Source organism: Anolis sagrei, chromosome Y, assembly GCF_037176765.1.
Source record: "Anolis sagrei isolate rAnoSag1 chromosome Y, rAnoSag1.mat, whole genome shotgun sequence".
Classification (NCBI taxonomy): Eukaryota; Metazoa; Chordata; class Lepidosauria; order Squamata; family Dactyloidae; genus Anolis; species Anolis sagrei.
The window spans coordinates 38,188,227-38,299,453 of record NC_090035.1 but is presented as its reverse complement, the minus strand read 5'-3'; the positions used below and the strand labels follow the sequence as shown (position 1 = coordinate 38,299,453).

Sequence of the window (111,227 nt, the reverse complement as noted above, 5' to 3'; positions counted from 1 at the left end):
TGGAGGGCCAGATTATAATTTGGAAAAATTTGAATTCCTATGAACACTGCACATATCTTATTTGTAGTGCAAAAATACTTAAAAACAATACAATAATTAAAATTGAGAACAATTTTAACAAATACAATTTATTAGTATTTCAATGGGAAATATGGGCATACATTTGGCTGATTAGATAGGATTGTTGTTGTTGTTATGTGCTTTCAAGTCATTTCAGACTTAGGTTGACCCTGAGCGAGGGCCGGGTTAATGACCTTGGGGGGGGGGGCTGCATCCGGCCCCCAGGCCTTAGTTTGGGGACCCTTGCTCTTGAGGCTCAGGCGTCGGTGGTGGCCAGGAGGGCTTTTGCACAATTGAGACTCGTGAGCCAACTGCGACCGTACCTCGTAAAGGCTGATCTGTCCAGGGTGGTCCATGCCTTGGTCACCTCTAGATTGGACTACTGTAATGTGCTCTACGTGGGGCTGACCTTGAAAACGGCTCGGAAATTCCAACTGGTCCAACGGGCGGCAGCCAGGTTGTTAATTGGTGCTCCTTACAGAGAGAGGTCAACCCTCCTGTTTAAGGAGCTCCATTGGCTGCCGTTCATTTTCCGGTCTCAATTCAAGGTGCAGGTGCTCACCTACAAAGCCCTAAACAGTTTGGGACCTGCCTACCTGTGTGACCGCATCTCCGTATATGAACCCACATGATCCCTCCGTTCATCTGGAGAGGCCCTGCTCACAATCCCACCTGCGTTGCAAGCACGTTTGGTGGGGAGGAGGGACAGGGCCTTCTCTGTGGTAGCCCCCCAACTCTGGAACTCTTTCCCCAAGGACATCAGACAAGCCCCAACGTTGGCAGTCTTTAGGAAGAGCTTCAAGACCTGGCTGTTCCAGTGTGCCTTTCCAGAATAGGAAACTCCCAGCATCATGTCCCAAACACACTTTATTAGAGATTTAAGATTGTCTGCACATCGCACCTACCCCTAAAATCCTTACATTTCATCTGTCATGCCCAGCACTTTTAATTTTACTCATTACATTTGGCCCGGCCTTTAGTTTTAAATGTGTCATGATGTTATTGTTTTAATGTTTTACTGTTATTGCTTTAATGTTTATTGGTTGGTTTATGAGTTTTATTGTTGTATTTGTTATGCTGTTGTTTTATTGTGGGCCTTGGCCTTTGTAAGCCTCACCGAGTCCTTCGGGAGATGTTAGCGGGGTATAAATAAAGTTAATAATAATAATATGTGAAGGGAAGTCATAGGGAGGAGGGAGCAAGCTTGTTTTCTGCTGCCCTGGAGACTAGGACACAATGGAACAATGGTTTCAAATTACAGGAACATGAGGAAGAGCTTCCTGACTGTGAGAGTTGTTCAGCAGTGGAACTCTCTGCCCAGGACTGTGGTGGTGCTCCTTCTTTTAAACAGAGAGTGGATGGCCATCTATTGAGGGATGCTTTGAATGCGATTTTTCTGCTTCTTGGCAGGGGGTTGGACTGGATAGCCCACGAGCTCTCTTCCAACTATGATTCTGTGAGTCTATGATCCTGTCCCAATGACTGCTTGCAAATCTAAATTTGCAAGAGTTTTCCCCTGATGTTACCTTTTTGGATTTAAAGGTCTCACTGCAGCTGGTCCCAGAACAGAGATGCCAGCGAAGGACGGGATCTTTTGAGGCTGGAGCGAGTAGAGACTGTGTGGCTGTAGAGCCCAACAGCTGCAGCCAAGGCATGACTACAATTTCGAAAAGACCTTGGACAATGCAAGGACACATTCAGCCTTGAAGACGTCTCACTCCAAAAAGAACAGGAAGGAAATATAGTGGACATTTGCATCCACTGGGGTTTGCTCCCAGCATACCAAAATCCATGGATGACCCAGTCCCATAAGTAGTATCTCGCTTATCCAACATAAACGGGATGATAGAACATCGGATAAACGAAAATGTCAGATAGTATGGAGTCCCCTACTATTACCCATCCAACGCGGCACTAGACACCTAGAATGTTAACAGATACTCAAAGGTTTAAGGTAAGACAATGCCTCGGGCTACAATGGCCCAGAAGGAAGTGCCCGGATTGAGAAGAGGAGTGTGGAAATCATAGAGGGAAGGAGGGAGGATGCTTCTGCTTCGTGCCTCTTTTCCTCCTTTCCTTCCTTTTTCTCATCTTGCCTTTTTCACCTATTGAGAATGGAGAGAGAGTTAGGGAGCGCTCCTTTAATTGAAAGAAATGCTGGAGGATAAGAGCGGTGGATAAGACGGAATGTTGGATAAGCAAAGGTCGGATAAGAGAGACTCTACTGTATATACATTATATAAAATAGCAAATAACTCAAATGAATACCAGGGAGGAATGAAGGAGCTATGAAACAGTGGGAGGCATCAGCATTGAGCAAGATCAAGATTTTGGAAAAAAATTAAGAAACATTCCTTTGGATGCAGGACTTATAGATAGGGAGAACTCAACTGTATTCAATCTCCATTGTGGATGAAAGTCTGGAGATCAGCAACTAAGCCTCCAATGGAAAAAAGCAAAATATTGCTTTCCATCAACCTGAAAATTCCCAAATTTTGTTCCGTTCCCCCCTCTCTCTGTACTTTTAATACTCTGTACTTTTTAAATTCTTTTCATTCTCCGGAAGCGAAGGCAGAGCAGCCATAAACCTCAGTTGTGATCCGACGGACTTATGCACTGAGACAAAGCAACCCTTCTTGCATTTCCTTTTCCATTTTTTTAATTTTGAAGGTATTAAAAAGAAACAAACAGTCCCACGATTGCCGCTGCCCACTTCTCTTGGCATGCACCCTGATGATAAGTGGATTGTAATATATATATTACATGTATATATTAAAAATATTTTTTCAAACAGCTGAATGTTTTGATTTGCACAATGAGGTGGAGCTGTGGGGTCTGTAGGTCCATCTGTCTGTCCATAACGTGGGGTAGTGAGTGGCCGTTGTTTTCAGCCATTTTGGAGGTAGAAAAGCCACCATATGGTGATCTCTCTTGGCAAGTAGCCCATCAAAGGGGCAACTTGGAGGGGAAAATAGCAAGGAAGGGGAATCTAGGGGTAGATCAATTGCAAATTGCCTTCTTACTTGGGGAGCAGAGGGAGAGTTTGAACTTACTTGGGGAGCAGAGGTAGAGTTTGAGTAGGGTGGCAAGAGGGAAGACCAACAAAGCAATTAATCTGGAATGAACCATGGGAAGAAGCTATGAAGGTGAAGTGCAATATGGTAGAAGAGGGGTGTTCCAACAGCCGAGGAGTCCCCATAGAAACTGTAACGGGGAGGGGGAGATGCAGGAAAGGGAGACTGCCAATTCGGCCTAGAGATACAGGAAATTTGACAAATTCGGCCTAGGGATAAAAGAAGAAGAAATTTAATAATTTGTAATCGGTCTCCTGTTGAGGAGTTGTCCATCTCTCCGTTGCCATGGACCGTCCACCACCTGGTCAGATTTAGACTTACTGTACCTCCTAACCTCTGCAGAGGTGGGGGACCCATTAAGCTGGTCTGCCCCAGGAGGCTTATGGATCCGGATGGATTCCTGACGGCTCTTGGAGAATTTCCCGCCTCCTCGGTTGGTGATTCTGTTGATGCCCTGGTCTCTCTCTGGAATAGGGAGATGACTAGGGCAATAGACACGATCGCTCCGGAACATCCCATCTCAAGTAGCCAAGGTAAACTAGCTCCTTGGTTCAACGAGGAGTTGGCAGCGATGAAGCGAAAGAAGAGGGAACTAGAGAGCGTGTGGTGTTCGGATCCGAGCGAGCCAAACCGAACACGGTTTGTGTCCTTTTTAAGGGCATATACCGCGGCAATAAAGGATGTGAAGAAATCTTTCTTCGCGGCCACTATTGCGTCTGCAAAGAACCGACCGGCTGAGCTGTTTCAAGTTGTCAGAGGCCTTTTAAATCCCGTCGCTCAAGTCGGGAGCCCTGACAACCCGGCAGCCCACTGTGCTGCTTTTGCTCGGTTCTTTGCAGACAAAGTCGCTTTGATCCATTCTGGTCTGGACACCATATTAACGGCAGTAGAGGAGGATGTAGCTGGAGCATCTGCTTGTCCGGTTTTATTGGCTTCATTTCAATTGGTGAAACCCGAGGATGTGGACAAGATACTTGGAGGAATGAGGCCTACCACATGCATCCTGGACCCCTGTCCATCCTGGCTCTTGAAGGAAGCCAGAGGGGGATTGGCCGAGTGGGTGAAGGTGGTGGTTAATGCCTCCCTTCGAGAAGGCATCATTCCAGCGAGCTTAAAACAAGCTATAATAAAACCGCTGTTGAAAAAACCATCACTGGTCCCCACTCAATTCGACAACTATCAGCCAGTTTCCAATCTCCCCTTTTTGGGCAAAGTCATGGAAAGCGTGGTGGCCTCACAACTCCAGGTATTCTTGGTAGACACGGATTATCTAGATCCGGCACAGTCTGGCTTTAGGCCGGGACATGGTACTGAGATAGCCTTGGTCACCTTAGTGGATGATCTGCGCTGGGAGCTAGACAGGGGGAGTGTGTCCCTGTTGGTGCTGCTGGACCTCTCAGCGGCCTTCGATACCATCGACCACGGTATCCTTCTGGGACGCCTCGCAGGAATGGGTCTCGGAGGTACTGTTTTGCAGTGGCTCTGGTCATTCCTGGAGGGTCAATCCCAGAAGGTGTTACTGGGAGACACCTGTTCAACCCCACAACCGTTGTCTTGTGGGGTTCCTCAGGGCTCAATACTGTCTCCCATGTTGTTCAACATCTACATGAAGCCGCTGGGTGAGATCATCCGGAGTTTCGGGGTACGATGTCATCTGTATGCGGATGATGTCCAACTCTGTCACTCCTTTCCACCTGCTACTAAGGAGGCTGTCGAGGTCCTGAACTGGTGCTTGGCCGCTGTGATGGTCTGGATGAGGGCGAACAAATTGAAATTGAATCCAGACAAGACAGAGGTACTCCTGGTCAGTCGCAAGGCCGAACAGGGTATAGGGTTACAGCCTGTGTTGGATGGGGTCGCACTCCCCTTGAAGACACAGGTTCACAGCTTGGGTGTGACCCTGGACTCATCGCTGAGCCTGGAACCCCAGGTTTCGGCGGTGACCAGGGGAGCATTTGCACAGTTAAAACTTGTGCGCCAGCTGCGACCGTACCTTGGGAAGTCTGACTTGGCCACGGTAGTCCATGCTCTGGTTACATCCCGCTTAGACTACTGCAATATTCTCTACGTGGGGTTGCCCTTGAGGACTGCTTGGAAGCTTTAAATGGTTCAACGTTCGGCAGCCAGGTTGTTAACAGGAGCGGCACTCAGGGAGCACACCACTCCTCTGTTGCGCCAGCTCCACTGGCTGCCAATTTGCTACCGGGCACAATTCAAGGTGCTGGCTTTAGCCTATAAAGCCCTAAATGGTTCTGGCCCTACTTACCTCTCCGAACGCATCTCCTCCTATGAACCGACTAGGACATTAAGATCATCTGGGGAGGCCCTGCTCTCGGTCCCGCCCGCATCACAGGCGCGCTTGGCGGGGACGAGAGACAGGGCCTTCTCGGTGGTGGCCCCTCGGCTGTGGAACGACCTACCTGTGGACATCAGACAGGCCCCTTCACTGCTGGCATTCCGGAGGAAGGTCAAGACTTGGCTTTACGAACAAGCATTTGGCTAAATAGTGCAATGAAATACAGTAAGATGGTCCAATTGAACATAGGAATTGGTATAAAGGATTATGATTGCGGATTCTGATTCTGATTTGTTTGCTGAGGCGCACGTCTATGATAATGATTGTTTTTGAATTGATATGTTTGTATAATGTGTTTTAATTGCCTTTTGATGCTGTTGTGTTGATCTTTACTGTGTAAACCGCCTTGAGTCGCCATTCGGCTGAGAAAGGCGGTATAGAAGTTAAGCAAATAAATAAATAAATAAACTTTGAGGGCCTGCAAGTCTTTCATTACTCCAATTGCAGAGGGACAGAAATCTAGGAGTATGTTTATGAAACAAAGTCACTAAGTCAAAGGGAAGGTATGGATGGAGACTGTTGTGTGCCTTCAAACCTTTTCTGACTTATGGAAACCCTAAAGCAGGGTGGTTAAACTCACATTCATGGAGGGCCACATCAACCTTATTTCGGTTGCCTTCAAAGAACTGTTGAATCCATGAATGGGCAATCCGCGGCTATAGAGAGTCAATTATCATTACAAAGTGGTCAGTGCTTTTTAATTTTTACCTAGTTTGGTGTCATTGAATAACAGCTAGGAGCCGCAGTGGTGCAATAGGATAAAATCTTGTGCCAGCTGAACTGCTGACCTGGTCAGCAGTTAGAATCCGCAAGATGAGGCGAGCTCCTATCTGTCAGCTCCTTCTTCCCATGTAGGAACATGAGAGAAGCCTCCAACAGGATGGTAACTCATCCAGACATCCCCTGGGCAATGTCTCTGCAGATGGCCAATTCTCTCACACCAGAAGCGACTGCAAGCCAACAACTCTTGTGGCCTTGAGGTTGGGAAAGGTTAAAGGGAACTTTAAGGTCTGGCATCTCCACAAGCCTTGCATCTCAATCCAAAACCCCTCTCCTGACAAAACAACAAATGGTAGCCTCCCAGATGTTCCTTATCACAACTCCCATAATGTCTAATAAGGAATACAGGAGTTATTGTTGAAGGCTTACATGGCTGGAATCACTGGGATGTTGGGCACACAGAGGACTGGGCAACTTGGAAGGCGCTGAACAGACTGCGCTGATGCAGAGCCAACCTTCAGAAATAGGGCAGCGAAGTGGAATCCTCGACATGTGAGTGTGGAGAAGAGCAAACCACTGACCACCTGCTGCAATGCAACCTGAGCCCTGCCACATGCACAATGGAGGACCTTTTTGCAGCAACATCAGAAGCACTCCAAGTGGCTAAATACTGGTCAAAGGACATTTAATCAACTACCAAACTCACAAATTCTGTATTTTTTCTGTTTTTTGGGCTATATGGCCATGTTCTAGAAGTGACCTCACAACCTCTGATGATGCTTGCCATAGATGCAGGTGAAATGTCAGGAGAGAATGCTTCTAGAACATGGCCATATAGCCCCAAAAACCTACAACAACCCAATACGGGAGTTGTCATCCAGCATCTGGAGGATCACATAAAATGACATGGAGGGCTGGATTTGGACTGTGGGCATTGGGTTTGACACATGTGCCCTTATCATGGGGGTTTCTGGAGCTGACAATATGTGACTTGTCTAATATCAACCAATGAGTTTTCATGGCCAAGCGGGGATTTCAACCCAGGTCGCCACAGAGTCTTAATCCAATGCTCAAACCATGAAACTGCACTGGATTTCAAGATTTATTCAGAGGAATTTTGTACTCATTTTGCCTCCCTCTGAGGCTGAGAGAGTGTGATTCGCCCATTGAGTCTCCTTGGCCGAATGAGGATTCGAACCCAGAGTCCTAGTCTAATGCTCAAACCATGACATTGCTCACATAGGAGTCAAGCAATGATCCGAAGTAGAGAGTGTAAACACAGCAAATGGGCCCTCGGTTTGAACAGCTTTCAGGGTCTCTACCTCTCCAATGCTAGAAATATAAGGGATGAAGGAAAATTTCATTGGCAGGGTTCTTATGTCTTAATGCCTTCCTTTGGCTCCTTTGAACTACACTCCAATTCTGCCCCATTCATTATCAAACAGGATTCCTTTGTTAGTGGTTATTGGGAAGCATTTCCATTGTAATCTAGCCAGTGTCCTCTCACAACTGAATTAACTAAGTGCAAACACTTTTTGCATTTTGGACTCAGTTTGCAGCTATTGAAGTAAACTGACAGCAAAAGGAGACAGTGAAGAGGGAGAAAGGGGGATTTTAAAAGTGGGATGGCAAAGGATGAATTGGGATGAAATGGGGAAGCCAATTTCTGATTCACAATGCTGCCTCCCAAATTTTGTAGCTCCCAAATTTATTTTCAAATTATCCCTCCCCCAAACCCTAGCTTCTTCGGGGCCTCCAAAGGCCACATAGTCCTTCCTGTGCAAAGAGACAATACAGTGTCGATTCTGCTAGGCCAAACCATAATTACAAAGGATGTTGGACTCTATAAACGATGCAAACTTGTACATGTTGTGCTTAGTTTACAGAATATATATAGATATAGATCTCCACTAGCCAAAGGAGAGGGACCAAGACCTTCTCCATCACACACACACATACATACATACATACACATTCACCCCATTGCTTCTACATTGGCACCCCTTTGATGTGGCTTCGAGGGCTGTTTCGGACCCGAATCCTCCCTCGATTTTGGAACAAACCAGAGTCAGACAGAGCATGCATGCAGCCGCCACAGTCATCAAAGTGTGCTAGACACACGTACGGACACACAAGCAACATGCAACCAAACCCCAAGGAGGTTGGTGGGTGAGGCATAGGCCCCAACATCCCCTGGAATAGGAACCCCTCGGCCTCCTCAATGGGGTCAGCATTCACACAAAACTATTGTGTTTCAGATGCAGGGGTTTGGGTAACGGAAGGGGCTTCCTGGCAGGCTTGGCGGTGCAGTGGGGAGACATGTCCGGTTTCTCCGCAATGGGGGCACGGGAAGCCAGTCTCCTCCCTGTGATTTGCGTGAGGTGGATGGTGGTTGTCGTGCCGCGGTGGTTTGTTTGGGGGGTGCTTTGACTTATCCCCCACTTCTCTGGGAGGCTGGTTCCTCCGACCAGTCGGTCGCGCAGGCAGAAAGGGGATGGAGGGGGTCTCAGAACTGGGAGGCGCTGCTGGGGTCGCACTGGAGCAACCGCACGATGGAGGGGTCACTCTTGGCACCTTTGATGAACTCCTCCAGGGACAGTTTGCCTGCCAAGGCAAGAGAGAAGAGAAGAGAAGAGAAGGGAAGGGAAGGGAAGGGAAGGGAAGGGAAGGGAAGGGAAGGGAAGGGAAGGGAAGGGAAGGGAAGGGAAGGGAAGGGAAGGGAAGGGAAAGGAAGGGAAGGGAATTAAGCTGGACATCTGAAATGCACAATAGAACAGTGCATGGGAAAGGGATATTATTTATTTATTATTTCGTATCAAAAGCATTGCATAAATTATTACAAAACAGATAAAAATAGAAGGAGCACAAGCGGATTTTTTTTTTTTACCAAAAATAGGCAACAGCAACAGAAATGGCCTCCTTGAAGACTGAGTAAATACTGCTGGGCATCCCCTGGGCAACGTTTCTTGGAAACGGCTAATCTTGCCAAACCCAAAAGCATTGCTTTCACACATTTTAAACATTTTAAATTGGAGGTGTGTTTTTTCCCTCCACATATGGATGAACACCAAAGGTCTTTATCAAGACCATTGCTAACGGTTATATCTATCCTGTGCAAATAGAAGGTTTGTCACTTGCTAAGGAAGAACTACTGGCCAAAATGTCTGAGGACGTTTTGTGTGCCATCTTATGTATACAGGAAACACAAAGAGACATCACAATAGGAAAGGGATATATATATATATATATATATATACACACACACACACACACACACACACACACACCCTGCTCTATTTCTCCTAAGGGACTCAGGGAGGTTTCCACATAAGCAAAGCAACATAGAACATACAGAGTAGCCATTTAAAACATAGACATAAAACTATTAACACAATCATATATATTTAAAAAACCAGATCCAAAACTGTTCCATTGTTCAAAATAAGCTACCAATGGCCAGAATTTCAAAGTGGGCCTATACAGTTTGAAAGGGCTGGGCCAGGGCTAATGCAGGTAATATAGGGCCGGGGAATGTGAAGTGTAAAAAAGATCCTAACTAATGGCCGGAGTGGGGCTAGAGGCTACTCATTTCCAGGGCCTACTGAGCAACTATAAGAAAGATCTGGGCCAGGGCTAGTACCACGAGGTGACAGAGGACCAGGGGAAACGATAAAATGCAAAGCTGGATCCTAACTGATGGCCAGGGTAGGGTCTGGGGCCTAAGGCTCATCATTTTCCTAGGCCTGATGAAACTACCAAGTCTTCAGGTCCCTGCAGAAGGAGGAGAGTGATGGGGCCTATCTTATCTCTCTGCGGAAGGCATTCCAAAGGAGGGGGCTACCACAAGAAGACCTTCTCCCTCGTCCCCACCAACCATGCTTGGGACGGTGGTGGGAGTGAGAGGAGGGCCTCCCCAGTAGATCTAAGGATCCGTGCTGGTTCATAGGGAGAGATGCAAGAGGTGGAGATAGGTGGGGCCTGAACTGTTTAGGACTTTATTGGTCATAAACTGCACCTTGAATTGAGCCCGGCAACTTCTCGGCAGCCAGTGGAGCTGTTTTAATAGGGGTGTATATGCTTTCTATAGTTAGCTCCAGTTGAAGCCTGACAGTTAGAAGCCTGGATATAGGAGTTGGAGTAGACCACAAACAGAACATGAGCTAAGAGTGTAGTGTGGCAGGAAAAAGGCCAATGCTATTTGGCTGTATTATGTTTAAGTAGTAGAAAGGGACTGGAGAGATATCCATCATAAAATGGATGAGACTTGGTTTGAGAACAATCCATAGAAAAAGGATCTAGAACTCTGAGTAGACCATAAGTCAACACTGTGACACATCAAAAGGAATCTACTGTCTAGATCGACAATATACAGGATGATTAGTCCAGGTGAGAGCTGAACAATGCTGAAGAGAGAGGGGCCATTACTTCCCTTGATCTAGACAGTAGATTCTTTTTGAAGTGTCACAGTGTTGACTTATGGTCTACTCAGAATTCTAGATCCTTTTTCTATGGACTGTTCTCAAACCAAGTCTCATCCATTTTATGATGGGTATCTGTCCAGTCCCTTTCTACTACTTAAACATAATACATTCAAAAAGCATTGGCCTTGGAAGCATTGGAAGAAAAGGAAAAAGAGGAAGAGAAGGAAAGGAAGGAGGAGGAGAGGAAGAAGAGGAACAGGAGGAGAAGGAGGAGGAAGAAAAGAAAAGGAAGAAGGAATAGAAGGATGAGGAAAAGAAGGGGAGGAGGAAGAAGAAGAAAAGGAGAAAAAGAAGAAGAAAAGGGGGAGGAAAAAAGAGAAGGCGTAAGAAGAAGATGAAAAAGAAAGGAAGGAGAAGAAGGAATTGAAGGAGGAGGAGGAACAAAAAGTAGAGGAAGAGGAAGAGGAAGAGGAGGAGGAGTAACTTTCAATCCTTCGCACATTATATGTTTGATAGAATAGTAATTTATGCATGTTAATTACAAGCCGCATGTGGCCCCAAGACTATTCAAAGTCTTCCACAATCCTTTTTGCAAATAATTCACAATCTCCATGATCTATATACTCAATTCCTGGTTGAAAAAGTTATTTCCTGGTTGAAAAAGTTGTAAAACAGCCTAAAGAAGAGAAAATGATGCTGTAGCGAATTTGTTACTCTATGTGAAATTTTAGTGCATAGCTCTATATTTGCAGGGGGCAGATAAGGAAGAATAGAGACAGAGAGGATAGCAACAGAGGGACAAGATTTATTTGCATATGGAAGCCGATTGGTCCTATGCAAATTAGTGTAGGCCCAGGAGTTGAGAAGAGCAGAGCCGAACGTTCTAAAGGGGCGGAGTTAAGTTTTAAAAGAGTCAGTTAGAGTAGAAAGTTTAGAAAATGACAGTTGGGAACAGAGTTTGAGAAATGAGCAGTTAAGAAAATGTGTGAGGAATCTCTGTTAGAGAGTTAGTTAAGAATGGCTGCTTGTGAAGTTAGTTAGGAATAGCTGTTTGAGAATAGTTAGGAATCTGTGTGTGAAGAGAAGTTAACCCTGTCTGAGAGAGAGAGACAGTGGGGAATCGGAGAATAAGTTATAGCCAGTGTGGTTTAAGTTACAATATAAATTCTGTCAGGAGTTTAAAAGGAAAGTGCACCAAGTATATTATACATGACTGAAACTCGTAACAAAAATATCAATTGTAACTACAATTGTTTGGAATTTAAGTTGTAAATAAACGTTGATAGTTTGTTACATACAAGAGAGCCTCAAGCCTGTGATTCAAAGCCAAGAGGCTTTTGTTTTACAACACACAGAGAGTCCCAGATATTAAAGTGTTGGCAGAAGACCGCATATAGGTACATGTTTCTTTACAAACTGGTGGCTTCCCTGCTTTGTTACAGACACCATGGCCCTAATGGTTATGGCTGGTGGATGATATTCTAAAACACATGAAGTGGGACCCAATTTAATGTGATGGAATCTTGGGAGTTGTAGTTTGGTACTTTTGGCAGACAAGGTGAAAGGCCTTGGCAAACTACAGCTCCCAGGATTCCATGACATTGAACTGCAACCATTCAAGTAGTATCAAACTGAATTAATTTGACAGTGTAGATGCAGTGCCTTGACCTTGAAGGAGCTGGAGCTGGTGATGGCTGACAGGGAGCTTTGGTGCAGGCTGGTCCATGAGGTCACAAAGAGTCAGAAGCAACTGAACAAATGAACAACAACAGATGCAGTGCAGGACGATGCAACCTTGGAAGGTGGCCTTTAGGGTCATTTCAGAGCATGGCATCTAAATGCACCTTCTTTCTCCCCTATTGATTGGACATGGAGGCACTTCCTTTTCACACTTTCACACCAACAATTTATTTTTTGTGGCACTTTCTGGATCATTAGCTGATTAGCTCTTCCATCCAGGCAAGATCCATTATGGGTTTCAATTTGAACTTTGAAAGAGCTCTCCAAGGTGTTGAACCTGTTTAAAGGTCATCCTTGGTGAGTTCCTATCAACAACAACACAACAGCAACAACAATGTATTTCTTCAGTTCTAAGAAGCCCTTTCCCCCCTCAGTATGAATATATCTTTAAAAAGTGGGATATGTCTTAGAATTGCAGGTACTTTTCTAATACATAAAGTTTTTTTCACCCTGTTGGTGATACTGAAATTAGTGGAATTAATGTGTTACAATCCATGTTGTCTTAGAAATGAGGAAATGCAGTTATTACTATTATATGTACATCCCGATTTCCTCTCTTAAACAAGACTCAAAGTCATTGTCAACATGGAAACCAATACAGTTTAAAACCTGCAATGTGTGTGTGTGTGTGTGTGTGTGTGTGTGTGTGTGTGTGCGTGTAAAAATGGAATTACACTTAGAACTGTGTTTTCAAAGGTTTTCATGGCCGGAATCACTGATTCAAACTTTAATTATTGTAACCTTTTTTCATGGTTTTATGTGGTTTTGTTTTTAACAATTCTAAGTTTGGGTTGCTGTGAGCTTTCTGGCTGTATGGCTATGTTTCAGAAGCATTCTCTCCTGATGTTTCACTCACATCTATGGCAGGCATCCTCAGAGGTTGTGGGGTTTGTTGGAAACTAAGTAAGTGAGGTTTATACCCTGGACATTCCACAGATATATAAACTTCACTTATGTAGTTTCCAACAGACCCCTCAACCTTTAAGGATGCCTGCCATAGATGTGGGCAAAACGTCAGGAGATAATGCTTCTGGAACATGGCCATACAGCCCAGAAAACTCACAGCAACCCAAACTTAGAATTGTTAAAAACAAAAACACATAAAACCATGAAAAAAAGGTTACAATAATTAAAGTTTGAACTAAAATCCAGAACAGATGCAACTTTACGGATGCCACCAACAACAACAGGAATTCTGTTTCATTTTGAAGGTTGTCTTTAAAGTGAATTTTCTCTCTTATTTTATCGCACATCGAAACAGGTAAGTGCATGCAATTTCATGGCCAATGAGGCAAATAAGCACATCCTCCCTGCTTAGTATTCCACTATGTAACAAAATGTGAAACATTTTCTGTTCCTGTTTTTAAAGTGTTATTTCTTGTTTAATTGTGTGGTATTTACTTTGAAAGTAGTTTTCTACTCCAGAAACTTTGTTATTTTTGTCTGCCACAAACTAGGTTGAATTGGTTGACTCTATGAGACATTCCTTGAAAAACTAGAGCAAAATGTGCTGCAGGATGTCATTCCCGCAAAAGCAAAGTTTGTGCAGTTAATAAACTTTTCCTATGTTTTTATGATAGAATCAATTCGGAACTGACATTTATAATCCAGGAACAAAAATCGTGTAATTAACGTTCAGACTAAAATCTGGAATGGATGCAACTGTATGGGTAGCAGCAGCAATAACGGGAATTCTTTTCATTTTGAAGGTTGTGTTTCAAGGTGAATTTTCCACCTGCTTTTCGCACATAGAAGCAGATAAGAGCATGCAATTTCATGGCCAACGTGGCAAGTATACGCATTTTCCCTTACTACTACTACTACTATTACCTTTGGCCCTGAATATCTTGTGTAGGTCACCTCTCTGTCTGACCCAATTCCCCCTCTTTAAAAACCGCTCACTGGATTTAGTGATGAGGTCCGTGTCCTAATCCCTTTCTCTCCCCTCATTTACCGTCGTTGTTGGTATCCATCTGTCGAAAGATTTTCTCCGTCCGTTTCTCCGGGGTCGACTCATCCTCTGGCATCTTCATCACCGACGAGACCATTTTGTAGATGGCCTGCAAGAGAAGGAACAGAGGGAAAGAAACCATTGAGACAAGCAGATCCCCCTCAAATTTCCACTTTCCGGATAGGGTTTGCAATGTCAGCGGTGTGGCAAATCCATTCCAGGCTTTAATGGGAGTTTATGCAAGAACTCCGCAACCCAAAACATGGAATAGATTCAGTGCTGCGCCGCAATGTGAGTCACTTGCAATTTGAGATTGCTAAATTTGGCCAGTTTTTATTCTAGTGTTTTGGGGAAAAGAAACTTGCAGCGAGTCCTTCTGTTGCTTTAAACACAGGTAAACATGAGGACCAGGAAGAGAATATTCACCCTTTAAAGATTCTCAGACTAAGGGACAGGTGTCCTGATTCCTATTGATCAGTTCCTATTAGAGGGATATTGATTAGTTCCCATTTGATGAGGCCCATTTAACCCATTGATAAACTCAAAGATGCAAAGTAACTTGAAGTGCTATAAATTTGTAAAATGGAAGGGCCCCTATAAAGCAGATCTGTTAAAATCCCATTGGAAGGGTTCCTATAGTAGAGCCATTGAAATCAATGGGGTTTGAATGGCTCTGCTATAGGAACCCAATCACAAGACACATTCATAGAATCATAGAGTTGGAAGAGTGTTCTAAAACAGCTGTTCCAGAAGCTCCAATTTTATTTCTTTGAATTAAATGTTGGTTTGCAATCCCAGGCTTGGGATTTTGCAGCAGGGTGGCTTCCTGTTATAATTTGCATTCATAGGACAAGCCACCTGTCAATAATAGTTAGGTTCCCTGGTCCTGCCCCTCTCTGGGTTTTTTGGAGGGAAGGGGCAATTTTTCAGTCAGTCTCAAAAAGGAAGTCAATGCAGAGGATGTACACAGACATCCTCCTGTGCAAAGGCTTTGTCTCTTAAGACTTTCCGGGGGACAACAGTTTTAAGAACCTCTACAGATTCCCAAAGGATTCCAGGGAAACAACTTTACAGCCCTGACGACTTCCGGAGGGAATAACAGCTCTGCTCATCTTCAGCTAAGTGACTACAGGCCTGTTGGTACGTCTGCTAGGTTCTGAGATGCAGTTCAGCCGATAGTGGACTCAAATCAGTCAGGTTTAGGTTCACAGCAGCCTGGGAGGAGCTAAAAGGGGGAATTTTTCTTTGAGCAAAGTTTTTGAAGATAGTGCTTGTTTCCTGTAAACAAGATTGCAAGAGCTAATAGACTGTTAAGCCTCATAAAGACTGCTTAATATGGGAAATTTTCCTAAAGGCTTCTTTTTGGGGCCCCTGCTTCCCGCTGGATGCAAGCCTAACATCCTCTTTTAAAAGCACCTCATTTTGGCTCCAGTGCCGACAGAACAAAGAGACCTCGTGGGCCATCCAGTTCAACTCCCTGCCAAGAAGCAGGAAAATTGTATTCAAAGCACCCCTGACAGATAGCCATCCAGCCTCTGTTTAAAAGCATCCAAGGAAGGAGCCTTCATGACACTCCAGGGCAGAGAGTTTCACTGCTGAACGGCTCTCACAGGAAGTTCTTCCTTGTGTTCAGATGGAATCTCCTTTCTTGTAGTTTGAAGCCATTGTTCCTTGTCCTAATCTCCATGGAAGCAGTAAACAAGCTCCCTGTGGCTTCCTCTCACATATTTATACATGGCTATCATATCTCCTCTCAGCCTTCTCTTCTTCAGGCTAAACATGCCCAGCTCCTTAAGCTACTCCTCATAGGGCTTGTTCTCCAGACCCTTGATAATTTTAGTCGCCCTCCTCTGGACACATTCCAGCTTGTCAATATCTCTCTTGAATTGTAGTGCCCAGAATTGGACACAATATTCCAGGTGTGGTCTAATCAAAGCAGAATAGAGGGGTAGGATTACTTCCCTGGATCTAGACACTATTGATGCAGGCCAAAATCCCATTGGCTTTTGTAGCTCCCGCATGACATTGTTGGCTCATATTTAACTTGTTGTCGATAGCACTTTGAGATTTGTCGTTTGCTGGGGGTTAAATGGAGAGCTCTAGTGCCTCCTCCCTAACTACAAATACTAGGACTTCCCATATAGGGTGCATCTACATTGTAGATTTAATGCAGTTTGACACCGGTTTAATTGCCACGGTTCAATGTTATGGGATTCTGGGAGTTGTAGTTTTACAAGGCTTTTGGTGTCTCACCAACTATAAATGCAATATCCCATAGTGCTGAACCATAGTGGTTAAAGTGGGGTCAAACTGCATTAATTCTACGGTGTAGATGCACCTTGAGCCTCTACTGGCAAGGTTTCCTCCTTTCATGTTAAGGTTCAGGAGGTTCCGAGAAAGGACTTCACATCTGTCTGCGTCTCCAATCTGAATCCAAACAGAGGAAAAAAAATGATTAAACAAAAGAAGCATTTGAAAAAAATACTCAGTGTGCAATTTCCCTGAGGATAGTGAGAATCAAATAATTAACATCCAATATGTTGAGGACGGGCTTCTCTGGGAGGAAAAACGAACTGTAGAAGCAGGTGGGAAATAGATTGCCTTTCTTTCTTTCTTTCTTTCTTTCTTTCATTCTTCCTTTCTTTTCTTCTCTCTCTCTCTCTCTCTCTCGCCTCCCTTCCTTCCTTCTCTCTCTTTCCTTTGTCCCTTCTTTCCCTCTCTCTCTTTTCTCTTTTTCTTTGTCTCCTTTCCTTCTTTCTTTCTTCCTCTTTCTTTCCTTCTCTCTCTTTCTCTCTCCCTCTCCCTTCTTTCCCCCTCTCTTGCTTTCCTTTGTTCCTTCCTCTTCTCTCTCTTATCTTCCTCTTTATCTCCTTTTTCTTTCTTTCCTTCTCTCTCTTTCTCTCTCTCTCCCTTCCTTCTCTCTCTCTCTTTCTTTGGTTCCTTCCTTCTCTCTCCCTTTTCCTCTCCTCTTTTTTTGTCTTTCTTTCTCTCCTTCTCTCTCTCTCTCTCTCTCTTTGGTTCCTTCCTTCTCTCTCTCTTTTCTCTTTCCTCTTTCTTTCTTTGTCTTTCTTTCCTTTCTCTCTCTCCCCCTTCCTTCTCTCTCTCTCTCTCTCTCTCTTTCTTTCTTTGGTTCCTTCCTTCTCTCTCTTTTTTCTTTCTATCCTCTTTCTTTCTTTCTTTCTTTCTTCCTTCCTGTCTTTCTCTTTCTTTCCTTCTCTCTCTCTCTTCCTTCCTACTCTCTTTTTCCTTTGTTCCTTTCTTCCCCCTCTCTCTTTTCTCTTTCTCTTTGTCTCCTCTTTCTTTCTTTCTTTCTTTCTTTCCTTCTCTCTTTCTCTCCCCCCTTCATTCTCTGTCTCTCTTTCCTTTGTTCCTTCCTTCCTTTCCTCTCTCTCTCTCCTCTCTCTCTCTCCTCTTTCCTTCCTTCCTTCTCTCTTTCTCTCTTTCTCTCGCTCTCTTCTTGGCATCCTTTGAAAATACCTACTTATAACCTCCATCCCTCACTTTGAAAAGTTTGAACACCATTTGTATGGTCTCACATAATCATCATCATCATCAACAACAACAGTAGTAAGATCAACAGCAGCAGCAGCAACGATGTGTTTACACCCCACTTTCCTCTCTTGAGTTTGGCCAGAAGGTGCTCACAATCTTAAAAACAACACAATATAATACAAATATTGAAATATAATTAAATGTACAAGGAAAGGAAATGCTGAAACTCTTGGCCCTAGGAACAGAGAAAGATAGATAGATAGATAGATAGATAGATAGAAAGAAAGAGGGAGGGAGGGAGGAGAGGGAGGGAGGGAAGGAAGGAAGGAAGGAAGGAAGAGGGAGGGAAGGAAGGGAGGGAAGGAAGGAAGGGAGGGAGGAAGGAAGGAAGGAAAAAGAAAGAAAGACAGGGAGGGAGGAAAGGGAGGGAGGGAGGGAGGGAGGGAAGAGGGAAGGAAGGAAAGAAGGAAGGAAGGAAGGAAGGAAGGAGAGGGAGAGAAGGAGGGAAGAAAGAAAGAAAGAAAGAGGAAGGGAGGGAAGGAAGGAAGACAGAAAGAAAGACAGACAGAAAGAAAGAAAGAAAGAAAGTAGAGGGATTCCATTTGGAAGAAATGTCCCAGAATCCCTGTCTATTGAGAGAGTTTTGCTTGCCAAGAGCTGCAGCTGATACAGAAAAATAATAATTGCCTGTGTTCCTTGCTCAGACACAGCAGATATACTCCCACACTCCCTAAAAATTCTTTCAGCAGTGGGTAAGCAAGAGAGATAAACCACAGCTCGGGGTCAGACATTCAACAAGATCAAATAGGCTGTGATGTTAGAAACAAAACAACCAATCAAAAGTTGCTTACGTGTTGTTTTTACCAGTTTGATTATAAAAACATTGTTAAGTGCACCACAAAAGGTGAATAGTTTTTGTTCTTGACCGGGGATAGTCAAAGGCTATTCATCTCATGTTGATCAACTTGAAATAAAAGCCTTGTTGAAAAACCTCATCGAAATCTCCTCTCCTCTCTGCTTCTGGGCCTGTCACCCTAAATTCCCAGTCTCTAACATTTTGAAGGATACACCCGTTGGCTGGAGGACAAGACATGGCCTTTAGAGGCCCAGAGCGGCGGCACCCATCTGGTGACAGCGGCTACTGGAGTGCGCTGAGAAAAGGGGCCCCAACTGACTGACCAGTGGCTCTGCTTGTCGCAGCCCCCGGGTGTATCCCGTCCGTCTCTGCCGAGAAAGAGGTTCAACAACGCTTGAAACAAGACTGCCCGACAGGTCGGAGGAAGGAGGAACGAGGCATTCCAGAGGCACCGGCGTGTGTGGGTTGTAAGGCCTTTGTTCCTGGGGGGAAAAGCTAGCTGGAGGGAGGCGGGGGGTGGGGGGTGGGGAAGGAACAGAAATCCCCCAAGACAGCCACTCTTGAGGGGTTCCCCCAAGACCGAGACAGGCATGCTCCCTGAAAAAAAAAGAAAAGAAAAAAAAGGAGAGAGAAACAAACAGAGAGGGGGAGGAACTGACCCCTTGGAAGTTTAAACAGTTTGCCGTGTCAGGGAACTGTAAAATTAAATTGTGTGTGTGTCTGTGTGTTGCAACACTGGATTGAGATTTGTGCATGTCTGAAGTGCTGTTTTGTGAAAAGGAAAGTGAGAAAAAGGAGTTGGATTCTTGTTATTTCAAATGGAAACCTGTTGTTCCAGTCCTCAGGAAAAGATAGGAATGTGTTTTATGGAATTATGTGCTAAGAAGAGAGCTTTGTGTAAGTTGGCAGATCACTTGGTATATGTATGTCTAAATGACACGGGACTGAGTTTGAAATTTGTGCATTCAAATGATGTAATGGATATTTTACAAGAGAAACTTAGACATGTTGAACTGAAAGGTATATATAGAATGTTAATTGTGTTTGAAGGATTCAAGAAAAAAGAAAGAAACAAAAATGCTGATTCAATAGGAATTGATTTATGTTCAAAATGCTGCCATTTGAAAAACTGTGTTTTTAAAATGTAAAAATGTGTGGGTAATGACAAAACAGGTGATCTTTAAAAGTTTGATGTTCTCTGTTCTGTGTGCAAATGCAAAAAAAAAAGAGGAACTGACCTTGAGAAGTTTGTGTGTATGCGTGTGTGTGTGTGAACAAGGTCTCTCTGTGTGTGAATGTGCAAAAAGCCTAACAATTAACAAGCATTGTATGCGTGAGAGAGAGTTTGGAAAGTGAATATTATGCTATGTGACATTTTCTGAAATGGTTAATATCCTAATGTGTTCTGTGTCTAAGAAAAATGAATTTTGCACTATGAATATGTATCTGAGATAACATGAAGAATTCGCCCACTTGGGTGCCAGGAATTGAAAAGGGAAAAAGACCCAAAACAAACTCGTCTGTGTTAAAAGGTTTAAAAAAGCAGGCTATTTAAAAACTTACATTGGTACCAGCCCAGGATGAGATCAAAGGGTGTCTATTGTTCTTGGAAAAGGGAAAAATGATTATGGAACGGATTGACTGTGTTTTTAAGAGTGTATTTTTAAAACCTGAGGTCTAAATTTCATTTTTGCTCAAGAATATGAAATAATTCTTATGGAGGACAGCTGCTTTACACAGCCAGAAGAAAAGATAACGAGGCAGCCTGCCCCAGACATTGTTTTCAAAGATGCTTCATTTTTACCACCCCCTCCTTCTTTCAAAGACTCTTATTAGATGTTAACTCTTTGCAGGTTGGGACATTTTTAAGGCTTGTGTCAAGAAGAGAAAAGTTACATCTGTGTGTGAGCAAAAGGTTAAAAAGTTCAGGTTGTCATAAGTTTTTCAGGCTGAATGGCCACGTTCCTGAAGCATTCTCTCCTGACAATTTGCCTGCACCAATGACAGGCATCCTCAGATGTTGAAAGTTTAAACTTTTTCTTTTGGCTATTTAGAGATGCACACACTAGGAACTGTGTGAGAGCTAATAATTTACAGAAAATAGGAATTGTGGAATTTATAAATGCATTTTCTTTTGAGGGATGATTCAACTTCCCTCCACAGAATTTACTTTTATGTGGATACAATAACCCTGGACATGAATCATAAAATCATAAAATCAAAGAGTTGGAGGAGACCTCATGGGCCATCCAGTCCAACCCCCTGCCAAGAAGCAGGAATATTGCATTCAGGTCACCCTTGACAGATGACCATCCAGCCTCTGTTATAGTTCTTAGCCCGAGGTGGCTATATTTCACAGCTTTTTTCAAACATAGGACAAAGTACCTCTACAGATTTTGTTATTTTGACCCAATCCCTCTACAAAGTTACTGAAGAAATTAATTCTGAAATGGGACATTAAACCAGAAAGACAGGGCAGTTTGCTCTGGAGTTGCCAGATTTAAAAGACAATGCCTTGCAAAGGGCCAAGAAGGTTTTTGCCAGATTTGAGAGACATTGCCAGCAAAAGGTTAAACTGTTTATTAAGTTGGAAAAAGCAGGTTGAAGTTGGAAAAAGCAAGTCGAAGATGGAATAAGCTACCAGTATAAAGGATTGCTTGCAGTAGATGGACAGAGGAACGTGAGATAAATCATGGAGAGGAACGTGAGATAAATCATGGGAAGAAAAACGTGGAGAATTGTTTAAAAGGATGGAGATCGGTCGAGAGGACTTCGAAGTGAGAGATTGTGGAGGCCCGTCAATGAATGGAGTGAAAGCTATCAACGGAAACTGACGACAGATGGGTAATCAATATCCCCCTCCCCCTTTTCTCTCACTATCTTTCTATTTGTCTCTTTCAGCTCTTGAGCTCCTGGTATGAGACCCGGATCCTAAATTGGATATCCAAAAGGCACCACAGCCAGCTGGGAAGCCTAATGGGAGTCCAAAATACAAGAGCTGAGCCTATCCAAAGCACCACCTGCTGGATAGGACAAACTAAAGACGTGAGATATGGTGACTTTATTTTACAGACTTTCTTTACACAGAGACTGACTTTAGAGACTAGAGACTGCTGGATATAAAGACTTGTTGGACATAGAGACTTTCTTCATTTTACCTGGAATTTAATAGACTCATTTCTTCAATCAAGAAGGGGAACACATCCCCAGTTTGACTCAGATTGCCTTTATGCAAGAGACTAAAAAGACATAAAGATTGGATACATATGTGTGCGGCCACGTTTGGTCCTGATAATGAAAACCGGATTTGACATATATCCATGGCCACATTTGGGCTAGACAGCAAAAACTGGAATTGATCAAATTTTACTAAAGAGTATATCCTTTTTAAGTTGAATGATTTCTATTGCTGAATCGTTAAAGTGGTTATTGTTACAATTTAGTTCTGATTGCTAGCTTGATAAGCTTTCATTTGTTTATACTATTTCAATCAAGTGTTTACAACTGTGTTTTAGAAAGAGACAGAGATGATGTCATTCACAGCCTGATGCCACACCCCATTACAACACAATGAGAGAAGGATACCCTCCACCAATTGGTAAATTCCATTGCAAAAAGATTGCAAGCACAGGTCTGTTGGGTATGGCACATTTCAAACAGCTCACTTCTAAACACCATAACCATACAACAGACAACTGATCAGACAGATGATCCCAGTTAATTCAATTTAAAAAAAGGGAGGTCTTCACCCCCTTTACACCTTTATGCACCTTTATACGCCCTTGTGAACCACTTAGCTCAGCCCAAACCTCACTGACAGAAAAGACATCTCACTATGACCGTGCCCCATGTCCAATTGGGACAATACCATAGATGAAGGAAACGCTGAGCAGCATTCCGTGGTCACAGATACTAAAAGACAAGGGAGTTATGGATGGATGGGAATTTCTCAAGAGTGAAATACTCAAGGCGCAATTGCAAACCGTGCCAACAAAGAGAAAAAATAGGACAAGTGCAAAGAAGCCAGAATGAATGTCCAAAGAACTTCTAACTGTGCTAAGACACAAAAGAGACATGCACAAGAAGTGGAAAAAGGGAGGAATCACCAAAGAAGAATTCAAACAAATAGCCAACACCTGTAGGGAAAAGGTCCGCAAGGCTAAAGCAAAAAATGAGCTCAGACTTGCCAGGGACATTAAAAACAATAAAAAGGGCTTCTATTCTTATGTCAGTAGAAAAAGGAAAAACAAGGAGGCGATAGGACCTCTTCGAGGAGAAGATGGGGCAATGCTGACAGGGGATAGGGAAAAGGCAGAACTACTTAATGCCTTCTTTGCCTCGGTCTTCTCACAAAAAGAGAGTCTTCAACCTCAGCAAGATGGAGTGGATGAGGGATTGGAGGACATCCAACTCCAAATTGGGAAAGAAGTCGTCCAGGAATACCTGGCCGCTCTTAATGAGTTCAAGTCCCCAGGGCCAGATCAACTACACCCCAGAGTATTGAAGGAACTAGGAGAAGTCATTTCGGAACCATTGGCAACCATCTTTGAGAGTTCTTGGAGAACGGGAGAAGTTCCAGCAGATTGGAGGAGGGCCAATGTGGTCCCAATCTTCAAGAAGGGAAAAAAGCATGACCCAAACAACTACCGTCTGGTCAGCCTCACATCGATACCGGGCAGGATTCTGGAAAAGATTGTTAAGGAAGCAGTCTGCAAACACTTAGAAACAAATGCAGTCATCGCTAATAGTCAACATGGATTTATCAAAAACAAGTCATGCCAGACTAATCTGATCTCTTTCTTCGATAGAGCTACAAGCTGGGTAGATGCGGAGAATGCCGTGGATGTAGCGTACCTGGATTTCAGTAAGGCCTTCGACAAGGTCCCCCATGACCTTCTGGCAAGGAAACTAGTCCAATGTGGGCTAGGCAAAACTACGGTGAGGTGGATCTGTAATTGGTTAAGTGGACGAACACAGAGAGTGCTCACTAATGCTTCCTCTTCATCTTGGAAAGAAGTGACAAGTGGAGTGCCACAGGGTTCCGTCCTGGGCCCGGTCCTGTTCAAAATCTTTATTAATGACTTAGATGAAGGGCTAGAAGGCATGATCATCAAGTTTGCAGATGACACCAAATCGGGAGGGATAGCCAATAGCCCAGAGAACAGGAGCAGAATTCAAAACGATCTTGACAGATTAGAGAGATGGGCCAAAACTAACAAAATGAAGTTCAACAGTGACAAATGCAAGATACTCCACATTGGCAGAAAAAATGAAATGCAAAGATACAGAATGGGTGACGCCTGGCTCGAGAGCAGTACATGTGAAAAAGATCTTGGAGTCCTCGTGGACAACAAGTTAAACATGAGCCAACAATGTGATGTGGCAGCAAAAAAAGCCAATGGGATTTTGGCCTGCATCAATAGGAGCATAGTGTCTAGATCTAAGGAAGTAATGCTACCCCTCTATTCTGCTTTGGTTAGACCACATCTGGAATATTGTGTCCAATTCTGGGCACCACAATTCAAGAGAGATATTGACAAGCTGGAATGTGTCCAGAGGAGGGCGACTAAAATGATCAAGGGTCTGGAGAGCAAGCCCTATGAGGAGCGGCTTAGGGAACTGGGAATGTTTAGCCTGAAGAAGAGAAGGCTGAGAGGAGATATGATAGCCATGTATAAATATGTGAGAGGAAGTCACGGGGAGGAGGGAGCAAGCTTGTTTTCTGCTTCCTTGGAGACTAGGACGCGGAACAATGGCTTCAAACTACAAGAGAGGAGATTCCATCTGAATATTAGGAAGAACTTCCTGACTGTGAGAGCCGTTCAGCAGTGGAACTCTCTGCCCCGGAGTGTGGTGGAGGCTCCTTCTTTGGAAGCTTTTAAGCAGAGGCTGGATGGCCATTTGTCAGGGGTGATTTGAATGCAATATTCCTGCTTCTTGGCAGGGGGTTGGACTGGATGGCCCATGAGGTCTCTTCCAACTCTTTGATTCTATGATTCTATGTGACATCACTGTACTCCTGTCAGATATACAGGACACAGACCTATACCACTAAACAGAATTTGACATGTGCAGATGATTCCGCATTGCATTGCAACATGCATATAAAGACACTGGCAAGAATGGGCCAGGACTCTACTGGATTTACAGAAGTTGGGCAAAAAGGAAAGATACTGCCCCAGTCTGAAATGGCACATATACAACTTAATCCCTGATTTCTTCCAGATTGAGAGTTTTTGATTCAACAGCCACTTGAGACATAAGACAAAACAGTTCGGATGGGCCAGAGTTCAAGGGGCACACAGTGACACATAACAATATGACACTGACAATGCATACTTCACTGGATCACAAAAAAAAAAAAATGGTGCAATCTCGTTCCCATATATTAAAATAACAAACTGGCACATTTCAGCACAACTAGAGAAATTGACAAACTATATGATAAAAGACACCCAGATGCAACACAGATTGACAATAGACCACCTAAACAGAGAAGGAGGTCTATGCATTTTGTTGCAAAATGAAAAGATGTTTCCAAGATATACACATCATGGCTTCCAGACTTAAAATGGTTAAAGGCTTGGTCATGTCTGAAATTGTAATTGTCATAATGCTATTGATATTCTTGTGCTGTTTTACTTTGATGAAAAGAAGGCTTGATAACTCAAAGCCTTATAGATTCAATAAGTGCTAAAAATATGATGTCCCTGCATATAACCCTATACATGCGAATGTCGACACTGCCAGGCTCACATGAAAAAATAAAACAAAGATATAGTGTCAGAGATCACATGACAAAGACAATAAATGATTGCAGTGCTTGCTTCAAAGGCTTCGCTTAGCAACAAGAAGAGGAAGGAATATAGGAACATGATTAAGAAAAATAAATTTCTAATTATTACAAGTCCCAGAATCCCTGTCTATTGAGAGAGTTTTGCTTGCCAAGAGCTGCAGCTGATAGAGAAAAAAATAATTGCCTGTGTTCCTTGCTCAGACACAGCAGATATACTCCCACACTCCCTAAAAATTCTTTCAGCAGTGGGTAAGCAAGAGAGATAAGCCGCAGCTCGGGGTCAGACATTCAACAAGATCAAATAGGCTGTGATGTTAGAAACAGAACAACCAATCAAAAGTTGCTTACGTGTTGTTTTTACCAGTTTGATTATAAAAACATTGTTAAGTGCGCCACAAAAGGTGAATAGTTTTTGTTCTTGACCGGGGATGGTCAAAGGCTATTCATCTCATGTTGATCAACTTGAAATAAAAGCCTTGTTGAAAAACCTCATCGAAATCTCCTCTCCTCTCTGCTTCTGGGCCTGTCACCCTAAATTCCCAGTCTCTAACAATTTGACACTATAGTAAGGGCTGCAGCAACTGCAGGGGGCAATACAGAGCCAGGCAAGAAACCGGGAAAGATTTTGCTGCATGCAAGAAAACCCAGCATCCCTTTTTCAGGCAATGAGGAACGAAAGGGAGGTTGTGCTGTCGCACGCTGGGCCTGTGCATGAGACTATAGACAGGACACAAATTCTGTCTGCCCAATGGGATGCCGGGGCTGCCTCAGATTAAAGGCCTTTGGATTTCCTTAAAACACAGTCTCTAGAATATTTAAAGGTTCAACAAAGTTCTTTATTAATTAAAACAAACAGGTACTTTAAGGCTTTCTTAACAGTCTATTGGCTCTTTCAATCTTGTCCACAGTGAACAGGCACTATCTTCTTAACTGTAACTAATGGGGAAATCCTTAACTTCTAATCTGGGCAGTCTGTCTTTGCCTCTGTTGGCGTGGAACCCCTACACCTGGTACCAACTGCTTCTGGTTTCGTGAGAGACCCTTACCAAGCAGAGCTTTGTAGACTTCCAGGGGGAAAGGAGTTCAGGTTTCTGTGATGGCTGGCTGAGGTCCCTCAGTGAAGGAGCTGTAAGGTTGTATGATCCTCAGCCAAGCTGTGGGCTGTATAACCCGGCCAAGCTGTAGAAGATCAAGCTTTCTACAGGAGCTCTTGGTATTATGTCCTGCATGGAAAGCTTCTCTGTGTGGACTGAACTCAAAATGGCTCCTATTCCCTCCAAAAACCCAAACCCAGGGAACCTAACTATAATTGACAGGTGGCTTGCCCTATGATTGCAGCCAAAAGAAGCCACCTATCTGCAGAGTCCCTGAAACTTAGGACTACAACAAACATTCAGTGCAAAGGAAACAAAATTGGAGCTCCTGGTACAGCTGTACCTGCACATTCCTGGCCTAGATTTCTCAATGATAAGAAATCTAGACTATAATAATGACAAATCTAATTCGGCAATGAACAATTACCCATTCAATAATAGCACAATATCACAAATTTGTCTGTGTAACACAGAAACATTGCCATTTTGGCACACTCTTAGTTTTACCACACCTTACCAATCCATCTGGACTTGGCAAGGTCTCTGTAACTTTGGCCAAAGGCCACTTGAAATGGGGTAAGGATTTGTCTTTAACTAACACAATATCCCCAACTTGTAGGTTGGGCTTAGAGTCTTTCCACTTCCTGCAACTCTGGAGCTGAGCCAGGTACTCTGCCTTCCAGCGTCTCCAAAACTGATTGGCAAGAGTTTGAGTTTGTTTCCAGAGTGCTTTGTAAGATACTTCGGGGACAGGGTACATAATTTTCTGCCATTCAGAAGACCTTTGAGTCAAAATGGAAGCAGGAGTGAGAAGCTGTGGAATGTCTGAGTCTGTGGTGATGGGCACCAATGGGTGGCTATTTACAATCTGCCATCAAAGTGATCAAAACATCATGAATCAAATTCTTACACTCTAAAAAACATAGCATTTAAAATCTTTTTACACAAACCAATCATACATTCCCACACACACCCCTCCGATGTGAGACGCATGCGGTACATTAAACAACCATGTAGCCTTTTCTGCATTCAAAAGAGCTGAAGTATCCATACATTCAGTCACCTTGATGTGAATGGCTCGGTTAACTAAACAAGTGAAGATAACTGAAAAGAAATGCCTAGTCTCTTTCCTAATTATCTGAGCTAATTGGATGGCTAGCACAGCTGCACAGAGTTCTAACCTAGGGACAGTAGCGTTAGAGGGCGCAACCTTGGCCTTGGCCATGACAAAACCTAAAGTGCAAGAACCAGAATCCTTTTGCCTGGCATAAGCCACAGCTGCAATAGCTTTCTCCGAGGCGTTGCAAAAGACATGGAGTTCGGTGTGCGAGCCTTGCAAAGGGCTCCTGGCCATGAATTAGCACGGGATGCTCAACTGGTGTAAATCTTGAGCCTGGATGGCCCAAGCGGTCCAAGAGTTTTTAATGGACTGAGGAACTTCCTGATCCCAGTCCAGTTTGCTTTCAATGACCTCTCGAAAGAGGAGCTTGGCTGTTATCATGACCATGTCCATTCCCAATGGGTCAAAAACACCATTAACTGCCGATAACATCTGCCTCTTGGTGTTCATGCAGGTGAACTTTGTGGCCCTGACTGACAAGGGGTCCAGATGGGTGCCCCAAAGCAAGCCTAAGCTGGACTGGGCGCTCGCATCCTGGAACAATTCCAATACGTTGTCTTGTAACAAATCCTCAGTCAGGAAGGTTCTTAAAATGTCAGTGCTGTTAGAGTTGATCTTGTGCAGCCTAACATTGGCCTTTTTTAAACAAGGATTGGACATCCTTCACTATACTAACTGCAGACTGTGTGGTGTCAAACGACGCAAGCAAGTCATCTACATAAAAATTCTGATTAATAACTTGGGTGACCCGAGGGTCAAACGAATGTCCAAATATTTCCGCAGTCTTTTGCAGGCAATAGTTGACCACCACAGGAGATGGTGTTTCCAAACACATGGACCCGCATCTGGAAAGCCTTCAAAGCCGTCAGAGCCTGAGGGTCTTCAAACCATAAAAACTTTAAATAATTTCTATGCTCCTGTGTGACCAGGGATGCATAAAACATTTTGAAGATGTCAGCGATGACAGCATACTTGGATTCCCTGAACCTAAGGATGACTCCGATAAGGCTGTTCAGAAGGCCTGGTCCCTTCAGGAGCATGTCATTCAGTGAAATGTCCTTACATTTGGCGTTGGCGTCAAACACGATGCGCACCTTTTCTGGCTTCTGTGGGTGAGTGACCTTATGGAAAGGAAGAAACCAAGGCTCTTCTTCGTCTGAGCCTGTTCTGGATGGCTCAGCATACCTTGCTGTAAACATGTCCATAAACTGAACGATTGGTCTTGCAATCACACTGCATCTTGCGTCTCAAAGACTGCAGTCTCTTCTCTGCTACCTGTCTGTTGGGAGGCAGGGTAGGTCGGTCTGATTTGAAGGGCAAAGGGGTGATCCAATTCCCTTCCTCACTGAGAGTGACCTCGGAGTTCATGATGTTCAGGAATGCTTGCTCATCTCGGGAGAGCTCTGTGATCTCGTCATCCCGGGATACGTCGAAGATGGATAAGAACTCAGACAAAACTTCTTGGCAGCAAACAGCAATGTGGCTGAGGCAACTTTGCATAAGGGTGACTCTGCCACAGCTGAGAGTGTTTGGCTGATCTGGACACAGAGAAGACGGAGGATGCATTCTGTCAACACATACAGATCCCTGTATGGTACATCCTAAAGGAGTCTTCTGTGCCAAAGGTGCACCAGGAGGACCTCTTTTCTCAGCCCGGATGCTAGACTATGTCAATGCCCAGCTCAAAGGGTGGAATGAGGTCCTGTAGTCCTTTCAGGTGATGATGGCTTGCATCATCTCTCTGGTAGCAATCTTATTGCGTGGGATGGACGTACACTCAATAAGGCCAGGTAACTCAAAACGAATATCTTTACCACATGGCGAAATGATAAATCCAGATGCAATGCGGCCCTGTCTCACCTGTTTGCCTGCACAAGTAGAAATACAATAGTCAATAGTGTCAGGATCCAGTTTCCGGAGCCCAGAATGTGGCGCCGAAAACTAGACTCCTGAAGCTTTGCCCTGATAAGGACCCTGCAGCTGGTGGCCTTGAAGGGAGGCAGTTGTCTGGTGGCGGGAAGCTTTTGCACGGGGTTTTGGGTTTGGCGGGAGTCTTGTTTTCGAACAAATGGGAGTGTATATAAAGGATTGCCTGCTGCGACCAGGCAATCCCGGCTTTTCTGTGTCTGAGTATCTGATAGTAAAGTTCTTTGTTTGATTACGATGGAAGTCTCGTGTCATCATTGAGCCCAGCTGTCGTGAGCTGACATTAAGCTGGGATCCCTCGCACCATCCTGCAGCAGCGGTGAGGTGCTATGATGGATGAGGGGGGCGAATCCCCCCTGGAGGAGGAAGAAGACACCGTCCTTGGAGCAATGGGAGGAAAACCAACCTCGCTTTTCGGCGAGGCTGAGGTGGAGCTCGAAAGAGTGGCGGCGCTCGCCTCCTCAACAGCATATGCTAACCCTATTGGGGTCACCCAAAGGCGAACGAGAGAGGTCGCAGGAAGAGGCAGCAGCGAGATAGACTTCACCTCCCCCCAAAGGTATGGCTACTTGGAGGAGAGGGTGGCTGCCATGGAAACCACATTAGCCATGATGTCAAGGCTGATGGATCGCCTGCCCCCCCTTCTGGAGGAACCCCAGCCCCGCGCAAAGTCACCGTGGGAGGTGAGCGCGGGGAGCAGCCAGATCCTGGGGGCGAGACGCAGGACCCAGGCAGCCCCGAATGATGGAGGAGAGGGAATACCACAGGGAGCTGCGACGACCCCGCAAACCCTTCCTGTAGCGGTCCCAGCCGGGGCAGGACGTGGCACGGGGCAACCCGGAGCGTTGTTTGGGCAACCAGTGGCCCCGGGAGGAATAGCACATGTAGGCGGCCGAGGTGTGCAGCTCTAACCCCCACAGCAGAGGAGAGAGGATCTGCGTGCCGAGTTCGGAGGGAGATCCAAAGACCTCAACTTTTTCCTGACGATAGTGAGAGTATACTTGGAGGACAACGCGCACGCTTTCAGGTCGGAGGCTAGCCAAGTGAGAGCCGTGGGAGCAGCGCTGAGGGGAGGCGCAGCAAGCTGGTACGTTCAACTCCACACCCGGCGCGACCCATGCATGGGGTCAGCGAGGGTGTTCTTATCTGCACTGGAGGCGCGCTTTCGGGACCCCCTCGAGCACGTCAAGGCAAGAGATAGGCTGAAAACGATCACTCAAGGCCAGAGAAGTGTATCGGAGTTCACCGAGGAGTTCCAGTTGCTTGCTGAAAGGGTCCCAGAGTTGTCGGCCCAGACAAAAGTAGAAATCTTCAAAGAGGGCTTGAGGAAGGAACTGCTGGCCTGGGCGCTTCACCGCGACGACCCGGGAACGATCCAAGGGTGGATCCAACTAGCCGGGCGTGTTGAGACAACATTGGCCCAAATTAAGAGGCATCGAGGAGCGGCGGCGCAGACCGTACGGCCTAGGATGGAGAGCCGGAAGCCTGGAGGGGAGCCGCCCAGGAAAGAGCCTGCGAGCGGAGAGAGAAGCCAGCAAAACGGGTGCTTTATTTGCGGCCATTTGGGCCACAAAGCATCCGGGTGTTGGCAGAGAAAGGGGGAGATCCCCCGCGGCCCAAAACGAAAGCTGCTGCCAGAAAGAAAGCGGAGGAATGTTTCCCCCTGGAGGCCCCAATGGGATCCTTGGTGAGTCACAACCCTGGAATGTTAGTCTTCCCCATCAGGCTAGAGGTGATGGGTAAATGGACCAGCTGTAAAGCCTTTGTAGACTGCGGGTGCTCCAGGAACATAATGACTCCTGAACTAGCAGAGGAACTGGAATGCGAGAAGATAACTTTGCAGATCCCCATAGCTTTCACCCAATTAGACAGGTCGATGGCATCAGGTGCCCCGGCAAGGTTTGAAGTTAGGGGAGTGAAGTGCAAAGTGGGCGACTGGGAGGGTGAGATAACATTTGTTGTCTCCCAATTAGCAACATACAACGTAATCCTGGGCATGCCATGGCTACGAGGAGCAAACCCTTGTATAGATTGGGAGGAGATGAGCCTGAGATTCCCAAAGACACCAACGGGAATGGGTGGCCGAGGTGAGGAAAGCAAGCCAAGGGATTGGGTGCAGGACATCCCCCCCCCCCCATACCGGGACTTTGCTGATGGTTTTGATGAGAAGGAAGCTGACAGACTACCTCCCAAAAGGAGGGTTGAGGTGAAAATTGAACTGCACAAGGACGCTACACTCCCTAAAGCCAAAATCTACCCAATGTCGGCTAGGGAGATGGGCGAATTGAAACAGTACATAGACAAAAACCTTACGCGGGGGTTCATTGAGCCTTCCGATTCCCCCCTCGGGCCCCCCGTGCTATTTAGATGGAAAAAGGACGGTTCGCTACGGCTGTGTATAGATTACAGGGGGCTAAACGCCGTGAGCACAACCACCTGTTACCCTCTACCCCTAACCAAGGACTTGCTGTCGGAGGGGAGGGTGTTCACGAAACTGGACCTGGTCGAGGCTTACCACAAACTCAGGGTGAAGCCAGAAGACAGGTGGAAAACTGCATTTAGTTGTGTGTTGGGATTATTCAATATTCCGTGTGTCCTTACGGACTAAAAGAAGGGGGAGGGGCATTCATGCAAATGATCAACGAAGTGTTACACCCATTGTTATACCATGGGGTCTTTTGTTTTATTGATGATGTAATCATTTTTAGTAAAAATGAAGCAGACCATATCCAATTGGTAAGGGAAGTGCTCCAAAGGCTAAGGGAGGCTAAATTGTTCGCCAAACTAGCCAAATATGAATTTAATAAGAAGCAAATTGACTTCTTGGGGTATAGGGTCTCCCACAGAGGTATTGCTATGGACCCCACGAAGGTGGAGGACGTGAAGGTATGGGAGCCCCCAACCACACACAAGCAGCTACAGTCATTCTTGGGGTTCGCAAACTTTTACTGGTCATTCATAAAAGGTTTTGCCCAGCTCACGTTGCCACTCACAGAACTGCTGAAAACAAAAGGGAGGGGAGAGACGGCTAAAACACGATCCCCGGGGGCTAAGCTAGTGTGGTCAGAGGAGTGTCAGGATGCCTTTGAAAAGCTGAAGTGCAGATTCACAGAGGAACCATTTTTAATTCACCCAGATACGGCCAAGCAGTTTGTGCTTCATTGCGACGCCTCCAATTGGGCATACGGGACAGCGCTTATGCAAAGAGATTCTGAAGGAACCTTGAAACCTTGTGGGTTCCTATCCAAAAAATTTACTGAGACAGAACGCAATTGGCCGATTTGGGAAAAGGAAGTGCTTGCAATAATGAAGGCACTAGAATGTTGGAGGCACCTGTTAGAAGGGAGCAGAGTCCCATTCGAGGTGTGGACTGACCATAGAAACCTACAGTACCTAACATCTCCCCGCAAATTGTCAGCTAAACAAATTCGGTGGGCTCAGTTCTTCTCCCGTTTCCAGTTTGAATTAAAATTCCACAAAAGTAAAGTGAACGTGGTTGCAGACACGCTCTCTCGTATGCCTAAACAGGAGGGGAAAGAAGAGCGGGTGCTCGAGAGCCTCATATCAGTGCAGCGAGGGGGGATGGCGGTAGTGACCAGGGCACAAGCAGAGCGCAGCAAAGAGCTTGTTGGAGTAGGAGGAGGGGGAGAGAGTTGGGAGGACGAACTGAAGCAAGCATACAAGGAAGACAAATGGTTCCAGGAGAATAAGGAAAAGGTGGAGTGGAATGGCGGATTGGGGTTCATGAACAGAAAACCATACATTCCCAAAGTCTTGCGGGAGGAGATGATGATGAGGTGTCATGACAATAAAAGTGCGGGTCATTTTGGGTCACTAAAACTACCAAACTACTGGCAAGGCAATGTTGGTGGCCAAGAATGAGAGGTGACATCAAATTATATGTTTCAAAATGTCACACTTGTGCTAGAAACAAAATTCCCACAACGAAGCCCTCAGGCCTGTTACAAAAGGTGGCTGACCCCACGAGACCGTGGAGCTCGATTGCCTTCGACTTTGTTGGGGAACTTCCTCACAGCAAGGGCCAACGGTACGTCTGGACGGTCCTTGACCTATTCTCCAAGTAGGCACATTTTGTTGCGCTCCCTAAACTCCCCTCAGCAGAGAGACTAGCAGAGTTGTTTATAAAACACATTTACCGTCTTCATGGGTGTCCAGACCAAGTCATCAGTGACAGAGGGGTTCAGTTCACTGCGAAATTCTGGAAGGGGGTGGAACGCACTCAGCAAACTTTGGGGACGTTCCTTAGATCATACACCAACCAACGTCAGTCGGACTGGGTGGACCTTCTCCCTTATGCAGAATTGGCGTACAACGCGGCCCCGCACTCCACAACCGGGGAGTCCCCATTCAAAGTGGTTTACGGCCAAGAGGTTCCCCCCTTCCAAAGTTGCCGGGATGGGAGGAAGGAGAGCAAAGGAGGGAGGAAGATTGGGCAGACAGGATGAGGGCCAGCTGGGAAGGGGTGGTTACATCACTGCGGGAAGCCCAAAAGAAACACAAACTATTCGCCGATTGTAAACGGAGGGGGACAAGTTAGAGAAGGGCGAGTTAGTCTGGCTGTCAGCAAAAAAATCAGGTTGGACGCGCCGTCTAGAAAACTCACCCCACGTTACTTGGGTCCGTTCAGAATTTTGAACAAAATAAATGATGTCACGTATAAGTTGAAGCTACCCAAGAGTTTGGGGAAAGTCCACCCCGTGTTCCACTGTGGGTTACTCAAAAAATATCAAGGCCCTCTCGACCCAGAAAGCATATAGAGATATTTCCTGTTTCCATTTCAGGAGGAAGAAGAGGGGAGGACGTCATGTCAGGATCCAGTTTCTGGAGCCCAGAATTTGGCGCCGAAAACTAGACTCCTGACGCTTCGCCCTGATAAGGACCCTGCAGCTGGTGGCCTTGAAGGGAGGCAGTTGTCTGGTGGCGGGAAGCTTTTGCGCGGGGTTTTGGGTTTGGCGGGAGTCTTGTTTTCGAACAAGTGGGAGTGTATATAAGGGATTGCCTGCTGCGACCAGGCAATCCCGGCTTTTCTGTGTCTGAGTATCTGATAGTAAAGTTCTTTGTTTGATTACGATGGATGTCTCGTGTCATCATTGAGCCCAGCTGTCGTGAACTGACACAATAGTCTTTGCCTGTCCCTTAAAGATTTTGAAGAAGTCAGGGGTGGCCAGGGAACCGTCGCTTTGGTTGTCAAGGGCCACATACATTTTCTTCTTCATCCAAGGCTTGTTGGCAGGAAAGACCTTTGCCAAACAAATGGGATGGCAAATCCTGGTTTTCTTTGGGTTGCCGCACAGCTGTGTGCAGGCCACAGAGGGTGCCTCAGTGCCTGATGAAGCCCCAGACGAAACTTCTGGGGAGTGTTGACTGATGGCTTCGCTTTTGACCTTGGAGGGCACGAAATCCTTGTCATGCATAGCTGAGCAATGCTTTTCGGGTTGGCACACCTCGCACTTTATCTTTTCTTTGCATGATTTTGACTGATGGGGAATTGCACCACAGCACCTGAAGCAGATCCAGGACTTCTTGAGGATCTCAACCTTGTCTGCGTGAAGTTTCTTGGCAAACTCCCTGCAGTCGGCCAAACTGTGGGGTTTTGCATGCAGTGAACACAAAACATCCTTAAGCGTCGTCTTGGCATCAGCTGGAGATAAGTTGGTCTCCGTGGACTTAACGCCGATGTTTCTCTTAGCACCACTGTCCTTTGCAGATTTCTTAGGATCTTTGATGGGCCTGTCTGTCCTTGGAGTCCCATAAAGAGTTGGAAATCCTGTCTGTGGGTCGTTGAGTTGCATGGTGGCATTTGTAACAAAATCCACAAGATGGGTGAACAGTGGGTAGACCTGATGATTGGCCTGCTTGAATCTGAAGACTTCTCTGCCCCACTCTTCTTGCAAGGAGAACGGCAGTTTCTGAGTGATGGCAGTTTGGGACAAGTGTTGGTCCAGGCAGGCAAACCCTGGAAGCTGTGGGTTTCCCTTGGCTGACTGGAGCTCAATCAATAAGTCTGACAGGTCCCAAAGCTGTTTAAAGTCCTTAGGTTTAAGCACTGGGAACTTATGAAGTTTGTCCATCAGCGAGGCTTTGCTTTGGGTGCTTGACCCGTAGCGCTGGTCAAGTCTCGTCCATGCAGTGTCCAATGCTCTGTCTGGTTGGTCGATGAGAGCTGAGAAAATTATTTTCACCTGCTGAGCTAATACTGGACCGAGCCAGGCGATCATAAGAGTCAATTGTTCCTCAGAGGTGAGTCTTAAACTCTGAATGGCTCGCTGAAAAGTCTTTTTCCAAAGGAGGAAATCTTCTGCCCAGTCAGAGAATTTTTCCACACCTTTGTCCCTCAAATCCTTCTTTGGGTTCCTGAACAAAGACTCAAACTGTGACTGAGGAGTTTGCAGAAACGGAAGGGGTGTTTGGTCAGGGGTAAAGGTGAAGTTCTTCTGAAATCTAGAAGGTCCATTCCAGGGGACACCTGTGGCCTCAGGAATGGGCAAAACCCTGGTTTCCGGACTGGGCTTTGGTGCCTGAGTTGGTGGCTGTGGGCTCCTGGCCCTGAATTGCTCGGCCTGCCTGCGTGGTACGATGTCACTGTCTGCATGCACCAGCTTGCTGTCTTGGAAACTAATGTGGGCTGGAAGAAGAGGCGTGGTTGGAGGGGTTGGCAAAAGGTTGACATTTTCTTGAGACAACTCTCCTTGCAGCACCTTCGCCAGGATGTTGGCACGGACCCTTTTCTGTGCTGCCTCCTGTTGGATGCGTGACAACTTCAATTTCGCCTCTAACCTGGTTTGAGCCCGTTCAAAGTCCAGGTCTAAATCTGCAGCTGCTGCCTCAGCTTCAGCCTCAAGTATTTTTTCTTGTAGTTCCAGATGCCTTGCTTCCTTGGCGTACAAGGCGCTCATTAATGAGGAGCTGCTTCTAGAGATGGACAATCCCGACGCTGAGTCACATCTGCTGCTGTGCTTCTTGCTGGCATGGCTATGTTTGCTATGGGAAGATGCACTTGCCTGACTGTCCTTTGCACTTGAAGCCTTTGGGGAATGCTTAAGGAGCTCAGGGATCACACTATCAGCGGGTGAAGCTTGACTTTCTTTGTCCCTTCTGGAGGAGGGACCAAAGTCGGCTGCACGAAACAAATGAGCATAGCTAACTTCCCTACACCTAACACTGTTCAAAAACTGAATTGCCCTAGAATCTGCATCCTGGCTGTTAATTTTACTAAGCAACTGAGTGACGTCATCAACTAAGCCTCTCCACTTATTAATCAAAACCTTAAGATCTGTTCTGATGTCCTGAGATTTCTCTAAATCCTCAGAATGATGTAACTGGCTGTCGAGGTGTACAATAGAAAGCCATACCATACGCTTTCAAGCCTATCTGTAAGCAGAGATTCCTCCTGCAGAAGCACATCTAAGGCTTTCTGGGATGGGCGCCGGGAATTCTGGGAACGGAGGCTATAGGCTTTACCTTCTGACTTTGGGGAACTCAAGGTGTGAGCCATGACAGCAAATTGCCAAAACAGTATAGCAATACAGGTAAACTGACAAGTAAAGCAGTATATCAATAACCAACAGTCAATAGAACACACAATATGAAAATGCAATCATAAGCACAAAGAGCAGGCGATAAAGCAGTCAGTGCATCAATGCAAATACTACAAACAGGGCAAGCAATATAACAATGCAATTTTAATAGGATGCAGCAAACAGTATATAAATGCAATTACAACAACAAATAGAGCAAGCAAATATCAAGGCCATTTTTAGCACACTCAAAACTTATCACTTTAAGGCAGAATAGACACAGAAGACACAATAATTCAAATGCACATTCAACTCTTGCTGTAAGGCTGCAAAAAGCCAAAGGTGATTGCAAAAGGCTCCTTTCCAGGAACCTGAGAATGCAAAGCTGTAGCAGGGATTCCTTCAAAAGGGCGGGAAAAGCTTCCTCCTATGGCTTAAGAAATTTAGCAATGCTGTGCAGGACTTAGCAGTGCTTGCTTCAAAAGGGCGGGAAAACCTTGCTTCTGGCTGGAGACTTGCAAAATAGCAAACTGTGCATAACTGAGCAGGGCTTGCTTCTGTTGTTGAAGCAAAATGTTGCAATTTTGCTAAGACAGCTGGCTTGTGGCTGGAGACTTTGCAAAATAGCAAACTGTGCAGGACTGAGCAGGGCTGGCTCCTGTTGCTGGAGCCTTTGCAAAGTAGCAAATTGTGCAGAACTGAGCAGGGTTTGCTTCTGGCTGGAGCAAAATGTTGCAATCTTGCTGAGGTCTGCTGGTTGCTGGCTGAAGACTTTGCAAATAGCTGTGCAAGACTGAGCAGGGATTGAAGCAACCTTGCAAAGCTAGCTGAGTAGATCTTCAAAAAGGCAGGAACTTGTAGCAAACTTTGCAGACTTTCAGGCTCCTCTGCAAGGAAGGTGGAGCTTGAAGCAAAGAAGGAGATTGCCAGCCCCTCCTTTCTGGTCATGTGGGCTACCCTTCCAAGATGGCCGAAAATGAAGAAACACAGGCAGATGGATACAGATAATGGAACTTGAAATGGCCCTGTGCAGTCCCTGTTTTATAGCTTTTTTTCTACTCCCGGGTGACAGAAGCTACCAGCTTCCATCTTCTACTGGGGCAGAAGCCACCAGCTTCATCTTCTACTGTGCTGCTGCACGCTGGGCCTGTGCATGAGACTGTAGACAGGACATAAATTCTGTGTGCCCAACGGGACGCTGGGGCTGCCTCAGATTAAAGGCCTTTGGATTTCCTTAAAACACAGTCTCTAGAATACTTAAAGGTTCAACAAAGTTCTTTATTAATTAAAACAAACAGGTACTTTAAGGCTTTCTTAACAGTTTATTGGCTCTTTCAATCTTGTCCATAGTGAACAGGCACTATCTTCTTAACTGTAACTAATGGGGAAATCCTTAACTTCTAATCTGGGCAGTCTGTCTTTGCCTCTGTTGGTGTGGAGCCCCTACACCTGGTACCAACTGCTTCTGGTTTCCATGAGAGACCCTTACCAAGCAGAGCTTTGTAGACTTCCAGGGGGAAAGGAGTTCAGGTTTCTGTGATGGCTGGCTGAGGTCCCTAGGCAAAGGAGCTGTAAGGCTGTATGATCCTTGGCCAAGCTGTGGGCTGTATAACCCCGGCCAAGCTATAGAAGATGAAGCTTTGTACAGGAGTTCTTGGTATTATGTCCTGCATGGAAAGCTTCTCTGTGTGGACTGAACTCAAAATGGCTCCTATTCCCTCCAAAAACCCAAACCCAGGGAACCTAACTATAATTGACAGGTGGCTTGCCCTATGATTGCAGCCAAAACATGTCCTCTAAAGTAACAATTAAGTGCACAGTTCTGTGTAAGGTAGCAACAATGACTAGCAACAATGTGTTTTATCAGTTTAGGCCAGTGATGGGCAACCTTTTGAGTGTGGTGTGTCAAAATTTGCCAAAAAACCAAGCATAATTCAGGTGGTGTGTCACTTCAAGGAAAAAAACCATAATTTCGCAATATTTAATTTAAATAACAAAAAATATATAATTGTAATTCCCACTTTCTCTCTTATCATGTTGTTCTACCCCTCTTTATGTAAATAATATCCTTTTTGGAGTGTTTAATAAAAATATAATTTTAAAAACCCAACAAAATATTATTTATTTTTAATTTAATTTAAATGTATTTCTAGCATTTAATATGCTATTTAATGTTTTTCTAATAATAATAATGCAATAATAAAGTAACATTGCAAAATAATATTTTGATATTTAATTTACCATATTTAAGGCATATATATATATATATATATTAGAGCTGGGCGGTTTTGTTTCGTTAATTCGTAATTCGTTAATAATTCGTTAATTTTTTAAATTACAAAACGATAACGAACCATTCTGGAGCAATTTTTTTAAAAAACGAATTTTTAAATAGTTTTGTAAATGCTTCGCATTTCGTTATTGTATTCGTTTCATTATTGTTTTGAGGTCGTTTCGTTATTATTTCCACATGTCTGGGGCAAGTTTTATGGTTGTTTTTTGTTTAATTAGTGAAAAAAAATTATAATATCACACCAACAGTCAACAACAGAGGGAGAGGGAAGCTTCAGAAGTTTTTGGAGGTTTTTTAGCGTATTTCACGGTCGCGTCCGCCATTAACGAATCGATTCGTTATTGTTTTGGAAATCGATTCGTTAATGTTTTGTAATTTTTTTCACATTTACGAAATTTCGTAAATATCGAACTTTTTAAAAGGAAAATTTTGTAATTATTTTAAATAACGAAACGCAAAAACCCCCAAAAAACGAATCGATTTTAGAAACAAATTTTTCCGTTGTTACCCAGGCCTAATATATATATATGGTATATATTAAAATAGATTTAAAATGCATTAAATTAAAATGCATTAAATTAAATATCAAATTAAAATGCAATTTACCATTTCATTTAAGGCATTCTGAAATATTTGAGTAATATAGCAAAGTAATATTATCATTTAATTTAATTTAAATATGTAACTCCTTAATATTTAGGAAACCATGCAAAATAATATTCGTTTACTTAATAATTAAATAAACCATTATTATTTTGCTATGTTACCTAAATATTAATAATAATTAAATATTTTTGCAATGTTTCCTAAATATTAAGGAGTTACATATTTAAATTAAATTAAATGATAAATAATACTTTGCTATATTACTCAAATATTTCAGAATGCATTAAATGAAATGATAAGTTGAATTTTAATTTGACATTTAATTTAATGCATTTTAAATATTTGAATAATATAGCAAAGTAATATTATTTATCATTCAGTTTAAATATGAAACTCCTTAATATTTAGGTAACATTGCAAAATAATATTAGTTTATTTAATAATTTAATAAACTAATATTATTTTGCAATGTTTCCTAAATATTAAGGCGTTTACATATTTATATTAAACTAGCTGCCCCTGCTACACGTTGCTGTGGCCCACTCTGTGTATATGTGTATTGTGTGTGTATGTGTGTATATATTTGTGTATATGTGTATATATGTGGTTTTGTGCTTTTTTGGCTTTTTAAGTCTCTTCTGCTATGTTTTTTAGTGTTTTTATAAGTGATGGTCACTTGTTGGCCTGAGAGGTGGCACAGTTTGGTGGTATGGAAAATTAAATAATGAGAAAGTCTGCTTAATAATAATAACAACAGCAATAATAGTATTAGTAATAATAGAATCCTAGGGTAGGAAGGGACCTCCAAGATCCATCCAATCCTGCCCCACAATCAAAGCACTCCTGATGGGCATTCACTCTCTGCTTAATAATAATAATAATAATAATCGAATTCTAGGGTAGGAAAGCACCTCCAAGGCCCATCCAATCCTGCCCCACAATCAAAGCACTCCTGAGATATGAACATTCACACTCTGCTTAACAACAACAATCGAATTCTAGGGTAGGAAGGGACCTCCAAGGACCATCCAATACAGCCCTTTCTGCTATAAAGGACAAACACAATCAAAACACTCCTGATAGATGGCCATTCAGCCTCTGATTAAGAAGAAGAGGAGAAGGAGGAGACATCTGGGATTTCCTTGGATTTAGAATTTACCTTCAATCAAACAGCAGTCTGGACTCAGCTGCGGGGGGGGGGGGGGGTTCATTCTACCTCCCCACACGCTGCCTTTTTTCACCATTTTCAGTGTTGTGCGTGCAGCCTGCGGGGAAAATGGGGCGGGGGTGGAGCTCCCTGGCTCAAGAACCAGCGGAGCAGCCTCACATAACCAGGAAGAAAGGAATTGTGCGTGGCTGAAGAGGTGGGCCCAGGAACTTTTGAAATTCCCGGGGTGGGGCCTTCTTTCCAGGCGGCCAATGGGAACGGAGGTACAAGGAAGAGGCATGGCCTTTCCCGCCCAGGGCTTTTACTTAAATGAAGATTGGGCAGGGCTTCGGCCTGCTTTTGCGAGCAGTAGGGAAGAGGCCCCTTTCCATGCATGCACGGAATTGATTCTAAGGAGGCTTACTGCAGCCTGGGTTTCTCTCTATGGAATAAGTACTTTCTTTCCTATTTATTTTTTTAAATGGCATAAAATAAATAAACAAATTGTCAGTAGAAATGGCTACGTGTGTCAGTACTGACACCCATGTCATAGGTTTGCCATCATGGCCCTAAATCATAGTATGATAAAACACTCTTATCTGGACTTTTGCAAGCCTTTATTTACAGAAAAGGATCCTTTTTTCTGTAAAGGGAACAGTTGCATTTTATCCTGGGAATCTTTGCAGCAAAAAAAGATTTGCTTGGACTGTATCACGATCAATCCCTTACCTGACTAATCTCCTAATAGGCTTTTTTGAAGGGATATCTGTCACAATCCCCTTTTCTTCTAAATTCTCTCATTTTGGTCATGGTAAAAAGGAGAGCAGCAGGCAGAGAGGCCAAATCCTGTCTAATTTTTCCCCTTTTTGTAGTTCGAGGTCATTTTGGTCGGTTGCTGTTGTGATGGGCCTTTGAGTCTCGTTAATACCATACATTAATGAGACTCGAAGGCTCATCACAACAACTCGAAGGCCCATAACAGTTGCTAAGATGATTCATTGGAACTTGTGCCACAAATGCCATCTGCCTGCAACAAAGAACTGGTGGGATCACAAGCTGGAAAATATTACAGGGAAGGAACACATCAAGCTGCTGTAGGACTTCCGAATTCAGACTTTTGGAGCACAATACTCCTGACCTCACGATCATGTTAGAAAACAAAGTATGGATTGTCGATGTTGCAATCCCAGGTGACAGAAGGATTGAAGAGAAACAACTGGAAAAGCTGACACGATACGAGGATTTAAAGATCGAACTGCAAAGACTCTGGCACAAGCCAGTGAAGATGATCCCAGTGGTGATTGGCACACTGGGTGCAGTGGCTAAAGACCTTGGCCTGCACTTAAGCAGAATCAGCACTGACAAGATTGCCAGCTGCCGAAGGCCACCTTACTGGGATCTGCACGCATTATGCACCGATACATCACACTGTCCTAGACACTTGGGAAGTGTCCAAAGTGTGATCAAATACAACAGTCAGCAGAGTGTCTGCTGTGGACTCATCTTGTTGTGTTTCAAATAATGATGATGATGATGATGATGATGATGATGATGATTTTTATTATGACAAAGATTCTGACACAAGCCAGTAAACGTGGTCCCAGTGGTGACTGGCACACTGGTGTAGTACCTTGGCCTGTACTTAAAGACAATCAGAGCTGACAAAATTACCATCTTTCAACTGCCAAAGGCCATCCTACTCAGATCTGCATGCATTATTCACCGATACATCACACAATCCTAGACACTTGGGAAGTGTCTGATGTGTGATCCAATGCAACAGCCAGCAGTGATCTTGTCTGCTGTGGACTCATCCTGTTGTGTTTCAAATAATAATAATAATAATAATAATAATAATAATAATAATAATAATACAACTGCAAAGACTCTAGCACAAGCCAGTAAAAGTGGTCCCATTGGTGATTGTCACACTGGGTGTAGTGCCTAAAGACCTTGGCCTGCACTTAAAAACAATCGGCACTGACAAAATTGCGGTCTATCAGCAGCAAAAGGCCCCCCTACTCAGAACTGCACACATTATTCGGTGATACATCGCACAGTGCTAGACACTTGGGAAATGTCCGACATGTGATCAAATACAAAAGCCAGCATAGTGATCTTATTTGCTGTGTACTAATCTTGTTGTGTTTAATAATAATAATAATAATAATAATAATAAGCATAGTGATCTTGTTTGCTGTGTACTAATCTTGTCGTGTTTCAAATAATACTGTTTGGTCTTGGATAAATGAATTATCATATGAGAGCAACTTGGTAGTAGATGCCTCTTTTGAATGAAATATATCCCCATAAAAACAAAAGCACTTTGTGATCTATGGGAGGAAAATCTAGAAATCTAGGCACAAAGAGCCCCTTTCTCTTCAATTTCCAGCAAAGGGATTCCTTATCAAATTTGGGATGATCAACCTCAAAGGGGTATTGTTTGCTCTTATGGATCTTTCCAAAATTGGGGAACCCAAAGGGACTTTGGAACCCTCTCAATGTTATTCTCCCAGTCCTTTTGTTCAGTGAGTGTTTCCCACCTCTCCAGGTGTTCCGGTTTCTCCCTGCCAAGGGCATTTCGGAGGCTCTTGGTTTATAAATATCTCAGAGACCCAGTTTGGAGCAAGCTCTGTCTCTCTTTCCCACCTGGAACATGGCTTGAAGCCATTTCCTTTGCAACCTGAGCTACTTTCCTGTATCCCATGGGGTCCCCAGCGTTTCTTTGCCTGGAGCTATAGGCTACTCACATCCGGCATAAATCCCATCCCCGAGTGGGTTCCCCCAGCCCCCAGACAGAGGAACATCCCAAATAAATAGCCATTTACTGTAAATGGCAAAAGTGTAGTTTTTCCACTGTCTTACAAGCTGGGAGGGTGCATCTATGCTATAGAATGAATGCAGTTTGATCTCACTTCAGAGATATAATAATAATAATAATAATAATAATAATAATAATCTGACACGATATGAGGATTTAAAGATTGAACTGCAAAGATTCTGACACAAGCCAGTCAAGGTGGTTCCAATGGTGATCGGCACACTGGGTGCAGTGCCTAAAGATCTTGGCCTGCACTTAAGCACAATCGGCATGGACAAGATTACCACCTCCCAGCTGCAGAAGGCCACCTTACTAGGATCTGCATACATTACTCACCGATACATCACACAGTCCTAGACATTTGGGAAGTGTCTGGCGTGTGATCCAATACAACAGCCAGCAGAGTGACCTTGTTTGCTGTGGACTCATCTTGTGGTGTTTCAAATAATAATAATAATAATAATAATAATAATAATAATAATAATAGTAATAATAATAATACTTCATTTATGTTCTGCTCTATCTCCTCCAAAGGGGAGATGCTCTCTCCATCTCTGTGGAGCACAGTTCATGGGGCTTAGAAGGGGTATCTACACTGTGGGATTAATCCAGTTTGACAACACTTGCACTGCTATGCCTCAATGCAGTGGAATCCTGGGATTTGTAGTTTGGAGAGGCCTTGGGTGTAGAACGACCTTGCTTTGATAACACTTCAACTACCACGGCTCAGTATTATGGGATCCTGAGAGTTATAGTATTCCAAGTGTTCTCTACCAAACCCCAATTCTCAGGATTCCATAGCATTGGGCCATGGAAGTTCAAGTGGTGCCAAACTGCATCCAGTCTACAGTGTAGATGCATTCTTCATCTCCATGGAGCATAATTCGTGAGGCTTCGAAGGTCTTAGGGTGCATCTACACTATAGGATTAATATAGTTTAACACCACTTTGACTGCTATGGCTGAAAACAATGGGAATCCTGGGATTTGTAGTTTCCCTGTGATCTTCGGTGCATCAAGAATGAATGCACCTTGCCACTGCCATGGCTCCATGATACAGGATCCTTGGGAGTTGTAGTCTGATGAGGCACAACCTCTCATTGGCAGAGAGGGTGAAAGGCCTTACAAAACTACATTCCCCAGGATTCCATAGCATTGGCAGTAAAAGTGGGGTTGAACGGCATTCATTCCACAGTGTAGATGCACCCCATGGGCCATGCTCCCTGACGATGCCATTTAGCATTATGTGCTAACTCAGCGGTGCACAGTTTGTTATTTGCTCACAGATGCACAGAGAACACATTTTCCTATTTGGAAATTAAGAAAGAAATCTTAGCTACAGGAGCTGTTCCCAGAACAAGGTACTTAAGGAACATTAAATCTAGCTTCTGAACATCCTAAATGACACCAAGGTAGGTAAAGGTAAAGGTTTTCCCCTGGCATTAAGTCTAGTTGTGTCTGGCTCTGGGGGTTGATGCTCATCTCCATTTCTAAGCCGAAGAGCTAACATTGTCCATGGACGCCTCCAAGTTCATATTGCCAGCATGACTGCATGGAGCACCATTACAATCCCACCAAGGCGATATGTATTGATCAATTCACATTTGCATGTTTTCAAACTGCTAGGTTGCCAGAAGCTGGGGCTAATAGCAGGAACTCACCCCACTCCCCTGATTTGAACCACCGACCTTTCAGTCAGCAAGTTCAGCAGCTCAGCAGTTTAACCCACTACACCGGGGGCTCCTCGGTGGCATAAAATGCACCAATATATTACCAAACTACAACTTCCAGGATTCCAGAGCAAAAAGTCTTCCTAGAAACAGGAATAAGATGTAAAAATTTGGCCGACATATGATGATGTCCTTGCTCCCCAAATGCACCAAATGTTTCCTGACCCCCAGAAAACAGTCCATGAAAACTCTTCGCTTTAATCAATCTAAATAGTAGATTAAACTCCTGCTGCTAATGGCCCACGCTTCGGATTAGTGATCCTTTGCGGCATGGATTTCTCCCCATTCTCTAATTAGGGCAGCAAGCTTTAATCGGTTTAATCAGCATCTTAACCAACCGGGGCTTTCGTGGATTAAACTGGGCGGGGGGAATGGTTTTAATTGCCGGCAAGGCAGGTTTAATACCCAGGGCTCATCCATTTTATTTCATTTTTCTTCCCACTCTTGTTTGGGAACTCAACTGGAGGATGGAAGACAATGGGTTGGTGATAGGCTATGATAAATAAGCATAATAATAGGTAAAGGAAAAACAACTCAGGGCTTGCAAAAATATTTTGCAAGAAATTCCTTTTTTTGGGGAGGTTCCGGAAAGTCCAGTCTTGGATGTATTACATCTGAAAATGATGGATGGAAGGAGACATCAATGGCCCAAATGACCAAATATCAACTTGGGGGAACAAAGCAAGTCACAGGGCAGTGTTTAGCAACATTCCTAATGTTGCGACCCATTAATACAGTTCCTTATGTTGTGGTTCTGGAGAGACTTATTTTGCATAGAATTATGGGAAAAAATCCATAATTCTATGCAAAAGGCTTGAGGGGTATTGGGGTAATGATACAAAAGGTTTGCTAGGGTAGACTCTCTTTCACTCAGACTCACCCCCCCCCCCGAATCAAACTCAGCCCCTCCTGAATAAAAATTCTGGCTACGGGCCTGAGTGGATGTTGCTTTTAATGAGACATGCCGCATTATCATGGGTTGTCTGCGCCCTACATCACTTGAGAAATTACACTGTTTAGCTGATATTGCACCACCTGATATCCGCTGGGAAGTAGCAACCAATAGTGAAAGGACCAAGGGAGTGACATCCCCGGCCCATCCGCTGTTTGAGTATCAGCCAGCACGCCAATGACTTAAATCAAGAAATCATAGACTCAATCATAGAATCAAAGAGTTGGAAGAGACCTCATGGGCCATCCAGTCCAAGCCCCTGCCAAGAAGCAGGAATAGTTTTCTAAGATCTACAGAGACACTTGCTGGAACACTTCAGCAAGCGAGAGTCCAAAAGTGGCAGGCTCAAACCCAGAACCTTAATCAATGGTTGATACCCAATGAGAGACTCCTTCCTGGGCACACAGAAAACTGGGCAACTTCGAAGGTGCTGAACAGACTGCGCTCTGGCACCATGAGATGCAGAGCCAACCTTAAGAAATGGGGCTACAAAGTAGAATCCACCACATGTGAGTGTGGAGAAGAGCAAACCACAGACCATCTACTGCAATGCAACCTGAGCCTTGTCACATGCACAACGGAAGACCCTCTTGCGGAAACACCAGAGGCACTCCAAGTGGTCAGCTACTGGTCAAAGGACATTTAATAGAATACCAAGTCTGCAAACTTTGTGTTTTATTTGTTTGTTTGCCTGTTTTTTTAATGCAATACAACTGTTTTGGTTCGCTCCTGACACAAATATATAAATAAAATGTTGTAGTGACCCTCAACAATAAAATTATTTTTGTTGCTACTTCACAACTGTAATTTTACTACTGTTATGAATAGTAATGTAACTATCTGATATGCAGGATATATTTTCATTGACTGGACCAAATTTGGCGCAAATGCCCAATACAGCCAAATTGGTGGGGTTGTTGTAGTTGCTGGGATTTATAGTTAACCTACAATCAAAGACCATTCTGAACTCTGGGATTCATTGTTATAGTTAGCTATTCTGAACTCCACCAACGATGGAATTGAACCAAACTTAGCGCACAGAATTTCCGTGACCAACAGAAATACTGGAAGGGTTTGGTGGGCATTGACCTCGAGTTTTGGAGTTGTAATTCACCTTCATCCAAAGAGCACTTTGGACTAAAACAATGATGGATCTGGACCAAACTTGGCATGAATACTCAATATGCTCAAATGGGGTTTGGAGGAAATAGACCATGATATTTGGGAGATGCAGTTTCTGGGATTTATAGTTCACCCACAATCAAAGAGCCTTCTGAATCTCACCAATGATAGAAGTGGCCCAGACATCCCACACAGAACCCCCATGACCAATGAGGAAGAGGAGGAGGAAGAGTAGAAGAAGAGGAAGGTCAGAGGAGAAAAATGAATGCATGGAGGAGAAAGAATTGTGGAGCATGGTCCTGCATGACTTTCCAAACCAATGCTCTAATTCAGGTATGGGCAAATCCAGGCCCGGGGGCCGGATATGGCCCCTTGAGCTCTTTTCTCAGAACTTCCTCTTTCTCACCATCCTATCCTTCCTTCCGTCTCTCTTTCCTCCCTTCCTCCCTTCCATCTCTCTCTCTCTTTCTCCCTTCTCCTTCCTTTTCGTCTTTCCTCCTTCCCTCCCTTCCCTTCCCTTCCACCCTTCCTTCACTTCCACCCTTTTGTTCCTCCTGCATTTCCTTTTTCCTCCCTCTTCCCTCTTTCTCTTTCTCCTTTCATTTTTTCCTTCCTTTTCCCTTCTCTCCCTCCTTCCCTTCTTTCCATCCTTCTTTTCCTCCCTCCCTCCCTCCCTCCCTCTCTTCCTCCCTTCTCTTTTTCCTTCCACCTTTCCTCCTGGGGGACGTATAGCTGAAGAGAAGGTAGAGAGGGAACATGAGAACCATGTTTCAAGATTTGAAAGGGTGTCCCATTGAGGAGGAGGGGAAAAACTGACTTTCCGCTGCTCTAGAGACCAGGGGAAGAGGAGGAAAAGGCAGGGAAGGGACTTGGGGAGAACCCCCTCCCCAAGTCTGCCCAACCTGCTCTGGCCCACCATGCGGCCCCCAAGTTAGAAAGTTTGCCCATGCCTGCTCTAATCTAAATACTTCCCAATCCATTCTTGCTAAATGGAAGAGAAGGAAGAGGAATTATTGTAGAGAAGGAAGAATGGGTAGGAGGAATGATGTAGGTGGACAGAGGAAGAGGAAAGGTGGAGGAAGGGAAGAGAAGGTGAAGAGAATTGGTGGGGGTGATGGAAAAAGAAGGAGGGGAGGAAAGCCAAAGTAAGAGAAAAGGGGAAGAAGAAAATGAGGAGAAGAAGGATGGAGGAGGAAGGATGAGAGGGAAGAAGAAGACGATGCAAAGGGGTGTGACTCCAGCACAGTTTCCCTAACCCACTGCTCTAACTACTCCACCTCCCAGCCTTGCTGCATCTGTGCCCCATGAGGCATATTTGTGGCCCTGAAAGCGAGGGGGCCCTCCTCACCTGCACGATCTCCAGCATCTCTTCCCGGCTGATGTACCCATTCCCATCTAGGTCATACATGCTGAAGGCCCACATGAGCTTCTGCTCCAGCTTCCCCCTCGAGGTGACGCTCAGAGCAATGATGAACTCTCGGAAGTCGATTGTGCCGTCACCATTGGTGTCGAAGGTGCGGAAGACGTGCTCAGCGAACTTGGAGGCATCACCATACGGGAAGAAGTTGGCGTAGATCTTCTTGAACTCCTCCACATTGAGGATCCCAGTGGGACAGTCCTTCAGGAATCCCTTGTACCACTCCTGCAGCTCCAGGTCCGAGAACTCGGTGTTCTCCCGGAGGTCCTGCAGCATCTCCGGACGCAGCTTGCTGTTCTGCTTCCCCATGGTTGGATCGGGGCCTTGCACTGGAAACTGGGAAGGAAAAAACACAGTCAAAACAGAGCCATGTCAGTGGGATGAAGACTCCAGTTCAGGCCTTCGCTTGTACCTTAAAGGAAGTCTCCAAAGTGCTGAACCTGTTTGGGCAACAGAGTCCTTTAGGAAGGTTCCTTAAAGCACAGATGAAAACCTGATAGATTTCCCACTTTGCTGACATATAGAATGCAGTTTGCCACCATTTTAACTCCCATGGTTCAATGGTATGGGATCATGGGAGTTGTAGTTTGGTGATGCACCAGCCCTCTTTAGCAGGCTATGTAAAACTCCCATAAACCCATAGCATGGAACCACTGCAATGAAATGCTTTCAAAATGCATTGAGTCCCCTTTGGGGAGATAAAGCCAACTATAAATAAATAAAGAAATAAATAAATAAAGGAACTTTGAAAAGAAGATGTAGGGTCTGACTTTGGCAGTCCAAGATCAAGCCAATAGAACAAATGCCATCAAAGCCAGTACTGGAAAGTTGATGACAGATCCCAAGTATAGACTCTGCAAGGAAGCAGATGAAACAATAGATCCCATCCTTAGGGATGGGATTTGCAAGAAGATCACGCAGACAGGCTATAAGCAGAGTCATAACACCGTTGCTCAGATGATTCATTGGAACTTGTGCCACAAATACCATCGGAGCACAATACTCCTGACCTTAGAAGCATGTTAAAAAACAAAGTATGGATCATCGATGTTGCAACCCCAGGAGACAGTAGGATTGAAGAGAAACAACTGGAAAAACCGACACGATATGAGGTTTTAAAGATCGAACTGCAAAGACTCTGGCACAAGCCAGTCAAGGTGATCCCAGTGGTGATCTTGTTTGCTGTGTACTAATCTTGTTGTGTTCATAATAATAATAATAATAATAATAATAATAATAATAATAATAATAGAACTGCAAAGACTCTGGCACAAGCCAGAGACTCTGCAAAGACTCTGGCACAAGCCAGTCAAGGTAATCCCAGTGGTGATCGGCACACTGGGTGCAGTGCCTAAAGACCTTGGCCTGCACTTAAACATGATTGGAGCTGACAAAATTACCATCTGCCAGTTGCAAAAGGATACCTTGCTGGGATCTGCACGCATTATTTGCCGATACATCACACAGTCCTGGACACTTGGGAAGTGTCCGACGTGTGATCCAATACAACAGCCAGCAGAGTGATCTTGTCTGCTGTGGATTCATCTTGTTGTGTTTCAAATAATAATAATAATAATAATAATAATAATAATAATAATAATAATTTAATAAAATCTACAGTGTAGATGCTAGATGCATCTATGGAATCCACCAGCTGCTTCTGGGTGGTACCAATGTATAATGGTGTGCATGCTCAGACAGTCATCTTTGTTGATCAGGGCTCTATTTTGGGCATTATAAAGGCATTGTCCCATATTTACATGCAATAGTATTGATTCATTCATCTGGAGTTCTGTGCACAAAAATGAGAACTAGAAACTTGCTTCCATTTAAAAAACAAACAAAGCACTGAGACCAAGACCCTAAAGCACAGTTCACATTTTGCAGCTTTAGGAAACTGCAACTTCATCACAGAAGTGCAATGGACTCTATTAGTGCATTGTGAAAATGGAAATCTTTGCATCAGCAGGCGTCCTCCAATGCACACGAGGCATTCCTGATGCACATTAAGGGCCTCTGATATGCACCAGCCACTCTCATTGTGTTGTGGCCCTTCTTAGCTGGCATCCGGATGTGCATTTGTTGACAGTCCTGATGCACATCAGTTACTCTGTCTTTGAGCAATGGATGCCCTTCTGTCAAAACATTATGGCAGCACCTATATTAAAACTGACATTATAAAACCACAGTTTTTAGTTTTGTGTGCACAAAAGATCAAATTGTAGAACCAGGCTTGGGTTAATGGTTTGAGAGTTGGACTATAATTCTGGAAACTGGTGTTCAAATCCATTCCAAACCCATCTTTGGCAGGCCACATTTTCTCAGCCTCAGAGGAAAGCAAAGAAAAATCCCCTCCAAAACTGTGCGATTGACTCACCATAAGCCAGAAAGGACTTGAAGGCACACAAAAACAACAACAGTGTAAAAAATCCAAATTGCCTAAATATCCCAGAGGCAACAGATCTTGTCTGACCTTGGAAGCTAAGCAGGGTCAGCCCTGGTTGTTACTTGGATGGGAGACTGCCAAGGAATATGAGGTTCTGTAGGTTCTATTTTGGAAGAAGGAGACTTTCTTTTCTCTTTGTCTTGGCCCCTGACTTAATGAGACTCCTCTAATTGAGACAGCTAATAGCATCTGCCTTACATGTGAACCTATCACAATTACAAAAGCAGCGGCTCTGATCACGTCTGAAGTCCATAGTAAGAAGCATCGTTCTCCATCCCCTTGAGACACAAAAGCATATTTGCCAGAGAATTCTGCCCTTTTCCTCCCCAAAATTACTATCCATTTTTCACATTTATTCAGGGCTTCCAGGAAGGAAAAAAAAGACATTGAGCCTCATAATGGCTAAGCTTCACTGTTCTCTCAATGTTGAATATCTCTCTGGGCTTATCGACAGGAGAGGGAGAGAAAAACAATAAGAGAAAAGGGAGACAATGTCTGCAAAAGAATGATTTTGCTTCCTGCCCTGTTCAGACCAGATCCAGGATATAAAACCCTCCACAGATGGTCGGTCAATGCGATTTAAGCAACGTGTAGTCATTGAATTTTTGAAAGCAGAAGGTGTCACCTCAATATCTTTAAACTAACTCAACCAACTCATATCAACATAATCACCACAAATATACATTTGTCCGAACGTATCTCCTTCTATGTCCCACCACGGAGTTTAAGATCTTCTGGGGAGGCCCTGCTCTTGGCCCCACCTTTATCACAAGTGAGGCTGGTGGGGACGAGAGACAGGGCCTTCTCAGTGGTGGCCCCTCGTCTGTGGAATTCACTCCCCGGGGAAATTAGATTGTCAACATCCCTCCTCTCCTTCAGGAGAAAGCTGAAGACATGGATATGGGACCAGGCATTTGGGTAGTCTGGCAGGGTAACATGGTAATGATGACTACAGCTGGAAAGGACTATGGCAATGCTAAACGGATTGACAGATTTTAGAACACGATGAACGCAGGTTTTAGAGTGGTTTTTAGTTGATATTGTATTGTGTTATATTGTATTGTATTAATTGTCTGTTTTTAATCTATTGTGTTTTGCTATTGCATTTTATTGTAATTGTGGTCATTGAATTGTGCCGGATGTAAGCCGCCTTGAGTCCCCCCTAGGGGGTGAGAAAGGCGGGGTATAAATGGCCGAAATAAATAAATAAATAAATTATCTGATGAATCTCCTTCGGGGTGACATATTCTGCTGTCAAGAATTCCATGACTGCACGTTGCTTAAGTTGCATTGACCGACCATCTGGCAGGGTTCCATACTTCGCACTTTAACAACACAACCATTCAATGCTAAGGCTTCCCACCAAAATGGAACTGCAGAGGAGAGTCTACTGAACAAGCCAGTACCTGCCGCATACCAGTACTGCCATCTGTTGAAGAGTTACGAAGGTGGAGGCATTACTATTCATTCAGCCCTCGTAATTTTATGCCATTGTTGCAGTTAATTTTGGTCAAGTTGACATCAAATTATTGCAACTTTTGGAAATGAGAAGCTCCAAAAAGCCACCCAGTTCTTCAAAATCCTGCTCAGGTTTTGCAAAGCCAGAGCTGTGGAACTTCATTTATTTATTTCTATCTATATGTAATGCTGCTTCTCTCTTTCTCCTGATGATGTACCATTGTCTTTGTTGTGGTTCAGCCAGCTGATGACGATGAGGGGATTGTTATTCCAGGGCCGGGGAGAAAGTATGGGTTTTTCAATGAGGGAAATGAGGGGAGTTTAGATTCTGTTTGGGAGAATGGGCTTGAAAGTGAAACTGCCTCTGAGTCCAACAGACAGGGAGATGCAGTAGCTGGCGAACACCTTTTGCCTATGCCTCTCAAAGCAACCCCAGATAAGGATAGGGCATTGGATGGGTGATAAAGTTCATTGAAAATCACACCTGGTTGGTGGCTGCATGATGGAGGACATGCTCCCATGCGCTCCGCACAGGAGCTGCTAGGTTTTTGAGTCAGGGGTCGAAACCTCTCCTGTTTGATGGTCTGAGGTCATGGAGGTGCCATCGGCCGATGGCGTCTAAGAGGTGCCCCCCTCAAGGATGTATCCAAAAACACCTGGCAACGGGGCACAACAGGGTGGACACAAGCCTAAGCAGGAAGCGATTAAGCTTCCCAACGCTCTATCAGCCACTGGCACAAAGAAAAGAAGGAGAAAAGAAGGAGAGAATCTTATACGAACATACTGAAAATAATAATTCAATGGCTCTTCTAAGAATCTCAGCTGACAAGATGGAAGTGGTGGAACGTTTAATTACAAGACAAAAGGACTAAACTACAAACTACAAAGGTAAATAGGGAAGGAGAGGGAAAAGAAGGAGGGGAAGAAGAGGAAAGGAAGAGGAAAAAGAGGGGGGAAAGGGAAGAAAGACCATATGGAAGGAAGGAATAAAAAACGGAAGAAAGTCCTTAAAATTAACTAACTAACTAACTAACTACCACAGCTGGGTAGAGCTAAACTCCAACAGCTCCCTCCCAAAAAGGGACAGGAGATCCAGGGCCCACGGTGACCGACGGCCGATCACCGAAAGGGTCGGCCGGCAGGGACCCAAAGGACAGAAGGTATAGTAGGCTGTGGAAGAGAAATAGTGGACTCCTAAATTTATATTCTTAAACTTACACAATTTATACAACTTATACAAAGAGAAAGGAAAAAAAGAGGCACCGCGGTTTCCTATAATACATGGTTTGAAGGTAAAGAAACCCCCCTTCACCCCCCCCCCCCCATGATAAGAAAAGAATTAAGAAAATAAAACCACAAACTGACCTTGAGACTGCCAACCTTGCTTTGGCTTGGTGACAGAAAAAGAAGGGGTGGCGATCTTATCGCCAAGAGACATCCTTGATGAAGAAGGAGAAAGGAGGAGGAGACCACGACGCGAAGGAGCCGGACAGCGATACCACGAGACTCACAAGGTGAAGACTGGAGAGATCACCCAAGAAGACGCGAAAGGAGGCCAAGCGAGACCAGAGACATCTCGCGAGAAAATGGGAGAGGACATGGCGAAGCCAGATGGCAAAAGGCAGAAGAAAGGTGGAAGAAGAGTAAGAGAAGGGAAATTTAAGGACAAGGAGGGACAGCGCAGACAGAATAAAAGAGACAAGAAGAACAAAGATAAGGAAATAGAAAAAAATAGAGGAAAAGAGCAGAAATAGGAGAATACAAACAGGAAACAGGATAATATACGAACTACTACAAAGAAAACAAAAATAAATAAACAACACATAAACATAAAAATTAAATAATTAAAATTAAATAAGGAGGAAAAATAATGGCAATGCAGGGTACGAAAGGGAAAACTCCACAACCAGTAAAGGCGCAAACAAAAAGAGACTCCCTAACAGAGGAGACAGTGTTGAATCATATATTAGCTGAAATCAAAAAGTTATCGGCCAAACAAGGTAAACAGCATAAAGAATTAAAAGAAGAAATTCAGAACACGAAGACAGATCTAAAAGAAGACATAGGCAAACTACAAGAAGATGTTGACAAAATGAAAAAGGAAAATAAAAAAATAATTAGTTCCCAAGGAAAAATGGAGAACAGGATTAACAAAATAAAAAATTTAAGTCAAAAAATTCAGCAGCAAACAGGGCTCCTAGAAAATAGAGAATTGAAATACCAATTAAGAATCAGGAATTTAGAAGAATCAAAGAATGAAAATGCCATACAGATAATGATTGATCCTCTAGCAGATTTGCTAGAAGAGTACAGAAATAATAGGACAGGACGTGGACAGGGTATACAGAGTCCTAACCGGATATGTCAAAAAGCACAAAACATCAAGAGATGTGGTAATTAGTTTATGCTAGAAAAGTACAAGGGATGGCAAAACTATGGTGAGGTGGATCTGTCATTGGTTAAGTGGACGAACAGAGAGTGCTCACTAATGCTTCCTCTTCATCTTGGAAAGAAGTGACAAGTGGAGTGCCGCAGGGTTCCGTCCTGGGCCCGGTCCTGTTCAACATCTTTATTAATGACTTAGATGAAGGGCTAGAAGGCATGATCATCAAGTTTGCAGACGACACCAAATTGGGAGGGATAGCCAATACTCCAGAAGACAGGAGCAGGATTCAAAAGGATCTTGACAGATTAGAGAGATGGACCAAAACTAACAAAATGAAGTTCAACAGTGACAAATGCAAGATACTCCACTTTGGCAGAAAAAATGAAATGCAAAGATACAGAATGGGGGACGCCTGGCTCGAGAGCAGTACGTGTGAAAAAGATCTTGGAGTCCTCGTGGACAACAAGTTAAACATGAGCCAACAATGTGATGTGGCGGCAAAAAAAGCCAATGGGATTTTGGCCTGCATCAATAGGAGCATAGTGTCTAGATCTAAGGAAGTAATGCTACCCCTCTATTCTGCTTTGGTTAGACCACATCTGGAATATTGTGTCCAATTCTGGGCACCACAATTCAAGAGAGATATTGACAAGCTGGAATGTGTCCAGAGGAGGGCGACTAAAATGATCAAGGGTCTGGAGAACAAGCCCTATGAGGAGCGGCTTAGGGAACTGGGCATGTTTAGCCTGAAGAAGAGAAGGCTGAGAGGAGATATGATAGCCATGTATAAATATGTGAGAGGAAGCCACAGGGAGGAGGGAGCAAGTTTGTTTTATGCTGCCCTGGAGACTAGGACGCGGAACAATGGCTTCAAACTACAAGAGAGGAGATTCCATCTGAATATTAGGAAGAACTTCCTGACTGTGAGAGCCGTTCAGCAGTGGAACTCTCTGCCCCGGAGTGTGGTGGAGGCTCCTTTTTTGGAAGCTTTTAAGCAGAGGCTGGATGGCCATTTGTCAGGGGTGATTTGAATGCAATATTCCTGCTTCTTGGCAGGGGGTTGGACTGGATGGCCCATGAGGTCTCTTCCAACTCTTTGATTCTATGATTCTATGATTCTATGAACTGGGGACAGCAAACAGTTTTCTAAGAAACCCTGATTGAACTTGTTCTACTTTAGATGTGAAGCCTGTGATCCATACCAGAATTGCCTATAATAATTGGGCTGTTACCTTTGCTTGGAAGACCTTTGTTGCTGCTGATATATACTGGCCACCTTTGGTGTAAAAAAAAGCGAATTATTGCTTTACTACTGGATAGGGCATTTTGAACTGCCATTTTTTGGTGGCATCCCCAGGAACCTGAGGCTATGATTCTATGAAATACTTTTTAAAAGCGCAAAAAAATCAGTATTCTATAAAGATCATAAAATAGTTATCATGAAGGAAGTGACTCACCAAACTCTAGCTAGACGGAGGAAATACTCATTCTTAACAGAAGAACTAATAAAAAATAAAATAAAATTTAGGTGGGAAAAAACAGAAGGCATTACGGTCATGCTAAACGACAAAGGTACTGGTTAAATTAGGGAGAAATGGTGAGAACTTTCTACACGGACCATATAAAAGCTAAAATGGAAGAGCCTTCTACAACAACACAAAAGGGAGGAAATTCAAAGATCCGAAAACAGAACAAGAGGGAGAAAAAGATTCGGATGAGGATGAGAAATTGAAGAAATGGAAGGAAAGCACAGCAAATCACGGAACGGAAAAGAGGAAAGAGAACTTAAGAGATTGAGAGAGTTCTTGCCAGAAAATTATCAACTGGTGCTACCTCAAGAAGTCCTACAATGGGAGATGGCAGAAAACGCTCATGAGTAGAGATATTAAAATATACTCTAATAACATCAATGGTCTAAACTCCCCCAGTAAAAGGAAGAAAATCTTCAACTTTCTGAAACAAAAGAATCCCGAACTCATTGCACTCCAGGAGACGCACATTGCAAGTAAACACATGAAACATTTAATACAAGAGAGACTGGAGAAAGAGTTCTATGCATCATGTCTTGAGAAAAAAGGAGGAGTGGTGTTATACGCAAAAGATTGGCTAACCCCAAAACAAATTTTTAAAGATCCAGAAAGAAGATATATTGGCGTTTTAATCAAAATAAAGAATCAATTTTTTTACTTTGTAATATTTATTGTCCAAATGGTTCAAAACTAAAATTCATGAGAGATTTAAAAAGGGAAATAGACAATCAAAATTGGGATGAATTAATAATATTAATTAATTAATTAATGGTTTAACAATATTTTAGCATATAGTAGCCAAGAAATATTTTAAGTTAATTCAAATAAATAAACTATTTAATTGTTAATGGGGTGGTAGATGCAAATCCTATAGTAATACAAAAAAACCCTAATAGTATAAATCGAGCATGTTTATTACCCAAAAAATTCTTACTACAATTAGAAAATCTAAATCTACAGGACATGTGGAGACATCACAAAGATACAACCAAAGATTATACATATTATTCCGGGAGACATAACTCATGGTCTCGTATAGACATGGCATGGACGACAAAAACACTGACTTTAAGAACAAAAAAGATAAACATAGCTGCAAGAACTTTCTGAGATCATGGTGCTTTAGAGGAAAAGAAACATCCTTTAGATGGAGATTGAGGGATCATCTATTTAAAAAAGAAAAAGATATTGAAAGAAACAAGAAGTTATTAGAATATCTAAATCTAAATAAGGGAGAGGAGACATCCAAAGTCACACAATGGGAGGCCATGAAAGTGGTCATGAGGGGCTGTTTAATCCAACAAGATGCCATTAATAGAAGAAACAAAAATAAGGAAACCAAAGAGATTTTAGAAAAGTTAAATAAGAATGAGAATTACTAAAAAAAACCTAAAGACAAAAAACTAATTCTCATTCTAGAATCACTTAAAAAACAATTACAATTATTACAAATCGAAAGCTTAGAAAGACAAATGAAATTTATGAAGGTAAACTACTTTCAAAATGCAAATAAAGTCAGCAAATGGCTAGCAAATAAAATAAAAGAACGAAAACAAAAGCATTTAATTACTAAAATCCAAGTTCAAGGGAAAATATATATGGAAGGAAACAGCATTTCAAGCCAATTCATCAAGTTCTACAAAGAATTATATAAAAAGACAGATGCAGCAAAAGAAAAGATAACAAAATATCTATGTGATTTGAATCTACCTGTTAACAGATACCCAGAGAGAAATCCTGAACGGTTCAATCTCTATGCATGAAATTGATGAAGCCGTCAAAAAGCTAAATAATAATAAAGCCCCAGGGCCAGATGGCTATATTGCCATATTCTATAAAACATTTAGAAATGAAATAAGTCCCTTATTACAAGATATCTTAAATAACATTCTAGAAAATAAAATAATTTCTAAATCATGGGAGCAAGCCAATATAACATTAATATACAAAGAAGGAACAGATCCAATTGAAATAAAAAATTATCACCCTATCTCATTATTAAACAACGATTACAAAATCTTCTCAATAATTATGGTTGAAAGATTAAAAACATTCCTGAAAGATTGGATATCTAAAGAACAAGCAGGATTTCTCCCCAACAGACAAATCAAGGATAATGCAAGAACATTAACAGACGCAATTGAATACTATGAGAAGCATAATGAAAAACAGCTCGCATTGCTCTTTATTGATGCTGAAAAGGCTTTTGATAAAATTAATTGGAATAATCTGAAGTTGTTAATAAAAGAGATAGACATAGGATATCATTTTAAAAATGCAGTTGAAGCATTATATACAAATCAAGAAGCCACCCTAATAATTAATGGCCAAGAAATGAGAAATCCAATTCATATTACCCAGGGTACACATCAGGGATGCCCTCTCTTCCCTCTGCTTTTTATCTTAGTGATGGAAACACTGATAGGGAATATAAATGAGGATAAAAACTTAAAAGGAATAAAAATTATAAGACAACAATACAAATTGAGAGTATACGCCAATGATGTCGTTTGCATCATCGAAGATCCAGTAAATAACATCAAGGATTGGATAAAAAAGATTGAAAGCTTTGGGAACCTGGTGGGCTTCAAACTAAATAAGCAAAAAACAAAATTGCTAGTTAAAAATATGGACAAAAAACCAAAAGATTTACTACAAAAAACCTCGGGGATTAAAATTGTAAACAAAATAAAATATTTAGGGGTTACCATATCCAAAAGTAATGCAGCATTAATAAAAAACAATTATGAGCCGCTGTGGAAAAAAATACAAAAAGACATGGAAAGCTGGAAATATCAAAATATATCACTCCTTGGCCGCATAGCGATAGTTAAAATGACGATTCTTCCTCAACTCCTATTTCTATTCCAAACCCTACCAGTGATCAGAAATGATTTCCTATTCAAAAATGGAACTCAGATGTAACAAAATTTATTTGGAAAAACAGAAAACCAAGAATAAGTTTAAAAATATTGACAGACAAAAGAAAATGAGGCGGTTTGGGGCTACCAAATTTTAAGGCATACTATGAAGCCTGTAACCTAGTTGCGATGAAAGAATGGGCCACATTAGAAAATAACTCATGCTAACTTTAGAACGACATGATCTTAGAGCTGGCTGGCACAGCTATATGTGGTACAACAAGAGGAAAGTTAAGAAAGGTTTCAGCGACTATTATATAAGAGCCTCATTAATTAAAACATGGGAAAAATATAAACCCAGAATTTTTAGTAGTACTCCACTGTAGATCTCCCCAGTAGAGGCGAAACATAAACGGGAATTAGGCGAAGGAAATTGGTTAACTTATCAACAAATATTAGAAAAAAAGGGGGGATGGTAGATTAATATTAAAACCCTTAAAGGAAGTTAAAAAATTAAATGAGAAAATTACATGGCTGAAATACTACCAAATCCATCAGGGATTTAAGGAAGATGAAAAGCTGGGTTTCAGCCAAGACCAAGGTCCTTGGGAAATAATCATGAAAAAAAAAATCAAAATTCTGTATCAACAATTATTACTATGGTTGACTGAAGAAGAGCAAGTAAAAAACTGCCAAGTGAAATGGGCAAGAGATATAGGCCATAACATCCTAACAAATCAATGGGAAGAAATTTGGAATATGAAAATCAAATATACAATAGCCAGCAACCTCTGGGAGAACTAGTATAAATTGGCCAAATTAAATAATTCCAGAATTCCAATAATTCCATAATTCCAATAATTCCAGAAAAATTGGCCAAATTCAATAAAAATATCTCAAACAGATGCTGGAAATGTGGAAAGGAGACAGGGACCTTTTACCATCAATGGTGGACTTGCAAACGAATAAGAAAATATTGGAAAGAGATACACCAAGCAACCCAGAAAATATTAAAAATCAATTTCCTACAGACACCTGAGACATACCTACTGGGCATATCTAATGAAAACAAAATGAATGAAAATCAAGAGAAAATGCTTTTCTTGCTGAGCACAGTGGCCAGATTGCTACTTGCCAAGAGATGGAAACAAAAAGAAACCCCAAATCAAGAAGAATGGATTGTAAAAGTTTTTGATATAATCCAAATGGACTGCCTATCTCAAAGAATAAATCTAACATATAAAAGAACAAATTGGTCAGGCTTCAAAGATTTCATCAGAACACGGGAAATACTAGTACTGATAGATTTGTCTTGCATTTGAAGTAAGGAATAATGGGAAGATATGTCGGCAGGAACAATGAAGAATTGCACCGATCGAAACTTTAATGTTCTTGGAAGACCTTGGGAAGTCACACCACAGGCACGAACTTGGGAACTTTGGGACTTCGGGGTGTTTTTTTTTTTAATCTATCTTCTTTACTTCTCTTTCTCTGTTTTGGTCTATTTGTCTTTTGACTCATGTCCTCTATTTCCTGCTTTTCTAATTTCAGTCAGTCAGTAGCCTTTATTTCGGTCAACAAACCATTGGCTAAGTCAAGTGAAAGTAGAATGATGAAATACAACAATTAACAATTAATAACATCACATTTGGCTTATAATTGATAAAAACAAGTATCACCATTCGCTATCGGATGAATGACTGTCTATATAATCTAAAACAGGAACTGATTGCAAATTAATAATAAGTCTCCCAAGTACTCTTTGTTACACTCAGCCTTTACAGGTTATTCATGAAGCACTTGCGGCTTTTTGCTGCTGCAAACAGAAATTTGGCCACCTGTTCCGTTACCCTTTTATCAAGATCAGATAGTAAATAAGTGCAGTACCAGCTTAGGGATCTTCCCGGCCTCTTGGTGAGTAGAGGGGATATTAACCTTAATCTATCATCCTTGTAAATTGTGCAAATAAAAAGTACATGTATTACAGTTTCAATTTTACCCTCCCTGCATGGGCAAACTCTGTGTTCGTAATCAGTCCCTTTGTATCTACCCTCTAGTATGGCTGATTTGAGGGCATAGAATCTGGCCCAGCTGAAAGCAAGGCGAAATTTTGGGATGTTTAAATTTTCTAAGTATTTGACACCTCCCAAAGAATTAAATGTTAGGCCTAAACTCAATGGAGAGCATGTGGAGCACGCCAGAGTCATTGAGTCCTGTTTGTCTATGTCACTGATTCATTCTGCTAAGATCTGCATTAACTTTTTATGCTCAAAACGGCTCAATATATTCTCTGAGAGGCCCTTCTGCCTGAGTTTCTGATTTAGCTCTTTGATTTGGTGGGATTTAAAGAGGTCTTTTTGAATCAGATATGTATATCCCGCTTCAGGCCCTTTGTGCACCCTCTTCATCCAGTATCCTAGGGCCCTTCTCCAAGCCAGTGATTCGAGTGAGGCTGTTCCTGATTCCAGTCTTAAAACAGTAGATGGAACACAACTGTCCGGTCAGCCTCACGTCGATACCGGGCAAGATTCTGGAAAAGATTGTTAAGGAAGCGGTCTGCAAACACTTAGAAACAAATGCTGTCATTGCTAATAGTCAACATGGATTTATCAAAAACAAGACATGCCAGACTAATCTGATCTCTTTCTTCGATAGAGCTACAAGCTGGGTAGATGCGGGGAATGCCGTGGATGTAGCGTACCTGGATTTCAGTAAGGCCTTCGACAAGGTCCCCCATGACCTTCTGGCAAGGAAACTAGTCCAATGTGGGCTAGGCAAAACTACGGTGAGGTGGATCTGTAATTGGTTAAGTGGACGAACACAGAGAGTGCTCACTAATGCTTCCTCTTCATCTTGGAAAGAAGTGACAAGTGGAGTGCCGCAGGGTTCCGTCCTGGGCCCGGTCCTGTTCAACATCTTTATTAATGACTTAGATGAAGGGCTAGAAGGCATGATCATCAAGTTTGCAGATGACACCAAATTGGGAGGGATAGCCAATAGTCCAGAGGACAGGAGCAGAATTCAAAACGATCTTGACAGATTAGAGAGATGGGCCAAAACTAACAAAATGAAGTTCAACAGTGACAAATGCAAGATACTCCACTTTGGCAGAAAAAATGAAATGCAAAGATACAGAATGGGGGACGCCTGGCTCGAGAGCAGTACGTGTGAAAAAGATCTTGGAGTCCTCGTGGACAACAAGTTAAACATGAGCCAACAATGTGATGTGGCGGCAAAAAAAGCCAATGGGATTTTGGCCTGCATCAATAGGAGCATAGTGTCTAGATCTAAGGAAGTAATGCTACCCCTCTATTCTGCTTTGGTTAGACCACATCTGGAATATTGTGTCCAATTCTGGGCACCACAATTCAAGAGAGATATTGACAAGCTGGAATGTGTCCAGAGGAGGGAGACTAAAATGATCAAGGGTCTGGAGAACAAGCCCTATGAGGAGCGGCTTAGGGAACTGGGCATGTTTAGCCTGAAGAAGAGAAGGCTGAGAGGAGATATGATAGCCATGTATAAATATGTGAGAGGAAGCCACAGGGAGGAGGGAGCAAGCTTGTTTTCTGCTACCTTGGAGACTAGGACGTGGAGCAATGGCTTCAAACTACAAGAGAGGAGATTCCATCTGAACATTAGGAAGAACTTCCTGACTGTGAGAGCCGTTCAGCAGTGGAACTCTCTGCCCCGGAGTGTGGTGGAGGCTCCTTCTTTGGAGGTTTTTAAGCAGAGGCTGGATGGCCATTTGTCAGGGGTGATTTGAATGCAATATTCCTGCTTCTTGGCAGGGGGTTGGACTGGATGGCCCATGAGGTCTCTTCCAACTCTTTGATTCTATGATTCTATGATTCTATGAACTGGGGACAGCAAACAGTTTTCTAAGAAACCCTGATTGAACTTGTTCTACTTTAGATGTGAAGCCTGTGATCCATACCGGAATTGCCTATAATAATTGGGCTGTTACCTTTGCTTGGAAGACCTTTGTTGCTGCTGGTATATACTGGCCACCTTTGGTGTAAAAAAAAGTGAATTATTGCTTTACTACTGGATAGGGCATTTTGAACTGCCATTTTTTGGTGGCATCCCCAGGAACCTGAGGCTTGAAAGGTAACCCCTAGATATTTAAAACTGGAAACTTGTTCAATTAAGTTCTTTCCTATGTACCAGTTATGCCTGGCTCGCTTCTTTGAGAAGACCATGATTTTGGTTTTACTATAGTTTATCTTTAGCTGGTTTTTCTCACAGTATTGGTAGAATGTACTCACTTGAGTCCTACCTTGGTGTAAGATATGAGGGCAGCATCATCTGCATATAACAATAGCGGTATATTGGTGGATGAGATTTTGGGGGGATGTCCATTTGGTAGTGAAACATGGGTGACTAGGTCGTTCAGATATAGGTTAAACACAATAGGGGCCAGGATGCACCCCTGGTGCACCCCCCTATTTACTGCTATTGGTTTTGAGAGGTTGCCTTGTACTCCACATCTTACTTGTGTTGAAGTGTTTGAATATAAGCTCTTAATTAGCCAGAGCAATCTTTTGTCAATTGTAGTCTTCTGTAGTTTTTGCCATAGTAAATTTCTTGGAATAGAGTCGAAGGCAGCTTTTAGATCTATAAACGTGGTAAATAGTCCTTTGTAGGGAGGGGCTTGGTATTTTTCTGTTAGGTGGCTTAACATGATACAATGGTCTATGGTAGACCTCCCTTTTCTAAAGCCTGCCTGTTCCTCACCTATTACTTTTTCTGAGTCTAACCAGTCTAGAAGCTTGCTATATAAATGGCGAGCATAAAGTTTGCCCACCACCGAGAGTAAACTGATAGGGTGGTAGTTCACTGGATCATTTTTATCCCCTTTTTAAAATATCGGGATTAAAGTAGATTTTGCCCATGAGGCAGGAATTAAGGCTGTGCGGTTGATGTGTGTGAAGAGGGGGGTTAGGAAGGCCGTCCACCACGAGATGTTTTTTTTAGAAATTCAAGGGGTATTTGATCTGGCCCTGGGGCCTTACCATTTTTAAGTGATGAGATCAGTTTTTATCTCCCCACTGGTCACTAGGGGCCATTGTGGTGTGTCTATGGTACCAATGGAGAAGACTGCATTTTCTTTCCCCTCCCTTCTGACTGTTTCTTCATTTGATCCATATTGTAAAGTGAAGTATGTTTCCCACACCTGTGCTGGTATATGGCATTTGGGAGATGTTTTCCCAGATCCCAGCATTCCTGTGACCAGGGCCCAGAATTGCTTGGAGATGTTATTTAGGAAAGCATCAACCAGGGCATTCCATTTTCTATTTATTTTTTCCATCTTGTTTCTCACTAGCATGGCTTTGTATTGTTATTTGGTAGTGTAGTACAATTTGGGGAGATTCCTGGAGTTTTCTGCTCTATAAGATTGATATATTGTGTTGTCAAAGGCTTTCATGGCCAGAATCACTGAGGTGCTGTGAGTTTTCCGGACTGTATGGCCATGTTCCAGAAGTGTTCTCTCCTGATGTTTCTCTGACATCTTTGGCAGGCATCCTCAGATGTAGTGAGGTCTTGCAGCCTTGCAGCTATTCAATTCCAGACAGGAAACTATCAGGGCCAGTTAACACCTCCCAACAAAGGATTCACCCAGACAGGAAGCAGCCAGATTTTGAAGTTGCAAGGCTATTCAATGCTAATCAAGCTGACCAACTGCAACATTCACAGTTGTCTCAATTGAATATCCTTGAATAGCCTTGCAGCTTCAAATCATGGTTGCTTCCTGCCAGGGGGAATCTTTTGTTGGGGAGTCTTAGCTAGCCCTGGTTGTTTCCTGTCTGGAATTGAATAATTGCAAGGCTGTAAGGCTATTTAATATTAATCAAGGTGATCAATGGCAACATTCACACTTGCCTACAATAGACAAGAGTTCTTTCTCCCACCCTGGACATCATTCCACAGATATATAAACCCTCCACTTGCCTAGTTTCCAACAGACCTCACAACCTTTGAGGATGCCTACCATAGATGTGGGCAAAACGTCAGGAGAGAATGCTTTTGGAACATGGCCATACAGCATGGAAAACTAATGATAACCCAATAATAATAATAATAATAATAATAATAATAATAATGTATTATTTTTAGTGTTAGGTGCTTTGAGTCTCCTTTGGGAAGAAGGAGGAGGAGGAGAAGGAGGAGGAGGAGGAGGAGGAGGAGGAGGAGGAGGAGGAGGAGGAGGAGGAGGAGGAGATATTTAGCATTAGGTGCTTTCTGTCTCCTTTGGGAGAGATGAAGAGGAATATAAATACATATAATAATAAAAACAGCAGTAATAATGACAATAATATTATTGGGAGGTACACTCTTTTCTATTGTTATTGTTATTGTTATTATTATTATTATTATTATTAGTAGTAGTAGTAGTAGTATTTCTCTCCTGCTTTATCTCTCTGAAAAGAGACTCAAAGTGAGATTCCACAGCGAAGAGGTATAATGTAACTTAGGTCCAATAAGCTGGACCTCTTTGATGTAGAATCTCACTCTTTAAGATAGAATAAGAGGCTCGACTGCAAACATACATTATTAAACATCCAAGTCAGAAATAATACATGCAATTGCATTTCCAGTTTCGATGCAGGGCTGTAAGCACCAGAAAATGATGAAAGCTGGCATGTGAAGGAGGGGAGTGTGTCAGAGAGCATGGAGGGTCAAAAGGAGACATAAATGCACCTGAGAGCAACCTGAGTCTAGGTTATCCCTAGGAGCCCAAATAATGAAATCGAGGCCCTTGCACTTTAGACATATAATGAGGCCATAAGACCTATTGGGAAAGATTATAAAGAGGAGAGAAGTAGGAACAGAGGAAGATGACATTACAAGCCGGTAGACACAAGACATTTCATTTGAAATGTGAAGGAGGGGAGCGTGTCAGAGAGCATGGAGGGTCAAAAGGAGACATAAATGCAACTGAGAGCAACCTGAGTCTAGGTTATCCCTAGGAGCCCAAATCATGAAATCGAGGCCCTTGCACTTTAGACATATAATGAGGCCATAAGACCTATTGGGAAAGATTATAAAGAGGAGAGAAGTAGAAACAGAGGAAGATGACATTACAAGCCGGTAGACACAAGACAGGGATGTCCAGGGTTTGCAAGAATTGAGGACCATTTGCACTGCAGAATTACAGAATGATTGTTTCACTTTAGCTTTCATAGAGTACATCTACACTGTCAGGTAAATGCAGTTTGATACTACTGTAACTGAAATGGCTCGGTGCTATGGAGCCTCCCTTGTGGAGAGAAAAGGGGAGAACAAATAATAATAATAATAATAATAATAATAATAATGAATTCTGAGAATTGAAGTTTTACAAGACCTTCAACTTTCTCTGCCACAGAGTGCTGCTGCCTCTGCAACCTACAATTCCCGTGATTCCATTGCACTGAGTCATGGTTAATTTTGTTATTTGGGTGTTGTTGTTGCTGGGATTTATAGTTCACCTACAATCAAAGAACATTCTGAACTTCATCAACAATGGAATTGAACCAAACTTGGTACACAGAACTCCCATGACCAATAGAAAATACTGGAAGGGTTTGATGGGCATTGACCTTGAGTTTGGGAGTTGTAGTTCATCTACATCCAGAAAGCACTGTAGACTTAAACAATGATGGATCCGGACCAAACTTGGCACAAATATCCAATATGCCCAAATGTACAAACTGGTGGGGTTTGGGCAAAATAGACCTTGACATTTGGGAGCTATAATTGCTGGGATTTATAGTTAACCTACAATCAAAAAGCATTCTGAACTCCACCAACAATGGGATTGAACCAATCTTGTCACACAGAACTCCCATGACCAACAGAAAATACTAGAAGGGTTTGGTGGGCATTGACCTTGAGTTTTGGAGTTGTAGTTCACCTACATCCAGAGAGCACTGTGGATCCAAATAATAAACTTGTTTCCTAAGACCATCAGAAATATGTGTATTCTGATTATCTTTGATAATCCCTCTGACACTCCCCTCATGACCCCCCAGGTGTCCTGACCCCTAGGTTGAGAAACACTGGTATAGTGAACTCATATTATGGAAACCTAGGCATTTAGAAGCACAATCCACAGAACTAGTCTGGTTTCTCTCTAGACAAAATCCAGGGATGCACTGGACGAAACCTTGGCAGTTAAATTGGAATTGGAGCACTATAATACTATAGTGTGAATGGAGCACGAGGCTCTGGAAGGTTTCTTGCGCAAGGACTTTCAAATGTGACTAGACAACAAATAACAACAAAATACTAACAGAAAGACTAAGGGTCCTTCCACACAGCCATATTGCCCAGAATATAAAGGCAGATAATCCACAATACCTGCTTTGAACTATATTATCTTGAGTCCACACTGCCATATAATCCAGTTCAATTTGGATTTTATACAATTGTATGGAAGGGACCCAGACCTTATGTTGACTGGCAGCACTGCCCAGCAGAAGGAAGGCTTTCGAATGGGGGGTGGGGTTGGGGTGGGGATAAACATTGAGCCTGTGACCTTGGAGAGGATGCAGCGTGTTGGATAAAGAAACTCAGCCATGAAAACAATCCACGGAGTTTGTGATGCTGGGTGGTTTTTCCTTAGAAAAAGGGCCTCCAATGGTTCTTGATTTGTTGGAGGATGTTGGAAATAGCAACCTTCCAAGCCTCCACTCACGGTTTGTAAATGTGTTTAATTGTTAACCTATATTGTATGTACAATTTGGTTTGCCAGTTTGACTATACCTCTTTGTTGTGGGAGAGGCTTCAGACAACAATACTCCATTATGTATTTAGTCTGCTTACTATCTTTTTGGAGGTGGATATGTCTGTCATATGAGGTGGATGTGTGCTTATGGACTTGAGTGAGTACAACTATATGCCTAAAGACATTTAAAGACTATGTGCCTGTATGGTGTAAATATATAACAATTTTTTTTAGTAAACTCGATATATTATTTTTCAAAGAAAACTACTTTGATTTGACTCTTGAGTGCATGTTTTAACTAAGAGTTTTTTTTAAGGGAATGTATATATTTGGGCAACAGCAAATACAATGGCAAATTCTACTTCAAAGAAGCAACCATCCTCTGCTAACCAAATATATTTTTGTAGCGGCCTGTCTTTATTCTTGGCAGTTTAAAGTCATGGTTCTTCAGTTTAACAACTGAGTTACCCGTGTGTCATTACATTAATGCTTTATGAATATCACTTGTCTTAGGGTTGACTTCTAATAAGGTCACCCTTTTTTGACTAGTGTTTTTCAAAAGGTGGTCTTTATGTTCAAACTGATGTGACATCATTTTTTACCTTTTCAATAAGGTTATGGTGGACTGGGATTTCCAATAGATTATGGAATTTCCAATAGAGGATATGTATAAAATAAATGCACGGGTTCTTCCAAAAGAGCACCAATCCTGTTCCAACCCTGAAAGAGATCAAGAGAAGAGCAATTCTGGCTTTGCAACTTTCCCTCTGAGTAAATGCACTGAATGCAGTGAAATTCTGGTAGGTTTGGGCGTAGCTTTGGAATGCAAGTCTCCCCTTTTAAAAATGCATTTGAAATGGATGGAAATGGGGTGCCCGTATAAGTGCACGCAGCTATGGCTTTCTCAGAATTAATCTGCCCACAAGATTATAGGAAGGCCAGGAAATGGAGTGTGTGCCTCTCTCTCTCTCTCTCAAATACACTCTCGTCTTTGGGTCCCTCCGCCACACTTTGCATTCAGGCCGAATTTCCAGAAGGAGTGGATCATGGGAATGGAGGCCCAGATTGTGTGGATCATGTGCCACCTCCTCCTCTCATGGAGTCAAAATGTTTTGAGGAAGGTCAGGCGCTGACCTTCCTTAAAACAGTGTCGTTCTGGGTCAGAGCAATGCACCATCTGGACCAGTCTCTTGCGTCTCATGTAGGAAAGGGGAGCCTGATGCCTTTGGGAAGTCCTCCTCCAAAAAAGGCAAGGAGGTACCTCCTCATATCCCAAAACTAGGCCCAATCCTACTAGAGTCCCACTGTATTCTGTGCATTGACTCAGAAGTCAGGCTGCAAAGGCTGGTGAAGGCAGAGTTTCTCTTCTCTTCGGTCCCTTAGAAGTCACTGGTTTGTGGTCACCTGCAATGTCCATGCAATTTCAATGTCAATGGTTGTATCTCGCCTTGAGGCCCAGGAAAAGACAGATAATAAAATTATTATTATTATTATTATTATTATTATTATTATTATTATTGTGTTGTTGAAGGCTTTCATGGTCGGAATCACTGGGTTGTTGTAGGTTTTTTGGGCTGTATGGCCATGTTCCAGAAGCATTCTCTCCTGACATTTCTCCTGCATCTATAGCAGGCATCCTCAGAGGTTGTGAGGTCTGTTGGAAACTAGAAAAATTGGCTTAATATATCTGTGGAATGTCCAGGGTGGGAGAAAGAACTCTTGTCTGTTGGAGGTAGGTATAAATACTGCAATTGGCCACCTTGATTAGCATTTAATGGCCTAGAAGTTTCAAGATCTGGCTTCTTACTGCCTGGGGGAATCCTGAACATTCCACAGATATATAACTCCCATTTTCCTAGTTGCCCACCATAGATGCAAGTGAAACGTCAGCAGATAATGCTTCTGGAACATGGCCATACAGCCTGAAAAATTCACAACAACCTGTTACTCTCTATTTCTTCCTCGTCCTCCACCACACTTTTGCTCCTTTTCAGCAGTCCTTTCCAGTGGCCAGTAGTTCTGCAAGCCCATTTGTACCTATCAGTATTGTGCACAGTCCGATGGCATCCTTCCATTTTCTGTTTCTTCTATTCACCAGATGTTACTCATTAAAAACCAGCTTGAACTAAACAGTCTTTTTAAGGGAGGGAGTTCCACAGCTTACAAACCTCTACTGATATATAGATTTGAGTCCCCCCGGGGTGAGAAAGGTGGTATAAAAATACTGTAAATAAATACATAAATAATTTACATATATTTATATATATGATGTATTTTATGTAGTTTTAACAGTTTTTAAATGATTGTATTGGTTTTAACTATGCATTTTAATATGTTCTGTGTTTAATTCTATTCCAACATTTGCATGCTTTGGATTTTAATTTACGTATTGTATTGTTTTTAGCGTCAGCCACTTTGAGTTTTCTTTGGGAGAGAAGGAGCAGGATACAAATAATCATAACAATAAGAGTAATGTATGATTTTTTAGTGTTTGCCACTTTGAGTTTCCTTTGGGAGAGAATAAGCAGGATACAAATTATCACCATCATCATCATAAGTCCCACAAAAACCATCTGCCTGTGACAAAGAACTGGTGGGATCACAAGCCTGAAAAAGTTACAGAAAATGAACACATCAAACTACTCTGGGACTTCTGAATTCAGACTGACAGTTTTGGAGCACAATACTCCTGACCTCACAATTGTGTTAAAAACAAAGTATGGATTGTTGATGTTGCAATCCCAGGTGACAGCAGAATTGACAAGAAGCAACTGGAAAAGCTGATACGATATGAGAATTTAAAGATTGAACTGCAAACTCTCCAGCACAAGCCCATAAATTTGGTCCCAGTGGAGATGGGGACACTGGGTGCAGTGCCTAAAGACCTTGGCCAGCACTTAAATACAATTGGCGCTGACAAAATTTCCATCTGTCAGCTGCAAAAGGCCATCCTACTCAGATCTGCACACATTATTTGCCAATACGTCATACAGTCCTAGACACTTGGGAAGTGTCCGATGTGTGGTCCAATACAACAGCCAGCATAGTGATCGCATTTGCTGTGTACTAATCTTGTTATGTTTATAATAATAATAATAATAATAATAATAATAATAATGCAAACACTCTGGCACAAGCCAGTCAAGGTGGTCCCAGTGGTGACTGACACACTGGGTGCAGTGCCTAAAGACCTTGGCCTGCACTTAAATACAATAGGCACTGACAAAATTACCATTGTTCAGCTGCAACTCGGACCTGCATGCATCATTTGCCAATACATCACACAGTTCTAGACACTTGGGAAGTGTCCGACATGTGATCCAATACAAAAGCCAGCATAGTGGTCTTGTTTGCTGTGTACTAATCTTGTTTTGTTTCAAATAATAGTATGATTTTTGTGTTAGGTGCTTTGAGTCTCCTTTGTGGAAAAGAAGCGAGATAATAATAATAATAATAATAATAATAATAATAATAATAATAATGGACTTTTGGGCTGCATGACATTGCCAAAATTAGGGTGCGCATTAGATTTGTGTGATCTTAGTGCTGAGCCAGAGCAGAAAGGGAACCTGCTTCAGGAGCTCCTCTTTGAGGGACATCATCTCTAATTCAATGTCCTTGAGATTTATAGTTTGGTGAGACATCAGCTTCCTTTGGCAGAGAAGGCTCAAGACCTTTTAAAACTATAGCCACCATAATTCCATAGCTTCGAACCAAGGCGATTAAAGTGGATTCATTCTACAGCAGAGATGCACCCCAAGGTTTCCTTTTCCATCACTGGAAGATTTGGTGTCTTAACACTTTTGTTTTTAAAGAAGAACTTTTAAGCAGAAAGTGACTGTAAAGTGCTCCTTTTTTGGCCAAATTACAAAGTGTGCCCTTTTTGCTGCTATGCATTACATTCACCAGCAAATACTTTTTTTTGGTTCAGGGTTTTGAAAATTGAGGTGCACATTAGATTCGATGCCTCATGAGACTCGAGTGATACATATATAAGGAAAGGAGAGTTGGTTTCCCTTTGCTCCCAATCTCTCTGCAAATGAATCAATAAATCTTTCTCCATTGTTTTCTATAGTCTAGAAAAGTCTTGCAACTATTATTTGTTCATTACAAGGAACATTGTTCTTTGTGTCCCTGGATCTTATTCTTAATAAGCTTCAGCACCTTGGAGAGCTGCCATAGCAAGACACCTGGAGTGCATCCCTTGCCCCAAGGTCAAGGGAAAATATTTCTAGATTCAGATATTTTATTCCTGGGCTGGAAAGCAGGGAGAGAGAGGAGGAAACTTGTATTGATACTAGACTTTGTTCCAGCCATGAAACCATTCGGGATTCCTTTTTCAAAAGGGATGAAACTTTGCACTTAGTGTCCACAAATGTCTATAGCATCCCAGGTATGGATTCATATCAAGCTGTTTCTGAGCCCTTTCCAAACCCTCCTGCTCTGCCATTTTCACAGCTGGAGCTGAATACAGAGATGGTAGATTTCCCCTTCTATTTTTCTAGACTGAAATGCTGTTTCTGCATACCTAGATACTGCCATAAATAATATCCGCTGGAGATACAGAAATCCAGGTCTCCTTGGTGCCTAAATCGGGAATCCTTCTTGCTTTGGCCAAGCATCCCTTGCCCTTCAGTTCCACAATGGAGGAAAGGCATGGCACAGTAATAATAGGGTGAGATGGATAACATGTTATCTGTCTTTTTCCAAAAAGCCATTTGAGCTCAAAGCCTCAGCTGCTGCTTCTGGGAGCAAATGCATTCAGTGAACATTAGGTGCCTTGCAAACATTTGGAAGAGCAAAGCAAGCAGAGGAGATTTCAAGCGCATTGGGGCAGAGATCATATTTTGAGGGCTATCTGCATTTCTTTATTTTTCTTGAATTATTATTGTTGTTATTGTTATTGGGTTGTTGTGAGTTTTTGGGGGTGTATGGCCATGTTCCAAAAGCATGCTCTCCTGACGTATCACCTGCATCTATGGCAGGCATCCTCAGAGGTTGTGTGCTCTGAGGATGCCTGCCATAGTTGTAGGCAAAATGCTTCTGGAACATGACCATACACCTCAGAAAACTAACAAACAACCCAGTGATTCTGGCCATGAAAGCCATAATTATTATTATTCTAATAGTCATAGTATTCATTATTATTATTATTATTATTATTATTATTATTATTCTAATAGTCATAGTATTCATTTTTATTATTATTACATTATTATTATTATTATTATTATTATTATTATTATTCTAATAGTCATAGTATTCACATCCTACTTCTTCTCTCCCAAAGGCAACTCCAAGCAGTTAACACTTAAAAAAAATCAGGCAATATGTAAATTAAATTCTAAAGCTGACAAACATTAAAATAAACTGAAGCACAGGACTTATTAAGATACACTTAAGACCAATAAAAGACTGGATCTTTTTCTGGCAAGGCCCAAAGCTGCTTTTAAAACCCCCAAAGATGAAGATCTCACCAGAGGCCCATTGCTTTCCAAATCTGGGAATCCCCTAGTTTATTGTATTTGGGTGTTTTTTGGTTTTTTTTAGAAGGAGAAGCACTGAGATTCAGAAAAGGTGGCTAAAGGAGAGATTCGGGCTTTGTTTTCTCTATCGCTTCAAAGAAGGGATGGAAGAAGGAAAAGAACATCAAAAGGAAATAGTTGGTTGAGTTGACTGGTCCCAATCCCCGGGTGGGTGGCTCCCATGTAATTGAGGAAAGAATCCACTCCATGTTTTAATGCGGGCTTTCCAGGAGCTCTCCTAGGTGCTGAATCCAAGCCTTACTGAGCTTCAGCACCTTGGAGAGCTGCCATAGAGAGATATCTGGAGTGAATGGATCTCTTTACCCAAGGCCAAAAGAGAATATTTCTGGGATCAGATATTTCATCCCTGGGCTCGAAAGCAGGGAAAGAGAGGAGGAAACCTGTATTGATACTAGACTTTCTCCTCTCCTGCCCTCCTTCAACATGGATTTATCAAAAACAAGTCATGCCAGACTAATCTGATCTCTTTCTTCGATAGAGCTACAAGCTGGGTAGATGCGGGGAATGCCGTGGATGTAGCGTACCTGGATTTCAGTAAGGCCTTCGACAAGGTCCCCCATGACCTTCTGGCAAGGAAACTAGTCCAATGTGGGCTAGGCAAAACTACGGTGAGGTGGATCTGTAATTGGTTAAGTGGACGAACACAGAGAGTGCTCACTAATGCTTCCTCTTCATCTTGGAAAGAAGTGACAAGTGGAGTGCCACAGGGTTCCGTCCTGGGCCCGGTCCTGTTCAACATCTTTATTAATGACTTAGATGAAGGGCTAGAAGGCATGATCATCAAGTTTGCAGATGACACCAAATCGGGAGGGATAGCCAATAGCCCAGAGAACAGGAGCAGAATTCAAAATGATCTTGACAGATTAGAGAGATGGGCCAAAACTAACAAAATGAAGTTCAACAGTGACAAATGCAAGATACTCCACATTGGCAGAAAAAAATGAAATGCAAAGATACAGAATGGGTGACGCCTGGCTCGAGAGCAGTACGTGTGAAAAAGATCTTGGAGTCCTCGTGGACAACAAGTTAAACATGAGCCAACAATGTGATGTGGCAGCAAAAAAAAAGCCAATGGGATTTTGGCCTGCATCAATAGGAGCATAGTGTCTAGATCTAAGGAAGTAATGCTACCCCTCTATTCTGCTTTGGTTAGACCACATCTGGAATATTGTGTCCAATTCTGGGCACCACAATTCAAGAGAGATATTGACAAGCTGGAATGTGTCCAGAGGAGGGCGACTAAAATGATCAAGGGTCTGGGGAACAAGCCCTATGAGGAGCGGCTTAGGGAACTGGGCATGTTTAGCCTGAAGAAGAGTAGGCTGAGAGGAGATATGATAGCCATGTATAAATATGTGAGAGGAAGCCACAGGGGGGAGGGAGCAAGCTTGTTTTCTGCTTCCTTGGAGACTAGGACCCGGAACAATGGCTTCAAACTACAAGAGAGGAGATTCCATCTGAACATTAGGAAGAACTTCCTGACTGTGAGAGCCGTTCAGCAGTGGAACTCTCTGCCCCGGAGTGTGGTGGAGGCTCCTTCTTTGGAAGCTTTTAAGCAGAGGCTGGATGGCCATTTGTCAGGGGTGATTTGAATGCAATATTCCTGCTTCTTGGCAGGGGGTTGGACTGGATGGCCCATGAGGTCTCTTCCAACTCTTTGATTCTATGATTCTATGATTCTCTGCAAGCTAAGGCCATGGGCAGTCACCACTTTTCAGTTCCTCTACGGGCCCTTCCACACAGCTGAATAAAATCCCACATTTTCTACTTTGAGCTGGAATATATGGCAGTGTGGATTTAGATAACCCAGTTCTAAGCAGATATTGTGGGATTTTCTGCCTTTATTCTGGGTTATATGGCTGTGTGGAAGGGCCCTAGGATTGTCTTTGCCCCATTGTTCTATGGGTCCAGTTCCCTCTATTTCCATGTTCCTCATCTGCTTCTCTGCCCCACAACTCAATGGAGGTGATGGGAACTGGAATGAAAATCAGAGGGATGATGGAAATGGAAGCCAATGCATTGAGCAGATGGGAAGGGAGTTGTAGTCCTCCTCTTTCAAAGGACAGGCCCAGGAAGAAGGCTTCCTTGGATATTCATAATGAAATGGCTCTTCCATCAGCAAGAAATGACTTATGGATGGAGACCTTCCACCCATCTTGAGATCTTCCTCTTTGCTGCTATCATTTTCTTCCACTTCTTCTTCTTCTTCTTCTTCTTCTTCTTCTTCTTCTTCTTCTTCTTCTTCTTCTTCTTTATATCTTTGAAGTCTCAATTTAGAAAGGAAAGTGGATTATTATTATTATTATTATTATTATTATTATTATTATTATTTGTTTTCTTCCATGTGTTGCACCTGCAAAACCCACTGCAAAGGGGTGGCTGCTGACTTCATTCGCCCTTCTCCTCATCAGAGAGGGGGTCTTGGCATCTTTTAAAAGGACAGAAAACCCCAGCTTTCCCCATCTCAGGCCCCTTCTTTTCTCCATCAGATGCCATTGCAAATGAAAAGTTACCAAAGAACCAAGGTGAGGTTGAGAAAAGAACCCAGCCTCCCTCCTTCTTGTGCCCTCCCCCCATCTCCTTTCCTTAGTCCCAAGGGTGGCTCTGGGGCAGGGGCTCCACTTCTCTCCCCTTGGTTTGCAAAAGGATTTCCCCATCAGCCGAGCAAGACTTTCCTGCAGCTGGAAGCAAAGCTCTCTCTCTGCCAAGTGGTGAGCTAAGGGAGCCCAGTCCACCCTGACTTGCAAGTGACACCATTTTGCAATTTGGATGCTTTTGATGATGGCCCTGAGAGGGCCATCATCGCCTCATCATCACCTCATCACCGCTGCTGCTGACTCGATCGGGAAGAGGGAGAGGAGCCACCTCCATTGAAGGAAATACCACCGCGTAAGGGAGGAGGAGGACCCCTTCCTATGAGTTCTGCTGCTGAGTTCCTCTGCCATCTTGATTTATTATTTTATTTATTTTATTTTGGTTGTTGTGTGGAAGTCTGTCCATCCATGACTCAGCATTTTGCTGTTATCTCCAGAGAACTATACTGCCCTCTATGGTCAGGCCAAGCTGAGCAAGGCAACATCATTCAACGCAGCCTAGAATTTGTGCTAGTAATTAGTGTTAAACAATTATTGTCTTCACCAGCCGGGCTGCCATCTTCCCGTGAACTGGGTCATCTTCTTCAGAGGACGGTCAGGAAGAACCAGGGACTCGGCCAACGGATGCCGGCTTGTTCTTCACGGGTCCAGGGAGCTGGGCCCCTTGGTTTGAACTTACTGTCCTGATTGAATGTTGATATTGGACTTAGTCCAGAAGGCGCTAATTTTGCACTTTAGATCTATCATAGCACTAAACCACTTTAAACTAAGCACCTTAATTCTAGATGTATAGAAACCATTTAGCACTTTAATCCTGCACTTTAGGTCACCTGGTTTTGTCAGAAGTCATTAACTGGTCCCAAACCACTAAGTTTGCTGCTGAGGTGTTGGCACTATAGCACTTTAGACAGACTGAGCCTCTGGTTAACCCGTGATTTACACTGTGTACTCCCAGCAATCTATAGATGTCATCATTTTTGTCACTTTTGTTATTGCTGATATCCATCCTTGCCAGTGACGCACAAATGCACTTTACGATTTCCAGCAAACTGGAAGGAGTAGAAAGTAATGAGGGGAATGACCTGCAGGGTCAAGAGATATACAATTACAACAATGTCTGTTATTATGCATCAACAACTGATTTTGCAAGTGAGGAGTATGGAGGAATTCCCTCCGGGGCGGGTGGTCCTACGGGTGGAGGGGCTGCTATAGGGGTGGTGACAGGTAGGGGGAGATACGGGAAAGGGAGAACAAATTACCAAATTTGACCCAAAATTTATAACAATGATCTGGCAAACTCAAAACGTATTAAGGACTTGAGACAAAAACAAATTCGGCCCAAAATTTACAATAGAACATTGGCAATCCCAAAGATTACTCATTCTACAACCATACAAACAATTCGGCCTGAATATAATAGGAATGTATTGGCAACTTCAAAAAATCCTCCCGACAAGATACAGCTGAGATGTCAGGATGGTGGTCCCTCTGGGCTAAGGGTGGTGCTGTTAAATGCCAAGTCGGTAAATGGAAAAACCTCCATTATTCGAGATCTAATTCAGGAGGAACAAGCCGACCTGGCATGTATAACAGAGACCTGGTTGGACGAGGGGGGAGGGGTGAATCTCTTCCAACTGTGCCCACCAGGTTATTCTGTGCAGCACCAGCCAAGACCTGGAGGGCGGGGAGGAGGAGTGGCAGTGGTCTATAAGGTTTGTATTCCCCTGATCAGGTGCCCCATCCCACAATCATCATCATTTGAGTGTGCCGGCTTCAGGTTAGGTGACCGGGACAGGATAGGGATTCTGTTAGCGTACCGACCATCCCGCTGCACGACAGTCTCCCTATCTGAGCTAGCAGGAGTGGTCTCAGACATGGCGTTGAGCTCCCAGCGGTTTTTGGTCTTGGGAGATTTCAATGTTCATGCCGAGACCTCTCTTTCAGGAGCGGCTCAGGACTTTATGGCCGCCATGACAACCATGGGCCTGTCCCAATTAGTATCTGGTCCCACCCATACTGCCGGACACACACTGGATTTGGTCTTCACTCAGGGATGGGGTGACAGTGTCGGGGCAGAGGAGCTGACCATCGCTCCATTGTCATGGACCGATCACTACCTGATTAGGTTTAGACTTACTGTACCTCCTAACCTCCGCAGGGGTGGTGGACCCATTAGAATGGTCCACCCCAGGAGGCTTATGGATCCAAATGGTTTCCTGACAGCTCTTGGGGAGTTTCCCACCTCCTTGACTGGCGACCCTGTCGATGCCTTGGTCTCTCATTGGAACACCGAGATGACTAGGGCAATCGACACAATCGCTCCGGAATGCCCCCTCTCGAGTAACCGAGCTAACCCAGCCTCTTGGTTTACTGAGGAGCTGGCAGCAATGAAGCGAAAGAAGAGGTGGCTAGAGCGCGTGTGGCGCAGGAGTCCGACTAAATCAGCCCAAACACATCTGAATGCCTTTTTAAGGTCCTACGATGTGGCAATAGCGGCAGCACAAAAAACATCTTTTGCTGCAAATATTGCATCTGCGAAGAATCGTCCAGCCGAGCTCTTCCGAGTTGTCAGGGGTCTGTTAAACCCGCCGAAAAGCGAGATCCCTGACAGCTCTGGAGCTCGCTGTGCGCCTGTACCTCGGGAAGTCTGATCTGGCCATGGTGGTCCATGCTCTTGTTACATCCCGAATAGACTACTGCAACGCTCTCTACGTGGGGTTGCCCTTGAAGACTGTTCGGAAACTTCAACTAGTCCAGCGAGCGGCAGCCAGATTGCTCACCGGAGCGACATACAGGGAGCATACCACCCCCCCTGCTGTGCCAGCTCCACTAGCTGCCGATTCAGTTCCGAGCACAATTCAAGGTGCTGGTTTTGACCTACAAAACCCTATACGGTTCCGGTCCAGTGTATCTGTCCGAACGTATCTCCCTCTACGTCCCACCCTGGAGTCTGAGATCATCTGGGGAGGCCCTGCTCGCGACCCCACCACTGTCACAAGTGAGGCTGGTGGGGACGAGGAGCAGGGCTTTCTCAGTGGTAGCCCCCCACCTGTGGAACTCACTCCCCGGGGAAATCAGGGCATCATCATCCCTCCTCGCCTTCAGGAGGAGGGTGAAGACTTGGTTATGGGACCAGGCCTTTGGGCACTCTGGCAATTAAATCAGATAATCAGGCGAGTAAGACCAGCAGGATTGATGAAGCGGAACGTAAAACTAGATCTATGTGTTAATGAACTCTGACCATGTAAGAGGAGAAATTGGGTTTGTATTTGGTTTTTATTGATTTTATTGATTTTATGGTTATAATGCATGAATTGTTGTTAACTGTGAATTGATGTAATTTTGTGTATGATTGTTTTATGATGCAGGCATCAAATTGTGCCTTTGCTTTTGTAAGCCGCCCTGAGTCCCCTTCGGGGTGAGAAGGGCGGGGTAAAAGAACCCCAAATAAATAAATAAATAAATTTTGCATTTTCCCCCAGGATGTACAATTAGATCTATTTTGCACACCCCCACCCCAATTTGCAATGTGAACTACTCGGATTTTGCATTTCCCCAAATGTACAATCTGGACTCTTTTGCATTTCCCCCCAAAATATGCAATTAGGACTCGTTGGCATTTCTCCCCAAGATGTGCAATCAAAACTATTATGCATTCCCCCTTAAATGTTAAATTTGGACTAATTTGCTTTTTCACTCGGAATATGCAGTTAGGGTTTCTGGTGGTTCTATCTAGTCTATTTCAAACGATGAATTTTAAATTAATTTGCATTTTACAAGTATTGGCATTTTTATCACTGCTCAGTGTTTTTAAGATAGGTATTTTATGGTCCTTTGTTTTATCTGTGTAATTTTACCTACTGACACATACATGCTGAGTACTCCTGCTATTATTATTATTATTATTATTATTATTATTATTATTAATATTCTGACACAAAAGTACAGTATGCCACAGCAAACAAGATCTATATGGTGGATTTCATATCAAACATTTTCGCAGGGTTTACAACCAGAGTTCCCCACTTTCTAAATCTTTGTAACCCTACTTCCCCAAAGGTGCAAACAGGACCCTTTGGCAATAGACAAAATGGGCAAGTTCCATAAGGATGAGAGTTGCCCTGGCATCCCCATTGGGCATCACTAACACCCATGCCTTTGTATTGGGGATTGATCAATCCACCCATACCTCTCCCCAGAATTAAAAAAGATATATTACCACTATGCATTACCAATCTCTCTATATTGGGGTTCAATCAATAATTAATCCACATCCTCCCAAATGGTTAGACACCATCCCTCCTACTCCCATTGAGCATCATCAACACCAATACTTCTGTATTAGGGACCAATCAATTTGCTTGAAGAGAGATACACTCTCTCACCTGCTCCCCATAAACATTACCAATGCCAATGTCTCTGTATTGGTAATCAATAAATAATTAATCCATGGCCTTCCAAATGGAGAGACAGCCTTCCTACTCCTACTCCCCTTGAGCATAATCAATACCAATACTTCTGTATTGGGGATCAGTCAATTTCCCTAAAGAAAGATACACTCTCTCACCTGTTCCCCATAAACATTACCAATGCCAGTACCTCTGTATTGGGGATCAATTGAATAACCAATCAATAACCCTCTCTTAAGAAAAAGGTAACCTCCCACCTGCTCCCCTTGAACATCTGTATTGGGGCTCAATCCATCAATCCATTGATCAATTGATTGATCAATCAATTGATCAATCAATCAATCAATCAATATCATCCAAAAAGAGAAAGATATTTTCCCTCATTTTCCCCTCTAAGTATCACCAATACCAATAGCTCGATATTGAGGATCAATCGGTCTATCAATCTCCCCCCAAAAAGTGAAAGCAGCACCCCAAAAGAGACTTGCTCCTTCTAAGCTTCACCAATACCAATAGCTCTATATTGGGGGTCAATCAGCCCATCAATCTTCTCCCAAAAAGCGAAAGGAGCACCCCAAAAGAGAAAGGCACTCCTACTTGCTTCCTCTACGCTTCACCAATACCAATAGTTTTATATTGGGGATCCATCTGTACCCCCACCCCAAAAGAGAGAAAGATGCCCTCCTAATTGCTCCCTTTGAGAATCTATTGGGGATCAATTGATCCATTCATATCCCCACAAAAGAGGGAAAAATACTCTGCCAGTTGCTCCCCCTGAACATCTATTGGGGATCAATTGATCCATTCATATCCCCTCTCCCAAAAGAGAGAAAAAAATACTCTCTCAATTGCTCCCAATGGTCATATATTGAGGATCCATCCATATCCCCCCAAAGGAGATACAGCCATCCCTATCACCCCAAAAGAGAGTCAGAAACCCACTTGTTCCCTCTAAGCATCAACAGTGTTAGGAGTCAATAATCAATCCTTTCCTTCCCAATGAGGAAGACCCTCCCTCCTCCTCCCTTGCCTTGCCCTCACACGCCCCTCTTCGCTCTTATCTTTGGGCATCTTCCAATGTAGAGGGGATGGGGTCCTACCTGGTGTAGAGGGGGAGGGCTGTTGGAAAGGCTGGGCTTTTGGGGAGAGGGGGGCAAGGCTCCCTTCTTGCCAACGAGGTCTCCTCCTCCTCTGAGTCCAGCTACTCCTGCCTTTGCCTTGGCATCCCTCACTGCTCCATCCCAAAGAGACAGGCGCTGCCCACTTCTCTCCCTTTATCCCTCCCTCCCTCCTTCGGCTTAGCAAATAAAGGAGAGGGGAACGGGGGGGGGGGGGGGTCCGCGCTTGAAAATGCAAAATGGGAGCGGGAGAGTGGAACTCCCCCTCTCTTTTTTTGCTAAGCCGAAGGAGGGAGGGAGAAGGAGGAAAAGCAAAGCTGCTTCCCAATGCAAAGGGATGCCCTGCAAAGGCTAGGGGTCCTTGCTTCCCCTTGGAAATAACCAGGGATTCCTCCATTGCAATGGGATGGGAATCAGGGGGAAGGTGGGATGCATTGGGCTGGGAGTTGTAGTTCTTCAAAGGGCAGGGAAAGCAAGGAGGAAGGTCTGTCTATTTAAAATAATAATAATAATAACAACAACAACAACAATAATGAAGTGGGGTTTTCTCCATTGCAAAGGGATGGGAAGGTGGGATACATTGAGCTGGCAATTGTAGTTCTCCAAAGGGCAGAGAAAGCAAAGTCAAAGGTCTGTCCGGTTAAAATAACAACAACAACGAAGTGGGGTTTCCAATTGGAAAGGAAAGGATCCCCGTCTTGGTTGATGAAATGATTGAATCAGGGAGGAATTGGCCATCCAGTTCAACCCCGCCCTAATAATAATAATAATAATAATAATAATAATAATAGAAGAGTCATAAAGTCGGAAGGGGCCCCAAAGGTCATCCAGTCCAACCCTCTGCTCTAATAATAATAGTAGTAATAAAATCATAAAGCTAGGAGGGACCTCAAAGGCCATCCTATCCAACCCCCCGTCCTAATAATAATAATAATAATAATAATAATAATAATATAATAATAGAATCATAAAGTTGAAAGGTACCCCCAAAGGCCATCCAGACCAACCCTTTGCTCTATAATAACAGTAATAGAATAATAAAGCTGTAAGGAACCCTAAAGGCCATCTACTCCAATCCCCTGCCCTAATAATAATAATAATAATAATAATAGAATCATAAAATTGGAAGGTACCCCAAAGGCTATCCAGCCCAACCCCTTGCCCCAATAATAATAATAATGATGATGATGATGATGATGATGATAGAATCATAAAGTTGGAAGGTACCCCAAAGGCCATCCAGTCCAATCCTCTGCTGTAATAATAATAATAATAATAATAATAATAATAGTAATAGCATCATAAAGTTGGAAGGGACCCCCAAAGGCCATCTAGTCCAGTCCCCTGCCCTAATAATAATAGTAATAATAATAATAATAATAATAATAGAATCATAAAGTTGAAATGGACCCCAAAGGCCATCCAGCCCACCCCCTTCCCTAATAATAATAATAATAATAATAATAATAATAGAATCATAAAGCTGGAAAGGACCCCAAAAGCCATCTAGTCCAACCCCCTTGCCCTAATAATAGTGGTGGTGATGATGATGATGATGATAATTTTAAAGCTGTAAGGGACCCCAAAGACCACCAAGGCCAACCTGTTAGTCTAGTATGGGGTATAGTATTACTTAGTTATATTTTAATGAAATTCTCCAGCAACAAGAAATGATATTGATCTGATATTTACCAATCAACCAGTGAAATCAATACAGAGTGTATGGAATATGGGATGGGATAGTCTCATATGGGGTCTAGGATCGTCTAGCATGGGGTCTAGTATGGGGTGGTCTAGTATGGAGTTCAGTATTAGGCATATTTTAATTGGAACTCTCAAGCAATCAGAAACAACACTGATTTGGCATCTACCAACCAACCAGTCAAGTCAATACAAAATTAATGGGGTGGCCTAGTATGGAGTATAGTATTAGTTAAGCATATTTTTAATGGGAACTCTCAAGCAACCAGAAACGGCATTGATCTGGCATCTACCAGTTGACCAATACAAAGTTCATGGGAAAGGATGGGGTATAATATGGTCTAATATGGGGTGGTCTAGTGTGGGATATAGTATTAGGCCTATTTTTAATAGGAATTCTCAAGCAACTAGAAATGACATTGATCTGGCATCTCCCAATCAACCAGTGAAGTCAATACAGAGTTTATGGGGTATAGTAAGGCCTAGTATAGGCTGTAGTATAGGGCAGTCTAATATAGAGGATAGTATCAATTAGGCCCATTTCTAATGGGAACTCTCTCTTTTTTCCCAATAATTTTTATTGAAGATTTCTGGGGGATACATCAAGATAGTGTCAATCATCGACATATCTTTGAATAAAAAGAGGCGGCGGGGGGGGGGGGGGGGAGTAATAATTGAGAGGGTGGGAATTAGGATGGGAAATCGGGGAGAGGGAGAGGGGGGAGTGTGGACAGAATAGGTGAGGAAGTGCGGAGAGGATGGAGGTCGGGGATGGGGAGGATTAGTTAGATAATATATTGATTTTAGCCAGTAGCGCATATTAGTGCTGGTGTTGGTAGTGTTTTCTTCGCAAGCTTCTCCTCTTTCTGAATTTAATCAATGTTGAAGTATTTTTTGACTGGGGACCAGTCAAAAAATCGTTGTTTGTGTATTTCTCAGATGTTCCGTTAGACAGTCCATATTCATTATATCTAATAGTTTAAGTATCCATTCTTCTGTCATTGGTGTCTCTTTGTTCTTCCATTTTTTAGCCATCACTATCCTTGCTGCTGTCATCATATGGAAGAGAAGTTTGTCTTTGTTCTTCTCTAGTTCAAAATCAAAAATACCCAAGAGGAAATATTCCACCTTCATTTCTTTCTTTACATCCAGAATTTTGTTTGTTATATCATGGATCCCTTTCCAAAATCTTTTGATTTTGTCAAAAGTCCACCAGCAATGGAAGAAGGTGCCCTTTTTTCCTGGCATTTCCAGCATAGCTCCGATACATTTTTATACCATTTTGCAAGTTTGCTGGGTGTAATGTACCACCGGTACATCATTTTAAGCCAGTTCTCCCTCAAGTCGTATGAATTTGTCCATTTAACTTTGTATTCCAAATCTTTTCCCAATCTCTTGTTCTTATCATATGTCCTATGTTTCATAAGGCAGTTTTTATTTTGATATTTCTCGGTTTCCCCTCCAATAGGATCTTGTATATTTTAGTGATTCCCTTTCTTTCTGCACACATGATCTTGTCCCACTGTTTTTCTCCAGGCTCGAAGCCCACTTTTTTGTCTTTGTTGGAGGCTTCTGTCAATTGTCTATGTTGGAACCATGTGATTTCTCCGTAAGTTATACTCATTTCTTCCAATGTCTTAATTCTGTGTTCATCTCTATCTTTCTTTAAAATATCTTTATAATGGGGCCATTTCTCCCAGCCCAACTCCCTCCTTTGTAGTCCTTCAAGTGGGGATACCCAGAAGGGTTTTTTAAAAATAGAATTTAGTTTTGTAATTTTCCCAAATTTTGATCAGTGAGGACCAAATAAAATGATTGCCAAAATTTTTTTCAATCTTTTGTTTAGAGTACCACATGTAAGCGTGCCATTCGCTACGCAAGTTGTGGCCTTCTAATGCTAGGTCTTTCATCTTGCTGATATTGTCCCATTCTCTTGTCCACAATAGTCCACAGGCGTCGTGGTAGAGTTGTAAATCTGGAAGCCCCAGACCGCCTTTTTCTTTCTTTTCTCTTAAGTATTCATATTTTATTCTGGGTTTCTTCCTGGCCCAAATAATTTTTTTAATTTCTGTATTCTATTTCTTAATGATCTGTAGGTTTCTGATTATTGGGATGGTTTGAAAGAGAAAAAGGAGTTTGGGCAAAACCATCATTTTAATGGCAGATATTCTTTTGAGTAATGAAAGTTTCAGGTTCCTCCATTTAGCTATTTCTTTGTTGATCCCACTCCATTTTGTTTCATAATTATTTTTCATCGGGTGAAGATTTTTTGCTGTCAAAGTTATTCCTAAGTATTTTATTTTCTTCACCACTTGAATGCCACTTTTCTCCTCCAGTATTCTTTGTCTTTCTTTTGTTAAATTCTTTGGTAGTACTTTTGTTTTTCTTTTGTTCAAATTGAAGCCCGCTACTGCTCTGAATTCTTTGATTTTTTTTAAACCAATTTTGTAGGGTCTCCAATGGCTCTTCAATAATGCAAATGACGTCATCCACAAAGGCTCTTATTTTGTAAGAATGTTTCCTGATTCTAATTCCTTTGAGTTCCTTGTCATTTCTGATATTGTTTAACAGGATTTCCAATGTCATTATAAAAATTAGCGGGGACAGCAGGCACGCTTGTTGTGTTCCTTTTTGAATTTTTATTTTTTCTGCTGTTTGTCCATTTATGCATATATTTGCTTTTTGATCACTGTATATTGCTTTTATTGAATTTATAAAGTGGTGACCCATATCCAATTATTTCATTAATGCCAGGAAGAATTCCCAATTGACTTTGTCAAAAGCCTTTTCGGCGCCGATAGCCAGGAGGGCGCATTCTTTGTCGTTATTTTTTCATAGCATTCTATTACATTAACGATGTTTCTTACATTGTCTCTAATTTGGCGTTGGGGTAAGAATCCTGATTGTTCTTCCTTGATCCAGTTTCTCAAAAATTGTTTCAGCCTCTCTGCTAGGATAGTTGCGTATATTTTGTAGTCCAATAAAATGGGGCGATAATTTTTCACATCTGTGCTGTCTGAATTTTCTTTGTGTATAATCGTAATCATGGCGTTCTTCCAAGTGTTTGGAATTATTTGTGTTTCTAATGCTTGATTTATCAGTATCTTCAATTTGGGCACCAACTCTTTTTCATAGGTTTTGTAGTAAGCAGCCGAGAATCCATCTGGGCCTGGTGATTTGGTAGCATCCAATTTAGAGATTGCATTTTTTTATTTCTTGTTCCTTGACTTCTTTATTTAGAGTTTCCCTTTGTTCTTCTGATATCTTCTCCAATTTTTGTCTTTCAATATATTGCATTATCTCGTCCATTGGGACCTGTCCTTTGGAGTATAATTCTTTGTAGAATCTGTTGAATTGGTTTATTATGTCTTTATCTTTATTGTATTCTATATTGTTTGTTTTGATCTGCATGATGAATTGCTTTTGTTTCCTTTTACCTATTCTTCTTGCTAACCAAGGTCCAACCTTATTTGCATTGTGGAAGTGAGTTTGTCTCATATATCGGTGTTTCTTTGCTAACTGTTCTGTTTCTAATTCAATTCTTTGTCTGTGCAATATCACTAGCTCCTTTCTGATCTTGTTGTCACAAGGATCTTGCTTTAACTTCCTTTCTGCCTCTTTCAAACTTGATAATATTTTTTGCATTTATTCATTCCTTTTCTTGTTTCTTATTGCACTTTGTTGTATACAAATACCTCTTATTACTTTGTTGTATACAAATACCTCTTATTATTAATGGGAACTCTCAAACAACCAGAAACATCCTTTATCCAATCCACATGGGTATCAGTTAATGGAGAGTCTACTGGACTTTCAGGAGGAGACCTGGTAACAAAGCATGTGTGGCCAACCATCATATCAATTAGTCCATTATCAGTCAGTCTGGCACCTTGGAAAGTTCTCTGAGAGCTGAGGTACAACCTGGAGTGGATCTGCTGCCCCTCTGGCTCAGAAGCCACCCATTTGGGGAGAGGAAGAGTGCCTTGGGCGGCCAGTCCCCCTTGGATGGGTGACCAGGCTCCCTGTCTGCACATGCGCCGTGTCCCTCCAAGCTCGTCAGGACGAATGGAGCAGATGGCCAGGACAGATGGGAGGAAGCTGTATCCATGCTCTAAATTACACAAATAAACACGGATGGAGTGATTAAAATTGCAGCCCTCGTTTTTCTAGTTTTGGAGAGAGAAAGAGCGAGAGAGAGACGGCACAGCAGGGCAAGGCTATCAAGGTTGCCGCTAGTCCTGGCACAAAAAGGGTTGGAGGCGAATTCTTCTTCTTCTATATAACAACCCACTCTTTGATGCATTAAATAAAATGTACCGTATATTAAAACCTCCCTCCAAACTGGAGCAATGGGAAACCCTATTGAAGAATTTGAGGCATAGTCCATGCCAGTGGGACAGGGAATCCACTCTGGTTTTTATGGCTCTCAGTTGTATGCATGGACCTAACTGAGTTCACCATAATAATAATAATAATAATAATAATAATAATAATAATAACTGGAAAAGCTGACACGACATGAGGATTTAAAGATCGAACTGTAAAGACTCTGGCACAAGCCAGTAAAGGTTGTCCCAGTGGTGATTGGCACACTGGGTGCAGTCTTTACCTTGGCTTACACTTAAACATAATGGGCACTTAAAAATTACCATCTGTCAACTGCAAAAGGCCACCTTACTGGGCTCTGCATGCATTATTCGCCGATACATCACACAGTCCTAGACACTTGGGAAGTGTCCAGTGTGTGATCTAATACAACACCCAGTATAGTGATCTTCTTTGCTGTGAAGAAGAATAGCAGCATCACAGAAAGTTCCTTTAAATTCAGGGTGGATTCCAAGTCTTGATCTTTTACCTTCAAATAGGTTCAAGGCCTTGGATAAACTCATTCAAGGTTAGGATCAAAACCCAGAATTGACTCACTTTATTTCTCGTGTCAGGGCAGCCAGTCAATTATATTACATTTTTAACAGAACACAGCAAACAAACAGAGAAAATACAAAATGGACTCACTACCCTCCTGATATGGAAAAATGCCAATAATAATAATAATAACAATAATAATACATTTTTATTTATTACCTGCCTCTCCTTTTGGCTCAAGGCAGGGCACAACACGCTCAAGTAATGCAGTTTGGTACAACTTTCAGTACCCTGGTTTGATGCTATGGAATCTTGGGAGTTGTGGTTTTGCAAGGATAGCTTTATCTGCCAAAGTGCCAGTGCTTCATAAAACTACAAGGAGCCTCCGGTGGTGCAATGGGTTAAACCTTTCTACCGGCAGGACCGAAGACCGACAGGTCCGAGGTTCGAATCCAGGGAGAGTGTTGATGAGCTCCCTCTGTCAGCTCCAGCTCTCCATGCAGGTGATGTCAAGCACCCCCCCCCCCCAAATAAGGAATAGTGACTTATAGTTCTGCAAAGGGCAAGGGCACCAGACTACACAACAAGGGTTAAGTCTTGGTCACATTGCCAAGGCACTGACAACAACAAGGACCCCATGAGGCTTTTGGGAAATGGCTCAATCTTGGGACTTCTGCCCTTTGTGAGAGTTGTAGTTTCCCAAGGACCAAAGTGTGAATCAGTTGCAACACAGCTGGGGTTTCATCTGCCAGCCTTCCCAATGATCATGGACTCTCTGCCTGCATGTCTTGGACTTCAGTACATATTATCTCCCTCATGAACATTCCTCAAAGACCTTTTAAAACATTGGACTTCAGGCTTCTTCATGAAAATTAATCCTCTTATTAAATATACTTGGGATGTGGGACAAAGATGGAGTTTTGTTGCTATGAAATGCTTATGATTTGAATGTATGTATCTTGCTATGAAATATTGCCTGCCCCTTTGCCTTTCTCTTTGCCCTTTGCCCTAGAAAATTGCGACCAGAGACTGCTCTCTGCCTGAGGGAGAGCCAAGCTCCCCCAAAACCAACCAAATCATCAAGCCTTTTGTATGGACAATAGCAAGCTGAAACTTCCTCTTGATTGCTTTCTGGCAGGCAAGGAAGCTTCTCTGGACACTTTGATTGAATCACAAAAGGACAAGAACGACCCCTGGGGTCCCCTGTCCGGGCTTTGTTTGTCTCTTTTGCCAAGGCCCATCAAGGACACTCCTTATCAGATCCGAAACAGGAAAACCTTTCTTAAAATAATTAAGCTTTGCCGGCCAGTGATAATCCCATCATTTCCCCCATTGTCAGCAATCGTCCTGCCTCCTCTCTCCTGATTCGTCCATCTTTGGAAACGAGAGGAGCACGCCCATTGGCTACTCAGAGGCGGAGAAGTTTGCTGATTGGCCCAAAGTGAGGCAGGCCGCCAAGCCTCCTCCCAGCTGTTCAGGCCAGCAGCCAATCAGCGTGAAGCCGGGCGGGGAGGAGAGGGTGGGAGAATTGAATTGTTTCTCTGTATTTTGCCTATAAAAAGGCCAGTAAATCTTGTATTGGTATGTTTGTAGTGGAACTATCACTGCAATGCATCCGATCTCAGCTGAATCGCTAATAAAGACACCTCGGTCGCCATCTTCTTCTGCTTTGGTGAGGATTTATTATTTTTAATATTTTCTGCTGCTGGAATTGGCTTTGCTGCCCTCGCCAAGGTTCAGGGACCCTCTTTGGTGCGGTCCTTGGGATCCCCTCGGCTGGGGAGATCCTCCTAAAAGCGGCTCGATATCACAGGAACATGAAAGAAGCCTCCCACAAGGATTGTAAAACATCAAAACATCCAGGTGTCCCCTGGGCAATATCCTTGCAGACTGCCAATTTTCTCACACCAAAAGCGACTTGAAGTTTCTCAAGTCACTTCTGACACAAAAAAGAAAATAATTGAATCATAGCAATTCAAGTCGGGTCAAACTGCATTCACTCTTCAGTGTGGATGCATTCAATATCCCATCAAACTACAACTCTCAGGATCCCATAGCATTAAATGACAGCAGTTCAAGTGGGATTAAACTGCATTCACTCTGCACTGTAGAATATGCACCTAATACCTCTTCAAACTACAACTCCCAGTATGCCATTGATCCATTGTCATGAAACTGGGGCCAAACCGCATTAACTCAGCTGTGTAGATGCACCCTAGGACTTTATATCCTTCTCGTTGTTTTTGATCCCATCTCCCTCCTGAAATCCCTTCCAGCCCAAGGGATTAGCGTGGTTTTAAAAGGAACGGGCCTTTTTTTATTTTCCAGATTGAAAACATGTTGCTTTCAAATCACTCTGCGTCAATCATTTCACTGTCACTCATGTGGCGGAGGATTAAAATAGCTATGAAAATGGTTATGGGGGGATGGAATGATTAATGGGGGAAAGGGGTCTTTCTGCCTCCAAAAGCTCCAGTTCGGGAATCCTTTTGTCTTTGGATTCCTTATTCCTTCGAGAGCAAAGCTTATGTCATTTCATATTATTATTATTATTATTATTATTATAATTCCGGTTCCGGCATGGTGGCAAGCAGCTGAAAACGCAGAGCTGCTTAACCTAAACCTAAAATCCGAAGGAATCCTGAGCCTCCCCCTCACCAATCCACCTACAAACTGAGGGGAGAGAGACCCCGAGCCTTAGGCTCCCTATAGAGGGTCGTAGAGCCGGGAGAAAGAGCCAGGAAGGCAGAAAGAAAACAGGGGAAAGGCAGAGGAAAGCAGAGAAGGAGAAGCGATCGCCGCCATTACATGGCGGCCGACTACCTCGCAACCTTGCAACCTCTGCATCCTCTGCAACCTCTCAAACAGGCCTCTAGCTCTCTAACCGAGCCGCCAGCCGCCAACCTGGACATCGCCGCTGAGACTGTTAGCCGGCCGGACCATCGCCAGGGCCACCAGGCCGCCGCTGCCGCCGTCTCCACCGGGCCTCTGCCCCGCCAGGCCGCCACTTCCACCAGGCAGCAGCCGCCGGCAGGCCGCAGCCGCCACTAGGCCGCTGCTGAGCCGCGGCCGCCATCGCTGTTAGGCCGCCGCCCGGACGAGACCACCGCCGCCCCACTGCAGGGGCCAGGCCACTGCCGGGCCGAGCCACAGGGGCCGAGCCACTGCCGGGCCACCGCCGTCGTCGGGGGCCGCCGCAGCCGCCTCCACCAGGCCGCTGCTGAGCTGCGGCCGACATCGCCGCTAGGCCGCCGCTGCCGCCGCCGCCCGGACGAGACCACCGCCGCCCCGCTGCAGGGGCTGGGCCATCGCCGGGCTGCCGCCACCGCCTCCACCAGGCCGCAGCCGCCACTAGGCCGCCGCCACGGCCACCGAGGCCGCCATCACCACCAGGCCGCTGCTGAACCGCGGCCGACACCGTCGCCAGGCCGCTGGGCCGCCGCCGCCCGGACGAGACCACCGCCGCCCTGCCGCAGGGGCTGGGCCACCGCCGGGCCACCGCCGCCGCCTCTACCAGGCCGCAGCCGCCACCAGGCCGCAGCCGCCGCCGCCGCTGCCGCCGCCGCCCGGACGAGACCACCGCCGCCCCGCTGTAGGGGCTGGGCTACCGTCGGGCCGCCGCCGCCGGGGGCCGCCGCCGCCTCCTCCATCAGGCCACAGCCGCCGCGGCCGTCATCACCATCTGGCCGCCATCACCATCAGGCCGCTGCTGAGCCGCGGCCGCCATCGCCGCCCCATCCTCCATCAGGGTGAAGCGACGAGGCTGCGGAGGGTCTGACTGACTCTGTATAGACCTATGTGTAGACCTGTTGTGCTGGCCTTCTTTTGTGTAGACCTCTGTGTAGACCTTTGTGCTGGCCTTCTTTGTGGGGACCGCTGTGTAGGCCCTTGGGCTGGCCTTCTTTGTGTAGATCTCTGTGTAGACCTTTTTGCTGGCCTTTTTTGTGTAGACCTCTGTGTAGACCTTTTTGCTGGCCTTCTTTGCGTTAATACATATTGTGTAAGAGTGTGATTGACCAACTGTGCTGCCCCACTGCTGAGTTGTCATCTCCGGAAGCCCCATCTGCTTTCATACCAACCGTCTAGAGATCTCAACGGGGATCATAACAGCACTTAGCTAATTTGCCATCATCTCCATCCCCATAAGAGGGTGATTATATATTACCAACTCAGTACATTCCTGGTTGTCTTCTGCTGTTAATGTGATAAGAACGCAATAGAGCACTTTAGGGCGCCTGCCGTCTGCTGCTAAATTGCACCAGCACTTTCGCCCCTTTCCTGTCCCTCTATGCCGCACTTTAGTTACCGTTGAACAGTGTCGGGTACTTATTGCACTTTAGATCTAGCACTTTATGAATGTCCCCAACGGCACGTAGTGTTTGTTGTTGATTGAATATTATTACTGACGGTGTTGCACTTAAAACTTGTGCACTTTAAGAACTATCCTACTGGTGTGGCCGGAACTCCTACCACCACCTGTATTGTTGCTATCCATGTGGTTCCCCATCCCCCTTTATGTACTGTCCCTGTTACTACTGTGTAGCGGAAGGGGCAGGAGAGGAGGTGGGCTGGAGCCTGTGAATAAAAATGGGGTGGGGAGGGGGGAGGAGGGGGAGAGAGGATGTTGGCAAGGACCTAAAAATCTAACAACGAGCAAAGCAGAAAGCAAGATCTTGGCTCTCGATTGCGGCATGGAGGGGGGGAGGTGTTCCACTGGCCGAGGGGCCCCCATAGAGGTCGTGGTGGGAAGGAGGAGATGCGGAAAAAGGAGACCTCAAATTTGGCCTAATTCGGACCGCTTATCCATATTAACAACCCCCAATTGGTCTCCTAAGGTAAATTGGTGTAACCAGGTGAGCGGGCCCTCTGGTTTGAAGGTGGTGTTGTTGAACGCCAGATCTGTCAACGGAAAAACGACCTGGATCCAGGATCTAATCCTGGAGGAGCGGGCAGATCTGGCGTGCATCACGGAGACCTGGTTGGATGAAGCTGGGGGCGTAAACCTCTCCCAGCTTTGTCCTCCAGGCTTCTCCGTGCAACACCAACCTAGAGCCGGAGGACGGGGAGGCGGGGTCGCAGTGGTCTATAGAGATTCCATCCATCTGACCAGGAGCCCCATCCCGCAGACCACAAATTTTGAATGCGTCCACCTGAGGGTGGGTGACCGGGACAGAATAGGGATTCTGTTAGTGTACCGTCCACCTCGCTGCACTACAGTCTCCCTACCTGAGCTAGCGGGGTGGTCTCGAGCCTGGCGGTGGAGTCCCAACGGCTTCTTGTGCTGGGGGACTTCAACATCCATGCCGAGGCGACCCTCACAGGAGCGGCTCAGAACTTCATGTCTGCCATGGCAACCATGGGGCTGTCCCAACGAATAACTGGCCCCACCCACTGCGCTGGACACACATTGGACTTGGTCTTTTGCCAGGGATGGGAGCAGGGTGGCGGTGTGGAGGAGTTGTCTATCTCTCCGTTGCCATGGACCGACCACTTCCTGATCAGATTTAGGCTCACTGCGCCCCCTAACCTCCGCAAAGGTGGAGGACCTATTAAGATGGTCCGCCCCAGGAGGCTTATGGATCCGAATGGATTCCTGACGGCTCTTGGGGATTTTCCCGCCACCTCGGTAGGTGACCATGTCGAGGCCTTGGTCGCTCTCTGGAATGGGGAGATGACCAGGGCAATTGACAGGATCGCTCCGGAACGTCCCCTCTCAAGTAACCGAGCTAAACCAGCTCCTTGGTTTACTGAGGAGCTGGCAGCGATGAAGCGAAGGAAGAGGGAACTAGAGAGCGTGTGGCGCTCGGACCCAAGCGAGCCAAATCGAGCACGGTTTGTGTCCTTTCTAAGGGCATATGCCGCGGCAATAAAAGCCGCAAAGAAAACCTTCTTTGCGGCTACTATTGCGTCTGCAAAAAACCGTCCGGCGGAGTTGTTTCGGATTGTCAGAGGTCTTTTAACTCCCCCTACTTCAGGCGGGAGCCCTGACAATTCGGCCACGCGCTGTGAAGCATTTGCTCGGTTCTTTGCAGACAAAGTCGCTTTGATCCGCTCTGGGCTGGACACCACATTAAATGCAGTCTCCGTGGATGTGACACAAGCACCTGCTTGTCCTATTTTGATGGATTCTTTTCAGTTTGTGAAGCCCGAGGATGTGGACAAGATACTTGGAGGAATGAGGCCCACCACGTCCATCCTAGACCCCTGCCCATCCTGGCTTCTGAAGGAGGCCAGAGGGGGATTGGCTGAGTGGGTAACGGTGGTGGTTAATGCCTCCCTTCGGGAAGGCAAGATTCCAGCGAGCCTAAAACAGGCTATTATAAAACCGCTGTTGAAGAAACCATCATTGGACCCCACCAAATTCGACAACTTTCGGCCTGTTTCCAATCTTCCCTTCTTGGGCAAAGTCATGGAAAGCGTGGTGGCCTCACAACTCCAGGTATTCTTGAGAGACACGGATTATCTGGATTCGGCACAGTCTGGTTTCAGACCGGGACATGGTACCGAGACGGTCTTGGTCGCCTTAGTGGATGATCTGCGCCGGGAGCTAGACAGGGGGAGTGTGTCCCTGTTGGTGCTCCTGGACCTCTCAGCGGCCTTCGATACCGTCGACCACGGTATTCTTCTGGGGCGCCTTGCAGAGATGGGTCTTGGGGGCACTGCTTTGCAGTGGCTCCAGTCATTTCTGGAGGGCCGTACCCAGAAGGTGTTATTGGGGGACTCCTGTCCAACACCACAGCCTTTGACCTGTGGGGTTCCTCAGGGCTCTATACTGTCCCCCATGCTGTTTAACATCTACATGAAGCCGCTGGGTGAGATCATCCGGAGTTTCGGGGTGCGGTGTCATCTGTACGCAGATGACGTCCAACTCTGTCACTCCTTTCCACCTGCTACTAAGGAGGCTGTCGAAGTCCTGAACCGGTGCCTGGCCGCTGTAATGGTCTGGATGAGGGCGAACAAACTGAAATTAAATCCAGACAAGACAGAGGTACTCCTGGTCAGTCGCAAGGCCGAGCAGGGTATAGGGTTACAGCCTGTGCTGGACGGGGTCGCACTCCCCTTGAAGGCGCAGGTTCGCAGCTTGGGTGTGACCCTGGACTCATCGCTGAGCCTGGATCCCCAGGTTTCAGCGGTGACCAGGGGAGCATTTGCACAGCTTAGGCTCGTGCGCCAGCTGCGCCCGTACCTTGGGAAGTCTGACTTGGCCACGGTGGTACACACTTTGGTCACATCCCGCCTCGACTACTGCAATGCTCTCTACGTGGGGCTGCCCTTGAAGACGGCCCGGAAGCTTCAGCTAGTCCAGCGCGCGGCAGCCATGTTGTTAACAGGAGCAGGACGCAGGGAGCGTACTACGCCCTTGTTGTCCCAGCTCCACTGGCTGCCGATTTGCTACCGGGCCCAATTTAAGGTGCTGGTGTTATCCTACAAAGCCCTAAACGGTTCCGGCCCAAAATACCTTGCAGACCGCATCTCGGCCTACGAGCCCACGGGGACCTTGAGATCATCTGGGGAGGCCCTTCTCTCGGTCCCGCCTGCCTCACAGGCACGCCTGGCGGGGACGAGAGAGCGGGCCTTCTCGGTGGTGGCCCCCCGGCTATGGAACTCCCTCCCTGCTGAAATTAGACAGGCGCCCTCCCTTATGGCCTTTCGTAAGGGCCTGAAAACATGGCTTTTCGAGATGGCCTTCAACTGAGTGCTATGTTATTGGAAATGATGACCGGAATGGACTATGACCATGAGATTGATTATGACCCCATGATAAGACGAAGCAGATTTTTAGGATAATTAGATGTTATGTATTAGTAGAATGTTGTTTTGTTGTCTTGACTTAGTGTAAATTGTCCTTTCTATGTTTTTGTACACCGCCACGAGTCGCCCTAGGGCTGAGAGCGGCGGTTAATAAGTGCAAGTAATAAATAATAAATAAATAAATAAATAAAAATTATTATTATTATTATTATTATTATTATTTTAGCATCCATAGCATTCAAAGGCAAAAGTAATCCCCATTTATTTCTATTTTTGAAAAGATGTTTCTCTGTCCTCAGCAAGATAAAAAGACCTTTGTAGCTTCTAAACCTTTTCTGCAAAGAATCTGTCCTTTCTGTGACTTTGATGGTTTATTTTTAATATGCTGCATTTGTTTCCATTTGCATTTGGAAATGCGGCTGAATGTCCTTAAAGTGAATTTTGTGTTAATGAACAGTATTAAAAACTTTAAGGTCAACTTTGCGCAAATGTAAATATTTAATGTTAAAATGGGATTAAATGAAAACAGGTAGGATGCAAATTCATTAAATTAATAATGAAGAACACAATAGTGAATGATGCAGAGGCTGGTCTTTATAGCTATACTTTTTCTCAGAAAATGAGACCCCAAGGTACAGCTAAAGGTAAAGGTAAAGGTTTCCCCTGACATTAAGTGTAATCGTGTCCAAATCTGCAGGGTGGTGCTCATCTCCATTTCTATGTCGAAGAGCCGGCGTTGTCCGTAGACACGTCCAAGGTCATGCGGCCAGCATGACTGTATGGAACACTAGTACCTGAGTGGCACCTATTGATTTACTTACACTTGCAGGTTTTTGAACTGCTAGGTTGGCAGAAGCTGGGCCTAAAAACGGGAACTCATGTGCCACTCCACGGATTTGGACTGCCAACCTTTCAGTCAGCAAATTCAGCAGCTTAGCAATTTAACCCTCTCCACCCCATGAGTCCCCAAATTACTTACAAATCAAAACAAATACAGTATTTATTTATCATGTTAGAATTGAATTGGGTACAGTTATAATACGAGTATATTTAAAAAATACAAGCAAAGTAAAAAACTTGACATTATGCTAAATGTCCTTTGACCAGAAGGTCGCCACTTGGAGTGCCTATGATGTGGCTGTAAGAAGGTCCTCCATTGTGAATGTGGCAGGCTCAGGTTGCATTGAAGTAGGCAGTTTGTCGTTTGCTCTTTTCTACACCCACATGTTGTGGACTCTAGTTTATAGCCCCATTTCTTAAGGTTGGCTCTGCATTTCATGAGGCCAGAGCACAGCCTGTTCAGCATCTTCCAAGTCGACCAGCCTTCTGTGTGCCCAGGAAAGAGTCTCTCATCTGGTATCAGTCACTAATTAAGGTTCCAGGTTTTCATCTGCCATCTTTGGACTCTTGCTTGTTGTGATGTTCCTGAAAGTATCTCTGTAGATCTTAGGAAGCTGTTTCTTGATTTACAACGTTAGCTCACTGGCTTATATCTGAACAAAGGATGGGCTGGATATGGCAATGCCTTGGTCCTTTCATTACGGGCTGCTACTTCCCGGCACATGTCAATTGATGCAATACTGACTAAACAGTATAATTGTTGTGCTCCAGAGCAGGAACACCTCTGACCTTAAACACTATACCAGCTTATTAAATCAGCAAACGGTTTATTGAAGAATATATGTAGGCAAAGCAGTAAAAATGGTAAAAACAGTCTAGTCCCAAGATAAAGAATAGTTCATGAGCCTCAAGGCACAAGGTAAAACACAAGATTCAAAAGTATAAAATCCATAGAACAAGGCAGCACGAAAATCCAATACACAGATCAGGAGCCTGGCAAAATTTGGTACCTGAAACTAGGAACACTTGGAAACAAGACCATCATGAAATTCCAGTGGTGATGAGACTGAGGCAACTATTTTCCTTGTATCAATATAAAGCTTTTCCTAACCCCAGAACTGAAAAGAAAGCATTTCTCTGACCTTACAACCAGATAAAAGTTTCTCATCTCTCTTTTCTTGCGGACAAATTGACCTTCATTGTGCCTGAGAACTTTGTCTCTGTTTACAAAAGTCTTGCTTTCTATATTCAATCTCATTAAATTCTGCACCTGACAAATAATCTTCAGAAGACAATTTCTCAGAGGAAGACTGTTATTTATTATTATTTATTTACAATATTTATATACCTCCTTTTTCAGCCTAGGGGGACTCAAAGATAATAATGGCAAAATTCAATGCCTTACATTGGGCACCGATACGATGCCAATACAAACAATTACAATAGTAAAATCACAATTAAACATAAATCATAATTAAAACAAAACATCAACAACCATTAAAACAATAAAACAGTCTTGAGGGCCTCTCCCATGAATGTAATCTTCCAAGGCCAGAGAAGCAGATGGTGAAAACAGAAGGTCTGCATCAGGGAGTGTGCTTGCTCTACCCATGTTTAACCTTTACACAAATGATTGGCCACTGCCAGAAAGGACAGAGAGTTTCATCCATGCTGATGATTGTGCCATCAACGCTCAAGCAGGGAGCTCTGAAATGGTTATACAGAAGCTTTCTGAAGCTTTAGGTGCTCTTACTGCCTATTACAGGGAAAACCAGCTGATTCCTAATCCATCAAAAATGCAGACATGTGCTTTTCATCTTAAGAACAGACAAGCATCTCAAGCTTTGAGGATTACCAGGGAAGGAATCCCACTGGAACATTGCAGCACACCCAAATATCTGGGAGTTACTCTGAACTGAACTCCAGCAAAGGGTCACCGCCTTGTTGTGGCGCTGGAGCTTGAGCACCTCAATGATGTCATGAGCGAAACCGTGAAGGGCCACCCAAGACGGGACGGTCGTGGCAGAGAGGTCAGACCAAGCGTGATCCCTGGGGAAGGCAACGGCAAACCACCCCAGTATCCTTGCCAAGAAAACTAAATGGACCAGTACAACCAGAGATATGTCGGTATGCCATTGGAAGATGGGACTCCCAGGTCGGAAGATGGCCAAAATGCTACTGGGGAGGAGCAGAGGATAAGTTCAACTAGCCCCAGATGTGATGACGCAGCTAGCTCAAAGCCGAAAGGAAGGCTAGCGGCCGACGGTAGTGGAGGTGAACGACGAATCCGATGCTCTAAAGATCAACACACCATAGGAACCTGGAATGTAAGATCTATGAGCCAGGGCAAATTGGATGTTGTTATTGGTGAGATGTCAAGACTAAAGATAGACATTCTGGGGGTCAGCGAACTGAAATGGACTGGAATGGGCCACTTCACATCAGATGACCACCAGATCTACTACTGCGGACAAGAGGAACATCGAAGAAATGGAGTAGCCTTCATAATTAATAAGAAATTCGCTAAAGCAGTGCTTGGATACAACCCAAAAAATGACAGAATGATCTCAATTCGAGTGCAAGGAAAGCCTTTCAACATTACAGTGATCCAAATATACGCCCCAACCACAGCTGCTGAAGAAGCAGAAGTAGATCAGTTCTATGAGGATCTGCAGGAGCTACTGGATAATACACCAAAAAGAGACATTATTTTCATTACAGGAGACTGGAATGCCAAGGTGGGAAGTCAAATGACAACTGGGATCACAGGCAAGCATGGTCTGGGAGAACAAAATGAAGCGGGACGCAGGCTGATAGAATTTTGCCAGGAAAACTCGCTGTGTATAACAAACACTCTCTTCCAGCAACCTAAAAGACGGCTTTATACATGGACTTCACCAGATGGTCAACACCGAAATCAGATTGACTACATCCTTTGCAGCCAAAGGTGGCGGACATCCATCCAGTCGGTGAAAACAAGACCTGGGGCTGACTGTAGCTCAGATCACGAACTTCTTATTGCTCAATTTAGAATAAAACTAAAGAGATCAGGGAAAATACACAGACCAGTTAGATATGATCTCACTAACATTCCTAGCGAATATACAGTTGAAGTGAAGAACAGATTTGAAGGGCTAGATTTAGTAAACAGAGTCCCAGAAGAACTATGGACAGAAGTCCGAGACATTGTTCAGGAGGCGGCAACAAAGTACGTCCCAAAGAAAAAGAAAACCAAGAAGGCAAAATGGTTGTCTGCTGAGACACTGGAAGTAGCCCAAGAAAGGAGGAAAGCAAAAGGAAACAGGGATAAGGGGAGATATACCCAGTTAAATGCGCAATTCCAGAGGTTAGCCAGAAGAGACAAGGAACTATTTTTAAACAAGCAATGCATGGAAGTGGAAGAAGACAACAGAATAGGAAGGACAAGAGACCTCTTCCAGAAAATTAGAAACATTGGAGGTAAATTTCAGGCAAAAATTGGTATGATAAGAAACAAAGATGGCAGGGACCTAACAGAAGCTGAAGAGATCAAGAGAAGGTGGCGAGATTATACAGAAGATCTGTATAGGAAGGATAACAATATCGAGGATAGCTTTGACGGTGTAGTGAATGAATTAGAACCAGACATCCTGAGGAGTGAGGTTGAATGGGCCTTAAGAAGCATTGCTAACAACAAGGCAGCAGGAGACGACGGGATCCCAGCTGAACTGTTTAAAATCTTAAAAGATGATGCTGTCAAGGTGATGCATGCCATTTGCCAGCAAATATGGAAAACACAAGAATGGCCATCAGACTGGAAAAAATCAACTTACATCCCCATACCAAAAAAGGGAAATGCGAAAGACTGCTCCAACTTCCGTACAGTGGCCCTTATTTCTCATGCCAGTAAGGTAATGCTCAAGATCCTGCAAGGAAGACTCCAGCAATACATGGAGCGAGAGTTGCCAGATGTTCAAGCTGGGTTTAGAAAAGGCAGAGGAACGAGAGACCAGATTGCCAATATCTGCTGGATAATGGAGAAAGGCAGGGAGTTTCAGAAAAACATCTACTTCTGCTTCATTGACTATTCTAAAGCCTTTGACTGTGTGGATCATAATAAATTGTGGCAAGTTCTTGGTGGGATGGGCATACCAAGCCACCTTGTCTCTCTCCTGAGGAATCTGTACAAGGACCAAGTAGCAACAGTCAGAACTGACCACGGAACAACAGACTGGTTCAAGATTGGGAAAGGCGTACGGCAAGGCTGCATACTCTCACCCAACCTTTTTAACTTGTATGCAGAACACATCATGCGATGTGCGGGGCTGGATGAATGCAAAGCTGGGGTGAAAATTGCTGGAAGAAACATTAACAACCTCAGATATGCAGATGACACCACTCTGATGGCCGAAAGCGAGGAGGAGCTGAGGAGCCTTCTAATCAAGGTGAAAGAAGAAAGCGCAAAAGCCGGGTTGCAGCTGAACGTCAAAAAAACCAAGATTATGGCAACAAGAATGATTGACAACTGGAAAATAGAGGGAGAAAATGTGGAGGCCGTGACAGACTTTGTATTTCTAGGTGCAAAGATTACTGCAGATGCAGACTGTGGCCAGGAAATCAGAAGACGCTTACTTCTTGGGAGGAGAGCAATGTCCAGTCTCGATAAAATAGTAAAGAGTAGAGACATCAGACTGGCAATAAAGATCCGCCTAGTCCAAGCCATGGTATTCCCTGTAGTAACATATGGATGTGAGAGCTGGACCATAGGGAAGGCTGAGCGAAGGAAGATCGATGCTTTTGAGCTGTGGTGCTGGAGGAAAGTGCTGAGAGTGCCTTGGACTGCGAGAAGATCCAACCAGTCCATCCTCCAGGAAATAAAGCCCAGCTGCTCACTGGAAGGAAGGATACTAGAGACAAAGTTGAAGTACTTTGGCCACATCATGAGGAGACAGCAAAGCCTAGAGAAAACAATTATGCTGGGGAAAATGGAAGGCAAAAGGAAGAGGGGCCGACCTAGGGCAAGATGGATGGATGGCATCCTTGAAGTGACTGGACTGACCGTGAAGGAGCTGGGGGTGGTGACGGCCGACAGGGAGCTCTGGCGTGGGCTGGTCCACGAGGTCACGAAGAGTCGGAGACGACTGAACGAATGAACAACAACAACAACACTCTGAACTGTGCTCTGACTTATAAGAAGCACTGCTTTATCATCAAACAAAAAGTGGGAGCTAGAAATAATATCATATGAAAGCCGACTGTAATAAATATAATGAAGTTAAGGAATACAAAACTCTTACCTTTGAATGTACCTACACTGTAGAATTAACACAGTTTGGTAGGACTTTAACTGCTATGGCTTAATGCAATGGGATCCTGGGTGTTGTAGCTTTGCAAGGTCTTGAGCCTTCTCTGCTCAAAAGTGCCAAACTTCAACTCACAGGATCCCATTGCATTAAGCCATAGCATTTATAAAGTTGTGTCAAACTGCATCAGTTTTGCAGTGTAAATACACCCAAGGTTTGCTGAAGGTTGACAAAAGCTCAATCCTCAATTTAAAGGGTTGGATATGCAGGATTTGTGGTGAGTCATTCCTTTCTAGTTCCCATGTCACACCCTATTTCTATGTTTGAATGCAAAAGACGGGCAGCAAAGGAAGACAACAAGCAGAGAACCAATGCCTTTGCAGTGTTTTTGCACATTACCCTCACAGAGTTTTACTTTTTTTAATCATTGTAATATTTCGTTCTATTTTAATATTTACATTTGTAGGTTCTTGAAGGATGGGTCAGATTGGATGGCCCTTGGGGTCTCTCCCAACTCTAGGATTTTTGGTTGTGAAATGACTTTTATTGTAAGCTGCCTTGGTTCCTGGCCCTGAAGGAAAAGCGGGATACAAATCAATATAATAATTATTATAGTAATTGTAATAATAATAAATATAATTATAATAATAATAATTTGAAATGTGGCAGAAGAGTATTGCATCTATCACCGACTGCCAAAAAGACAAAGTCTGTATCTGTGAACAAACTAAGCATAGAATAGCAATAGCAATAGTAATAATAATAATAATAATAATAATAATAGCAAAGCAACCAAAAAAGCAAATATTAAAACATAACAATATTTTAAAAACATATGCACCTAGTAGCCATTGTAGCTAAACTGTGGTTGCCATACTTTGCATATATCACAAGACAATGTCCCTCATTGGAAACGATGATAATAAAGTGGAAGGCAATAGGAAAAGAAGACCACATGACATGTGGATGGATGCATCTATACTGTAGAATATAATGCAGATGACACCACTTTGATGGCATGGAATTCTGGGATTTGTAGCTTGGTGAGGCACCAGCCCTCTTTTGCAGGGGACATTACGACCTTGCAAAACTCCAACTCCTAGATCTCATAGCATTGAGCCAAGGCAGTTCAAGTGGTACCAAACTGCATTCATTCTACCATAGAGTCCTGAAGGCCCTGGGAGGTAGGGGAAGGGGAAGGAAGGAAGGGAAAGAAGGAAAGGAGGGAGAAGGGAAGGAAAGGAAGGGGAAGGAAGGCAGGGGAAGGAAAGAAGAAAGCAATGAAAAGGAAGGGAACAAATGAAAAGTAAGGAAGAAAAGAAGGAAAAGGAAAGAATGGGAAGGAAAAGGAAGGAAGGGGGAGGAAGGAAAGCTGGAAGGAAGGAAAAGGATGGAATGGAAGGAAGGAAAAGGAAGGAAGGGAAGGAATGAAGGAAGAAGGAGAGGAAGGAAGGGGGAAAGGAGAGGAAGGAAGTGGAAGGAAGGAAGAGGGGAAGAAAGGGAGGGGAAGGAAGGATGGATGGGTGAATGGAAAGAAGGAAGGAAAGAAGAGGAGGGGAGGGGTGGAGGGAAGGAAGGAAGGAAAAGGAAAGAAGGAGGGAAAAGTAAGGAAAGGGAAAGAAAAGGAAGGAGGGATGGAAGGAGGAGAAGGAAGGCAAGAAAGCAAGAAACCATCCTTGTCTAGAAGCTGAGAAGCCTTGGGTTCGAAAAGCCAGACCCCCCTTTTCCCCTTCCTTTGGATTCAGTGGAATTATATTTCCATCCGTCTCTGGAGAAAACAATTTCCTTCTGCTTTCCTGTGCTCAAAGATGACCAAAGAGCCTCTTGGGACTTCCTTGGCAGATGTTGCTGAAGCAGCTTCCTCCTCCCTTTTTTTCTTTCTTTCTTTCTTTCTCCATCTCTCTAAGGAAATCTGCAGGTATTCCCTTAAGTTGCCATGGCAGCAGCAGAAGAATCTCCCCTACTGAGCTTTGCATGCCAAGGGAGAGTTTCGGAGCATGTTTCGTTGCTGGAAAATCCCTCTTTTGTGGTTAAAAATTCAGAAAACTCTGCATTGGAGATCTCTATATTTCATGGGGTGGTGAGTTCCATGGGCAAAATGACCCCATCGGATGGGAGAGACCAGGGTTATATCTACACTGTCGAATTAATGCAGCTTGGCACCACTTTAGCTGCCATTAGGCTCAGTGTTAGGAAATCCTCAGAGTTGGTAGCTTTGGAATAAAAAGAAACTACAGATTTTTTAAAACACAGGGTATAGGGTGGTATTGGATCAAATGTATACATAGAAATGTAATACAGGTGGGGGGAGGGTGGTTCGAATAGGCAAAAAAGTAATGGGGGGATGTAGAGGGTGCAGGGAGGGGAGGGAGGGGAGGGGAAATCACATCAACTTCCAATCTTCTTCTCCACATAGCCACTGCCGGTCTGTTCCATTTTACCTTTAATATGTCTTCCCTTTCCACTTATATCGTGATCTTGATGTTTCCTTTCTCCTCTTTACTTTCTCTTCTATACTGCTTTCATGTGTCATACTCTTCCTTTCTTTCTATTAGTTTTTTTGTCTCTTTTCTTCGGTGAAGTAGTCATCCACTATTATCCAGTTTGTCTTTATGATCGGTCTTCCGTAAGATTCTTTTAACGCAAAAATTAATTTATCCATATCTTTAATTTCTTGAATTTTATTTAGCCATTCTTCTTTCGTTGCGAGTTCACTTTATTTCCATTTTTTTGCTATTCTAGTGACAGTAGAGAGGTATGTAAATAAAATGTCCTTGTTTTGGTCCCTTTCAACTTCTTTATCTGTTAGTCCCAACAGAAAGTATTCCGGTCTCAGCTGGATCTTTATTCTCAATATTTTCTCGCATGTCTCTTGTACCATCTTCCAAAAGGTTTTCACTTTGGAGCATGTCCACCAGGAGTGAAAGAATGTTCCGACCTGCACATTGATTTCCAGCATTTGTTCTGGGTATTTCTGTACACTACGCTTAGTTTTTGAGGGGTCGTGTACCATCTAAAGAACGTCTTAATCAAGTTCTCCTTTAAATCTGTCGAGTAGGTGTATTTGATCTTTTTAGTCCACAGCTTCTTCCATTCATTCAGTTTTATCGCTCTTCCAATATTTGATGCCCATTTGATCATGCCTGTGCGATGTGCAGGTCAGAAATGCGATGTGCAGGTCTGTCTCTGTAGTCCAGTCCAGCAGCTTGTTATAAATCTTGGTTATATATTTTTTCTTTCAATATGATTCTATCTTCAAAGTCATCTTTTTCCACGAAACCCATTTCTCTATCTTTCTTGTAGTATTCCTTTAGTTGTATGAACTGGAACCATGAGACTGTGTTAAATTTTTGGGCAATTTCTTTCCTTGTTTTCAGCTGTAGCGAACCCCCCCCCCCCCTTTTTTTTATTAAGATGTCTTTATAGGTGGGTCACTTTGACCATCCTAATAGTCTTCTTTGTCCTGCCCCAAGGGGGAAATCCACAAAGGAGTCTTTGGGTAAAGTTTAGCCTTATGTCTGGCTCATATTTTCATTAGTGCAGATCTAACAAAGTGGTTGTTAATTTTTTTCCCCTTTTAATTTGGTCGTACCAAATTAAAAGGTACAACTAAATTCTCAGGTAGAAGCCCTCTAGTTCTAGTATTCTTTCCTTTCTTAATAAGATCCAATTTTTTTATCCAGCTTAGATCACACGCTTCATAATAAAGTTTAAGATCTGGTAGGCCTAACCCTCCTCTGTCCTTCTTGTCCGTCAGGTATCTAAACTTTATTCTCGGTTTTTTTCCCTTTCCAGATAAATTTTAATATTTCTTTGTTCCAGTCATTAAATAATCTGTTGTTTTTGATTATTGGTACATTCTGGAAAAGGTATAGAAGCTTTGGCAAAATGTTCATCTTAATAGTGGCAATTCTTCCCAATAACGATAAGTTTAAGTTATTCCAATTTTTTAGGTCTTTCTTTATCTCAGCCCATTTTGTCTCATAGTTGTTTTTTAACAATTGGGAATTTTTTGCCATTAATTGAACTCCTAGGTATTTTATTTTCATGGAAATTTGTAACCCAGTACTTTCTTTTAACATTTCTTGATTTTTCTTGGTTATATTCTTAGTCAATATCACTGCCTTTTTCCTGTTTAATTTAAAACCTGCAAGATTCCCTAACTCTTCTATTTTTCCTAGCCAGTTTATGATATTTTCTTTTGGGTTTTCAATAATGCAGATCAGGTCGTCTGCAAAAACTCGGTATTTGTATATCTGTCTTCCCACTTGTTAATCGGTCAGATTTTCATTCTTCTTTATGTTTCTTAACAGGATTTCTAGTGCTATGACAAAAATCAGTGGTGATAACGGGAATCCCTGTCTGGTGCCTTTTTCAATTGAGATTTCTTTCAAAGGTTGTCCATTTATCCATAGCACTGCTTTTTTGCTCCTTGTAGATTGCTTCGATGGCATTTTGGAAATTATGGCCTATATCTAGTTCTCTGAATATTTTTTTAAAGAATTCCCAACTCAGGTTATCAAAGGCTTACTCGGCGTCTATGGCCATTAAAGCCAGTTCTTTTTCATGATGTATTTCGTAGTATTCGATTACATCTAATATATTTCTCAGATTATCTTCTATATGTCTGCCCGGGAGTAAGCCAGATTGATCTTCGTCTATCCAGTTCTTTAAGAAACCCTTCATTCTTTCTCCGAGTATATCTGTAAAAATTTTGTAATCTAGGTTGAGTAGGGAAATCGGTCTGTAGTTTCTTAAGTCTGTCTCATCTGTCCCTTCTTTATGTATCAAGGTTATTGTAACGAATTAGGAGAGAGGAGGGACGATTTATTATTTATTACTCTTAATGGTGCCACCAATGTGTGATGTCAGGTATTATTGGGAGATATGGCCCACTGGACGCAGAATTAATGGAGATGAAGCAGTCTTCAAACAAAAGTTAACAAGTTTATTGAGCACAAAGCGTGTGGTTGCAAGTTGTAACTTTTCTTATGGAACTCAGAATAATGCTTGGTTAGATGAATGTTACACTCTTTCAGGTTATACAGTATCTTCTTGACATAGAGTACTTGCTTCGGACAAAGTATCAATACAGGGATATTTCCCTTATTTGATCCTTCCTAGATCAAATTCTAAATAAGCTATCCTTTAGCCTCTCCTTGGACTAAAGAATTCCGGCTATGTTTCCCCCTTTCGGCTACCCTAGCCAGAGAAACTTTCAATAGCCAGACCCGGCTTTCCAAAGCCTCGAAACTTTGCTTCAGAAGTCACTCAGCCACCTTTTCCTCTCCTTCTCTCTCCACTCCTCACTCTAACTCCTCACTGCTAAACCCTAACTCTGACTGAACTTAAACTGTCGTTTTTCAAACTCTCCCCTCTAAGCTCCTCCCACTTCTCTACAGCATCGTCTCCATGGTAATGCACTCCTCTCAGCTAGGCCGCTCCAGCATTAGTGCAACTAATCCAAACACAAATACAGTTAAAATCATACAATTTATAATCAACTTCTTTACACCTTCCCCCCCAGAAAAAATATTTTTGGGCCATTCTCAGTCCCGGAATGGGCAAAAATAATTCCACAAATTATCCAACAATATCTACGTACCCAATATTTCTGAAATGTAAACATATAATGGTTAAATACATTATAATTCATACATACAAACCTTTAACCTTACGAAATTCTAGTATCATCTATGGATGTGGTATCAAAGTCTCACATTTCTAACATTTTTCATATAAACAATCTATCTAAACATTTCTAACTATCTTGCACCTAAGCAGGTTATTAATCTATCTATTCAGTTCTCCATATCAACATCAAATATCCTTGTCTAAATGTGTTTCTATCCCATTAACATATATAATTGACCTTCTACCTAGTTTGGTCAATTTACAAGACATTTATCTATATACCATACCACAACTTTTCTCTATACATATGGTCCCAATTTGTTAATAGCCCACACAATAGTTAAATTTTCACATTTGATCATTGACATAGATGTCTTAGTGTCCAATGTCCCATGGTTTAAACACAACCTCGGTTGTATTGGACCAACTGTCCACAGCAATGTCTCTTTATGATGATCTTTTAGCTTCTTTCTTCCACTTCTTCATTTCTTCTTTTCAGGTTTCCTCTTTTGTCCCTTGATGTCTTTTCGATGACCTGAAGATACGGTTTTCTTCCTCACACGACGTCTGCAAGTCTTTTCTGCTCTCTTTTTTGCTGCTGGGGTTTTCTCTTTTGATCTGACCTTCCAAATATCAGGAACAGTTCTGCTTCCATCGAGTTTCAAGGCTTGAACAACAGCTTGCTTTAATGTAGCATCAGATTTTAGTGAATAATCTGGAATTCCTCGAACATCTTTTCTTGGCACTGAAGAGAATTCACTGTCCTTGGAAGAACGAACACGAATACTGTCCTTCTTCATGGCAAACTCATCACTGCTATCTGGACAAACTTCCAAAGCTAGAAATTGCAGCTTTTTCTTTTTATCACCACCAATACAGTCTGCGTACATCAGCTCTCCTGTCAGTCCATCAGCCCGCCCTCCACTCTCTCCTTCCTCTCCGTTCAAGGATAAAGGAGATCTCTCTTCCGACACATGGCCAAATCTTCTTTTTCTGCTCACCCTCTCCTCAGATGTAGGCATATCGACATGTTCAGAGTTAGTAAGGAAGAGTTGATCTAATGTTTTACTCTCAGCAAAATGACTCTCTTTTTCACCATCATCTGTCATAGGGTACAATCTTGTATTTATCATTTTGTTGATGCCAGCTCTTTGATAAGTTTCACTTAAACTCTTATCTTCAGCTATAGTTCCATTCTTTAGAACTTCTTTTGTATGATCATCTGGAACTTTTATAGTAGATGAATCATGTCTAGAAGTCATCTTAATTTCAATTAGCCCTTCAGGTGTATGGATCTTTGTTTCACATAAGGTCCTTGGATATTTTGAACTCTCATCAGTTTCTACTGTCAAATCAAGAGTCTGTTTTTCTTCAGCTTTCTCTTTTAATTTTATTTTATTGTCTTTGTCAAAAAGTTCGGCTGAGGTAATTTCTTTACGTGGAGCTGAAGGTAATATATCTTTTAAAGTCAACGATTCTTTCAGGTCTTTTTTCTCCTCAGAATTTATCACTTGTTCTGCAGGAACCACTGTTTCTATATTCTCATCACTGGCTCTTGCTTTCCTGGCAACCATGACAGGCCCCTTGGTAACTTTCTGTATCACTCCTTTAGCCATGCCATCCAGCCCAGAGGCAGCTCCGCCATCTTTGTCTTTCTCATCTTCCTGTGTCACCTTCCTGGCTACTTTTGCGAGCCTTGTGGCTCTCCTGATGAGGGACAAATGGCCTGGAGTCCCTGGCTGAAATTCCTGGTGCCATTCCACAGCTTGTGCCACGACTTCTATGGCACTGTTTAAATCTCCTCTGCGCCTCAAACATGCCGCCAATGTCAAAACTAAGTCTGAGTCACTCCTCAGCACTTCTGTATCTTTTAAAATTATGTATGTTTCATGTACATGGCCTTGATCCCACTTTTGTATTGCCATAGTCACCTTCTCATGTTCGCTCTTTAATTCACCCATGCTTTCTTTCTCAGCCTCCTTTTGTTCTACCTCAGCTGTTTTCATAACTTCTTCCCTTTCTACTTTTGGCTGTGACTCTCTAACTGTCACTACAGCTATCTCTTCAGCTTTGGTATCCGCCATATTGCCTGCTTCTGAGGTAATCTTCTTCTGTCGTCTGGTAGCCGTATTTCAATAACTTTTACCTCACAAATTATTTTCAAAGTAGTCTTAAGGCACTTGATCAGTTGTTAAACGGATCCCGTCGTCTGCCACCAATTTGTAACGAGTTAGGAGAGAGGAGGGACGATTTATTATTTATTACTCTTAATGGTGCCACCAATGTGTGATATGAGGTATTATGGGGAGATATGGCCCACTGGACGCAGAATTAATGGAGATGAGGCAGTCTTCAAACAAAAGTTAACAAGTTTATTGAGCACAAAGCGTGTGGTTGCAAGTTGTAACTTTTCTTATGGAACTCAGAATAATGCTTGGTTAGATGAATGTTACACTCTTTAAGGTTATACAGTATCTTCTTGACATAGAGCACTTGCTTCGGACAAAGTATCAATACAGGGATATTTCCCTTATTTGATCCTTCCTAGATCAAATTCTAAATAAGCTATTCTTTAGCTTCTCCTTGGACTAAAGAATTCCGGCTATGTTTCCCCCTTTCGGCTACCCTAGCCAGAGAAACTTTCAATAGCCAGACCCGGCTTTCCAAAGCCTCAAAACTTTGCTTCAGAAGTCACTCAGCCACCTTTTCCTCTCCTTCTCTCTCAACTCCTCACTCTAACTCCTCACTGCTAAACCCTAACTCTGACTGAACTTAAACTGTCATTTTTCAAACTCTCCCCTCTAAGCTCCTCCCACTTCTCTACAGCATCGTCTCCATGGTAACGCACTCCTCTCAGCTAGGCCGCT

The 111,227-nt window shown here is 43.4% G+C and overlaps 1 protein-coding gene across 2 annotated transcripts; it reads right to left on the bottom strand.

Moving 5' to 3' along the window:
- Positions 1-7,299: 7,299 nt before the first annotated feature.
- Positions 7,300-82,450, bottom strand: LOC137095166 (neuron-specific calcium-binding protein hippocalcin). 2 transcript variants are annotated; one of them, XM_067461511.1, is made up of 4 exons: positions 82,271-82,450; positions 49,163-49,567; positions 14,326-14,431; positions 7,300-8,814 (listed from the first exon to the last, which is right to left on the bottom strand). In XM_067461511.1, the coding sequence occupies exons 2-4, from the start codon at positions 49,538-49,540 to the stop codon at positions 8,717-8,719; spliced, it is 582 nt and encodes a 193-aa protein (XP_067317612.1). In that variant the 5' UTR covers positions 49,541-49,567; positions 82,271-82,450; the 3' UTR covers positions 7,300-8,716. The 2 variants fall into 2 exon arrangements, with proteins under 2 accessions (XP_067317612.1, XP_067317613.1); XM_067461512.1 differs by having other exon boundaries at positions 49,163-49,560.
- Between the last annotated feature and the right edge of the window lie 28,777 nt (positions 82,451-111,227).

What these genes read in the sequence shown, in the direction of transcription:
- LOC137095166 (XM_067461511.1), bottom strand. Translation starts at nt 49,540, where the DNA reads ATGGGGAAGCAGAACAGCAAGCTGCGTCCGGAGATGCTGCAGGACCTC. An exon ending in AGATGCTGGAGATCGTGCAG is followed by an intron (nt 14,432 to 49,162) that starts GTGAGGAGGGCC and finishes CTTCTCTTGCAG; the next exon opens with GCCATCTACAAAATGGTCTC. An exon ending in GATGGATACCAACAACGACG is followed by an intron (nt 8,815 to 14,325) that starts GTAAATGAGGGG and finishes TTGCCTTGGCAG; the next exon opens with GCAAACTGTCCCTGGAGGAG.